The following is a 140224-nucleotide window of genomic DNA, read 5'->3' on the forward strand; positions in this document are numbered from 1 at the left end:
CCCCATTGGGCCTAGAGTAGCAAAAATGTAATATAGATTTTAATAATAATTCAGGAGTTGGGGGGCGTTAGCAACGTGGAAGTTTGGGAGTGGCCTAGCCATTGGCTGATTAAGGCATATTAAATATAAGGCTGTTTGTCTTTCATTCAAGAATCCACAACATTGGGGTTGGGGATTTGGCTCAGTGGTAGAGCGCTTGCCTAGCAAGCACAAGGCCCTGGGTTCGGTCCCCGGCTCCAAAAAAAAAAGAACCAAAAAAAAGAAAATCCGTAACATTGGGGCAGAAGCAATGTACGCCGTCGGGGACATTGAGCGGATTAATCAACTACCGCAACAAAACCCTGTCTTGAAACACCAACAAAACAAAACAACACAAAGAACTTCACTTTAGATAGTGCTAGGCGTCCTCACCTTTAATCCCACATCCACAAAGCAAAGGCAGAAAAGAAGCTCTGTGAGTTAGAAGCCATACTGGTCTACTGGTCTATATAACGTGGTCCAGGTCAGCAAGAGTTACAGTGAGAGCCAGGCGGTGGTGGTGCATGGCTTCAGAGCCAGCACTTAGAAGGCAGAAGCAGTCAGGCAGATCTCTGTGAGTTCAAGGCCAGCCTGGTCTACAGGGCTATACAGAGAAACCCTGACTTAAAACAAAAAGTTAATGTCTATTCACTATGTGTGTGTGTGTGTGTGTGTGTGTGTGTGTGTGTGTGTGTGTGTATGGCATACAATATATATTAGGTAATATATATTTCTCCATTGTAGATATTTTCTCTGAATGAGTGAATGAGTAGAAATTATCACTGTATGTAAGTTCATATGGTGCTTGAGGTACAAAGAAGTGCAAATAAAAGATGAAAGCTCTCCATCTAATAACTCAGTAATGGGAGTAGGCAGGGTACAGAAGGAACAGAAAGTGAGGACCACCACAAATGACCGGTGCTTGCCTATACAACCACCAAGACAGTCTGTCTTTTTGTTCTTAAAGATGTATTTATTTTATTCACGTAAGTACACTGTAGCTGTCCTCAGACCCACCAGAAGAGGGCATCAGATCCCATTACAGATGGTTGTGAGCCACCATGTGGTTGCTGGGAATTGAACTCAGGACTTCTGGAAGAGCAGTCAGTGCTCTTAACTGCTGAGCCATCTCTCCAGCCCAAGAAAGCACTTTTTTTTTTTTCCGGAGCTGGGGACCGAATCCAGGGCCTTGCACTTCCTAGGTAAGCGCTCTACCACTGAGCTAAATCCCCAGCCCCAAGAAAGCACTTCTTTATGTACCCCTGGCTAACCTAGAGAACAGCCTGGCCTCAGACTCAGAGATCTGCTTGCTGCTGTTTCTGCCTCCTGACTGTTGGGATTCAAGGCCTGGGCATCTTTTTCTGAGACATCCAAGTGGACGGAGCAAATATTTGCTACTGAGTCTTGAAAATGTTAAATGCTTTGTGCAGTATCACAGAGCTGGCAGGGAGGGGAGATGGTGGATGCCTGACAGGTACTAGGAAAGGGAAAAAGATGTTTCCTTGGTCCAGGAGGCTCTACTAAACTTCAGGCTTTTTACCACCAAACATACCATCTTGTAGAACCGCAGAGACAAATGTTGTTTAACTCACCCTCATTAGCACACCAAGATTGTTTAAATGCTACCGTCAGGGAGACAGGAATCTCTTTATAATATACCCACCCCTCACCAAGGTTATGCCAAAGTACAAAATCGCTCTCAGGCAGAGAAGGAGTTCATATAAAATGCATATTCAAATGCGTGAGCAACGCGCACAAAAGCACACATATGAGAATTCTGCTAAATGGATTTAGGCAACTACTGAAATCACGAGAGGCTGGAGAGACGGCTCACTGGTGAAGGGCTCGCACTGGTGAAGGGCTCCAGCATCCAAAGGAGCTGGCAGCTGACAGAGAGAGGGAGAGAGAGAGGAGACATACAGTGAAGTCTTGTAATCTCAGGTACTTGGCCAGATGCCGGATGCCAGAGGATCACAGAGTTGAGTCCTGCCTCAGCTACACATGTGTTTAAGGCTACTCTAGGAAACTCAGAGACAGCCTAGCTCAGAAGAGAAAAAGGAAGGAAAAGGAAAGTAGGAAATGGGGTTGAGGAGGATCTCTTATACACACCTTTCTGGCATACCCTATGCTCAGGGAGTAGTCCCCAGCACCATGAAATAACATACTGAAAAACTTCTGATTTAATACCTCCAAAAGGCCAGAGAGGTGGCGCAGCAGGTCAAGACACTTGTCACTACGCCTGATGACTCAGCTTCTATGGAGCCCATCTTGTGGAAGGAGAAAACCAATTCCTACAAGTTGTCATTCGGCACATGCGCAAACTGCCCCAACAAACAGATAAAAAGGTAAGCAAGCGAACAAAGCAAGACTGAAGAGAGATATAGAATAAACCTGTTTGAGGAGGTGGGTATCTTCGGTGGGCCTGAGTCAAGGTCTACGCCACGCAACAGATCTGGTGTAAAAGAGGCTTATTGGTGGGAGAGGAGAGGTGTGAGGAACTGGGGAAGAGATAGAGGCAGACAAGTGGACATGCAGACAGACGGACGGACAGATCGACAGATGACAGACAGACAAGGAGAGGAACATGAGGGCAGAAAGAGGGGGCAGAGAGATAGGGGGACCCACACAAAGAACAAAGAGAGAGCTGGAGTGGTTCTCTTTATTTGCAGCTCACGCCTGGTAACTGCAGCAGGTGATGACATAATCAGGAGCAATGTCCCTGAGAGCAGGCCCGTGGCACTGCTTATATATGGATATTCTTCCCCTTTTGACTAATTAGAAATGAGGAAGGAGGGCTGGAGAGATGGGTCAGTGGTTAAGAGCACTGACTGCTCTTTCAGGGGTCCTGAGTCCAAATCCTAGCAACCACATGGGTGGCTCATGACCATCTGTAATGGGATCCGATGCCTTCTTCTGGTGTGTCTGAGAACAGCTTCAGTGTACTCATAATAAGTAAATAAATAAATCTTAAAAAAAAAAGAAAGAAAGAAGGGATGATGTGGGACAAATGAGGGTGTTGTGTTCTTTAGACTGCTTCTTGCCATCTGGGGGTGTCAATATCTTTGGGGACCCTAAGGAGTTGGGATGCTAGCCAAGCCCTGGGTGTGCTGGTTGTTTCACTTGCTGCCCAGGTTCTGTGGGACCATCTGAGGCTAGACACTTTGGAGCTGTACTGGATGCAGATTTTGAGGAAACACCTAGACTTGGCAGGATGCTGAATGTATATGTATGTACAGACAGATAGACAGACATGGGGCAGAAGATAAAGTTAAGTCAATTAGAAAAAAAAGAATTTTTCCTGGGTGTACATTCCCAACTTTTAGGCCCGTGATCTTGACAGTTGGGAAAAAGGCGTCCCAAAACTAGGGAAAGGGGGAGAATCCCACCATCTGGAATAAGCAATAAGTGGGGGAACTTTAGGCTGTTGATTGATAACCTTATCTGGAGTCCATTTGACCTATTAGAGGTGGATTCGAGTAGATTCCCTGAAGCTTACAAGAATCTAAGTTTACAGAAAGAGGTAAGATTCAGATGTCACAATCACCATTGTTTGTAATCTGAGACGGGACAGACTTGCAGAGGCTTGCAAAATGATTTTGGGTTAAAATACCCTTTAGGGTGAATTCTGAGAAGACAGAAACCTGCCATAGAGCAGAAGGGGCAAATGCTCACTTGATCTTGACTTTCAGACCATAAAAGAGGAACTTCTCCCCTCTATCCAGAAGGCTGGATGTATATAAATTTAGCACATTAAAAAGCACTTTTAAGTCTACTTTCAGAAGACAACCAAAGGAAATTTAAAATCCTGAGCTTGTGACTATGATGACAGTGGGTCACTGTGGACAGCTTTACCAGAGTTAGACCAGTGGCTTGTCAGAACTCTGTTGACCAATGCTAACACTCTGAACATATGAAGTCTTAATACTACAGCAGTGTATCGAGGGGAAAAAATCCGAAGCATTTTTCGTTCCTTTTATAGACCTTAAGTCACTTTTTTGTTGTTGTTGTTCTCTCAAATACTTTTCCTCCAGAAAGAGGGTTGTTGTTCACAACCGTGCTTACAATCGGGCTGAAGAGTTCTCTCTCTCTTCACTGCCTTCATGTTTGTCTAGACTGGGTATCACAATTCTTCCCTTCCTTCCTTTCTTCCTTTCTTCCTTTCTCTCTTTCTTTCTTCCTTTCTCTCTCTCTCTTTCTTTCTTTCTTTCTTTCTTTCTTTCTTTCTTTCTTTCTTTCTTTCTTTCTTTCTTGTAAGCAAATTGTACATACCAGAAAAGGGTATCAGATCCCATTACAGATGGTTGTGAGCCATCATGTGGTTGTCGGGATTTGAACTCAGGACCTCTGGAAGAGCAGTCAGTGCTCTTAACCACTGAGCCGTCTCTCCAGCCCCCAAATATTTTATCTAAGCTACAAATCACTCCAACTCTTAGGTATTTAGAAAACAAGTTTGAATTATAGTAACCCTTTGAATTTACATTTTAAATCTCTTAAATGTGCTTTTAATACTAAACAATAAAAATATCCCTTTTAGGGTTGGGGATTTGGCTCAGTGGTAGAGCGCTTGCCTAGCAACCGCAAGGCCCTGGGTTTGGTCCCCAGCTCCGAAAAAAAGAAAAAAAAAATCCCTTTTATTTAAGAAAACTTAAAAGCTATTGTCCATGTAGCACTGGCAATCTACAGTCTAACATGAAAATAAGACATGTGGTTTAAGAAAACCCATTTCAGTGTAGGGGATTTAGCTCAATGGTAGAGCGCTTGCCTAGCAAGCACAAGGCCCTGGGTTTGGGCCTAAGCTCCAGAAAGAAAAAAAAAAAGACAAAATAACAAGAAAACCCATTTCATGCCAGTAAGGCAAGTATGCCTTTGGTAAATTATCATTCAAAAATATTATTTAAGCCCTGGGTTCGGTCTCCAGCCCCGAAAAAAAGAACCAAAAAAAAAATATTATTTAAGAGTGCCTTTGCCCGGGTTGGGGATTTAGCTCAGTGGTAGAGCCCTGGATTCGGTCCCCAGCTCTATAAAAAAAAAAAAAAAAAAAGAGTGCCTTTGGTTTCAACCCAAGTGATCTGTGACTGTTCTTTTTTTTTTTTTTTCTTTTCTTTTTTTCAGAGCTGGGGATCGAACCCAGGGCCTTGCGCTTGCTAGGCAAGCGCTCTACTGCTGAGCTAAATTCCCAACCCCCTGTGACTGTTCTTGATAATAGCTTTAAATGTTTTTGTTTTTCTTAGAAACATCTTTAGTCTTTTTTTTTTTAAAGATTTATTTTATGTATATGCGTACACTGTAGCTGTCTTCAGACACACCAGAAGAGGGCATCAGATCCCATTACAGATGGTTGTGAGCCACCATGTGGTGGCTGGGAATTGAACTCAGGACCTCTGGAAGAGCAGACAGTGCTCTTAACCACTGAGCCATCTCTCCAGCCCCATCTGTAGTCTTTATTTTATGTTTTGTTTCTGAGATTGGGCGAATGTTAATCTGAGTTTTCCATTGCTGTAACAAATCGGGTCCCCATGAATTCATGGCTATATTAGCCACACATGGCTTTAATTTTCCTATTTTTCCATCTAGTCCTATACACTTGGCTCATCTTGAACTTTGTACCTGTGATAAAGTTCCACTCCCTGGAGGCTGAACATTTCCCTCCTGAAGAGGCCAATCTGGATACCAAGGTTTTGGTGAAATTCTTGTAACACCTGCTCCTGTGTCTACCAAACTTTCAATTTCAATGATATTTATTTGTATTTTTTTTTTTGGTTCTTTTTTTCGGAGCTGGGGACCGAACCCAGGCCCTTGCGCTTCCTAGGCAAGCGCTCTACCACTGAGCTAAATCCCCAGCCCCGTCATTCTTAACACTAGGCATGAAATCTTTTCATTGCTCTCTGAATGAGTGTCTTACTTAAGGCTTTACTGATGTGAAGAGACACCATGACCAAGGCAACTCTTATAAAGGACAACATTTAATTGGGGTTGGCTTACAGTTCAGAGGTTCAGTCCATTATCATCAAGGTGGGAGCCTGGCAGCATCCAGGCAGGTGTGGTATGGGAGAGGCTGAGAGCTCCAAAGGTAAACAGAAGATGGCTTCCAGGCAGCTAAGATAAGGGTCTTAAACACACCCCCACAGTGACACACCTACTCCAAGAAAGTCACACCTTCTATAATAGTGCCACTCCCTGGGCCAAGCATATTCAAACCACCACAAAGAGCTTCTTAGGTGCTGACAGGGAACAACTGAATCAAATTTCATATTGGGGCCTGTGAGAGGCATTTCCCAAACACAAAAGAGTTACCTTGCCTATTCCTTGTTGATCTGCATTTATTGACCCAGTGCATACCTTCTGCATACTCCAGAACACTGGGGCCTTCTTTTTGGATTATCTCAAAAACACATTGTTTCTAGGAATGCCTTGAGTACAATCTCTTGCTCACCACTATTAAAGCATCTGTCATTTTGATTTTTCTTAAAATGTTTAGAAATTATTTCTCCTATCAGAGTAGCATCATATATGTGAGATCAAATATCAGCAGTATTTCTTTTTTTTTTTTTTTTTCAGAGCTGGGGACCGAACTCAGGGCCTTGTGCTTGCCAGGCAAGTGCTCTACCACTGAGCTAAATCCCCAACCCCATCAGCAGTATTTCTAATCCATTCATCTATTAGTGCTGATCTTGCCTTTAAAGACCTAATTGTTAGGGGATGGTTTTGTGCACTGTGTATTCAGATGCGGATTCCTATGCCCAGAGATCTGATTGTAGTTCAGAGGATGGTACAGTCGACCATCTCCAGTCTCAATGTTATATAAAAAATGTTTTCCATCACCTGGATTGATTAATAGAGAGCTGATCAGACAGTTACCTGGACCAAAGAGATAAAGGCGGTACTTCTGATCTCAGTCAAGGGGTCCCAAGAAAGACCAGAGAGATACGGAATAGTAGGAGATGACAAAAACAAAGTGATAGACCATAAAGAGGGACCAGGACAATTAGCCACGAGGTCATGAATGAGAGAGCAAAGATGAGGACACACACAGACCAGGGCGAGGCAGGGTGAGACCAGATGGTAAGTAACGGGGTATATTTCTGGGTAGTAGCAGCCTAGTCAGGTTAGAATAGCTCAGAACCTGCCCAGTGTAGTGCTTGCAGCTTGTTAATAAAAAATACCGGGTCTTTATGTCATTTATTTGGGAGCTAAAATGGGCTAGAGCAGGCATACAAATGCTCAGCAGTTATTTGGGAGCAAAGAAATCCCCCTCAAATTACTCTTACACCTAATCACCCTCTTGCATTTTGAATTAGTGTTTTCTTTTCTTTTCTTTTTTTTTTTTTTGGTTCTTTTTTTCGGAGCTGGGGACCGAACCCAGGGCCTTGAGCTTCCTAGACAAGCGCTCTACCACTGAGCTAAATCCCCAACCCCGAATTAGTGTTTTCAAATGCCGAAGATTCAATTAATATTTGTCTGACTTCTGAATCTGATACTATTCTATTTACAGCTGAAGTCAATACTTGCAAACAAACAAACAAACAAACAAACAAACAAAAAAATCAGTGAAGGCTTCTTTTGGGCCTTGTATAATTTTAGTCAATGACGCAGCTCTCTTTCCTGATATTTCTTAGCATATCTACCTAGCAACTGATCTTAGGAAATATCAATACCTCTAGCTCTATTTTTGTAATACTATAGCCCTAGCATCCTCTTTCCACCATGTTCTCTATTGTAACCAGCTTCCAATATTGCTGTTGCCAAATCTTTCCAGTCTTGGGGGATAATTCTGATCAGAGTTACCCACAAATTTATTATCTGCTTCACATAGGGTGAATGCACACCATACGAAATAATAGCTTCCTTAATTCTCCTCAAATCTGTATGTCTGTATTATTCCATTTAATTTCATCATAACTTTGGTGGAACCTAGCATCCATTGGTAGCTCTTGTATAGTAACTGGATAAATCCAGGTTGGTTTTCTAACAACCGAGAGTTGCCCCTCTTCAGTTTCATCATGCAGTGGCACGGTAGGTTGTTGTCTAAATTCCTCTGTGTCTGAGTATTTTTTATTATTTTCATCTATAAGTTCTTCTAAGGCTGTGTCTTATTGATCCACTTTTCATGTTTGGCAGGAAAAAAAGCCTACTGTGGCTACTAAAGGTAAAACATGAATTACCAGACTGATGGTAATCACGATCGATATAATGTTAATCTCAGTTATGCCATTTACTTTTTCATTTTCTGCATCTATTTTCAAACCATCCAAGGTAGTGTTTTAGGGTCCCAATGCCTTGTATTACGATATTTCCCATCCTTAACATGGGGACATTTTTTTCCTTTTTTTTTTTTCTTTTTCTTTTTTTTTCGGAGCTGGGGACCGAACTCAGGGCCTTGCACATGCTAGGCAAGCGCTCTACCACTGAGCTAAATCCCCAACCCCCATTTTTTTTCCTTTTAATATTACTTAACACTGTAAAAGCCAAGTGGTCCTCCAATCCCCAAGCTCCTGGAATAACGTCTCTGCTACTCAAAATATATTTACAAACTCCTTAGCCATAAGCTCTGGCTTATTCTCCAACTGGCTCATAAATTAATATCTCGTTTCTCTGATTTAAACATGGCAGGTTACCTCTGATCAGGTTCCATGCATCCTCCTTCAAATTTCCAAGGCCAAATCCTCCTGTGTCTGGTTCTGTCCTGCAGCCTATCCTTTCCTATAAGTCATAAGCTTTTTTATTGAGAAGCAATGGATCCGTACAACCCACAAGATATTCTCTCCACATAACTCTCTCCTTGAGGGCTTCTCAGGTGTCTTGCCAAACTTTATGGCTTCTCAGTTTGTCCACAGCTACCATGATTTCCCTGTCTCTTCAGCGGTGCCATGCGTTGAAGCACGAGGTAGTTTTTTTTCTTTTTCTTTTTTTTTTTTTTTTTCAGAGCTGGGGACCAAACCCAGGGCCTTGCGCTTGCTAGGCAAGTGCTCTACCACTGAGCTAAATCCCCAACCCTTGAGATATTTTTTAAAACAAAATCTCAATCATTCATTTTTACCAATGAAGACTTGGGAACCAGACGCTGGGGTGAAAGCCCACTATCTTAGAAAGCTAGAGGAAGCACCCACCTGATTTACCTCCTTAGCCGCATCTCAGAAGCAATCCCATCTCTCATACTGTCTCAAAAAAAAAAAAAAACCCTTCAAACTTATTTATAGGTGATTCACTACCAACATGCATTTCTCAATTATCCTCAACCGTTTACAATAGTAGCTTTCATAAGACTAGGACTTCAGGTTTAGCCTGTTGGGTTCGAGCCTCAAAAGTCACGATTTTTGAATTCAGGCTCTTCTAGTATCCATAACAATCTAAAATATTTGGGACTTGTTTCTCTCCTAGTCTAAAAGGAGATACAATAATAAAATAAGGGTTTAGAATAATTTTTACAATTGTTGATTTATAACATGTGATCATCTTAAGATGGTGTGATGGTTTGTATATGCTTGACCCAGAGAGTGGCACTATTAAGAGGTGTAGCCTTGTTGGAGTGGGTGTGGCCTTGTTGGAGTGGGTGTGGCCTTGTTGGAGGAAGTCTGTCACTGTGGGCGTGGGATTAAGAGCCTCATCCAAGCTGCTCGGAAGTCAGTCTCCTCATAGTAGTCTTTAGATAAACATGTAGAACTCTCAACTCTGCCTGCACCATGCCTGCCTGGATGCTGCCATGTTCCTGCCTTGATGGTAAAGGACTGAACCTCTGGACCTGTAAGCCAGCCCCAGTGAAATGTTGCCCTTATAAGAGTTGCCTTGGTCATGGTGTCTGTTCATAGCAGTAAAACCATAACTAAGATAGCGAAATCACATGGTTGGTTGCAAGCCATGAGGCCATTCACATCCTGGCGAGGTCACCAACAAAGGTGAAGAAGAGCCACTTGTTTGCTGTTTAAGTACATTTGTGTTTTTGGTAGATACATATATTTTCAAATGAGAATTGTATCCAAAGTTACCTGCACATATACACACAGAGCTAAATACAAGTTATATACACACGTATGGAGTTGAATTTGAGTTACATACACATGCACACACCTATACATTCCTTGAACAAGAATTGAATCATAAGCCAGGTGTTTGCAGAGCACGCCTTTAATCACAGCACTGGGGGAGCAGAGGCAGACAGATCTCTGAGCTTGAGGCCAGCTTTCGTCTATAGAATAAGTTCTAGGACAGCTAAGGATACACAGAAATACAGTCTTGGGGTTGGGGATTTAGCTCAGTGGTAGAGCGCTTGCCTAGCAAGCGCAAGGCCCTGGGTTCGGTACCCAGCTCCGAAAAAAAGAAAAGAAAAAAAAAAAAAAAAAGAGCGGGTAAGTGAGACTTTAAGTGTAGAGCGGAGCGAGTTTACATGTATGATATTTAGGAATCATTGGTCTGTGGCGGTGAGAATCTCGAGATTGGGTGTGCTAGCTTCATAAAATCTGAGTCTATGAAGGAAGAGAGAACTCGAGGGCTTAGCTTAAGGAAGGCGGTTGAAGAAACCCAGGAGAGGTGAAGAGGTCCATGTGGGCAGATTTCCAGAAGGCCAGAGCTACCTAGAGGACCCAGAGGGCTAAAGACTTGGACAACAGAATTTGGAAACTCACAGATAAATGATCGCACGTACCTCTGATATGGTTCTGAGAGCAGATACTGCAGTGGAACCGTGTGTGTGTGTGTGTGTGTGTGTGTGTGTGTGTGTGTTTGTGTGTGTGTGCACATGTGCATGTGCCTTTGTGTATATGCGTATGTGTGTGGGCATCTGCGTGCGTGTGTGCTGTGTATGGATGTATGTGTGTGTGTGTGTGTGTATGTGTGTGTATGTACGTGTGTTGAGTGAACTGTAGCTTCCATTCCTACCTGGCTCCAACTTGTTACAAACTTACAAGCAAAAACATTTACAGAGTGAGGGGATCGAGACCAGGCAGAAACAAACAGGACTTAGCACTAGGAAAACCGAAAAGGAGAATGCTTTCATGTTCCCGATTGCTTGTGTGGTGTATTGAGGCCAGGTTCGAAAAGTTTAGAAGCTAGGTGTACCAGGATGCATTTTCATGGATGAGGAGAGCAGTCCCAGGCCTGAATTTGAGGCATTCTGGAGACCCAGGGGAGGCTGAAAATGTACAAACTGTCCAGTGAGTCGTCATCCATGGACAGAGGCCAGTGCTAAAAGCGTGAGGAGGCAGTTTACCTGCTACCAGGATTTGAGAGAAGCCAAGAAGGTGAGAAACCATCCTGGGAAAACAAAGCCCTGACCTGGGAAATGGTCAGACTCAGAGAAGCATTTCAGCCTAGAGTTAGAGAAAGAACTTATCCATTGTCGGTGTTGGATGGAGTGCCCAGCCTTCGGTGGACTGGAAAGCAGTTCTGCCTGCCTCAGGTATATCAAGAAGATTCAGGACGCCAGTGCCGTTGAACCCTACGAGGTCTCAGCACAAAGGTCATGAAATAAGATGCGGCAAGGGGGTATCTTTGCCCAGCCCATGCCAAGGTGTACCCCTGAGAAATTATGTCGTGTAAAAGAGATTTACTGGAGGAGAGGAGTGGTGTGAGGACCTGGGACAGACAAGTGGACATGTAGACAGACAGACAGACAGACAGACAGACAGGGAGTAGGGAGAGAGACATGAGGGCAGAGAGAGGGAGCAGAGAGGAAAGGGGGCTCACACAGAAAACAGAGAGGAGAGGAGAGGAGAGGAGAGGAAAGGAGGGGAGAGAAGGGGAGAGGAGGGGAGGGAAGGGGAGAGAGGAGTTAGCTGGTGGTTCTTTTACCCGCAGTTCACACCTAGAGCTCTGGTTCAAGTGGCGGTCAGTGATGGCAGCTGATGATAATTCAGGCAGCTGCTAGGTCCCTAAGGGCAATTGCCTGAATACCAACAGACAGTGGTGAGGCTAGTGGTGGATCTCTGCGTTCTAGGCAAGCCTGGTCTACAGAGTGAGTTGCCAGGGTTACACAGGGAAGCCTGTCTCGCCAAACTAAAATAAAAATACAACAACAACAAAAATAACACAACAGAGCTACAGAGGTGGACTGTGTCCTCACAGAGGAATGAAGTTCAGTTCCCGACTCACAAACCCCTGTAACTCCAGCTCCAGGGGAATCTAACAAATGTTCAAGAAAAAGGAAGGGCAGTAAGTTAGGATAGAAAAGAACAGAAGCAGTTGACATTAACCCAGTGACCACCAGGTTAGGAGCTAGCAGTCCTTAGGCCTCAAGAAGCCTCTATGATAATTATCTTAACAGAAAAGTTGAACAACTTGTCCAACCAGGAAGAATGCAGGCCTGTGACCCTGTGACCTGGTGACCTGGTGACCCAGACCCCAGATCTTAATTTCCATAGAAGGAAGCAGGAGAACAAAAATTAAAAGGCCTTTGGATGGTGCATGCTTTAATCCCAGCACTTGGGAGGCAGAGGCAGGCAAATCTCAAGACTGGCCTAATCTACAGAGCATGTTCCAGGACAGTCAGTACAAACAAAAACAAAAACAAAACAAAAACAACTCTGCCTCAAAAAAACCAAAAGAAGTAAAAAAAAGAAAAAGAAACTAAAAGAAGACCAGAAATGTAACTCAGTTGGTAGTGTATTTGGGCTAGCCTGTGCTAAACTCTGGGTTTGACCATCTGAATAACCGAATAACCGGCAAATCATCTTTAATGCCTGAAGTTGGGAGACAGGAACATGCAGGTCTATGTGAGAACCAGGCCAGCCTGAGCTACATAGTGAGACCCTGTTTCAGAAGAAAATGAGTTTTGCGGCCAGCCTTGGCAGCTCAGGGTTCATGGGATCAGTACCGTAAGCGCCAGTCATCTTCCACCAGTCAATGTCGTTTACGAATCAAAAGAGGGAATTAACGTGAACTGGACACCAGGCACCAGGGTACATACCACTCAGAGAGCCAGCACTCAGAAAGCTGAGGCCTGATTAAGGAGTGCAAGGTTGTGGGCAGCCAGGGCAACATAGCAAGATCCTCTAAACCAGACCTTGGCACAAACACTTAAAAAGGAGGAGGCTGGGGCTAGAGAGACAGCTCAGTGGTTAAGAGCACTGACTGCTCTTCCTGAGGTCCTGAGTTCAAGTCCCAGCAACCACATGGTGGCTCACAACCATCTGTAATGGGATCTGATGCCCTCTTCTGGTGCGTCTGAGGACAGTGGCAGTAAACTCAAAAAAGAAAAAAAAAAAAAAAAAAGGAGGAGGCTGAGGGATGCTCTATCCGCCCTGTCTGCATGTACACCAGCATGCCAGAAGAGGGCGTCTTCCATGGCTCTTTTTTAAATTTATAGTATGTATTCTTTTGTTTCATGTATATGTTGAACATCACATGTGTACAGTGCCCCTGGAGGCCAGGGCAGCCCAGGGATTCCCCTGGAACTGTAGTTGTGAGCTGTGATGTTGGTTGTTTGGAATTGAACATGGGGCCTCTGGAAGAGCAGTCCGTGTCTTAACCGCTGAGCCATCTCTCCAGTCCTAGTTGTTGCTCTTATAGAGGACCCAGGTTCAGTTCCCAGTACCTACATGAGAGCTCACGACCATCTACAATTCCGTTCTCTGAGGAGCAAGTAGTCTCTTTTGACCTCCTTCAGCACCAGACATGGAGGTTAACTTTCTCTTTCCCTTCCTTCCTTTTTTCTTTCTTTCACAGATTTATTTATTTATTTATTTATTTATTTATTTATTTATTTATTTTATGTTTGTATGAGTGCACTGTCGCTGTCCTCAGACTCACCAGAAGAGGGCATCAGATCCCAGTACAGAGAGTTGGGAGCCAGAACTTTCATACACATAAAATAAATTTTCACACACACACACACACACACACACACACACACACACACACATTCAGAGGAATGAATGAGAATGGGGTTGTATAGTAAAAATTTTGTATTACTAGAGATTAGCTGGAACCTGAGAAAGACAGATCTAATTCTTCTGAGAACCTTGTTACCAATAATTGTCCAGTACGGTGGTGTGTACTTGTAATGTCAGCGCTGAGGAGGGATTCTGAGGTAGAGGATCTGGGTCTGAGGTCAATGTGAGCTATGTAGTTAGTCTGAATCCAATCTGGGATATGTAGAAAGGATCTGGCTCTCTAAGTTCATGCATTATACATATACACACATGCATACATACATACGTGCATACACACATATGATACATACACACATGCAAACATACATGCATACATACATACACACTGCATACACATGCATATATGCATATATACACAGATACACATACATGCATACACAACATACATACATGCATGCATACATGCATACATACACACATGCATACATACACACATGCATACACACATATATGATACATACACACATGCATACATATATACACACTGCATATACATGGATACATGCATATATACACAGATACACACATACATACATATACAACGTACATACATGCATGCATACATGCATACAAATGTGCATGCATGCATACATACATACAAAGAAAGGTAATTTAATGAAGGGATCAGAGCTAATAAGAATTACAGAGCCATTTATTGTAGTGACATTTTTGAAAATTCTGGAATTTTTGTTTCTTAAAAAAATCACAGTATAAGAATATATTTTTTAAAGATTTATTATATATATAATATATATACATATATATTATACTGTAGCTGTCTTCAGACACACCAGAAGAGGGCATCCAATCTCATTACAGATGGTTGGGAGCCACCATGTGGTTACTGGGACTTGAACTCAGCACCTCTGGAAGAGCAGTCAGTGCTCTTAACCGCTGAGCCATCTCTCTAGCCCTATAGCTTGGTTTTAATCCCATGTGTGAGCTCTCGGGCTGCTTCGGACTGTCTGCAACAGTGGACTATGATTTGCCTCGTGCTCTAGCAGAGGCCTGGTGTTGCCAGCTGCAGATGATTCCTGTGATTGTGTGATGGTTGGAATTCTGGGAACTTCTCAGAGGCTGTATAAATGCTCGGCCTCTGAGAAGCACGGTTGGTGATTTTTGATCATTTCGGAGGGTCGGTTGCGTTGTGTTAATTGTCATGCTCAACAAAGAAACAAGAAGAAAGAAATTAGATTCAGGGATCTCTCTCTCTTCCCCCTCTAGCCCTTTTCCTCTCTCTCTCTAGTGATAGGGTGTGAAAATGGGGGGATTAAGGGTGGGAAAAAGAAGAACCCATAAAGTAGAAAATTATATCACATCATACATGCACGCACACACACACACACATACACACACACACACACACCACACACAGCACATGCACAGCACACACACACACCACATGCACACACACACACACCTACACACACCACATGCACAGCACACACACACACACACACACACACATACCACACGCACAGCACACGCACACAAGTTAGGGGTTTTCTCTGTAACCCTGGCAGTTCTGGAACTTACTCTGTAGACCAGAGATTCCCCCCGGCTCTGCCTCCTGTCTCGAGTGCTGGGATTAAAGGTACAAATCGTTATACCTGGCCCATTTAGAGCTTTGACCTCCCCTCTCCACACCCCAACCTGGAAACACATATAAATAAATCCACATTGTGAATGTTAGCTGTGCGTGTTTGTCTCCCTGCTCTAACAAAGTCTGGTGGGGTCCTCAGTCTGCCTCTGCAAACACTGCAGGAATACGGAGAGCTGGAGTCCTCAGTCCCGTGGGAAGTCTGCAGGCAGATGGTGATGATGTTCCAAACACCCTCCAACTTCCTACCCAGGTCATCAAAAAAGACGGGAAACCTCCGGGCTGGAGAGATGGCTCAGTGTGGGTGCCCTCACACTCATGCTGAACACATATACACATGAACCCATGAAGAGACACAAAGCAAACAAGATGATAAACATTCAATGTGTCAGTTGGAGTGTGGGATATAGGGCACTAATGTGTATTTCATAATATCATGCATTCGCTGTTTTTCTTGTGTCTGTACCACAGGGGGTGAAAATTAGAGGCATGGGATAGGCAGCAGTATAGCACTGAGCTCTACTCCCATTCCCCATTCCCTGAATATTAATTTATTTATTGGGTAATGCATTTTTCCTTTCTGTTTCAAAAAGCTTCATTTTTACTTGGTCCAAGACTTGGGAGAGGCTCCAGGGCGGTTGCAAAGCTTTTTAGTGTCCTGAGAGGTTCCTTCTGGTGGAGGTCCCGAGTCAGCTGGTGCAGAGCTGAGGAGGGAGCCCTTTGGAAGGTGCAGAGGCCTCCTAGTCATGTTTGAGAGTGAACCACTCAAAGTGATACCTGCCCAGAGATGCCTGGGCCACGCCTGTCTGTGCTGGTCGTGGCCCTGCTCACATACGGAGGTTGGTTAGGTGGTTGCCCGTCTTGATGAGCTTCAACTCATGATCCAGGAAGTGGCTTCCCAAGAAGTCATAGGTGAGGGTCTGTGCGGGCAGAACCCGGGGCGCACAGATCCAAGAGGGCCTGGTTTAGGTTCTTCTCCAGGGCCAAGGCAGTTTTCATGGCCTCCTGGATTTTACCCCATTCATCTTTTATTTTTGATAGTGAGCCTAGCTTTTAACGACTGAATCGTCTCTCCAGCCCATATCCCATTCATCTTGAGATGACTTCTGCACATTCTGTCACGCCATACACACCCCCAAACCCTCCCGCAACCCCAGTCATTCGTTCTGCAACTTGAGGAGACACTTGGAAGTGACCTATGCCCTCCAAAGCCACATCAACCTGATCAAAAAAGAAGTCCAAAGAGAGGTAGGTGTAGGAGGCCCGCAGGTGCAAGTTGAGCAGATGGTTCATGACAGCTTCCAGTTTGGTGGAATAATTCTGAGGAATCTGAGAGATCATGGCTGATCTGGAGTTCAGGGCTAACCGCGAAGACGGTGTTGGCTGGTCCTAGGAGCCAAAGGCAACAAGGAGATGGCCCCAGAGGCTCCGACTGGAGAGATTTGTAAGGCGGCTGGAAGCTAATAAAGTGGGAGTCCCCAGGTCTGTTCCATCCAGTGTTGGACTGGAGAGATAACTCGGCGGTTAAGAGCACCAACTGGAGGTTGGGGATTTAGCTCAGTGGTAGAGCGCTTGCCTAGCAAGCGCAAGACCCTGGGTTCGGTCCTCAGCTCCGAAAAAAGAAAAAAGAAAAAAGAAAAAAAAAAAAAAAAAAAAGAAGAGCACCAACTGCTGTTCCAGAGGTCCTGAGTTCAATTCCCAGCGACCACATGGTGGCTCACAACCACCTGTAATGGGGTCTGGTTTGTCTGAGGACAGTTACAGTGTGCTCATATACATAAAAGTAAATCTTTTAAAAACAACAACAGAACAGTGTTGAAGCAAGACACAGATCCACAGGGCCTCCCAGGTGCTGCTCTGGGCAGTGCCTTTCTATTCCCAGATTACTTATGCATATATTGAACGAAAATAACTTGGAGTATGCTTCTGAAACTTGCATACAGGTCCACAAACAGATGTGTCCAGGCCTATAGGAACCAGAGGTCAACCTTGGGTGTCATTCCTCAGGTGTCATCTGCCTGTTTTTGTCTGTTGAGATAGGCTCTCTCACTGGACCTAGAACTCATCCTATGGCTATTCCTACTGGCCAGTGAGCCCCTGTCTGGGAAAAAAGGTGAGGGAATATCGAGCCTCGAGGGATGACTCAGAGATTGGGAACAGTGCTGCTCTTACAGAGGACTCAGGTTCACTTCTGTGCACCCGCATCAGAGAGTTCCCAAGTGTCTCTAATTCCAGTTCCAGGAGACCTGGTACCCTCTTCTTGTCTCTATGAGGATCAGGCAAGCATGTGGTGCACATACATATATATAGGTACTCAAGCAGACATAGAACATAAAAAGTAAATATTTTTTTGGGTTGGGGGGCAGTGGCCCATTCCTTTAATCCCAGGGGCTAGGAAGGCAGAAGCAGTTCAGTTTCTGTGAGTTCTAGGCAAGCCCAGTCTGCATAGTGAACTCCAGGCCAGCCAGGGCTACACAGAGAAACCCTGACTCAAAAACAAAACAACAAAGTAAAAATTCAATTAACTCTACACAGCTTGCTTATATTTAACTTTTAGGGCTTTTTAAAAAAGATTTATTTATTATATATGAATACACTGTCGCTGTCTTCAGACACACCAGAAGAGGGGATCAGATCTCATTACAGATGGTTCTGAGCCACCACGTAGTTGCTGGGATTTGAATTCAGGACCCCTGGAAGAGCAGTCAGTGCTCTTAACCACTGAGCCATCTCTCCAGCACCCCTTTTAGGGCTTTTTGAGACATAGTTTTGTTGGGCTCCAAGTCATGGCAATTCTCTGGCCTCAGCCTTTCAAATTCTTGAATTTCAAGGAGGTGTCAACATACTCTGCTGACAATTTTTATTTAATCCATCTGACTATTATTTTCTTAAAATAATTGTTGGGAGGTGGTGGTGCACACACCTTTAATCCTACTAGCACTCAGGAGGTTGAAGTAGTCAGCTCTCTGTGTGTCTCGAAAAACTAAAAACAGAATTTATTCATTGAATCCCATTACAGATGGTTGTGAGCCCATGTGGTTGCTGGCAATTGAACTCAGGACCTCTGGAAGAGCAGTCAGTGTTCCTAACCACTGAGCCATCTCTCTACCTCTTTACTTTTTTTTTTAATTAATTGTTTATTTAGCTCTGATCATATGTGGTAGATTTTGTTTAACTGTACAGTAAATTCAGTCTTTTAAAAATTATTGTATGTATACTGGCTGCATGCATATCTGCATGTCTGTGAACTACATGTGCGCCTCACATCCACAGAGGCCAGAAGAGGGCATCAGAATGCCTGGGATTTTTCCATGTGTATGTGAGTGCTTTGAATTGATCCAGTTACCCGGGAAGAACAGCATATGTGCTTAACCACTGAGCCATCAGTCCAGCTCCCCAAATCATTGATTTCAGTGATTAGGACTTGGATAAAAATTTGACAGAAAGATTTTTCTTTATTTCCTTAATGCCTGGTGGGAGTTTGTTTTCTGAGGCTGGGTTTCACTTAGCCTCACATCAAGTGAGCTCAACCTTGCTACATAGCTAAAGCTGGTTCTGAACTCCGAATTTCTGTCTCTACTTCCCAAGTGCTGCAACTGCCGGTTTAAGCCACCGTGCCCTTCTTTCAAGTCATGTATGCCCAACAATTTAAGGTAGAGGAGGTTTAGAATAATCCTAAGGAAAGAAAAGTGGCCAGTACATAAAAGGTTGAAGTCCTGTTGTTTTGGGGTGTCAATGCCCGCGACCAATTCCAAAGTAAGCGCGTTATACTTGTCGGAGTAAGAGAAAGGGACTGAGAATACTTAATAACAGACCCTGAGGGAGGGATCCCAACTACCGCTAAGAGCTAAAATAGGATTACTGAGGCGGAGTAGCTCTGCAATCCCAAGAGATGCGACAGCAAGGATCTGCGCACGCGCACACCCTCCCAGCCACCTCCTCTCCCGCCATCTCCCGGGGCCTTCCTCTTGCCTAGTGTGGGACTGTCCATGGCGCCGCCTGATCTAGTGGGAACATTCCGTGAGGACCGGTGGCCCCTGGCGACGTTTTCCTGAGGTGTTGTCTAGGTTAGAATAGTAGGAGACGTGTGTAAAGCTGCAGAGGCCTGTGTTTGGCTGAGGCGAAGGGATTTGTTGCGTTGAGATGTGCAGGCGCTTCGGAAGCCGCCCTGATGGGGTCCTCTTTGGCAGCTGGCTGTGAGCGGGAGGCCTGAGCTGAGAACAGCAGCAACGCGGAGGGGTCCCTGCTGCGGGCGCACCGCACTATGGAGGAGCTCGACTGCGAGCCCGCAGTAACTGTAAGGACGCCCGGAGAGGCTTGCTTGTCTCACTGTGAGGGTTACGTTTCTTTGGTCACTTCAGGCTTGCCTCCGTACATGTGGGACGCATGCTTTTTCTCTGGACACAGTTGCCACCATCCAGAATGTCAGATCAACTGGGAACTAGGTTAGGGCGGTGGTGGTCCCTAGGCTTCGGGTCCTGTGAATACTGGCCGGGCCGCGGAGGCCCCACTGCATCATCCCTTGTTTCTCTAACCTTTCTGCTTCTCTAGTTTCTCTCCTTGGGCGTTAGAATGAGCTTGGTGTAAGCTCCACATCGTCGCTCCAAGAGCTCAGTTGGCTTCTTCCTCTGGCTCAAAGCTTAATAAGTGCGTAATTTATTCTCACGAGAGACTATAGACCACTTGTTTCTGTCGCTTTGTATTCTATTCCGCTTACATAGAAATATTTTAAGGTGTGTGTATATGTCTGGATATGTGCACAGAACCGTTGGATACCATCTAGGCTGCCTGCCTGAACTATGGTGTCCGCAATCACACTTGGAAGTTGAATGAAAAGAAAGCCCTAACTAGGGCTAACAGTTCCTATGCCTTCTGTTTTACTAGTGGATTCCAGGTGTGAATTCCAAGAAGAAGCAAATGTGTTTTGACTGGGGCCCAGGGGAGATGCTCCTATGTGAAACTTCCTTCAACAAAACAGGTAGGTAGTTCTTGTTCACTTTTGTCTTGGTACATTTGTTGACTATCAGGGGCAGGAAACTGAAGTCATTTGGCAACATTTTTTTATGTTTGAAACTGTTTTTTGTTATTTTGAGACAAGTTACCCCTATATAGTCCTAGTGGGCTTGTCTTTGTGCAACATATGTGGGATTCGGAAACTACGTCTTCCAACCTCGATGTCCAGAGGGCTGGGATTTGAGGTGTGTCACACAACACAAAGTTTTTTTTGTTTTTTTTTTGTTTTTTTTTTTTTAATTCTGTCGTCTGTGCATGGGAGTTTTGTTTGCATGCCTATTGATGCACCACTTCGTGCTTGGTGCCTGCAGAGGCCAAAAGAGATCCCTGGACTCTAGGAACTAGAACTGTATATTTATGTGAGTTGCCATATGCGAGCTTGGAAGAGCTTGGCTGGAAGAGCTGCCTGTGTACGTCTTGTTTGGTCGTCTTTGGTTTCTTGAGATGGTCTGGCTGTCCTGGAACTGGCTCTAGACCACACTGGTTTTGAGCTCAGAAATTATTTGCCCTTTCTTCCTGAGTGTTAGGAATAAAAATATGAAATTTCAGCCAGTGGTCTTAGTCACCAAACCATCTCTTCAGCACCCTTCCTATAATGGACCTTTAGACACGAGCCATATAGCTCAGCTGTGGTGACGCACACTCGCACACCTTTCATCCCAGTACTCCGCAGACAGAAGCAGGTGGATCTGTGAGTTCAAGGCCTGCCTGATCGACAGAATGAATTCTAGATCAGCCAGGGTTACTCAGAGAAACCTTGTCTTGAAAAACCAAAACCAACCAACCAAACAAACAACAAAAAGAAATGAGTCGGACTGTGTTGCCTGCCCCAGCTGAAGGCAAACTCTTGGGTTCAGGCAATGCTTGCAGTCGTAGAATTTTTACTGTGCAGAATAGTTGACGGAGGATAGAGTGTTCCCGGCTGCCTGAGATACGATGCCGAACCCATTCTCAAAAAACCAAGGACGTAGGCTGTCGCTCAGTGATGGCATGGGCAGCATGGGCATGCCCAGGAGGCTTAGGGAGAAGGATTGCTTAGACTAGGACCCCATCTCAGCTCTCCACTTGAAAAACTCTCCTCTTCCTCTTCCTCCTCCTTCTTATTCCTCTTCTTCCTCCTCCCCTTCCTCCTCCTTCTTATTCCTCTTCCTCCTCTTCCTCTTCCTCTTCTTATTTATTTATTTATTTATTTATTTATTTATTTATTATATATAAGTACAGTGTAGCTGTCTTCAGACACACCAGAAGAGGGCATCAGATCCCATTACAGATGGTTGTGAGCCACCATGTGGTTGCTGGGAATTGAACTCAGGATCTCTGGAAGAGCTGTCAGTGCTCTTAACCACTGACTCATCTCTCCAGCACCCCTCTTCTTCTCTTTTATCATAGACCTGGCTTGCTTGGTCTATTGCATGCACTAGTCTTCTCTTTCATTTTAATCCTCCTGTCTCATTCTTCCTCTTGCTGAGTGTGTAGACATGTGCCCCCCATGCTCAGCCAGTTTTTGTGACTAAAAAATTAGAAATACTGCAGTGTTTTCTCTTTGGGGGAAAATGATAGATGTTAAATTAGTTTTTGTTTCCTTTTTCCTGTTTTGTTGCAGACAAATCAGAGAAGGTCCCGAGCTGCCCCTTTATTTATATCATAAGGAAAGATGTCGATGTTTACTCTCAAATTTTGAGAAAACTCTTCAACGAATCCCATGGAATCTTCGTTGGCCTGCAAAGACTTGAGGAAGAACTGTCCGGGAAATCCAGGAAAGCTCAGTGAGTGGTGGGTGCTGGAGCTCTAATGGAGTCGTGGTGAGAGGCACCCTTATCCTCCTGAGTGGCGGAGCGCCTTGGAGAGGATTCCTGGTCTCCAGGGTGCCTTCCCAGGATGTAGTTGTAGGTTGGGGAAATGCTGTTAGAAGACTCGGTGGCTTGGTATATCAACTCTTCGCTGTGGAGTCCTACTTCATTTGTGTGTGTTCCTTGAACACCACCACCCACCAAAGTAAAAAGAATATAAATAACACGACCAAAGAAGCCCTTGATTCGATCTCATTCTTGGAAGAGTTAAAAATGAGGCCGGCAGATGTTCGCTAACGGGCAGCCTGGTCTGCATAGTCAGTTCCAGACCACCCAGAGCTCCATGAGCCAGACTCTGTCTCAAGACAAAAGAAATGTTTATAGGGGTCAGCAGTTGAGGCAAATGGAAATAATTGCCTCTGAGGCTTATGTTTGTGACGAGGAATCAGAATTTGTTTTGCTTCCTTTGAGCGCCCAGCTGCTGAGCCACGTCACTGGGCCTGACCTCCAGGCTAGGATTTGTTTTCCTTTCCTATTTATTTATTCACTTATTTCTTCGGTGTGTCCTTTGCTTGAGCTCCGTAAGTAGATGAAGGTGAAGCTGGGTCTCCTCGAACACCCGGGGTGTGCTCTGCTGACTCAGCCTGTGTGTGTACAAATCTGTGTGTGCTCTGCTGATTCAGCCTGTGTGTGTACAAATCCGTTGTATTCTTGAGTTTCTGGTCCTCTTGCCTCCACTTCTCAAGCTTGGGATCATGGACACGGCTGCCAGGTGTGCTTTCATCAGTGCTTGGGAGCATTGCACTCCGGGCTCTGTGGGGCAGGCATTCGCAGTTGTGGAGGAGCAATGGAGAGCTGCATGCTGCCTTACTGCCTGTGGTTTGCTGGGTCTGCTCTCTTTTTTTGGGGGTGGGGGGGCTGGGGACCGAACCCAGGGCCTTGCGCTTGCTAGGCAAGTGCTCTATCACTGAGATAAATCCCCAACCCCTGGGTTTGCTTTCTTACAGCATCCAGGACCCCCAGCTAGGGGTGGCCCCCCCCATATCGATTACCAACTGAGAAAATATGCCACAGGCCTGACTACAACAGCAGTGCTTTCAGCCTGAGCCGTCCATGCAGACCAGGCGTGGTTTATGTTTAACTGTGTGTGTGTGTGTACACATTGTGCAGGTACCTGTAGAAGCCAGGAGATGGCATTGGATCTCTTGGAACCAAAGTAGTTGTGAGCCACCTGATATGGGTGCTGAGAACTGAACTCTGGCCCTTTCCAACAGTACTACGCTCTCTTAAAATCATTGTGACAGATCTCTAGCCGTTTGTGTGTGTGTGTGTGTGTGTGTGTGTGTGTGTGTGTGTGTGTGTGAGTTTATATATACTGGAGCACTTCACATCTCCTGAAACTGGAGTTGCAGGTTCATGTGAGTCACCTGATGTGGGGATTGGGAACCAAATCTGGTTGTTCCTGCAAGAACAGTCCAGCCGTCTCCTTTTGATTCTTCTCTTTCTAGCATCAAGATATGGTCGATGTCATCTCCTATGTCATTTCATTTTTTTGTAGATTGGTTCGAGTGAGTAAAAATTACCGGTCAGTTATACGTGCCTGTATGGAAGAAATGCACCAGGTTGCAAGTAAGGACCCTGTGTATAACTGAAGTACATTGTCTGGTGCTGTTTGCTCCAGTGGCCTTTCAGGAGGCTGCTCTGCAGTGTGTAACAGGGCCTCGTTTTGATATGTGATAGATGCATCAGTGATCACATGGAAATGGGGGTGGTGGTGGAAGAAACAGCAGGAGTCATGAGAGGTCTGAGGGCAGAGGAGGCGGGATACAGTCAGTTCAGTTGATTGACCTAAGGTGTTTTGTATTCTGCTAGTTGCTGCTAAAGACCCAGCCAGTGGCCGGCAGTTCAGCAGTCAGGTAAGAGGTAGCTGTTCTCATTGTATTGGCAACATTGTGGTTTTTGTGTCCCTAGTGCCTAGGGTGGCTTTGTGGTCACTGTTACAGGAGGCTCTCCTTTCGAGGTGGACCAGCAGCTCTTTGGGATGGCAAGTGTGGCTTTAAAAGTTGGTCTTCCCGTCAAGGTCTAGCCCGTGGGAACACAGGATCTACTTGATAAATACTGGGTTTTCATTTCCTGTGGAAAGATGAGTCCTAACACGTGGTGTTTGTGAGTTGTCATGTGAGATGGAGAACCGAGCTTTTAGGACTGCCGCTCAGTCTCATGAACTCGACATTTTGCTGAGCAGCAAGTGGTTATAATTGAGCAGGGCTAGAAGTTGACATATATGACACTCTTTCCTTAGTAGGATCCCAGTGCTTTTCTAACTAATGATCAGGGGACAATACACTGTCTCTGATAGGCACAGTGTGTTTTTCCCTTCGAGCAAGGGCTGGTGATGACTGAACTGAAGGAGGGTGACGTGGGGATGTCCATCTTCCTAAAGGCAGGGTCCAGGTCTCCTTTATCTTAGTGGGAGCATCTTATAGCAGCCAGCCTTTGCTCTTTCAGTTTTTGCAGTGCCTGGTCTTGGCTCTAGTATCGTAGGTGTGCTAAGTATGTCCACTGTTGCTGGGCTAGAACCTCAGTCGATGTCTCCTGTTAAAAACATATCTGTATTGCGTGTGTGTTTATTGAGTGTGTGTGTGCACAAGTGCACCTGTGCATGCAGAAGTGCACCTGTGGAGGCAGAAGACGGTGCTGAATGTCTGCTCTCACTCTGCTCATTCTCTTTGAACCTGGGGGTTGTGCTTCTTGCCTAGGCTGGACGCCAGCAAGCTTGGGGACCCTCCTTTCTCTGTTCCCTTTGTAACTCAGGCCTCAGTGTGCTCAGGTCTCCAGCTTGTTACACGTGTGCTGCCACCCAAACTCTGCTTCTCATGTCTGCACAGCAGATTCTCTTTTTTTTTTTTTTATGAACTTGAGTATTTCTTATATACATTTCAAGTGTTATTCCCTTTCCCGGTTACCGGGCAAACATCCCCCTCCCCTCCAGATTCTCTTAACTACAGAGCCATCTCCTGCTGTCTGTTGTTGTTGAGACAGGGTCTCAGTCTGTAGCCCAAGCTGGCTGTGGTCTTGTGTTATCTTTCTACTGTAGAAGCTTGAATGCTGGCTTTACAGTATAAGCTACCACACCTGGCCCTGGTCTCTGCTTTTGTTTTTCTTTTTCTTTCTTTCTTTTTTTTTTTTTTTTTTGGTTCTTTTTTTCGGAGCTGGGGACCGAACCCAGGGCCTTGCGCTTCCTAGGCAAGTGCTCTGCCACTGAGACAAATCCCCAACCCCTTGTTTTTCTTTTTTAAATTTAACTTTTCTTTTGTGTGTAGAGGTATTTTGCCTGCATGTCTGTGCATTGTGTTGTGCTGTTCTTGCAGAGGTCAGAAGCAGGTATCATGGAACTGGAGTAACAGATAGTTGTTGGAAATCAAACCAAGGCCTTTTGCCAGAGCAGCCAGGGCAGCCAGTGCTCTTCACTGCTGAGATCTTCTTTAGCATCTGGCGCAGCCTTTAATAGCCTCTTTCCTAAGTTTCAGTCCTTGGCATATGGACTAACTGACTGACTGACTGGCCTATCTACCTAAAGTCCTGATCCCCTCCATTCCGAGTGCTGGGATTACAGGCCAGACAGGCATGGAGCCCTTGGTGCTCCTGTCTAGGTCTCCTGGGTGCCAGGTTTAAGGTGTGTGGGCCACTGTCCTGGTTCTAACTTCCCAATTTTGTTTTACTTTTCTTATTGACAGACTTTCTCAAAATTACCTTTTCTTTTTACTCAAATGAGGCGCCTTCTTAACCCACAATCCATCAAGAGCATCCGTGTGATATGCTAGTTTACTTTTCTAATTCACCTTAAAATAAAATCACCAGTGTTAGCATTCTGCAGGTTTTTATCTCCCTATCTGACATCTTCTGCTGGGCTGCCTGGTGGGAACTCCTGCTGTAGGAGTGCTGGTGACTGGGGGGTGTTTCAGGTAAACTACATAGTGACTGAGGGATGTCTCAGGTAAGCTGGCCTCTTTTCTCCTTAGGTCTCCATTTTGTCAGCCATGGAGCTTATTTGGAACCTGTGCGAGATTCTTTTCATTGAAGTAGCTCCAGGTAACGCCAGTTTGTTTGTTTCATGTAGCCTGTTAGGCCAGGCTAGCTCTGTATAGCATCACAGGGTCCCTGCCATACTCTGTCCTTCTTAGTTGCAGGGAATAAACCCCTCTCCAGTCAGGGCTTCTGCTTTAAATTCGTATCAGCGTCTGTACTTTGGGTGAGGGGAACATGCTGCAGATGAAGCTGGGATCTTTTGTGTGACAAGAGTCTCTCCTCAGCTGGACCTCTCCTCCTCCATCTTCTTGACTGGGTCCGACTGCACGTGTGCGAGGTGGACAGTTTGTCAGCAGATGTCCTGGGCAGTGACCACCCAAGCAAGCATGAGAGCTTCTGGAACTTGGTGAGTGTGCGGGACTGCAGTCGGCTGACTGGGAGGACCTGCTCCAGCTGCGGCTCAGCTCTCTGGGTGTGTGATTGTAGAGTAGGTTTTCCATCTTCCCTTCTGCTCCAGAGCAGTTAAAAACTAGTTTAGCATGGAGAGGGAGCTTGGTAAACTCCTGACCAGGAGGCTTTGTTTGTAGATCTGAGGGAGAGAAGGTATGAAGATACTAAGTGGCTGAGGAGACTGAGGAGAGGTGGGGTGCAGAAGACACAAGTGGTCATTTTGAGGTGGGAGGATACTCTCGGGCAGCAGTTACCAACCTGTCAGATCCTTACATTACTACTCATGGACAGCAGCAAGGAAATGACTCCGTGGCTGGAAGTCACCCCAGCATGAGCTGTGTGAAGGCTCATGCATTAGGAAGGGTGAGGTGCGCTGACAAGGGGCTTGAGGGCATTGTAGTGAATGCCCGCATAGCATCTGGGAGAGCAAGATCTCCAGCACCTCAAGAGGAGAAAGTATCCTGTTTGGTTTCTTCGTTGGATTATTTTGTTGAATTTATACATTTTAATTCACGGCTTCTTTGTGTAGGCTTATCTGCCCTACCAGGCTGCCCTGGAACCCACAGAGGTCCACCTGCCTCTGCCTCCTAACTGCTGGGATTAAAGGCGTGGCCACCACTGCCCCATTTTTCTTCCTCCTTGAGACAGGGTATCTCTGTGTAGCCCTGGCTGTCCTGTTACTAGCTTTGGTTTGCTTTTTGAGACAAGGTCTCTCTATGTAGCCCTGCTGGCCTGGAGCTCATTTCTAATCCAGGCTGGCCTCACCTCCTGAATGCTGGGATTATTTATGTGCAGACTGCGTCTGCTTTCTCATTAGCCTTGACACGGGGTCTTCATTACCTCGTATTTCAGAGGCAGTATAGCGACTCTCAGAACATAGGATAGTCAGGTACTGGAGGTAGAGTTTAGTAGGAGAGTACTTGACCAGCATGCACTGGTCCCTATGCCCACCACCACAAAAGGAACACAGTTGGCCGGGAGGGTGTGAGAGAAAGGTGGGCAGGTGGGTGATCTGGTGAAAGAGAGGACTGGTATGTGCTGACTAGGTCATGGAGATAGGAGTCTGGAATTCAAGGAGGGAAGTCTACCAGAAGGGGAAATTTGGGGGATTTGAGTACATACAATCAGGTGATGTGTGTGACTATAAGTGTTTTGTATATTTTACATAAATCCACAGTATAATCAGTTCATTGTTTATGGGCATTAGAGCTGCCCTGAACCAAACTGCTGAACCCTGAAGCATTGCTCATAGTTCCACTAAGCCTCTGGTCACCTTGTGTTTGGGGTGCTTATGCATGGTGAGAAAGCTTTCCTCTGTTACCGAGCTTCATCCCCAGACCCTCAGCACAGTATTATCAACTGGGGAGATGGCACGCGTATTAATGGTTGCAGTTATTTGGTGGTTGAAGTTGGAGTAGCACTTGAACTCAGGGTCAGAGACAGCCTGGGCAATATTGTGAGATCATGTCTCAGCCAGCACTGTACGTACCAACCTTTGGTTTTTTTTTTTTTTTTTTTGGTTCTTTTTTTTTTCGGAGCTGGGGACCGAACCCAGGGCCTTGCGCTTCCTAGGTAAGCGCTCTACCACTGAGCTAAATCCCCAGCCCCTTTTTTTTTTAAGATTTATTTATTTTATGTATATGAGTGCACTGTAGCTGTCTTCAGACACACCAGAAGGGGGCATCAGATCCCATTACAGATGGTTGTGAGCCACCATGTGGTTGCTGGGATTTGAACTCAGAACCTCTGGAAGAGCAGACAGTGCTCTTAACCACTGAGCCATCTCTCCAGTGCGCCCCCCCCCCTTTTTATTGTAAAGATTAATCAGTTTCAGATTATGGTAGCACTCACCTTTAGTCCCAGCTCACCTTTAGAACTCAAGAGCGAGACCGATCTCTGAGTTCAAGTCCAGCTTGTTCTACAGAGAGTTCCAGGATAGTCAGGGATATACAGAGAAATCCTGTCTCAACAAAGCAGCCAATCAGTCAATAAAAGATTAATGTGCTTTCAGTCATGGGTGTATATGTTATGCATGTGAACCATGTGTGTGCTTGGTGACTGCGTGGGCCAAAGAGGCTATCTGAGCCTGGAAAATTGGGGCTGTAGGTAACTGAACTGCCGTGTAGGTGCTGAATCTCGGTCCTCTGCAAGGACAGAGAGAACACTTAACTACTGAGTCTATTTTTTGTTGTTCATTTGTTTTTTTGCTCTTTTGAGACGGGAACTCAGATGGCCTTGACTGCCATTGAGCCAGGCATGAGCTTGAATGTCTGATCTTTCTGCTTACAAGCATTTGCCACTCTTTGAGTTTAATGTGATGTTGGGGATGACCAGGACCTGGTGGACATATCTAAGCTCATAGCATTGTGTGGTGTATGTTTCTGCTTACAGGAGGCCCCTGTGTGGGCCTGTGTTCACTTGTTTGTTTGCTTGTGTGAGTTTCTGATGTTTTGAGAGAAAGTCTCTTTTTTTTTTTTCTTTTTTTTTTTTTTCTTTTTTTTTTTTCTTTTTTCTTTTTTCTGGAGCTGGGGACCGAACCCAGGGCCTTGCGCCTGCTAGGCAAGTGCTCTACCACTGAGCTAAATCCCCAATCCCCTGAGAGAAAGTCTCACACCATGTTGGCCACTCATGGCAATTGTTCTTCAGCTTCTCAAATAGTAGGATTACACATGTAAGCCACCATGTTTGGCTCTCAGTAGGGGTGTGTGTGTGTGTGTGTGTGTGTGTGTGTGTGTGTGTGTGTGTGTGTGTTAAGGTGGACTGTGCTGCCACTGCGCTGTATTTCTGAGTGGACCTGCATGGCTGTGCCCGACTACTGACTCCTGTTTGCCCCTTGCTGTGCTGACCGCTGTGTGCCCCACACTGACAGGTCTGTACAGGATAGAACTTGTATAGAACTCAGGTCCTTGCTTACAAAATATGAGCTTTTCTGACTGGGTCATCTCCCAGCCTGGTTTCTTCTTTTCCACTGAAAAGGTTTGTGGCAGTTTTATACATGTTTGTGATGAAGTTTGGGGTTGCACGTACTGCTCAGCGATCAAGAGCACGTACTGGCTGCTCTCGCAAAGGACCAAGTTCAGTTGGTCACTACCTGTGTTGTGTGTTTGTAAGTTCAGTTCCTCTGTCCTCTGCAGGTACCTGCACTTGTGCACATACCCCAAACCCCATCTACATACATACATACATACATACATACATACATACATACATACATACACTTTAAGGAAAAAAATAGTGGTTTTGAAACAGGGTTTCTCTGCATAGCCTTGGCTATTCTGGAGCTCACTCTGTAGACAAGGCTGGCTTAGAATTTATGGAGATCCAGTTGCGTCTGCCTCCCAAGTGCTCGGATTAAAGGCATGCACCACCATGCCCAGCTAAAAAATTTTTTTAAATAGTGAATTTTATTAATTTTCTTTTTCTTTATTTGCTTTTGCAATAGGGTTTTTCCATGTAGTGCTGGCTGCTTAGAACTCGTTCTGTAGAGCAGGCTGGCCTCTCTTCTGTAAGAGCTGTCTGCTTCTGTCTGTTGAGTTTGGAAGTTAAAGGCGAGCACCACCACCTGGCTTGAGTTGTAGTCATTTTCCTTGTCCTTTCCCTCTCACCCTCTTTCTCTCCCACTGAAGCCCTTCTTCCTGAGGTGTCTCCCTCCTGCTTTCCCATCTTTGTGTCTGCCCCTGATTTTCATTAGGGCTGCTTGCGTGAGTGGCAGGGTATTGACTGGAGTGTGGGGATTTCGCAGTGGCTGTACAACCGAGGGAAGTGACCTCCTATTTGGTGTCTGGTTTTCAGTGTGGACATGTGCTTTAAAGTCTTCTGTCTTCTCCATACATGATTTGCAAGTATTTTCTCATTTTCTTATAGGTAACACTTGACCGTAACGAGATAATCCAACTGACTTAGGGTTTCTTCTTCCTCTTTCGTCGTTGTTTTGTTTTGTGTCAGGTGTTATCTGGGTATCCTGCTCTGGAGACCAGACTGGCCTCAAACTTAGAGAGATCCACCTTCCTCTGTCTTCCTAGTGCTGGGATTTAAAGGCCCACCAGTGCTCAGCTTTAATCAGTGTTTCTATTGCTGTGATAAATACCATGACCAAAGCAAGGTCAGGAGGAAATGGCTTATTTGGCTTACATTTCAGCATAGCTGTTTATCATTGAAAGAAGTCAGAGCGAGAATCTGGAGACAGGAGCTGATGCAGAGGCCATGGACAGCGCTGCTTCTTGCTTGCTCCTCATGGTTTGCTCACCCTGCTTTCTGAGAGAACTCAGGACCACCAGCCTAGGGATGGCACCACTCACAATGTGCTGGGCCCTTTCCGTCAGTCACTGATTAAGAAAACGCTCTCTACGGACTTGCGTGCAGCCTGATCTTACTGAGACTTTTTTTTAGTTGAGGTTCCTGCCTCTCTGATTGACTATAGGCTATGCTGAGCTGACCTAAAACCAGCCAGCATAGGGTCTCATGGAGAGTTGGTGCCAGAAGGGAGGAGTTTTTGTTGACTTAGGGTCAGGCAGCCTGGAGAACTCAGCATTTTTAGTGTTGAGCCTTCTGCTAAACAGATGTCGCACATCTCTTTGCAGGTGACCGTCTTGGTGCTTCAGGGCCGGCTGGATGAGGCCCGACAAATGCTGTCCAAAGAAGCTGATGCCAGCCCCTCTTCTGCAGGCATGTGCCGCGTCCTTGGGGATCTGATGAGGACAATGCCCATTCTCAGTGTATGTGGGAGCTGCTTGGTCTTGAGAGGTAGGGATCGGCGCATGTAGGTCTGGATAGCTTAGAGTCTCACAGCCAGTCTCTCCCTCAGCCTGGCAACACTCAGACGCTGACAGAGTTGGAGCTGAAGTGGCAGCACTGGCGTGAGGAGTGTGAGCGACACTTGCAAGACAACACATTTGCAGCCAACCCCCATCTGGAGTCTCTCTGCAAGGTGTGGGACAGGTCAGGGCGGGCATGGGGACCTGCCTTGGGACCCAGGCATTGAAAAGCTGGCTTCTCCTTGGAGAGGGCTATTAAGTCACTTGGCTGTGGAAGAGGGAACTTTGTACTTCTCGAACTGAGACCCATGGCTTGATGACTCATAGGAAATCTTCCCTATGAGGACAGAGCTCAGAGAATGTCTTTCTCCAGATCATGCTGGGGGATGAGGCCACCTTGTTGGAGCAGAAGGAGCTTATGAGCAACTGGTACCATTTCTTAGTGACTCGGCTGCTGTATTCCAACCCCACAGTGAAGCCCACTGACCTGCACTTGTACGCCCAGGTGAGTGACAGTGACAGTGACTTCCTGGCTTGCTAGTTCTCAGTGTGGTCTCCATGTAACGGGGAGGCCTGTCTACTCCAGTCCTTTGGGAAAGAGCTCCTCTCTAGACTCCCCACAGCAGTCTGGCCCTTCCCTCCCCCTCAAGTCTCTGCTTCCACTTGGAGACTGACTAGGTGTTCCCTTTCCACAGTCCAGCCTGGACATGTTTCTTGGAGGTGAGAGCAGTCCAGAACCACTGGACAACATCTTGATGGCTGCCTTTGAATTCGACATTCACCAAGTGATCAAGGAGTGCAGGTAGGACACGCCTAATTATAACTTCTTTTTGACGTGGTCTCTCTATGTACCTCTGACTGTCCTGGAACTCTCTGTGTAGTTCAGGCTGACCTCCAATTCTGCTTGCTTCTTTCTGCCTCCTGTGTTGGGAGTAAAGGCATGCACACCACACTGGCTCCTTTGCACTGTTTTCAGGGGTCTGGTTGAGCCATTGAACACAGCAGCCTTCCACTCCCTTCCTTCTGCATGGGGCGTGCTATGCTCTTCTTACACCTTCTTCCTGGTTTCTATTAATTGTTGTGTGCAGGGCTGGTTTACACTGGTGTGTGTGTGTGTGTGTGTGTGTGCGTGCGTGCGTGTGTGCGTGCGCGCGTGTGTGCGTGCGTGTGGTGGTGGGGGCTGTGTGTACGCCCTGCCCTGTGTCTGTGCGGGTTACCGTGCCTTGTGAAAGCCTCAGCTTTAGCTCCTTCACATTGACTTCTCGAGCCAGAAGCTTGATGTCTCTCCCAGGCTCACGTATTGGCTAGCGAGCTCTAGGATCCCTTTGTCCATTCCTCAGGGCCCTGTGGGAGGGAGGCAGCCGCAGCTCCCCCTGGCCTATTTCCTGGTGTGGTCCCGCTTACAGAGCAAGTGTCCTTAGGCACCAACCATCTCCCTGGCCTGTTTTGTTCTTTGGGGCTAGCTTAGTGTTGACTATGTAGGCCAGGTTGGCCTTGAAATTTCAAAAAAGTCTCCAAGGATTACAGGTAGGGAGTACCTACCTACCTTTTCACCTGTATTTCTGTAGGTCTGCTGGTTTGTACTTTTTGTCAAATAGAAACTTACTTTCTTCACAGTTTTAGAGGCTAGAAGTCTAAGGGGAAGCTGGGAGGTTGTTGTGTGATGGCTGTGCCCTGCTTTAGTGACAACTCATTGTTGGTTTTATGAGACAATCTCTCGCCTTTGCTTAGCTGTAAAGCCAGGCAGGCCAGCAATGCTGCCTCAGCCCTCCAAGTGCTAGCGCTATGATTACAGGTCTGAGCCAGAGGGGAGGAAGGCCCTGCCTCAGATGGCGGAAAGGGAAAGACAGCAGGACAGAGCCTATTAAGCTCCTTTGTAAAATGGCTGCATTTTATTTGTGAGGGAAGAATTATTCTTACCCCCCAAAGCCCTGTCTGTCTATAACTGTCCTCAGAGCCAGTTAGGACTGCCCAGGCCTCCTGCTTGACCATGTGCAAACAGATAGTGGCTTCTTCTGAGGAGTTGGATTTCACTGGAGTGTGAAAGCTGCCTTATTTATTCTTGTTTCCGTTTCAAACTAGCATTGCAGGAAGTGACATTGATAGGAAATAGCAAGGCTTGATAGCTCATGTTTACAATAATCCTAGCACCTGGAAGGCTGAGGAGTGAAGGATCAGGAGCTCAAAGGCCAGCCTCTACTACATCAAAAGTTCAAGGATAGCCTGGGCTGTACGAGACCCTATCTTAAAAAAAAAAAAAGGAAAGGAAAAAGAAAATGTATACAGGATATGAGAGTTCATTTAGCAGGAAAACGGTGTTTGACACCAAGCCTGAAAAGTTTGGTTACCAGAGAGTACATGGAGGAAAGAGAGCTGACTTGGCCATGTGTGCTGTGCTCTTGGTGTGTACTTGCATGCACGTGCACTCAGACACACAGATCATGTCTAAAACTGTGTGAACTTAGTGGTAGGCAGCTGCCGAGCTCACATCCACTTCAGAGGAGAGCGCCTCCTTCAGCATCTCAGTCTCAGCGAGTCCGGCTGTCAAACTGTCATCTCCACAAGCTGTGGATTGGCAGCCCTCTCCCCGAGCATGGTCATCGCAGTGACCCTTAACTGAAGTAGGGAGTGTCCAACAGAACAAAGCAAAAGGAAGCCTTCCTGGCTGGTGGAGTAGTTCATCCAATTGGGGAAGTGGAGATAGGAGGATCAGAAGTTCAAGTCCAACCTTGGCTACATAGGGAGTTTGATCCCTGAGTTATCTGGAAACCCTGCCTTGGAAAACCAAGACTGTGCTAGGTGAGGTGTCACGTGCCTTCAGTCCTAGCACTTGGGAAGCAGAGGCAGGGGATCTCTGGGAATTCTCAGTTAAGGCAGGAACAAATGAGAAATTTCCCAAGAGTCTCCCTATGTGGGATTAAAGCTTCTGGCTATTTGTGTTGTATTGCGAACTGTATTGCAGCCTGCTGAGACCAGAGGAAACTGGAGTGGCAGCAGATAGCCCAGCTTAGTGCTAAGTTCCCTGACTGGATTACCCTTCTGCTACCATGTGGGTTTTCTGAGGGCTTTCATTGTGGTTGAGGCAGAAGTTGTGCTTGACACATAATTAAGGTTAGCCTTGAACTCTTGATCTTCTTGCCTCTACTTTCAAGGAATCAGGATTACCTATGTGCCACACTTGGCTTTATTGTTGTGTGTGTGTGTGTGTGTGTGTGTGTGTGTGTGTGTGTGTGTGTGTGTGTGTGTGTGTTTCTATTATCTGGGTGCTGGGGATCAGACTCAGGTCATCGTGTTTGCCCTCAGCCCTTTCTCTGTTCAACTCTTCTGCAAACATAGGCTCCGTGGGTTTCCTCGTCTGTCATGTGTTGCTGACTTCTGTCCCTTCCCCTGACCATTTTGCCTTGGTGTCTGGATTTGCAGCATTGCCCTGAGCAACTGGTGGTTCGTAGCTCACCTCACAGACCTTTTGGATCACTGCAGACTCCTCCAGTCACACAATCTCTAGTAAGTTGGCCAGATGCACTGACTCTTTCTCACATCACCAGGCTTGAGGGGCACCAGAAGAGCAGGTTACTGAGAAACAAAATGGGCAGGCTTGCAGTTGGTCTTTTTTTTTTGTTTTTTTTTTTTTTTGTTTTGTTTTTCCAGTTTTGGTTCTAACATGAGAGAATTCCTCCTTCTGGAATATGCCTCAGGACTGTTTGCTCATCACAGGTAGGAAGGCCCCACAAACAGTACTGACCTTGTGGATGCCAGGAAGCTTCTGTTCTGCCTTGGTTCTGAGGGAGGGCTCAGACGGGTCAGGAAGACAGCCCGTGTGGCCTCTCAACATGTACGTTCCTCCCACCTTAGCCTGTGGCAGCTGGGGGTGGATTACTTTGACTACTGCCCGGAGCTGGGCCGAGTTTCCTTGGAGCTGCACATTGAGCGGATTCCTCTCAACACAGAGCAGAAAGCTTTGAAGGTGCTGAGGATTTGTGAGCAGCGGCAGATGACTGAACAAGGTGATGAGACACTTCCCCAGCCTGTCTCCTGGGCTGTCAGGGCATCCCTGCGCATGTGACAGCATGTGACTTCTGCACACTGGAGAGATGGTATCAGGAGGAAGCAGCAGGAATAGGTGTCAGCAGCTTTCTACCCATCCCATCCTCCCACTGCTTACTGAGAATCACTCGCACACTTAAACCATTCTTGGAAGCCCATGGTACTCAAGATGTAAAAGGAAGATAAGAATCTGTGGTCTCAGGACAGATAACTGTGGGACTATTAATGTGGAGGAAAACCAAGACTTTTTTTGCCACCCAAACACACACTCAGAAAGCCAGTCTAGTGAGTGGGTCATTTGTGGTGTGAGCAAAGGAAAGACTAAACTGAAGTTTCTGGTTTCCTCCCTTAGCTGTCTAGTCAGTACTTTAGATTATAGGAAGGCTACTGTAGGAAGGCCAAGCCTGTCTCCACAGGAGGGATTCTAAATTGCAAGCTTTTTACCTTTTGTCTTTTCTCCTGCAAAGTTGGAAGCATCTGTAAGATCTTGGCCATGAAGGCTGTTCGTAATAATCGCTTGGGCTCAGCCCTCTCCTGGAGCATCCGCGCCAAAGATGCTGCCTTCGCCACACTCGTGTCCGACAGGTAGGAAGCTTTGTGGTTGGTAGAGTTGAGCAGGGCCTACCATGGCTGTTGTAACCTTTGGGTTGGGCCCTGCAGATTCCTCCGGGATTACTGTGAAAGAGGCTGCTTTTCTGACTTGGATCTCATTGACAATCTGGGGCCAGCCATGATGCTCAGTGACCGACTGACATTTCTGGGTGAGTCTCTGTATTCTTTCCCCTAGGTACACCAGAGCAGGTGCTTGGGGACATGGAAGACAGCCAGCCTCTGCATGTGTTAGCTTTTGCAGAATTTGATAACATTTTATTTTCCAGTAATTCCAAAGTTAGGGAAATGAAGATGTAGCATGATAAAATGATACATTTTATATACACTTTTCATACTTATTTTTGTTTTAAAGTTAGGGTCACACTGTGTACATCTGGCTGCCCTGGAAATCCTATGTGGACCGACCAGCCTAGCCTTTAACACAGAGAAGTCTGTGTGCCTTTCTCCCCAAGGCTGGGACTATGGGCCTGGGAGTTTGGCATGGTGTCCATGTCCTGTGTCCCACCACACTCCCACCAGAGTTTCTCACTGCTTGTGTGAGCTGGAAGTGAGCTGCAGGAAGAGGTTAATGTCTCCCTCAATCTCCTATACTTCACTAGGATTCACGGAGTATTTTAATCTTTTATTTATTTATTTATTTATTTATTTATTTATTTATTTATTTTTGGAGCTGAGGACCGAACCCAGGGCCTTGTGCTTGCTAGGCAAGCACTCTACCACTGAGCTAAATCCCCAACCCCTAATCTTTTTAAATTTGTTTTGTGTATGTGTGTTCACCATATATAGGCCTGGTGTTTGCAGAAGCCAGAAGAGGGTCCCATGGGACTGGAGTTAGTTGTGAGCTGGCATGTGGGTGTCGGGCATTGAATTCAGGGCTTTTGTTCAAGAACAGTTAGTATGATTAACAGAACCATCTTTCCAGCACTTTTGTCTCTTACAGTCTACTGCCCTACGGATTTGGTGCTCATAAAGATCTGTCCTTGAATCCTACATTTATCTGTAAACTTGAGACTGTTCCAGAAACATTTACCATGTGGATAGAGTTCGAGTTTAAAGCCACGAGAGCTTTGCTAAGTATCAGGTAAGTGGAGTGAATTCTCAGGCGAGCTCATTCCGCTCAACAGGAAAGTACCGGGAGTTCCACAGACTGTACGGGGAGAAGCGCTTTGGTGATGCTGCTTCTCTTCTGCTGTCCCTCATGACCTCTCAGATTGCACCCCGTTCTTTCTGGATGACTCTGCTCACAGATGCCCTTCCTCTTTTGGAACAGAAGCAGGTAAGACTTCATTGCCTTTGGTCTTCCTCAGCTTGGCTCTGTAGCCGTACAGCAGCTCATCTATGCCTCCTAAGTAGTACTGTGTGTTCTGTCCATGTCCAGTATCAGTAAGATGCCATCTACCAAGTGTTCAGCCTCACTGGAGGGATGGTTGTCAGACTAGGAGCCGCAGCCCAGGGCTCTGTATCCAGATATTTCTTCCCAAAGACTTTGGACCCAGGCCTAGACGTTAACAGCCTCTTTCCCCTCCCTAGGTGATTTTTTCAGCAGAGCAGACCTACGAGCTGATGCGATGCCTGGAAGACTTGGCCTCCAGAAGGCCAGAGTGTGGTGAGCCCGACGCCCAGCGACTGCAGGTCATTTCGAACTCCTGGGGAGATGATTCCGTGTTAAAGTGGGAAGACTTTCTGTCTCAAGACTTCTTCCACTATCCTGTGATCCTGAAACATTACCCTCTCACAGATTCAGGTCCCTTTTAGTTATTAACCTGTTTTGAAACACCGACTTTTAGGAACCAGTCATCTCACTTCAGAGCCAAACTTAGTATACTAGACTGGTCTTAGTCTGGACCTGTGATTGCTCTGTGCTCTCTGGAACGATGCCTGTTGCCCCTCACACTGCTTTTCTTCCCTTTAGGATGACGACATAGAGACCACCAAGGTGGAGATGCTGAGACTAGCTCTTGCCCGGAATCTTGCTCGGGCAATTATAAGGGAAGGCTCACTGGAGGGTTCCTGAGAGAAGCTGAGGACAGCTGCAGTGTAGTAACTTTGTATGGCAATGTAAATAGATTTTAAAATAAATTGTTTTGCAAATATATGATCAGTCATCAATCCGACCAAGGTGGTTTTTAATTGTCTACCCTGAACCTGACGTGACAAAATAAACATTTGTTTTTGAGATGAGATTTCCACACCACCTCACAGGCTAGCCATGTTCAAGCAGCATGTTCCCACTCTTGGCTTATGAGTGGATTGATAGAGAATGGCCCTACTCCATCTCATCAGAGAAGCCAGAGACCCACAGGACTGGTACAAGGGGAATAATCCTGCCCAAATGGTGTTAGCAGCTGTTTCTGGAGGCCTTAGCCCACTCAGCCAATGCCCTTGGAACACCCTCTATCTAGTTTGTCTTCTTTCAACAAAAGGGTTCAGAAACCTGTTTGGAATTCGTACATGGTGCCCTGCCACTGTGTTCTGTATTGAAAGATGCCAAGCCGGGTGAAATGGTTTTATTTCACATGCAGCAAAACAAGGGCAGGAGGTGGTCCATCCAGTACAGCTGTTGACTGAAGCAGTGACCTCAGCAATCGCGAGAACACTCATAATTTAAGTATGTAACGACTGTAATGACACAGTAATCCCACAGATGTTCCAGAACCGAAGTAACCAGTCTCTGGAAAGCTCTTGATTTATTCCATCATCAGTGAAAATGATTTTTTTTTTTTTTTTGACTTGTCCTAAGGAAACTATAAAACCTGCTGGCTAAGGACAGTAGCTAGGAGGGAGGCCAGACGAACTCTGTAGAGAACAAGGATGCTCCAAAAATGCAGTGAGAACGGGAGACAGTTGTGACGCCTTTCTTTTCCTAAAGGTAACGGACAGCGGAGCCCAATGGACTGCTGTCCACCCTTTCCCTGCTCAGTTCCCTATGAGTGTAAGAGTCTCTGGCCTGGAGCAGCGGGGTGGTGCTGAGGCCCAGCACTGTGGAAGCAATAGGGTCTGGTAATCAGTTCAAGCACAGGCCTCATCTCATCACCTCCAGACCCAACATGTCGCCGACAGTGCCCCTCTTTAGCTGAGGAAAAGGGGTGTTTGGGTGCAGCACAGAAGAACACAAAAGTCTAGTGCAACATGTGTGACCCTGAGACTTACTGGGTCCAGCCATAGCTGCCACACCACATTCCGTGTGGCGGGGAGAGGGAGTGAAAGCAGATGCAGAGTGGCAAGAGGTGTCTTCCCCTAAAAGGCTTACGGGGAGCACAGCAGTTTATTTCATGCCAAGCAAGAGGTAGTGAGTAGGATGGCCTATTCCCACTGCAGGAGGTATGCCTTTCCCAGAAAGCCACAGTACCTGCTTCTGGAGGGAAACACTGGCACTTGTGTTTTGCTTCCTGTCCCTATCGGGCCAAGTTCCCTGTCCTGCTACGATGTCCATAGGACACAACCAGCCACTGTAAGCACAAGCACGTCACTCACTCAGTAGCTACTGCAGGATGCTGCTGCTTGCAGAACGTGAAGACTACAGCACTCCACATTTCCCACTCTGTCCGGGCCACTGCTGCCCACTTCAGTCCAGGGAGCAGCAGCGCCCACTACAAAGAACCATGGACCACCACGGGAGGTATAGTCTCCCGGCCATGCCTCTTCAGGGTGTAAAGATGGAGTTCTTGAAGGGGTTGGAGAGGCACTGTTCAGAGCCCTCTTCCTGGTATCAAGGAATGCCAGTAATAAAGGGAAATCCTACTCCGCGACCAGAGTCCACCATCCCAGAGTGGCCAGTGAAGCCACAGGGGACTCCCCACCCACACAGCACGGCTACTTCAAGTCACACAGGTAGATAACACAGGTGCTTTTAGGGGCCCAGGAAGAGATGACCAAAGCAGCAGCTTGGTTCCTGACAGAAGTGTCCAGGGCCCCGATCCACACCAAGCTATAAACACTGTCCAGGGTGTACAGCGGCTGGACTAGCCAGAGCCTGTCTCGGGCTGCCTGCCTTCCAAGTAGAGATGGCAACATTTGCTGGGGTCATAGGTTCCCCCACTGCTCCACAGGAGGAAACTGGTCCACTTCACCCAGCTCTGTGCTCAGCTGCTCCCCCAGAGCAAAGGTCAATTTATACCGAAGCCGTACCTTTTCCTGTAATAAGAGGGCTGTAATGAGAATCAGTCCAGGAGTTCTCTCTGCAAGACACTGTCACACTCATGATGGCTGGAGGGATGCATCTTGCATCACCATGTCCACCCATGCTCAGTCCCTTAACCACCACAAGAAAGGGGTTACTGCTACAGGCCGTAAGACTTCCTGAGAGTCTCAGAGGGTACTCCCTGTGCTCTAACCTGGGGCAGTGGCACCCCAGGTAGGTATCGTGCATTCTCCATGCTTACCTTCATTGGATTGGCCAGCAGCATGACCTGGGTGATGGCTGCAGGTGGCTGGATGGGACTAAATGGAGAAAGTTCTGTCCCAGAGGGTGGCTGCAACTTCACTTTCATTGACTGAAGATAAAAAAGAAGCTCCTTTGAAGAGAATGTTCCGGGTGTCTGCGACACCAACTGTCACCTGCTGGCTACTGAAAGGTGGTCAACACAGTGGGTTCAAGAGAAGGGAGACAAAGATACCTTGGGCACTGCGGCCTGTAGCACTATACTCTTGACTGGCAAGGGAGCTGTATTCAGCATGGAAACCACCACCACCAGCACATCAGGCCGTCCTGGCGGACACTCCTTAGCAAAGTGGAAAAGGATGCGGAAGCCATTTTTATCATAGGCTGTCACAGGAAGGGCACTGCCTGCAGGAAGGTGTTACACGTGTGAGTGTGGTAGGAGAGCACGGCCCTGCAGAGCCCCAGGGGTGCTACCAAAGCCAACGGGATGGAAGACGCCAGGATGGCTGAATAGTGTTGGCCTGTGCAGTACTGGAGAGGACCAAGGTCACACAGTGCTGCAGGAAGCCAAGGGGTCGCAGAGATGAATGGCAGTGGTTAAGAGCACTGGTCTTTCAGCAGAGGATTAGGTTCCCAGAACCCATACTGGTTGGCTCACAACTGCCTGTAACTCCAGTGTCAGGAGGCCTGACAGCCTCTGACCCCTTGGGTACTTGTACTCATGCCAAGCACTTCTGCGTCGACAGACTCCACTGGTGACACTGAGCACTGGGGCCTGCAGCGCTGTGCTCGTCACCGACAAGGGAGCTGTATTCTCCCCCACACACACAGCTGTGAGGCTGACTGCCCGTCCCAACACTTACTAGGCTTGATCGATTCCAGGGGCACATGGACACTAGCCAGGGAGAGCTCTGGGCCCTTCTGAGGGCTGCCTTGGGACTGGAAGGCTGGCGACTGGAAGAGAGGACTTCCGGGCCCAGTTGAGAAGGGCAGGAGAGGCCTGGCTGGGGTAGAGGCAGGAAGCAGTGGGGAGGCGGTGGGCCCAGGAGAGAAGCAAGAAACAGGTTTCACCAGGCCTGAAGTCCTAGGGGCAAGGAAGGCATGTCAGAGAGGTTAGAACTAAGTAACCCCTCAACCAAGGCCAGTCCCTAGCTACCCCAGGCTACTAGCTTCTAGCCGCCATCTTCTCCTATCCCTTACACTTTGGCCTCTTCCAGAAGCTGATCAAGGGCATCCAGGCGGTGTGAGATGCTGGAGCTGGGGTACTCTGGGCCTTCGGGCTCAGCCTTTGGAACCAAGGCTGGGGCAGGTCCAGAAGAGAACGTAAAGGAACCAGTGCTGTGGGTCACTGCGCTCGCTGGGACCACAGGAGCTGGGAAGGCAGCAGGCAGTGGAGCTTGGGACAGACTTGAGGTAGAAACTGGGGGAGGGAGCAGGGATCCCTCTGAGGGGCAGGAGGCTGCAGACACTAGCCTGGGACTGAAGAAGTCCAGATCTGATGATGGTTCATTCTGCACAACAGAAACATCAGGTGAGCAAAGACCCAGAAGGGGGCTGCAGAAAGGGAAGAGGTCATCACCCTCCTGGCCCTTCTGACCCACAGAACTAAATGTTGGGGGGCAGCCCTGGAGGCAGCATGTCCCAGCTCCAGCAGACCATATTCTAGAGAACACAACAAGCTCCTCTTGGTCCTAGCACAAGGGTAGACAGGCAGAGCCTAAGAAGGGATGGGGAGTTTTGCTTCTACCTGGAACAGGTGCCATGGACTATTTCCAGCTGACTCTTTGGGAGCAGTGGGGGCTGGGTCACTGAGGCCTAAGAACACAAAGAAAACTCAATTGAGTTTCTGGGCTGATGTAGCAGCCTTCCATCCCTCAGTAACGGTCATCTGACAAGATGAGACATTACTTGTAAGGAAAAAGTGTTCCCCTGCAGCTAGACTGCACCCTTCATGCATGACTGAAGGCCTCCCACAAAGAGGAGAGAAGTTGTGCCAGAGCCTGCCACATTTACCCTGCAATCCACAGGAGGGTGGCTCTGGTGGCCTCCAGAGTTAACTGCACTGATAAAGCACAGCAGAGACCACTCAGGCCTGGTGCACAAACCTGCGTTCCCCCAATGCTACGCTCGCACGCACCTAGACAGAGGAGCTCCTCATCCAGCAAGGAGAGGGCATTGTTCGTGCTGTCAGGCCCTGAGGGAGCCTCAGCCTGGCTGGATGAACGGCTTCGTGGAGGCCCGGAGGTTTGGGGAGGTGGGGGAAGGATAGGGATGCCTGAGGTGGGTGGGGCAGGTGCTGGGGCCAACACTGGGGATGAGCTGCTGGGGGTGTCCAACTCGGCAAGGTCGATGAGGGCGCCTTGGTTACCGCAGTGACTATTTCCTGGATGGGTCGACATGAGAGAACAAGAACACTCACGGTGAGTCTAATGTTCATGCAGCAAGAGGCAGGACTCCGGGCATAGCTAAAGCTCTACCTTCTGGCCCAACTCAGGGGCATTTCTTCAGGGAGACTGAAACCAGGCTTGAGAAGGCAAGAAGCCTCCATGCACACCTCCTGGCTCTGGGAAGTGCTACCTGAAATGGCTTGTGTCCACGCAGGAATTCGAGCATTACCATTTGTGGCTCAGTGGTCAGGACATGCGTGTGGCTGGTCTGGAGGGCCCCAGCATGGAAGTCAAGAGTATTTACCTTCAGAGTCAGGCACGGTTGAGGTGGTCACCTCACCATTGATGATCTGCCCTTCAATAATTGTTTTGTAAGAGTTGATGACCCTGGACAGGTTGTCACTGGCCTGCAGGATGTCCCCTACAGTAAGAGAGAGTCCTCACTGTGTGGGCTGTGACGACTTCTACACACGTCTAAACTTTTTACTTATCCTTACCGTTACTCCCTCATACTCACCCAAACTATTGTCATTGTCTTCTGTCTCACTGGCTAGTTTAAATAATGTCCGTCTCTTATTCTCACAACGATCAAAGAGCTCCTGAGAGACAGACCCAGATATAAAAGTCACAACCAAAGAGGGTCTCAAAAGTCATCCGGTTCAATGGTTATGCCCAGAAAATGGTGGGATGTCCCACAGGTCACAGAGTTACGGATGGGGCCGGGAACAGAGCATGCATCTTTGTGTCTTCAATATTTACCAAACAACAATGCCCAAGTCATCCACACCAACCGCTAGGTAAAATGCCTCAGTCGGTTGATTCTGTGGGCCATGTTCTTGTGGTGGCGAGCCTGTATGTGCCTGACCTACACCCTCTTCCTGTATGCTATGACTGTGTCGTTTGTGTTCTTGTAGGAGTCCTAACAGTGGGAGCACAGCCTGTCCCTGACTCTTGCCTGCACTGGAATGCTTTTCCTCCTGTTGGGTTGCCTTCTCCAGCCTTGATGTGAGAACATGTGCCGGGTCTTACTTAGCCTGTTACAGCATACTTGGCTGATGTCCCTGGGAGGCCTGCTCTTTTCTAAGGGGAGTAAGTGGGGGAGTAGGTCTGAAAGAAGGGAGGAAGAGTAGAGGGAGAGACTGGGGGAGGAGAAATTGCAATAGGGATATAATGTATGACAGAAAAATAAGTAAAAAAAAGGGGGGTGTGTCTCAGAAGTCACAGCCTAAGCTACAATGTCAACATCAGGTGCTCAGGGAAGTCTCCCATCAAGGTGTCCCCAAAGCTTAAAGGCAGAGAGTAGCCTGTCTTTAAGGAATGAGCACCTAGGACATTACCAGCATACTGTATCTGGAGTTAGAGGCAGCACTCTCACCAGGAGTGTCAGCTGTATAAAATAAAGCTTCTAGAAGGAAAAAAAAACTACTGTCTTTTCATTTGTGGCATTTGTACGTGGAATGCTAATTGTGTAAACAGACACGGCCTTCACTCTCCTGCTACAAGCACCCAAAGCAAGCAGGTCCTCACTCAGACAGGACCCGACCCAACCCCCAGGGGCAGAGCAGTCTGAGCAGTGAGTGAGCTCCCAGCAGCTCACCTTCATGAGCTCTTTGTCGGCCTCTGATGAGAACTCTTGGCTGTAGTGAAGAAGCATCTCATGGAGCAGCTTGACATTGTTGTTAACTTCCTCCAACGTGTGTAGGCGCTTGGTCACTTTCTGGATGCGCGCCTCATCCTGCCTCAGCCAAGAGGGTGCAGTAAAAAGCAAGTTCACCTAGCTTGTCTTTCACCAACCAGGCAGGGTTCATTCCTTCCCCGACAGCACAAGGCAGAGGCCAAGCCCCAGAGTACAGCTTAGCGTGTTTCCTAGGTCTCCAGGCCTCAGACTGAGCACAAGCTGTTTTAGAGTGACACCCCCAACTCCCACGGCCATCCAGCACTCTCTGCTTTCTCCCATAGGGAACACAGGCTTGTCCTAGACTCGCTCCAGCTCGGGGCTGGTGCAGGGTGAACGAGATGGGCCTAAGATGTCCGGGGAAGGACTTCTGTGCCCCCAGCCCACTCACTTCCTTCACCATGGACTTGATGAGTTGGTTGGCTTCTTGTAAGTCATCTGGGTTCTTGCTTCTCAGCAGCTTGGCTAAGAGCTGGAAGAGCGAGTGTCTCCAGTGAGGGAAGGCAGCACACACCCAGCCCCACTGCACCAGAAGGACTGCAATGCCAAGCAAGCCCCACTTCACACGCGGTAGAGCGGCTCATGCCCACAAGACACCGCTCTGGTGACTGAGGTAGGAAGCTGTCTAGTGCAAGGCCAGCTTAGGCTGGAGTGAGAGACTGCCTCAGAAGCTGAAGACAGAAGGTATCCACCCTCTGCTGTCCTCCCCACACATTCCTCCTGCGACTGCTCATCTAAAGACTCCAGGTCCAAGATGCACTTTACCTTGGATTTTTCCTCATCATCAAAAACAGGGTTTTTGGGACGAGGTGGAGGAGAGGGGATCAGTGTTCTGTCCATGGGGATAGGGGGGTCCGACTGCACTATGCCTGAGGAGACACAAATGACAGAGCATGTGCTCAGGCAATGGTCACCTTGTCCTTCACACAAGGGCAAAATCCCAATGGTGAGCAGGAAAAAAGAGCAGGCTGCTCTCACCCTAACCCACCAGAACCCCAGCTGAGCCCTCACAACAAATCCATTCTACAGGAGAAGACCTTGACAAGACCCAAAGACTCCCATTCTTCCCTCACCTTTCCACCTTCATTGCCACCCCGAGGTTAATGGAGAGGTAAACACATACCTTGTCTCTTCAACATATGGTAGGCGTCTTTGATCTTTGCTTCTTCCGGCAAGGCCAGTGTCCAGCTAAAAAGCAACTCGATGACCTTAGCCTTCACCTTTTCAGACACCCTGTCTCCCAAGTACTAGGAGGTAAAATGAAGGAAGAGTCTAATATCTGAGACAGTGAGGAAGATCGCTTTCTTCACAGCGTGCTCCCCCCATTCCAGTTCACCAGCTACACAAAAAACCCCGCACACCCCACAGTGTGATAGAGCAGGGGAGGGAGTGACAGAGTCTGCAGTCAAAACGGCCATATCCCTGTGCTTCCATGCAGAAGCTGCCCTGCCCAAGACATTAAAAAAAGGGAATGTAAGATTTATTTTTATTTATGTAAGTGTCCGCCATATATTGTGGGTGCCTACAGAGGCTCAAAGTTGGTACCGGATCCCATCAGAGCTGTAGCAAGTACTTTAGCCTCCCCAGCCATGTCTCTAGCCCCATAAGCACATTTTCTTTTCTTTTCTTTTCTTTTTTTTCTTTTTTTCGGAGCTGGGGACCGAACCCAGGGCCTTGTGCTTGCTAGGCAAGTGCTCTACCACTGAGCTAAATCCCCAACCCCAAGCACATTTTCTTTAAGAACCTTCTGAGAATGCCACTGTAAGAACTGCTTCCCTCTGTCTAAAGCTATTCATCTGACTCTGGCCAGCAGAGCAAATAAACAAAAGCCTGTAGCTGACACAGGCTAGGAACACGGAGTACAGCTGCCCACACTCTCCCTGGGCACACTCAGTCGGGCTGGGCGATAACCCAAGCAGCTCAGACCTCAGCCTGATCAGCCCTTCCCACCTCTAGGAACCAGCTTTACAAGTGCAGGGCCACACAGGGTCAGCTCTATGGAGATGTTAATGGAGCAGAAAAGACAGAATGAGAGATGGAAAGGGAACATCAGAAACTGCTACCAACTGACCTTTGGAGAGACGACTTTGATTAATTCATTCAAAAATCGGAACTTTCCCACTTCATTATGAAGTCTCCTGCCGCAATTCTTCATACACGCCTCCAGCACCTGCACAGCCAGAGAGAGACAGTTCCTGACGGGGGGGCCATGAAACAAGACCGTGGTCCCTACCAAGTATTACGAATCCAGTCCCAGGTGAAGGGATTCGTCATGAGAAATGGTGCACTCCCCTGGAGAAAGGAGGTTAAACCACAGAACCATTCAACCACAGCCACTCCTTTTAATGGCAGTTCCATAGAGACGGCTATACCAAGGTTAGAGTAGAAACTGCTGAGTCCCAGACACCAGGAATTTTGCTGCCAGGCCTGGAAGGGGTCTTCTACAAAGATACTGTCTTGGAACCTTAGGAGGCAAACCAAAGTCTAAAGAGAAAGTTCCTCCGACTCCCAGAATGGTCCTGAGTCCTTTCTACAAATTGACACTTCTACAGGTGTAGGAGACATCTAAATCCATTGTTTTTGTTTAGATGACGGGACATTTCTCTTGCTTCCTTTTGTTCTTATGCTGCTTAGGGCCCCATCGTGCATTCAGTTTGCACACAGCAGTGTTTAGATATGAATTGAGTGTGTGTGTGTGTGTGTGTGTGTGTGTGTGTGTGTGTGTCGCATTCCGGTGCCAGGTTAACCTCAGACACCCTTCCTGGGATGAAGTCCACCTTTTTTTTTTCTTTTTTTTCTTTTTTTTCCGGAGCTGGGGACCGAACCCAGGGCCTTGCGCTTCCTAGGCAAGTGCTCTACCACTGAGGTAAATCCCCAATCCCCAGCCTGTCTCTGTGTACTGTGTACATGGGATTAAGTGAGAGATTCCATGTGCCGAGACAAAAAGCATGTGTTAGCAAGCCCAGCGGCTCCTTCCTTTTTTTCAAAATAAACACACCTATATAGGAAAGATTTTTCTATATGTGCATAGGTGTGTTTGTTTGTCTGCATATCTGTAGACCACATGCATGCAGTGCTGGAAGAACCCAGAAGAGAACATGGGATACCCTATATTTGAGTTAATGACGGTTGTGATGCCAGGCATGGCGGCACACATCTCTAATCCCAGCACTTAGGAGGCAGAGTTCTAGCCCGATCTATAAAGTGGGTTCTAGGACAGCCAGGGCTGTTAAGACACATAGTCTTAACATTGTCAAGAAACTATAAACAAACAAACAAACAAACAAACAAACAAACAAACAAGAGTGGATAAAGCAATGAATGATGGTTCACACCTCCATGTGTTTCTGGGAATCCCTCCATGTGGGTACTGGGAATTGAACCCAGGTCCTCTGGAAGGGTGGCTAGTGCTCTAACCATGAAACATCTTCCCCAACTTCCAACACTTGGTTCCTTTAAAGCAAGGTTCAACTGGTGGAGATTTCAGCCCGGCCCCTCTTTGCTGGGAGGCTCTCCTGTATGGTCAAGGATATTTAGCTGCATCACTGGCTCCTACTCTCTGGTCGCCACTGTCACACCATCCCCAACAATAAAAGCATCTCTAGACACGATTGTCTTCTGGAGACCAAAACTGGCCCCTGCAAGCCAGCTATGGTAGCACATGCATGTAGTATTAATACTTTAAAGATGGAGACAGAAGGATGGAAAGCCCCAAAAAGGGGGGGGGGAGACCCAAATTTAAAAAAACAAAACCAGGGGCTGGGGATTTAGCTCAGTGGTAGAGCGCTTACCTAGGAAGCGCAAGGCCCTGGGTTCGGTCCCCAGCTCCGAAAAAAAGAACCAAAAAAAAAAAAAAAACAAAAAACAAAAAAACAAAACCAAAAACAACCAACGGGCCTTGATGCCTCTGGGGGAAAAAACATCACCGTTTTAGAGGTCCTGGCTCCACAGTGGAGGAGCAGTGCACCTGGCCTCTGAGCCCCCTGCTCTTCTGTGTCTCCAGGACCCACATGAAATCAGGCTCAGAAAAGATGCTGGAGTCCTCTGCACTTGGCTGTTGTCTGAGGAGCAAGGAAGCACTTGAATGTTCCTTTCACCGTCTGAACAAATCCTTACCTCTGCCCTTGTGGCTGTGACTGTCAGCATAGCCTCTTCACAGAACAAGCAGTGCTCCCAGCTCTACAACACACTGGATTCACCACAACTGAAGCGTCAAGACCACCTAGGTCCTCTCTGAGCACCGCACTGGCGCCCTCAGGGACCTGTACAGGCTCCATGCTAGCTCTCCAGCGTGAGTACTGGTGGACTGGCTGACTGCAATGCTCAAGATGCACCCAACTTATACAGGGACTTCCTACTGAACTCTGCACATGGGTCTGGTTACTACCAATGGCCTAATATGTGTGTGAGACAAAGACCTACCGTGAGGGCCTGCACTGCCTCCCATTCCTGTGGAGACTGGATCTTGTGAGCCAGGAGTCGCACAGCAATCTGGGGCCTAGTAGACAAGCACACTACAGTCAGTCTGTGGACAGAGAGTCAAGTGGCCAGAGTTTCTTAGCCAGTTCTCTGTCTCCCTCTCCCCATCTCCTCTCTGGGACTCACCCTTCAAGCTCTTTGTTGATCTGATCACAGAAGCCAATGATGTATTCCCAGTCTTCCTGGCGGTTGGAAGGATTGGTAGCTTTATCTTAGAACAAAACACAAAGGACAACTGACTTACATTAAAAGAGCAACTCATAACACAAGGATATCTATCTCCACAATCTTTAAACAAAATTTTGCTTACAAATCTGTTTCATAAGAATATTTCCAGAATTCAGTCAGACAGTGAATACAAATCTTGTTGTCTGCCCAATATTTTTTGGAAGTTTCAATAAAAAAGAAAAACACCTCATGGAGGTTAGAGTAGATCGGGATCCAAAGGACAAACACAAACTTGAATGATCAGAATTCTCAATGACTGGTTGGTGATGGCTCAGTGGTTAAGAGCACTAACTGCTCTTCCAGAGGTCCTGAGTTCAATTCCCATGGACTCACAACCATTTGTAATGGGATCGGATGCCCTCTTCTGGTGTGTCTGAGGACAGCTACAGTGTACTCATATATGTAAATTTAAGCAAATATGCTGCTTTAAAGTTTTACTTAAAAAAAAAAAAAGGCCTCAGGTGGCTACAACACTTCAAGAAACATGCACATTTTACTACATAGCCACTGCTAACAAATGGAGCTGGGTGGTCAGCAAGAGCAACTACTATCTAGTGTCTCCTGAGAGCTAAGAGGCTAAATTAGGGCAAAAATGAATTAAAAATGAGTATTTTCTACAGGCCTTCACAAAGATTCTCAGGGTCAAATCTTTCTTAATTCTTTAAAGATTTTTTTTTTTAAAGATGTATTCATTTATTATATATAAGTCCACTGTAGCTTTCTTCAGATACACCAGAAGAGGGCATCGGATCTCTTTACAGATGGTTGTGAGCCACCATGTGGTTGCTGGGAATTGAACTCAGGGCCTCTGGAAGAGCAGTCGGTGCTCTTAACCGCTGAGCGGTCTCTCCAGCCCTCTTTAAAGTTGCACAGGACCCTCTACACATGCCCCAGTGAACCTCTCCCGACCTTGCGCAGACGCCCCCTGCGCAGCTACAGCTCTGAGCAGTGATTTCGGCAGCCTCAGTACACGGCCTTCAGTGCAGACAACTGCTGAGCGCGTCCTGAGGAGCGCAAGTCCTGGGAGGAAGGCAAAGCCCCGCTACATTTGTTCTGGCTGTCTCTGGCTGTCTCTGTTACTCTGGCACCTGTGCTGGAGGGCGGCCCAGCTGAGAGGCAAAATGGCTTCTGGTCTGCTACAAATCCAATCCTGCTGCTTGCTGTTCAAGGCTTCAGGCTCTGACAAAAAGGAAAGCCTGAGGCACAAGCCTTCTCCAGACAGCCTCAATCCTCTGTGGTGACAGACCTGCGACCACTATATGGGCTAACCCCCTAAGTTTCTGGATTTTGGTTCTAAATGTGGCTGTTTTCTTCTTTACATTGATTTATTTGGGGGATGGCGGTGGGGCTCCAGTGATGTGAAAATGGAAGTCCAAGGACAACCTACAGGAACCGATTCTCTTTATCATATGAGTGTGAAAATCAATCTAGACTTGGTGGCAAGCATCTTTCCTGCCTGAGCCACCTCATCTCCACCCTCATACTACAGCCCAGACAGGTTTGGAACTATGATCCTTCTACCTTGGAGTCTCAAGCACTAAGATGTAGGTATGCATCACCATACCAACCTGTGTTTTCTTTTTTTTTTTTTTTTTTTGGTTCTTTTTTTCGGAGCTGGGGACCGAACCCAGGGCCTTGCACTTCCTAGGCAAGCGCTCTACCACTGAGCTAAATCCCCAACCCCCCAACCTGTGTTTTCTTAACTTTAAAAGTCACCATTTGAGGGTTAGAGAGACCACTTAGCGATTAAGAGCACTGACTGCTCTTCCAGAGGTCCTGAGTTCAATTCCCAGCAACCACATGATGGCTCATAACTGTCTGTAATGGGAGCTGATGCCCTCTTCTGGTGTGTCTTAAGACAACTACAGTATACGGTGTACTTACATAAAATAAATAAATAAATCTTAAAAAAATATTAAAAAAATCACCACTTGGGCAGGCAGTGGTTATGCATGCTTTTAACCCCAGCATGGGAGGCAGAGACAAGTAGATCTCTGTGAGTTAGAGGCCAGCCTAGTCTACAGAGTGAGTTCCAGGACAGCCAGGGCTACACAGAGAAATATGTCTGGGAAAACAAAACAAAATGAAACAAAACAAACAAACAAAAAAAACCCCACTACTTAGTTTGGGCCTGGTAGCATAGGCCAAACTGGTGGAGAAGTGGAAGCAGGAGGCCTAAAAGTTCAAGGCTAGCCTAGGCTACAGAGAAAATTTTAAGGTTAACCTAGGCAACAAAACCTTGTTTCACAATTTTTTTTTTTTTTGGTTCTTTTTTTTGGAGCTGGGGACCGAACCCAGGGCCTTGTGCTTCTTAGGTAAGCGCTCTACCACTGAGCTAAATCCCCAGCCCCTTGTTTCACAATTTTTAAAAAAGATTTATTCAGTTTAGTATGTGAGTGCACTGCAGCTGTCCTCAGACACACCAGAAGAGGCATCAAATCCCATTGCAGATGGGTGAGTTTACTTGGTCTACAAAGTAAGTTCCAGGACAGCCACATCTACAAAGAAACTCTCTTCAAAAAAACAAAAAAGCAACCAAAAAAGAAGACGGATTATTTTATTCAGCAGTGTCCATTTGTCAAGAAATAGTTGAGCAGCTGCTGGGTGAGGTGGCACACACCTTTCATTCCAGCGCTTAGGACAGGGCGGAGGGATCGCTGCAGTTCAAAGCAGCTTGATCTACAAATCAAGTTCCTGGACAACTGGGGCTACAGATGTTGTTCCAAAAATCAAACAACAACAACAGAGAGAAAGAAAGAGGAAAGAAGGAAGGAAGGGGAGAAGGAGGAGGAGGAAGAAGAGGAGGAAGAGGAAGCAGCAGCAGCAGCTGCTAATCCCTATCATTTGGGATGCTTCAAGTTTCCATGTAACACCAAGAGGACTCAAAAGTAGGACCAGGAGAAACCTGCCCCACACCCAGTGCTTTTCTCCTTCACTGACACAAAACTTACACTGTGCACAATGGGAAACAATCGTCCCAACAGTAACAAAAAAGTACTCTTTCCACAAAACACGCTGCAATGGAAACTCTTCCCAAGCTTGCTCAGCTTCTTACAGCACTTCCCCTACCTTTCCCTGTGTGCGGGAACGCTGCCTGCACGGGGCACCAAATGCATCGGGGCAGACACAGTGCCACTTCTCAGTGTCTGCAGCTCACATGGCACAACTAACCCCCACAGCAACTACAACTCCTGAGGGTGGTACAGGTGACTCTAGCTGTCCCAGTGCCCAGCACTTCCACCCACTCCACGTCTCCAGGTCCTCCCTCATCTCACAGAGGACAGCAACAATGGAGTTGTCTCTTGCAAACCTAGCCCTGAACCACCCGTCTGGGTCCTGCTCTGACTCAGTTTGTCTATTTTGAGTCTCTGGTGGAGCCTCATTCTCTGCTGTTTCCATCCCTCCAGACTGCTTGCCCTCCTCTACTGCTTAACCACTGGTAGCCTCCATTTCTACAGTACGTCAGAAGACGAGGACAAAAATAATCAGCCTTGACTACTAGCTCCTCATGGCTTGGGCCTCCGAGGTTTCAGGCTACACACAGCGATGACTGAGAGTAAGCAGACCCAAGGGCACAGCAAGGGAAAGTTAAGGACAACCTTCCTTGCTCCTGCTTTGCTTTTTGTCAGGGTGTTTTGGACAGCCATGACTGTCCTGGAACTAGCTCTGTGTCTGTAGACCAGCTGGCCTCAAACCCACAGACTTCCAGTTGCCTCTGCCTCCAAAGTGCGGGAAGAGACCCGTGGGGAATGAATGCTGTAACTACTGCAGTGTCTGAGGAGCTTTAAGCTCCACCTATCTCAAAAATAAGACACTGAAGCCAGAGTACGAAACAGTCTCAGGCCTCTGAGAAGTTGTGTTTCTGTGTGAGCGTGAGGAAGAAATCGGCTCCTCGGTAAGACTGTCACTATGTCACTTTGATACAAAGGCCTGAGAACCCTCACTTCTCCTTACTCACTTCCCCTTTCCGTACACCTTTGTGTCCGCTCCCAGCCCCAGGTCTAAGCCTTACTGCTGCCCTTCGCTTTCCTTACGCATCCAGAGCTCACCCACACCTTCGATCTTCAGTACATACTCACTTACTGTTCTATGTGGGAAGGGGTGGAAGGGGCGATGTCACAAATGGGAAGGTTAAACGACAACTTGAGGAAACTGGTTCTCTTTCCACCTTGTGGTTCCCCAGGATCAACTCAGGTCCTAGGGCTCAGCAGCACGTGACCTGCTGAGCCTCTGGAGTCCTTTCCAAACCCGAGTCTCCTCATGGATCTTTCTCAGTCACGCCCTCCCCGAACTTCTCCTCTAACCCACTTCCCACCTCTTCTCTCGTATCGTATCACATGACATCTGACTGGAAAGCACATGGATGCCACAGCACACCCAGGGCGCCTCTCTCCTACACATTTACATGGTTCTAGTGGATGAACTCAAGTGTAGCCAGGCTGGCAGAGGAAGCACACTTACTCAGCCATCTTGCCTATGCTGTTTGGTTTGTCTGCTTTTGGAAATGGTCTCACCCTGAAACCCTTAATGGCACTAACTCTCTATGTATCCCAGCTGGCCTCGATCTGGAGAGATGCGCCTGTCTCACCCTCCAAGTGCTGGGAGAACAGATGTGAGCCACCAACCACACTTGGCTGACTCTCTTCATTCTAGGTCAAGTCCTGCTTCCAGTCCTTCTAACAGGATGGTTTCACTGGGTGTAAGAGGAATGGGAGCCTGCTAACTGCTAACACTTAAAAGGCCCAATGTCTCAGAGGCCCTAACGTGCCACTAGCTTGATGCTGTCTTCCCCTTCCCTGGTTACCTAAGGAACCCTGCACTTCAGTACTTAGGCAGCCACCTAGAATCTCCCCACCTCAGTTTCTGTCCGTTCTCACAGCACATCCATCCAACTAAGGCAAAGACTGCTTGAATTTCCTGGGCCTTTTCACTTCATTTCTGTTTGTAATGCTGGCATGGAACCAGTGCCTTGCACATGTTAAGAAGTCCACCGCAGAACAAGTATTTAAACTTTGTTGTTCTGTGTGCATTCCAGCAGCCCACACACTAAAACTGGAATGATACAGAAAAGACCAGCATGGCCCCTTTGCAAAAATGACACTCAAATTCATGAAATGCTGCCCAGCCCCCTTTTTCAGACAGCGTTTCACTGTGTAGCCCTGGCTGTCTTGCAACTCACTCTGTAGACCAGGCTAGAGCTCTGCCTGCCTCTGCCTTCCGAGTGCTGGGTTAAAGGTGTGCACCACTATGCCTGGCTAAGATAACTTCTCAATACTTAATACACACTGGCTGAATATGCCAAGAGTCCCAAAGAGAGGGCGGAAGTCATCAAGAGATGATCTGTAAGGAAGAATATTCTGAAGGTTTGAAGCCTATAACTAAGCAAGGGGAGAAGGGCTTCAGGGTTAATGAGAACACCAGAAGGCCAGCAAAGAAACAGCAGGGAATGGCCAGGCTGGAAGAGGCCGCAGGCTTGGCAGCCCTGGAATGGTGATAACTTGCAACTGCTCTCCTGGGAGACCAAGGACAGGCTGCTGCAGTTATTCAGGCAAACCGTAGGTGACAAGGACCTTCACTGAGATGGCACTGACTGGTCCTCTGGATTGGTACCAGTCACACTGTCCAGTCAGAAGAACTGAACATCTGAAATCCCAGCAGTTCCAGATAGAGCAGAAAGAGCAGGGGTTTGAGGCCAGCCTCGGCTTCCTGAGACTGTCTCACAAAAAACAAAACAACTAAGTCAACCCTACTTAGCGCAGCTTAGGTCATGTAAATTACTCCAGTTTCCCTGTTACCATCTGTGCAGTGAATCAGTTCTGCACTGGCTCTATCCCAGCTGCACAGTTCTAGGGAAACGGTGAGCGGAGTCAGAATGTCCCCCTTGATTTGTGGCAACAGAACCTGTTCCCTTAGGTGAGATACTTGGTCTACAATTTTAATTATTTTCATCTTTCAAGAAGGGGATCGGAAGCCAGGCCCAGTGGTGTAAACTTTTAATCCTAGCACTGGGGAGGCAGAGGCAGGAGGATGTCTGAGTTCGAGGCCAGCCTGGTCTATACAGAGCGTTCCAGGACAGTCTGGCACTCTCTAGCCACTTTCAGAGAGAGGGTCTTCACTTTCAGAGAGAGGGTCTCAGGTTTGAATCATTATTGTTGAGTTCCTTTGTAGGCTCACCACCCACAACAGTTGGGACTACACGGCTGACTGGATATGGCTCCCTGGGTAAATGATGCCTGTCATGCAGCACTGGGTACTCCTCAGAGAACTGCTCCATACAGGGATATGGCCCTGTGGCCTGCCTGCAAACATCAGACACTGCAGATGTAAATCTTCCTTTTCTTTTGGGATGTATCGCCCCTTAAAGCTTAATTTTAATCACCTGAAGGATATTTCTTAAGGAAGGCCATGTGGCTAGGAACTAAATTCAAACATCAAAGAGGAACTGCGTTCAGCCAAGGACCTCAGCTCATGGTTCTCTCTATAAAGGCATCTTACCTAATTTCTGTCTCCATTTAAGAGGCTCCCGGGGGACTAGCACTTAGTAGAGTTAACTTGTTAACCTTTACTAAACATAAACAATATGAACTGCCTGCTAATGTTAAACCTTATCAGCAGCATATCTGTACAGATTCACTGCTCTTTGATTTACTCAAGAGCGAGTTGTCACGTTCAAATGATTTTGTGTGTGTGTGTGTGTGTGTGTGTGTGTGTGTGTGTGTGTGTGTGTCCCTTCAAGACATATTTAGCAAGCCATGTGGAACTGTTCCCTGTAGTCGCGCTTTGGAAAATAATTCTCACTTCAAGCATCCTGACTGAGGAAATCGGGTCTATCTAGTTCATGGTCACAGTCTTGAAGCTGCCGGCTGTGTGTGTGCGAGCGTGGCACCACTCAACACTCCCAGAGGGACCAGCCCAAATCTAGAGCTTTCCCATTCTTGGGGCTTTGCGGGTACAAAGTTCCAGAGCATAGGTTGGGAGCAGTCCCACCTCAACCCCCCAACGCGCCCGCCTGTCAGCCCGAAGAACCCGGGCGGGTGTCGCTTTCCCGGGCCTGCTGGATCGCGAGCTGCAGGTGTCACTCGCGGGAGCTTGAGGACACGCATCAGGGAAGGGCCCCTGCTCGCTAAGGGGTGTGAACGCAGGATGCTCGCGGCGAAGCGACGCCCGACGCGGACTGCGACAGCGACAGGCCGCCGCGCCGCCGCCCCGGAGGGCGGAGGGAGGGAGGGAGGGAGGGCGGCCCGTGGTTGGAGGTCAGGCAGAGGCGGCCCCGGATACTCACTCAGCCAGGATTCCAGGCTCTCCCCTTCCGCCTCCGCCATATTGCAGCCGCCCGGTCCGGCACTGCGCCCTCAAACCTCGCGAGATTCTGCGCGAGCAGGTCCGGGGCGGGGTTCGCATGGGGGCCTGAGAGGGCTGAGTGCTGCGGTCGACAGGCGCGCCAGACTGTGTCGGATACCGCGAGGACGAGAATGTTTTCTTCCTTCTTCCTTGGAGGAAACCCCTGACGTAAAACCCACGCTTGGGCAAACTGTGCAGGTTTTCATCCGTATCCTGTCACTCACTCACTCAGGCGCGCTGTGGACAGCCCTCCGAGGTCCTGATAGCGGCCAAGATGGCTGCCCCCGCACTGCGCGCCGCGCGTCGGTGGTCGGGGCTGGCTCTGGGAGTGAGGTGTGCTGTCTGGAACCTTCCAGGGTGAGAAGGCAACGCGTAGCCGGGACTGCCGCTCGGGCCTTTACGGGAGGACCTGGGGAAAGGGAAGGAGCCACACACAAGCCGCGCTGAGCCCTGGCGTGGCAGAGCACTAACTTGAGGCACCGAGATGGCTGACTCAAGCCATTAAACGGGCCGACTGAGGGCTTAGTAGCTTGCCCCTTGCCTGACAGGCTGGGTTGACCTAGACCGGGTCTACCCAGAGCTGAAAGTGCGGCCACGCTAGAGATCTCAGGACTGGGATTGCCTAGGCGGTTGGGGGAGAACCGACTCTTGAAGTAGAGCTTGCAAAGGAATAAGTTTAAATGGCCAGTTTCGGAGAGGGCTTCCTACCTCTTGGGACAAGAGTCAAAACTACCGTCAGGTTTAGCTTGCGGTCCCAGCACTACTGTCCCTCGTCAGCGTGATGGCAAACAAGCTTACTGTTAAGTCAAGCTTGTTCACTTTTGTGGAGTCACAGATTCATCCGTGGAGTTCTCTTGTCTGCTTCCTCCTCTTCCCTACTCCCAGGATCACACAGGTGAGGTGGAGCCGCTATGCCCCCGAATTCAGGGACCCCTTGATTGACAAGGAACATTACCGCAAGCAGGTGTCGGAACTCACCGAAGAGGAGAAGTATGACCTGGAGCTCAAGAAAACCCAGCTCATCAAAGCTGCGGCTGCGACTGAAACGAGCTCAGTGTTCGCAGACCCTGTCATCAGGTGAGGTGCAGATGCTCCTCTTTGGGCTGGAAATAGCCCGGGGAAGGTTTCTGCTGAGAGATCCGTAGTACAGCCTTGGTAAGCTACGTGTTTTTCTCCTTGAAGCAAATTCACCAACATGATGATGAAGGGGGGGAACAAAGTTCTGGCCCGATCACTCATGGCCCAGGTAAGCCCGCTGCCTCCTCTTTGCCTTTTCTTTCTTTTCCCTCTGGCCTTGTTCTGCTCCCTCTGGCCTTGTTCTGTGTCTGCATTTTACGCGGTGGCTTCAAAACTAGAGAACCAGTTTCTATTTCCTGTCATTGAAATTTCCAAGATCTGGGATTGGCGGTGTCCGCCGTTTTGATTCCAGCACTCAAGATGCAGAGACAAGTCAGATCTCTTGAGTTCAGGGCCAGCCTGATCTACAGAGTGAGTTCTGGAACAGAGCTGCATAGTGAGATCCTATCTTGAAAACAAACACAAAGAGCTGGAGGTAGGCAGATCTTTGGGTTCCAGAATAGCCAGAGCTATATAGTGAAACCCAGTCTTGCGGGGACACACACACACACACACACACACACACACACACACACAAACGTAACAAAAGGAGGCAGAGTCAGGCAAAGTTTGAGATCAAGATAGTCAAAAGCTAGTATCATCCTGACCAGAGCTACACCAAGTTCCCCAGAAGTTTGCCATTCTGGTATTAGCACATGGGAAGCAGAGGCAGGTGGATCTCTGTGAGTTTGAGACCAACCTGTTCTGCACAGTGAGTTCTAGGATAGCCAGGACTACACAGGGAAACTTGTCTCAAAACAACAAGCAAAGCTATTCTTTTCTATTCTTTTTTTTTTTTTTTTTTTTTTTTTTTTGAGCTGGGGACCGAACCCAGGGCCTTGTGCTTGCTAGGCAAGCGCTCTACCACTGAGCCAAATCCCCAACCCCAAGCAAAGCTATTCTTAACCTGTTCTTGGTGTCATAGTCTAGCAAAGTAGGAGGCACTTAAACCCTGTTTTTTCTGAAAGAGGGTCTCATGGAGCACAGCCTGGTCCTTGCCATGCACGTGAAGATAACCTTCAATTCTTGATTCTCCTGCCTCCAGCTTTCAAGTGCAGCCACAGGTGTATGACACCACTCTCAGGCGAGCTGGGTGAGGGCCCGAGCAGCCTCTTTCGTGTCTTTGCAGACTCTGGAAGCCGTGAAAAGGAAGCAGTTTGAAAAGTACCGTGCGGCCTCAGCAGAGGAACAGGCAACCATTGAACGGAACCCCTACAAGATCTTCCACGAGGCACTGAGAAACTGTGAGCCTGTGATTGGGTTGGTGCCTATCCTCAAAGGGGGTCATTTCTACCAGGTGAGTGGACAGTAAAGCAGGGCAGCCTGCATGTGGGACAGGTCGGTGGGTGAGCGAGTGTCCAGAGTTGGGCCACGTGCGATAGCCCTAGAGACTGGGGACTGTCAGAAGCTGCTCATCTGAGGCCCAAAGTGTAAATGCCACAAGCAAAGGGCAGATTGTCCAGTGTCCTGGGTGGCTGAACAGAAGTAGTGGTCCCTATCTCAGCGGTTAGCTACTTTATATTATTATATTGGGTTATTTCCCCTTTAGTATCAGCTCCTAAGCCCAGGGTGTTTTTTCACTGTGTCTTTGGTGTGTGGCATGAAGTGGAGACCAGGCAAGCACTTCTGGTACAGAAAGCAGTCTTTAGGCACCCTTGGCCTGGAGTAGCTGGCATGGCTCTGGTAGCAGGGTTTTCCAAGTGGTGCTTATGTCAACTTGACAAAGCTTCCTCTGGTGAAGGAAAGTTCTTAGTGTTTACTATGTCAGTGTTCTTAGTCACAGAGGTCCCTGGATAAAGTGTGCCTCCTGGTCTAGGTCCCTGTGCCTCTGGCTGACCGACGCCGGCGCTTCCTGGCCATGAAGTGGATGATCACAGAGTGCCGAGAGAACAAGCCTCGACGGATGCTGATGCCAGAGAAGCTGTCGCATGAGCTGCTGGAGGCTTTTCACAACAGGGGTCCCGTGATCAAGAGGAAGCACAATATGCATAAGATGGCTGAGGCCAACCGTGCCCTGGCCCACTACCGCTGGTGGTAGCAGGAAAGGAGAGGTGGGGAAAGGACACACTGCCACAAGAGACCACTCGAGGGGCTGGAGAGATGGCTCAGTGGTGAAAAGCACTGCTCTTTCCAAAGGACCTGGTTTGATTCCCAGCAGCCCGTGGAGACTCACTAACCACCTGTAACTCCCGTTCCAAAGACAACTTCTGACCGTTGTGGTATACACATGGTATACAGACACATGTGCAGACAAAACATATATACACATATTACCACTAATAAAAGTGAAACACTTGAGCTACTGTCCCGTTGGAAAGTTCTGGAAGGAAGCTAAGGATGGAGAACACTGTAATGTGATCTTTCATCCTATGAAGCTCTTTGATTCTCCCACACCGGCTAGAAGCTGGGTGGCTACAACCTGAGTGAAGCTGCCTCTCAGTGGATGCACTCAGAAGCGGCATGTGTGCCCGGTAATCCAGATGGTTCCCCTGCTCCATACCCCCAACCCACCCCCATAGGGACAGACTATGTCTCTAGAGATTTCCTCCAAGAACTCAGGTCCAATCTGGATTAAAGACCTCTTCTTTCTTCTTGGGGTACACTTTGAATGTTATGCGAAGATGCAGTTTGGTTTCAGAAAATATTTATTAGAAAACCCCCACCCCAACCTGGTGAGGCAGTCACTCATGAAAATGGACTGGAGAAAACAGGCTTATTGCCACAAAAGTCTATAAAACATATAAAACAGTTCTCTGTAACTTGCCCTTAATATCCCAAAGCATTCCACCGATGGCTATAATTGCCAATTTTACAGATGGGAAAACTGAGGCACCAAGGTTGTGTTGCACCAGTGGTTACACAGTTCAGTGGTTGTTAGTTGATCCACCCCACCCCCAGGTGGAAGGTGGTGGGAAACTAAAAGGACTTGAAGGCACAGGAAGACAGGACAGTCTCCAGCCAAGTCTCTATGGTTTCTTCAGCTCTAGAGTGAGGGAAGAGGGCAGAACCACAGCAGTCAGAAAAGTCTGGAAGGGACTAAGGCAAGGATTGTGGTGCCTGCTTTTAAGGAGGGTCGCAAAAAGGCGTGTGCAGCCATAGGCGCACGTGGAGCCTAGCTTAGTCAGACACCTCACTGTAGTAATACTTATGAGCGGCAGGCGTGGTCTTCCAGCCAGCTGCCCGGAACTCAATGATCTCCAGCAGCAGCAACCGGGCCAGGGAGCTGAGGTCTATGGGGAGCAGGAAGCCATCCCGGATTAGGATAAAGAGCTCATCCATGCGCTGCCCATTCATCTTCTCCAGCTGCTCCCCAACCCGGTGCAGCTGCAGCACCAGGCAGTCCACCTGCAGGGGCAGTGGGAAGACCTGGTCAGCCAGAGGGAGAGCCAGCATGGCACGCGGCTGTGACAGCAGTGCTGAGTACTGTGCTTTGCCCTTGCTTCATTTGACACCAGCGGGCATGGCCCAGATCTTACTAAATGTCCAGAACATTCTGACCAGGCCTGTCTCCACAAACTGTCACTTAACCCTCCTCTCTTCTGCAAACCCCTGACTCACAGTTGGTTTCTGGGCCATCTGTAACCACAGCTGGCCACAGTTTTTGCCATTCCTAGCAAAAGGAGCATTGGCCTCTGTTCTGGATAAACTCCAGCCATTGTAGTTTGTCTACAGGCCTTAGATGCCCCTGCTGGGCACTTGGCTGAGGAGCACTGCCCTCCAAGATCTTGTCAGTGGCCACTCACCTCCTCTTCCCTGCTCAGACTCTCAGGCTGGGCCAGCTGGAAGAGACAGTCATAGACAGGGTTAACCAGGGCCATCATGGGCATGTTGTTCACCTGTAGGGAGAGCAAAAGCAGCAGGGAAGCTGCATTGGTGACAGTGGGGAGCCATCCAGCCTTGGCCTTGGGACACAGGCCTTCACTGCTGCGCAGGTGACTTCCCTTGCCTCACCCTCAGGTAGTCAAAGATGTTGCAGATAAAGGTGACATAGCAGACCCAGCCCTGCAGGGAGCATGCTCGAAGCTGCTCCCGGGCATCGTACTCCTTCTGCAGCCGGTTGAGGAGCCCACGGCGGAAGACGCTCTGGCCTGCTTGCTTACTCTCTGCCTGTGAGTCAGAAGAGAGGGTAGTAAGCAGGGCACTGGTCACTACCTGCCCTAGCCTGTCTGTCTGTCTTCTGGCCAGCCTGTGCCTGGCCCTGACCCTCTCTGCCAGGCCCCCAACCTGAATAATGGCGTAGCACATCCGTCCTGCTTCCTTGCTGAATACGCAGTCCTGCAGAGAATGGTCCACAATCACGTTGGCTACTCTCTCCAGGTCCACAGCACCTGGATCTGAGAGAGACAGGAGGGTCTACAGCTGCCTGCCTCGTCACACTTGCCCATCTGCCAGGCACTGAAGTGGGTTTTGTTGCCTTAGAGAGGGTCTCACTATGTACCCTTGGCGGGCCTGGCACACTATGTAGACCAGGCCTCAAACCCACAGAAATCCACCTGCCTCTGTAGCCTGGATACTGGGATTAAAGTCAACCACACCCAAGGACTGGAGATACTTGGAATAAATAGAGTGCTCCATCACATGCTTAAAAGATGAAGGGAAAGCCATCCAGAAGGCACTCAAGAGAAATACCAAGACATTAGGGTTACCCTTGGCTAAAGACAAAGTTCCAGGATAGCCTGGGCTACTCAAAAGTGACTGTCTCAAAAGAAAGGAGCTGAATTGGGTGGTACACATCTATAATCCTATGACCTGAGAGGCAGAGACAGGCCAGCCTGGTCTACACAGCAAGTTCCAGGTCAGCCAGAGCTAGTGAGATCCTGTTTAAAAAAAGAAAATATTTAAAGTTGAAGGTGTAAAGGGTGTGATTTAGGGATCAAGCACAATGCCCACTCTGCATAGATCAAAGATTGGAGACAAAGCAGCCAAACCAATAAAAAAGTATATTCTCCAGTGAAAGTGGTTGCAAGCGAGCCTAGGGCAGCTCTCACTGTCAGGACCCTGGTTGCCCAATCAGAGTTGAAGCAATGTCTCAGTGGGTAGGAGCGCTTGCTTTTGCGGGGAACCCAGGCCCGAGTCCCAGCTTCCATGCCGGCCGCTCACAGGTGCCTACAACTTCAGTTCCAGAGGGTCTGACACCCTCCTTTGCCCCCACAGGCACAGCATATTCGGGGTTCACATGCACACAGTAGGCATGCGCATAAACAAAATTTATTTGCATCTTTCAGGAATGGTGCAAACCTTTTACCCCAATATTTAAGCGGACAAGGCAGGCCAATCTCTGAGCTGTAGGCCAGTCAGGGAGAAACCCTGTGCCAATAAGTAAAGGAATGTAGGTCTGGAGGCTGCAGGAGGGCAAAGCACAGGCGGGAGTTCTTTTTCCTAGGCTATATATCTTTTATTTTCTGGCACTACCCTGATGAATGTACACTGATGCCAAGACTTCATTTTTGTTTTTTTATTTATTTTTGAGATGGTCATCTTCAGAGCAGCTCCCTCCTTGTGATCTATTTATTATTGAAAGTCAGCCCTCAACACAAGGGTTTGTAGAAAAAATTTAAAAAAGAGGTATAGTCTTGCCTTGCTGTTTAGCTCTGGCTGGCCTGGAGCTCACCATGTAATTTTTTTAAGGTTCACTCATGTTATATGTATGAATATTTTGCTTGCCATGTATGTATGCACGCCATGTGTTTGCCTGGTACCGGAGATCAGAAGGCAGCACGGGATCCTGGGAACTAAGTTACCCAAAGCCTCTGGAGGTCCTCTGCAAATGTTCTTTATGGTTCTGTTTTGTTTTGGTGACAGCATCTCACTATGTAGGCCTGGCTATCCTGGAACTCACAGAGATCCACCCCCCTCTGCCTCTCTGCCTCTCTCTCTGCCTTCTGAGTACTGGGGTTAAAGTTGTAAAGCACATAAATGCTCTAAATGGGGGGGGGGGTCGTTTCTCCTCCCCCAGGTACTCTATGTCGAGCAGTTTGGCCTTGAATTTGTGCTGCTCCTCCTGCCTCTGTACTCTGCTGGGGTTACAGGCATGCACCAGGACCATGGCTTGTGTGTTCTCCAAACACAGAGGCTCCAGACATGAGTAGTTGTACAGAGGCTTCTCTGAAATGTTTGCTTAGCACATGATGGCAACTGCTAATTGTCCTGTCAAATTTCTGTCCTGGGTGTTACAGTGCAATTACATATCCCCTCCAACCTCTGTCCAAATCAGGCATCTCTGTGCATTCAAGGGTGCTGATTCGCCAAATGCAAAGACTCTAAAGAGAAAGCAGTTTGTTCCCTTTAATGTGCACGTAAAGGCTTTATGATCCTAGACATAACTCTGTGATCCATTCTCCAAAGCAATGGCTTAAACGTAGGTGTCTTCCAGATCAAGAATTAGGTTGTGACTTACTCTGAGAGCCAAGGAAGGGCTTGGGCATTGCCTAGCTCTGAGCCTCAGCCCCACTGCAGCTCCTACCCAAACAGAATTTGCGTCTGGGAACCTCCCTGGCTCACCAAGTTGGACTTGGGTAGTTTTATGTCAACCTGACACAAATTAAGTGGTAGGTGGTAGGCTCACCTTTGAGTGCAGTCTTCAGCAGCTGCTGAGTCTCTGCATCGAAAGACTGGATTTTATACTCATCTCTGCTGGCCTCGCCCATGACGGTCTAGCCTCAGCAGTTTTTCACTGGCCTGAAACTAATGTGACAGCACCTGAGAAGCAAAGATGGTTGAGGCTTCAAGTGTGAATCACAAAGGTCCGGGTTCTAGTCCTGTAGGCACTGGGCGGGGCAGACCAGGCCTTGGGACAGGTGGAACTGGACTTTCTGTCGCGTTCAGTGGTTGGCTGAGTGCCCACCAAACTTGGCTTCGGGTGGAGAACTCGGGCACCAAGTAGTCACCAGAAGGAAACCCAGGCTTCTGGGATTTCATGAGAAATGAAGCGGGAATTCATCTACGGTCGCAGCAGGATCTGGGTTATTAGCAGTCAGTATTAGGGTAAAATTAGGGGAGCAAATACTGAACTGGGTGTGGAGAGAGGTAACCGTCAGCCTCGACCATATCATCCGGCATGGAGAATGCTGGCCCAGTACGGGCCGCGGATCCTGATACCAGCAGGGCTCCGAGCCCCTCTCTCCCGGCGTTTGCCAGTCCTCTCAGCCTACAAAGCCTACCCCTGCAGCCGTTGGACTAGGGCTGGCCTGCTTGGGAGGGGGCTTGCGTCTGGGGCGCTGCGCGGCGCGCGCCTGGCGTGGTACCGCGCAGCGGCTGAGCTCTTCTCGCGTTGCGGCGCCCGGGCGACTCGCTAGCGCCGCCTGCCGGTCACGGCCCCCCCTAGCCTCCGCACCCCGCCGCCGCCCCGGGCCGCTCCCTCGCTTGGCGCAGAGACAGATCAGCACCCGACAACTGCGACACCGCCACTGCCGCGCGCCGCGAGCTCACCGGCCCCTGTCCCCTTCTCACCCGGCGCACCTCCGCCTTGTTTCTGACCGCAAAAGCCTCCGAGCGCTGGGCCGGACCTGCCTTGCGTTTCGCTTGAAGTTCTTGGTCTTGCCGGGTCGCACCCCACGCCGGGGTCACCATGTCCCTTGCCCGGCTCAGGTGAACTGGGTCAGAGACTCCCCGGCCGTGCCGAGTGGGAGGAGCCTCAGGAGGGAGTGGCCTGCCCAGGAGGAGGGGCGTAGCCGTCAGGGGTTTGGCCCGTTAAAGTGGAGGGTAAGGGCTAGGGCACACCCTGGCAACTCCCTCTCCTGCCAGTCAGGGCAAAGTAAGTTTTAAATCAAAGGGACAGCCAAGATAAAGGGCCCTGGGTCTTTCCTGGGAGGAATCGGGAGCATCACTGCTGCGCACAGGAGACCAGGCGCCAAAGCTCGAGGCGGTTTTAAGAGTTGCCACATGGGGCTGGGGATTTAGCTCAGTGGTAGAGCGCTTACCTAGGAAGCGCAAGGCCCTGGGTTCGGTCCCCAGCTCCGAAAAAAAGAACCAAAAAAAAAAAAAAAAAAAAAAAAGAGTTGCCACAGCACTCAGGGTACAAAAGAACTCTGCTCTGTGGCAGCACAAGAAGTTCCTGAGAGCAGGGGAATGAGCATGGAATTTACTTCAATGAGACTTCATTAAAAAGAAAAAAAATTCAGACAGCCGACTCTGAATCTTCCAGGTTAAGATAAAGGAGAAACAACATCCCACCACACTGGGAGCACATTAAGATACAGGATGTTCTAAGTAGGGGAAGTGAACAACTCTAAGGCTCCTGGAAACCCCTCCCTACTAATGGTGTAAAAGCCCCTCAAAAGGATGGAGCCAGCACACCGGTACAGCATGAGCCAGGAGCTGCCCAGCACCCTCTTGAGACTGCTCACGTTGACCTAAGAGGCTCAGATGGGCCAAGCTGCCTGGAGGACTCTAATCTGTTGGGCTGCCCACAGACTGCACAGTGTGCTCCAGGATCCCACTTTCATGAGCTCTGCAATGCTAGGCTGAGCTTTGGGTGATGCAGCTGTCTTTTGAGTCATTTCTGTTCCTGTAAGTAGCCTCCAAGGTAACCCACTGGCTCTCCAAGTTGGACTTTGGTAGTGTGCTGGATAGCTTTTAGTTTTTGACACAAACTAAAGTCATTTGAGAGGAGGGAACCTCAACTAAGAAAATGCCTCCACATGATTGAGCTGCAGGCAAGACTGCAGAGCAGTTTCTTTTTTTTTTTTTTTCTTTTTTTCTTTTCCCGGAGCTGGGGACGGAACCCAGGGCCTTGCGCTCGCTAGGCAAGCACTCTACCGCTGAGCTAAATCCCCAACCCCTGCAGAGCAGTTTCTTAATTAGTGATTGATGGGGGAGGGCCCAGCCTGATGTGGGTGGGGCCATCCCGGGGCTGGTGGTCCTGGGTCTATAAGAAAGCAAGCTGAGCAAGCCAGTAAGCAGCTCCCCTCCATGTGATGCCAAATAAACCCTTTCTTCTCCAACTTGCGTTTTGGTTATGGTGTTTATCACAGCAATAGAGGCCCCAAGACAGATATCCTGACAATGGTCTGTAATCAGCTCCTTCTCTGGTATATACATTTATTCACACCTCTCCAGGAGTAGGGTCACAAAACACTCCTGCTGCTCCAAGCCTAGTTAGCCAACAGCTTGCCGGCCTCAGAAGCCCTCCCAAGTGACCCTGGGCCTTCAGAAAAGAAGATCACAAAAGGTTCAACCAGTAGGGGAGGGCTACAGTGGACCACAGAGGCTGAGAATGCGACTGACAGGCAGGGCAGAGTCCCAGTTTCCATGATCAGGCCATTCACAGCAGACATTACAATCCAAGTCATGGCAGGGTCCGGGATCCCTCAAAGTCAAGAACTCTCTCCTCCCCTCCCTCTCTAGACCACCCCACTGCTAGGCTTGAGTATGGAAGAGTCGGCAGTCACATGTTTCTTGTGCCCCTGTGAGCAAAATGTTCCCTCTTAATTCGGGTTACTGGCGCTGCTGGCAGGTGCCAACCTATCTCACCAGGACACCCATCACTGGACCACCACAGGCTGTCGGACATCCCATCACTGGACCGCTGTGGGGCCGAGGCCACCTGGGATTAGAGGACACAGTGTGCAGCATGCAGAGCTGATGGCCCCTGCCCTGAGCACTCTGCACTCGGCAGAGCTAACCAAGCCCAGTAACAAAACTGAGGGTCAGGCCAACACTTTCCGACTCCAGTCCCGCTCAGCACATCCCCTTCACTTCCTGCCTTTTCTGCCTAGAAGCTGGTTCTGTCTGTTTCCTTCCTCACCTGTCCCTGAGCCTCACAGGCACAAAGGTCTGGGTCTGGGAGTTCAGAAGCTACCCATATGGTAGGGTTCTCCCCTAAGCTGATGAGTATGGCTACCTCAGGGCTGCAGGCCAGAAAGGGCCCTCCCATCATCCTCCCTCAGTGGGGATGTAGTTCCTAAGCTACAGGAGTGACACAAGGAACACGCCTTTTACTTTAATGTCTATTAAATAAGTTGGCAGGAGAAACAGACCAAGTTGTGGAGGTCAGAATTCTGCAAAAAGCCCGATCCCACCTGTCTGCACTCCAGTGTGGTCCTACCAGGACTAGGGAGTGTTCTCCCCAAAACCAGGACTACAAAAAAGATGGTCAGTTCCTTCCAGGTTAGGCTGGTCAGAGGAGAGACACACCAGGCACCAGGCTCCTTCCCCACGGCCTTCTTTCTACAGTGCAAGCACTCCCTTCTCTCTTCATTCTGTTCAGCAAAGGCCCTTCCTTGCCTTCTTTTGCCTTCAGCTCTGGATGACTCTTCATGCGCACAGCAGCTGGCCTAGAAGGCCAACCAGGCAGCAGCCATTGTTCAGTATGAGCTTGGAGCCAAGTCTTGTTGGGGGAGGGGCCTTCAGTGCAGACCGTAGGCCCCTCCTGCCTCACAGCTATCTGTCTTCCCTCCTTATGCAATGGAAGAGGTTACAGAAGAGCTCATACCAGAAGAACATGAAGCCAGTGGAGAGTGCAGCCTTCATCAGACTGGGGGACAGGCCCTTGAAGAAGCCCCGGGTGCCTTCATGTTGTAGCACCTGCTGGGCGAGGTCCAAGAGGCCCCTGTAGCTCCGAACCTGGGGAGAGGAAGGCGGAGGTTGAGGAGGAAGCAGTGACTAAAACCATGACTGCCCGTCGCAAGGTAGCTCCCGGTAACTGCTTGCTGGATGAAGGAGGCCCTGCGTGAGGGAGTTCTTCATTCTTTCTAGTTCGTGCTGTAACTAATGGAAGGCCTGGGGGCCGGTGGCTGGAGAGCACTCCTTCACAGTAGGAAGCATCTAACTGATTTCTGTGGTGCAGGGACAGCTCTAGCCCATCTTGGAGTCTTCACCTTATTTTCCTGCTCCCCTCGGGCAGCAGGTCTGAGTAGAGCCATCAGTAGATCTTCCCTGACCAGTGCCCACCTCTAGCCTGGCCCATGTCCCCAAGAAACAGCCCCCCCATGTTGTGCTCCAAGAACACCTGATGACTAGGACAGCATCCAGTATCAAGTCCAAGTTCCACGTCTGGCTGGTGTTCAAGGCATTTCAACATTTGGCTCCCACTGGTTCTCCATGAGTGCCCTTCCCTCCAGTCAGCCAGCTCACACTAGTTTCCCTCAGGAAAAGGGCCTCTGTCCTGGGCTCTTGCCATTTCTACCAATCTAAATCCAAATGCTCTCTTTGGGACATGCTGGTAGATAGAAAAAGAAGGTTACAAAACCTTGCATTGTGTAACCTTATTTTCATTTTTTTGAGACAGGGTTTCTCTGTGTAGCACTGGTTGTCCTAGAACTTGCTCTGCAGACCAGGCTGTCCTCAAACTCAGTGATCTGCCTGTCTGTCTTCCAGGTTAACCTTGTTTTTATAAAAATGTGCAGGTGTGTTTATGCAAAGAAATAAAGCTACAGAAGACCAGAAGACCAGAGCAGGGACAGGGTCGCCACTGCCAGTTCTCCCCAACCCAGCTGCACAGGACGGCTTACCTGGCCAAAGGCAGATCGGGCATGTTCAAAGCCCCGCACCTGCAGGCGCTTCTTGAAGAGGTCCAGGGGATACGTAAGGGTCTTGCTGATGACTCCAGATCCACAGCCACAAAGCAGGTTTTTAAGGTTCCCTAAACCAGAGACACCATGTTGAGAAGAAGGGTGATGGAGCAGGGGGTAGGACAGGGGGAGGGAGTGAACTGGGGGAGGGGTGGGAAGAGAGGGAGGGAAGAGAGGAGTAGAGAAGGGCAGGGCAGAAGGACTATTGCAGGGTTTTAGAGCACCTGCTGCTCTTCCAGAAAAATCAAGTTTTGTTCCCAGCACTGACATTAGGCAGTTCACAACTGCCTCTAAGAGCAACTCCTGGGGATCTTTTGACCTCCTTGGATACCCCCCATCACACACACACACACACACACACACACACACACACACACACACACACACACACAGCTTCAGCAGTTAAGAGTGCTGGCTGTTTTTCCAGAGGGCCTGGGTTCTACTCCCAGCACCACATGGTGGCTCACAACTGCCCGTAACTCCAGTTCCAGGGGATCCAAGGACCTCTTCTTGTCACCAAGGGCATCAAGCATTTGAGTGCACGCGCGCGCGCACACACACACACACACACACACACACACACACACACACACACACACAGTGCAGAGACACACATGCAGATGGACAGTACCCACACACATCCTCCATCACAGAACAAAACCCCACAAGCATTCTTGCTTCTCAGAAGGGAAGCTGCAGCAAGAATGACGACAGGCACATTAGCCACCCTGGTAGCAGGGTCCGTTGTACAGTCATTCCCTCCAGGAGGCACAGAGCCTGTGAGTCCTAAAATGAGAGTGGGACACTGTGCCCCTCTCCCTACCAAACAAGAACCACCGAAATAAAAAGACAAAAACAACAACAACAACAACAACAACAACAAAAAATACAATTTGTAAGTTGGGCTTCTGACAAAACAAAGCAAAAACAAAACAAAACAAAAAACTGGACAGCAGGGCCATTCACTGGAAATACACTGGCTTCTGGAAGACTAGGGGAGTTGTGGAAAGCCGGAAGGAAGCTCCCTCTATGTGGCAGGCTTGCAGAGCCAGGGGCTGACAGTCGGCCTCAGCTTCTGAGGGGGAAGCTGCCCTCAAGGCTCCCAGAGGCTGTGGCCCAGCAGGCTAGGCTGTGGGGGCATCTCACCTGTTTGCTTTCCGTCTGGCGGCATGATCCAGTCATAAGCGCGTTTCAAGGAACGGTAGCAGGAGAACTGCAAGCCCGCGTATGGGAAGATGGCGATCACAGTGGGAGTCAAGCCTTTGTAGAAGACGAAAGGGCCCTCCGTCCTATACATGGTGCGTATGGCCTCTCTCAGATTGCTGTAGATCTGCCCATGCACATGCACAGTGTGAGTGAGGGAACCTGGTGAGATACTGTCCACCCAAACGCATCTTTTTCTGATCTAAAACCCAGCTTCCGGGAGTGTAACTTTTCCTCTTTGGTCTAGGAAAACTAAAGATATCCGTGGAGAGATGGCTCAGTGATGAAGTGAACTTTTCTGCTCTTCCAGAGGATCCAGGTCCGGTTCCCAGCACCACCACAGCAGCTAACAACTGTCTATTTACTCCAGTTCCAGTAACCTCTTCTGGCCTCTGTGAACACTGCATGTACACAGTACATGGACATACATGTGGGCAAAACACCCATACACATAAAAACAGAGTCTTAAGGAAAAAAGTTTAAGGCCAACTGGGCATAGCTGGTAGCACGCATTTTTAATCCTGGCACTCGAAAGGCAGAGGCAGGAGGATCTCTATGAGTTGAAGTCCAGCTTCGTCTATATAGCAAGTTCTAGGCCAGCAAGGCCTATATAGCAAGACCTTGTCTCAAAAAAAGAAAAAAAAAGGGGGCCTCAAACTCTCAGCTTGAGCAATTTAGGGAGACTCTGCCTCTATATAACAGGGGCATATAAACAGATGTGTCCCACATCTGAGAAAGCAGACGAGCTCTTTCTGCTCTTGGAGAGGACCAAGGTTCAGTTCCCAGAACCCACATGGCAGCTACCTGTTCCAGAGCCCAGTGTGTGGGCACAACACACACAATGCACAGGCATAAAATACCCACACACAGAAAGAAAAATAAATCTTTACAAGTACATGGCTCAGAGCACGTTAGTCTATAGAGGCCCTGCGGCTTGTTAGCAGAGGTATAGCCTGATCTCCTTCGGATACTGTGGCCATCTTTTCCTTTCTATCATCTTTCCCCCAAAGTCGGGAAGTAACAGGAAGTACAGGACAAGATGGGCTGTCACCACCCACCTTCCCTCTAGCCCAGGAGCCACCACAGTGCCCCCATGCTTGTCTTCCAGACTCTTCCTACAGGACTTTGCTTCTGCACCCAAAATATCATCAGAATGCTTTCCAACCAGAGCCTCCATCGTGAGTGACACGAAAGCCAGGCAAAACCAGAACCATTTCTTTTTTTTTTTTTTTTTTTGGTTCTTTTTTTCCGGAGCTGGGGACCGAACCCAGGGCCTTGCGCTTCCTAGGTAAGCGCTCTACCACTGAGCTAAATCCCCAGCCCCTCAGAACCATTTCTAAACAAAATGTTCTCTTACCACCAATGCAACCATAGGATGGGTGGACAAGAGACACCCATACTTGTGTTTCTAAAAGAACGTTTACAGTTTTGACTTTATGTGTACGGGTGTTGTGCTGGCTGGTCTCATGTTTACTTGACACACAAACTGGAGTTATCTGAAAGGAGGGAACCTCCATGGAGGAAATGCTCCCCTAAGATCCCGATGTAGGCATTTTATTACTGATTGATGGGGAAGGCCCAGCCCACTGTGGGTGGGGCATCCCTGATGGTCCTGGGTTCTATTATAAAGCAAGCTGAGCAAGTCAGGGGTAGCAAGCCAGTAAGTAACATCCCTCCATGGCCTCTGCATCAGCTCCTGCTTCCTGACCTGCCTGAGTTCCAGTCCTGACTTCCTTTGGTGATGAACAGCAGTGTGGAAGTGTGAGCTGAATAAACCCTTTCCTCCCAACTTGCTTTTGGTCATGGGACTTCACTGTAGCAATAGAAGGTCTGAGACAGGTTTTTGCCTCTAGGTATGTCTGTCTCACAGGCAGGACCTGCGGAGGCCAGAAAGCGGCTTTGGATCCCCAGACAGGAGTTCCAAGTGTTTGTAAGATGCCTCCGGGTGCTGGGAATTGAACCCGGGTCCTCTAGAACAGCAGCCAGTGGTCTAAACCATTAAGTCACCTCTGCAGCCCCTATGCTTACTTCTGTGTGTGGGCCTAGGCACACTGTACACCTTTGGTGGTCAAAGGTGAAAGCACCAGGATTCTCCACGTGGACGGACAGCACCTCCAGCTGTGAGCCATGTTAGGCTCCTCCTCCCCTAAGTTGCTTATATCAGAGCTTTTGGTCACAGCAAGAGGAAATGTCCCTAGACATAAGGCTTGGCCCGGTGCTGTCAGCAAGTTCTTCCTAGACACTGACTCACCCACGCCATCACCTTCAACCCAGTGAGGAAACGCTGAGGCTATTTCGGCCTTTTCCTGAGTCCCAAGTCCCCAGACGCCTGCCTTCACTCGGACCACTGCTGGACACGTCCCGTTTCGGTCCCTTCCTGCTGGACACTTGTCCCGTTTCGGTCCCTTCCTGCTGGACACTTGTCCCGTTTCGGTCCCTTCCTGCTGGACACTTGTCCCGTTTCGGTCCCTTCCTGCTGGACACTTGTCCCGTTTCGGTCCCTTCCTGCTGGACACTTGTCCCGTTTCGGTCCCTTCCTCCTGGACACTTGTCCCGTTTCAGTCCCTTCCTGCTGGACACTTGTCCCGTTTCGGTCCCTTCCTGCTGGACACTTGTCCCGTTTCGGTTCCTTCCTCCTGGACACTTGTCCCGTTTCGGTCCCTTTCTGCTGGACACTTGTCCCGTTTCGGTCCCTTTCTGCTGGACACTTGTCCCGTTTCGGTCCCTTCCTGCTGGACACTTGTCCCGTTTCGGTCCCTTTCTGCTGGACACTTGTCCCGTTTCAGTCCCTTTCTGCTGGACACTTGTTCCGTTTCGGTCCCTTCCTGCTGTCTGTATCTGCCCAGGAAGGCTCTGAGCTACTGGACACAGAGCACCTCACAGAGTGCAGATTATTTCCAAGCCGTGCAAACCAGCTGCTGTGCTGAGAAGGCAAGGCACCCCAGCTTTGCTTCCTAAAGGGACAGGAGCCCCACCTCCTGAGCTCTCTCCTCATCTAGGCTCCCCTCATCTGGTCCTGATTGCTCACCTTGGGCTCCCCCTGAGCTGCAAGGCGGGTGCGCAGGACATCCACGGGGTGCACGGTGAGGGTGGCTGTACCGGCAGACAGGCCACCACATACAAAGTGCGCTGAGAACTGGTGGGTTTGATACAAGTTGGCTTGGTAAAGCAGTTCAGTCAGTTCTTCAAAGGCCAAAAACTGCAAAAGTAAGTGGAAAGCCACTGAGGACATGCTGAGGAAACTGCCCCCTGGAAGGAGAAACGGGCCATTCCGTGTGACTGATGCCTTACCTTTACCTTGTGGGCAGAGTAGAGAGACATATTTCCTATCCACTTGAGTCAACCCAAGTACCCAGAGTTAAGAAAGGGGCTGGCTCAGCACTTAAGAGCAGAACTCAGTTCCTAGCACCCACATGCGGAAGCTCACCACTGCCTGAACTCCAGCTCCAGGGGATCTGATGCCAGCACTCATATGCACACACCCGACCCACGCACACGTTTAAAATGAAAGGGAGAGACGGTTTGGATTAGCCTAGGGGTGGTTCAGTGGGAGCTCACAGGCCCCGGGCACCATCTCCTCTATCAGACAAACGAGAGCTGGACGTGGTGGAACAGGACACTAACCCCAGCGCCTGGGAGGCAGAGGCAGGCAGATCTCTGAGTTTTAGGCCAGTCTGGCCGACCAGTTGAGTCCAGGACAGCCAGGGCTCTGTTACACGGAGAAACCTTGTCATTATTTTTGCTTTGCGGGGATCGAGGCCAGGGCTTCTCATGTGCCCCTACGGCGGTGCTCCACATCCCCTATTACACCAGCTGCCGCTCTGTCATCTTCCTGAGAATGATGCTGGCTGACTAACCACATACACACTCTCAGTCACAGCCTTCTCTTGTGTAGAAACAGAGGAATAAGACCTACCTCACAGGATGGCTGTGAGGGTCGGGCCACAGGGTGAGTGATGAAATGCTGTCCTTCCTGCCAAACCTTCCCATGGACACCCTGACATACAAGGGTCCTCAGCCAAAGCACAGCCGAGTCACAAGTGACAAGCTCAGTGCTGCTCTTCACCCCACCATGAGCATCCTACAACCCTTGTGGCACCTGCTGTATGTTCCTGTCGTGTCCCAGTGAGGCAAGTGGAGCATCCAGAGAAGGGCTATTTCCAAAGCCAGAAGAATCAGCGGGTAAAGGTGCTTGCAGCCAAGCCTGACGGCCTGAATTTGAACCCTGGGACCCTAACCAGGCACAGTGCTGAACGCCTTTAATTCCAGAACTTGGAAGGCAGAGGCAAGTGGATCTCTGGGAGTTGGAGGCTAGCCGGTTCTACATAGAAAGTTCCAGAATACAGAGGGCTACTCAGAGAAAACCTGTCTCCAATAAAGCAAAAAACAAAAACAACAAACCCCTAGTGGACCCCAGGACCTGCTCTGCCATAGCTTTCTTTTCTGGAGAATCAGAAAGACAATAGGATATACCTCACAGGTTGAAGGAGACAGAAGGATTGTAGGTTGATGTCATTACGCAGGTGAAGGCAGGTACAGTTTAGAATGGGGCCTATCATTGGACAAGATGGACAGGAGAAAAGTTTCAGAGAGGCAGAGGAGGCTGGAGCGAGGAGGAGGCAGCCGAGAGAACATGGCGGCGGATGTTAAGATTCCTCTCTCACATTTACAGGTTGTTATGACTATTCTTAGGGGGTGGATGTGTGTCTAGATGGGTAAATTATATCCTAGGTAGGCAGTTTATATCCTTATCAGTTGGCTGTGAGTTTATCATGTGGATGTACTGTGGACTGAGAATATAACATGTAAATACGATTGTTGGGTTGCAGTTTGTTGAGTCTTGATTTTACCGGGTGGCTGGAACCAGAGAATTCGAGGCCAGCAGAGAGCCACTGGGAGAGACACTAATCTGAGATGAATTAGCCATAGTTCCAATGGCCCGCTGGAGCCAGAACTAGCAAGGGGAAGAGACCGCCAGGGTACGCTTGGGAACCGTTCTGCCGTTTACCACAACAAAGGACAGAAGGAGAAACTGACCCCTGTAAATTGTCCTCTGACCTCGACACCCTGGCAGGAATTGTTTAGCAGGCATCCCTCCCAATTCTCCCCAGAAGAAATAAATGGAAAGTAATCTGAAATTTAAAGAAGAAAAATGGAGGGCTGGAGAGATGGCTCAGCAGTTAAGAGCACCCGACTGCTCTTCCAGAGGTCATGAGTTCAATTCCCAGCAACCACATGGTGGCTCACAACCATCTGTAAAGAGATCTGATGCCCTCTTCTGGTGTATCTGAAGACAGCTACAGTGTACTTATATATAATAAATAAATAAATCTTTAAAAAAAAAAAAAAAAAAAAGAAGAAGAAAAATGGAGTACCACTTGGTACCACTTGGGACAGGATCAGGAGAGGGGAAATCGCAGAGGCTGTGGGTAAGGAAGGCCTAAGGTGTAGCTAACTGATAACATCCTCAGGTGGTCACAGCGGATTTCCCATGGGCAGAGTGGGGATTGCCTCAGAAAGCAATATCCTTACTTGCCTCGCCTTTCTCTGCTCCATGGAGCAGTGTGACCCAAGGACCAGACCCAGTTGGGTTCCCTGGTACCTACTTGGACGGCTCCATAGCCTATGGACAGGATCTGGGCTGGAACATGTCCTTTCCAGAATGCTCTTGGGCCCTCTTCTTGCAGAATCTGCTTGGCCGCCTGGAGGATTCCGTGGTATTTGGCATTGGGGTCACTTGGACACACGCGTTCAAGCTGGAGCTAGGGATTAAAGTGTAAAAGGTCAGGGGGTGGGAGGGGGCATAACTGACAAGGGCAAAGTGAAGGAAAAGAAATACTTCACCTTGACAGAACTGCCTTGCTGGGACAACCCTGCCCCCGAGCCCATTACAAGGAATAGTAGGGAAAGGTACCTGGAATCGGATCTTGATGACATCCAAAGGGCTGATCAGGGCACGAGTGACAAATCCTGACACTGATCCCGCCACCGCCACCTCCAACTTGGAGTTACTCCTGGCATCTGCTTTGGCATCATAGCCAACCATCCCTGCCTCTGGTCTGTCCAACGTCCATGAGTATCAGGCTAAGTATAAAAGCCACAGAGAGTAAAGACACCTTCTTAGGGTCTCTTCATGGGTACCACCTCCTCGCAGCAGCCCTCCCTGTCCAGCCTTATTCCTGGGTCCTCCTTCAATTAGAATGCAAGCCTGAACAGCAGGGCAGTGGTGACCCTTAGTTCTAGCACTTGGCGGGCAGAGACAGTTGGATCTCTGTATTTGAGGCTAGCCTGGGTTGGATCTCTGTGTTTGAGGCTAGCCTGGTCTACAGAGCAAATTCCAGAATAATGAGGACTACACAGCGCAACCCTGTCCCAAAAACAAAGATCCAACTCCCTCCCTCCCCTCCTATCCTCATGCCCGGTGCAAGCCCATGGAAGCATGGCCTTATTTATACCTTCCACAACCAGTAACAGAAAAGATCAATCATAAACCAGGGGTGGTGGCTCAGTTAAAAACCCTTGCTGCTTAATCATGGACACTGGAATTCAGACCCCAGTGTCCACATGGTTCAAACACCTGTAACTCTAGCACCAAGAGATCCAGCGCCCTCTTCTGGCCTCTGAGCATTTCTGAACATATGTGCATGCAAGGGGGACACAAGGGCCCGCTCGCCACACACACACACACACACACACACACACACACACACACACACACACACACGCGCGCTCATAATTAAAAATAAAATTAGTGCTGGAAAGATGGTCTAGAGATTAAGAGCACTTGTTACTCTTGCAGAGGACCTGGTTTGATTCCCAGCGCCCACCCTGCAGCTCACATCTATCCCTAACTCCAATCCCAGGACATCCCACACCCTCTCCTGACCTCCACAGGCACCAGGCATGCAGATGGTGCACATATATACAGGCATGTGAGCAAAACATTCATATGCATGAAATAAATACATCTAACTTTTTTATTAAATTAAAAATATAATCCTAGTCTCCAACAAGCTACCACTTATCTAAAGTCACTAGCAAGTGCCTTCCTCATGTTTCCTTCAACTGTAATCCCACCCAGCACTTGAGACAGAGGCAGGAGAATTACTGCAAATTCAAGGTCACCCTGGTTTACATAGCAAATTCCAGGCCAGCAACAGCTAATGTAGCAGACACAGCCTCCTGTGATATTTTGAATGAAAATGGGACCCAAAGGCCCATTACTACTGGGAGGTGTGTGACCCTGCTGGATAGGTGCTGCCTTGTTGGAGAAAGTGCGTCACTTGGGGTGGGCTTTGAGGTTTCAGAAGCTCAAGTCAAGACCAGTCAGTCAGTCAGTCAGTCAGTCAGTCAGTCAGTCAGTCAGTCAGTTGTCACAGTCTCTCTCTCTCCTGCCAGCTGATTCAAATGTAGAACTCTTGGCTCCTTCTCCAGCTCATGTCTGTCTGCAGACCACCACTCTCCCTGCCATGATTAACAATGGACTAAACCTCTTAACTGTAAGCCAGCCCCAATTAAATGTATGTTTTCCTTTCTAAGAGTTGCTGTGAGGCCCAGCACACACCTTTAATCACCTCCCCTACAGGTGGATCTGAGTTCCGGGACCACCAGGGCTATATGTAGAAATCCTAACTTGAAAAACAAAAGTTGTGGGTTGGGGATTTAGCTCAGTGGCAGAGCGCTTGCCTAGGAAGCGCAAGGCCCTGGGTTCGATCCCCAGCTCCGAAAAAAAAAAAGAACCAAAAAAAAAAAAAAAAAAAGAAAAACAAAAGTTGCAAAGGTCATGGTGTCGCTTCACAGTGATAGAACTTTTTTTTAACTAAGACGCCCCTGAAATGGAAGAAACAAACAAAACACCTAAAAAGAGAGGTCTTTAGGAAGACGAGCAGATTGACCCAGGGCTCAAATAAGCACAGTGAGCAAGAGGTTGGGTCACTCGGTTCTACTCCATTCTCTCATCTACCCTGGAACCTTCCCAGAAGATTCTGGGAGAGTCGGGTTAAACCAGGGCAGAGGCTGTCCCTGAACCTCCTAGGGGTGACTGGGCTGCTCAGTCCTTCACAGTTTCATGTTTCCTGCTGTCTAGGAGGGAAGAAGAGAGAGCAGAGCGGCAGTGTCCTGGCTCCTTTGCCACAGAAGCGGAGAAACTATCAACTCTGCCTGCAAGCCCAGCCAGGAGCTGCACCACTGAGACCAAGCGCAAGGTGGGAGAGCCTGTCGTGTCCGGATTTCTAGAAATGAGCTGTTCTGCATTGCCAGATACAGCTCCAGAAGACTGGGTTTTGACTCCTAGGGAGACTGAGACAGTGTGAGAGCCAGCCTGGACTATACCGGGCGACCCCGTCTTAACATGAAGGGTAAAAGGAAAGCCACGCGCTTATAACCTAGCACACAGGAGACAAGGGCAAGAGGACCTGGAGCTAGCCTGGGCTATAAAAGGTCTCATGCCAGGAAATTCAGACAAAAAAGCAAAGTGCTAGCCAAGCATGTACAAGACCCTGGGCTCTACTCCCCAGCGCCACAAGGGGAAGCATGCGTGTTTGATCATAGTGTCCATGGCTTTTATGCACAAAGCCCTGAGTTTATAAACCCACTGTCACCAATAAATAAATAAATAAAGCCTGTGACTACAGAGATGGCTTAGTGGGTGAGGGCACCCTGTACACGTGCGCCTGTGCACGTACACACACATACACCATAGCACGAAAATAAATGTAAATAAAATAAAACTGGTGTTCAAGCCCTGGCTCTCTCATAAACCACAGGCAGCTTTTAAAACGTCAGCTCCAGGGCCGGAGTGATGGCTCAGTGGTTAAGGGCATTGCCTACTGCTCTTTTGTTTTTGTTGTTCACTGTTTTTTCGAGGCAGGGTTTCTCTCTATAGCCCTGGATGCCCTGTAACTTGCAGAGCAGGCTGGCCTTGAACCCAGAGACCCACCTGTCCATGGGTTATTACCTGAGTTCTGGGATTAAAGGCAATGTGCCACCACCACCAGACTCTGACTGTTGCTCTTTCTGACGACCTAGGTCTTATTCACAGTACCCACAAGAAGGCTCACAGCAGTCTTCATTCCAATCTCTGGGGATCTGAAACTCTTTCTGGCCGTCTCCTGCCCCAGGCTGCGTGTGGTGAAATACATGCTGGCAAAATGCTCATTCACAGCAAAATAAAAGTAAATAGTCTTTTAAACGAAATAAAATACCAACTCGACTTTCCCTTGCGGGAAGGGGGAGATGACATCTGACTGCCTTGGTTCAAACCACTCATCAAATTAAGTGACAAAAACCAGTTAAGTCATACACACCTAAAAAGCTTTAAAAATGTTTGTCTTCCAGAAAACTACAAAGACACAAACATTTTTTACAACCCGGGCAAAGTATTGTAAAAGAAAGTATTACATTTGGGTTTGGTCTCCATGAGAAGCACAAACCAGCAAGGCAGTGTAGTCAGTAGTCCCAGTCCTTGGGAGGTTGGAAGCAGGAGGACCAAGAGTTCAAGGTCATCCTTAATAATACAAGTTTGAGTCTAGCCTGGGTTACACAGACGCAAACCAATAACAAAAATAAGTAGAGGGAAAAATTAATCTCCTGTTTATTCAGAAATCTTCGCGCACTAATAATCTTGATATCTAAACAGATAAAAATGATGTATAATATAAATAAATAGAAATGCAGGATTGAGAGAGGACGGCTGCTGACCTGAGTGACAGTGATGGGGTGCAAGCGAGTTTCTTCACCCTGCCTGTCCCTTTTTTATATCGGACTCCACTGTCGGGTGGACAGGTGTCCTTCGGTGAGTAACCGAGAGCCCATGTGCTCTGTTGAGGAGCTCTGCAATCGGCCCCGCGTGAGTACACTGTCCAGGCGTACCGGGGGTTGGGGTCTCCGTGACTCCGGGGCAGTGGACACCCCATGTACAAATGCCAACGATGGTGGCTGCGCTGGGAGGGATTCGCCTTCAGTGCCTCTGAAGATGCTCCTGGGGTCAGGTGTGCCACGTGAGCATCCGTCCCCGCCCCAGTGGATACCTGCCCTTCTGTGTTCGGACACACGGAGTGGGGGTACCGGCCCTCGAGGGTACCAGGAAGAGAGCAAAGCCAGAGGTCCACTCACCTGATACTTTAGGCTCGGCCGGACTCCTCCAGCTCAGCTCTCCGTACCTCTCAGTATAGCCCAACAGCAAAACTTAACTGCACTTGCCAGTAACTGACAGGCTGCTGGGCCAATCACTGCGCAGCTTCTGGCCGCCGCTGGGCGAATCGTTTGTAGGTCGGAGGGCCCATCCAATGTCACCTCCGAGGTACTTCTGGGTAATGTAGTCTTCCGCTTCGAAGCCCTTCCCCCTGGGAAGGAGCGTAGAGACTCCTGGGAGGAGTAGTCCCACAGAGTGCGCGTGCGCATTCCCGACGTCGTAAATACGGATGGTGAAGCTGGCTTTTACGACCTAGGAGGCCTCTACCACTGGCCCTATCCTCTGAGGTCGGCGGAGGGGGTGGGATGTTAGGTTCCCGACAAACTTGACCCATTTTTTTTTTTTTTTCAAATCAATGTAGTCTCAGAATCCATATAATTTAAACTTGGAAAAGATGGCGGGAAACCTGGTATTACTAGCCTGGAGGACTGGAGTTGGGTCGAGGTTAGACCTCGGGGATAAGAACCTTTAAAGGGGGGGTTGGGGATTTAGCTCAGTGGTAGAGCGCAAGGCCCTGGGTTCGGTCCACAGCTCCGGAAAAAAAAAAAAAAGAAAAAAAAAGAACCTTTAAGGGGGTTGTACCCCTGAGGAAACTTAGGCACCAGAAGGATGATCAGTAGTCCAACGTCATCCCCTGATACAGGGACAGCCTAAGCTACGTGAGACTCTCTGTCCCCTAAAACAAACAAAAAGTTTAACTGATCTGAGATCTAAGCCATTTGCTGCAATTTCTTTTTTTAAAGTTCTTTATTTCATCTTTTTATTTTAAGATTTATTTATTTATTATATGTAAGTACACTGTAGCTGTCTTCAGACACACCAGAAGAGGGCATCAGATCCCATTACAGATGGTTGTGAGCCACCGTGTGGCTGCTGGGAATTGAACTCAGGACCTCTGGAAGAGCAGTCGGTGCTCTTAACTGCTGAGCCATCTCTTCAGCCCTTGATGCAATGTTTTAAAAAGATTTATTTATTTTTATTTATATGAGTACACTGCAGACACACACCAGAAGAGTGGGAATTGAACTCAGGACCTCTGGAAGAACCATCAGTGCGGTTAACCACTGAGCCATCACTGTAACCCGTTTTTGGTTTTTTTTTAAATACACCTCAAGAAACAGCTGGCTGAGCAGTAATGAATCTCTAGATAGCTTTTCTCAGTTTGTCCTCCAGGTAGCAGAAGTGGCAAGAATTTTTAAAGATCAATTTGTGTGTGGAGTGTGTGTGTGTGTGTGTGTGTGTGTGTGTGTGTGTGTGTGTGGTCATGGTACAGAAGGAGGGAAGGAGAGGTCGGAGGACAGCTTGCAAGAATCAGTTCTCTCCTTCCACAGTGTCTTACAGACTGAATTTAGTTGTCAATCTAGGTAGCAAGCTTCTTTACCGACTGAGTCATCTCCAGAGCCAGCCTTCAAGTATCAGGAACTAATTCTTTTTTTAAAATAGGTTCTCATGTGTCCTCAAACTTTTTACGTGGCTGTGAATGACCCATAACCCCTGGTCTTCCTTCCTTCACTTCCGATCTGAGTCGTCATGCCTGGCCTAGAAGTTTTTTTTGTTTTGTTTTGTTTTGTTTTGTTTTTTAATTTCTTTATTATGTATATGAATACACCGTAGCTATATCTTCAGACACCAGAAGAGGGCACCAGATCCCATTACAGATGGTTGTGAGCCACCATGTGGTTGCTGGGAATTGAACTCAGGACCTCCGGAAGAGCAGTCAGTGCTCTTAACCGCTGAGCCATCTCTCCAGGCCAGAAGTTTTTAATTTAAATGAACTCTAGTCATATTGCCAGGGCGGGAGGAGTGGACCACGCCTAGGCAAAGGTTCATAAAGATTTCTCCAGGCAGACACGATCAGAGGAAGATCCCAGCACTCAGAAACGGGAAAACCTCAAGTCAGGGCCAATTCCAGTTTCTTTCCACTGTGTGTTCTGATGCATGGACGTGCCCTTCAGCTTACGCCTATGTCTTTGATCCGGTTTACACTGGTCGTATGTTGTGTGTATTGCATACAGGTGCCTGTGTGCATATGAGGGCTCAAAGCAGGGTGTGTTACTCCTCCTTATTGCCTTGAAACAGGGTCTCTCAGGGTTAGCTTGCTATTGTTTGGGTATGCTAACTGACCAGCGAGCTCCCGGAATCCACTTGTTTCTGTCCTATCCTCCCGGTCCTCCACCACTACCACCACCAGTGCTGGGGTCATTTTTTACCTGGGTGGCGGGGATTCGAACTCATGTCCTCATACTTGTAAGTATTCTTATCCACTGAGCCATCTTCTTTTTTTTTTTTTTTTTTTTTTTCTTTTTTTCGGAGCTGGGGACCGAACCCAGGGCCTTGTGCTTGCTAGGCAAGTGCTCTACCACTGAGCTAAATCCCCAGCCCCCTGAGCCATCTTCTTAGCCCCAGTGTGAGCTGTTTCATGTTCATGAGACATGGGTTGAAGTTCTACCCCAACCCTTGGTTTAGACGTTGTTTCAGCACATGGACTATTGTTCTACTGTTGGAAAATGTAATTTTCTCAGGTGTGTTTGTCTCCTTTTCCACCTCTGTTGAGACAGTTGTTTGCATGTATGTACAGTTTGACTCTGATGTCTTCATGTGTTGATAAGCACTGTACACACACACACACACACACACACACACACACACACACCACCTGAACAGGTACCAGGATTCTTGGGTGTGTTCCCCGGTTCTGACTTTTGCATATTTGCAACCTGGTCATTTAGGTTCAATATATTTAGTAAAGCCAGTCATGTGAAAAGATAAACCAAAAAAAAAATAACAGTTCCCGTCAGCTTGGGGAAGTGAAGCCTTCTCTGACCTCATCACACCCAAAACAGACCGATGAAGAGTTCTTGTGGACTTCCCCCGCCTCCTTGGAGGGAATAATGTACCCCATGGTCTTGAACAAATAGCCTTGCTCGCTCACAGCTGAGCTGCTCTGGGGGAGGGGAACTGGCCCCCTGCAATCTGTTCTCAGTAAGAGCTTGGTGGAGAGGAGCTTGCTTCACTCTCTCCATCTATTGAGATGAAGAAGGTAGATTTCAGGGTGCTCACGCCATACTGCCTCTGTAGATCCACGCATCGAAAAACAAAACAAAACCCGGTCAGTCTAGGCTGATACAGAAACACTTCAAAGCCACCCCCGCCCCCGCCCCCGCCCCCGCATCCCTCCCTTGAGACATGGTTTCTCTGTGTAGCCCTGGCTGTCCTGGAACTCACTCTGTAGGCCAGGGTGTCCTGAAACTCAGAGATCTGCCTGCCTCTGTCTCCCTTCTTGTGGGATCAAAGGTGTGCGGCACCATCACTCAGCTAAGAATTGTTTTATTTGTAATTCGATGTATTTGTTAGTCGGGGAGGATAGTGTGCACATGGGTGCAGTTCCCATCGTGTCCAGAAGAGGGCACTAGATGTCTTGGAGCTGGAATTACAGGTCCTTGAAAGCTGCCCTTATAGGTGCCACAAACTGAATGTGAGTCCCCTGGAAAAGCAATATACACTTTTTTTTAAAAATTTTACTATTTTTATTTTATGCACATTGGTATGTTGTCTGCATGTATGTCTGTGTGAGGATGTCAGATCCCCTGGAACTGTGAGATGCCATATGGATGATAAGAATTAACCCGGGGCCTCCAGAAGAGCCAGTGCTGGTCACTGCTGAGCCATCTCTCCAGCCTATAGTACAAGCTTGTGACTGCATGGCCAGCTCTCCAGCCTCTGACTTTGTATTTGTGTTTGTTTGGGGACAGGCTCTCACTGGAGCCTTGACTAGTCTGGGTGACCATGTAGAGCAAGTTAGACTCGAGCTACGGTAATTCTTCGGCTCCTGCATTCTGAGGGCAGGGACTTCAGGTTCAGGCTGCCGGCCCGTCCGTCTCCTGTGTTTTCATCTGAGTCAGAGTGAGCTGAAGAGCCTTGTATCCTATGCCCCCGTTGTTCTCTGATTCTCAAAGTCACCAAGCACCTGCTGAGCTCTGCTTTGACCCCTGTTTCAAACCCCGGGACATAGCAGCTCCCTGTTGGAGCTTTCTTTCACTCAACAAGGTGCTGCTAAAATCCTTCCATAGCTTCTTGGGAATGGTTAGCATCTACCTGTGTGGCTGGGGCGTGACTCAGGAGCTGGTCGCGCACATGTGCACATCCTGCGTTGACGCTCTAGCACCGAGGCAAACAAGAAAAACTATGCCTGACTCCTCACCCAGGTGATCTAGCCATTCACCTGTTAGCATTTCCTGGTCGTTTCCAGGTTTCAGCATTTACCAGTAAAGTTTCTGGACTGAACAGATAGCTCAGTGGGCAAAGGCGCTTGCGATGTTCAATTCCTGGGACCCACAGGTGTAAAGAGAGAACAGCTTCTGCAAGTTGCCCTTTGACTCCACAATGTGTACCATAGCACATACACAAACATAAAAAAATGTAGCTGTTGGGGTTGGGGATTTAGCTCAGTGGCAGAGCGCTTGCCTAGCAAGGGCAAGGCCCTGGGTTCGGTCCCCAGCTCCGAAAAAAAAAAAATGTAGCTGTTAAATCACTACCCAAAGACTACACATGGACAGACCCAATGCTCCAGCTGCATATGAGGCACAGGATGGCCTTGTTGGGCACTAATGGGAGGAGAAGCCCTTGGTCCTGCCAAGGCTGGACCCTCCCCCCCCCCAGTGTAAGGGAATGTCAGGACTGGGAGGCGGGAGGGGGAGTGGATGGGGGCTTATAGACAGGAAACTGGGAAAGGGAATAACATTTGAAATGTAAATAAAAAATATCCAATAAAAAAACTGTTAATAAACCTTCATGCATAGGCGTTTACATGGTTGTGTATACTTCTTTTGTTTGTTTGTTTGGTTTCAGACGTTGGTGTTTTTACTGAGAAACCCATGAAAAAAACCAACACTTTCGAAACATTCTAGGGGAAGTTCTCCTGGGCATCAGGGCCAACACTGGTGCTTCTTACAGTTCCTTTTCTCGGGTTCACTCAGCACATAGCTGCAAACCAGACAATATATAAAGAAAAAAAAACGGGATTCACTGTCCAGTAACACTCAAGACCTCCTCAGCAAAGCAGTGGGGGTAAAGGGGATGGTGAGGGCAGCCAGCGGGGAAGGGTTCCCAACTTGCTGGAGGGTGTCATGGCTCCCAGGGTTCTGTTTTTTGGCATCTGGTTCTCCACTGGATCTGCCTTTGGGTAACAGCCCCTCACCCCTCACCATTTCTGAGTCCCTAAGCTGTTTTCTGCTCCCTGTAGGAACAGTCTCCACTCCGCTGTTACAGTAGAAGAGCAGAGGTAGTGTCCCATCTCTTAGACAGTGGAGGGAACAGGGTTGGGGATTGGAGGGGGTTGGAGGGTGGTGTCCTGCCCCAGTTCAGCTGCAGACCATGTCTTTTTTCCCCTACAGCTTCTCCCCATATATCAAGACCTGCTTTGAGGTGTCCCCAACCTAAGAGGCACAGTTTATAGCTACTGTCCATATTTCCAGGTAACCCAGGGGGATGGGGAGTGTTGGCAGAACCTTGGGATGTATTCCTCAGGGGCGAAGAGGGACAGAGAGCACAGCTTTGGAAAAGAGAGACTGGGATATAGTTCACTTGGTAGAGGGCTTGCCTACCATGCATAAGAACCTGGGTTTGAGACCAAGATCTCATAAACGGGGGATGGTGGCACAGACATTAAATCCTAGCATTTGGGAGGTGGTAGAGACCTGACTCTCTGGCCTTCACACATGGTCTGTGGTATATACAGACATAAAACATCACACTCAGAGGTGGGGAAGGGCACAGCCTGGAAGTTCCTGAAATCTTGGTAGATCAAGGAATCCTGTTCTTCCGAAAACAAAGAGATTTTCTCCTCTAGACAACCAGCCTCCTCCATCAGTCTCCCCCAGCCTCCTCCACAGTCTCTCAATGTCAGCCTCTTCCCCATTTCCCTTTGGCTGGATTTGCTGACCTTTTCTTGGCTTCCCAGCTGTGCACACACATCTGGAGAGCACTGTTGGTCACCATTTCCCACAACATTGCTGAGCTTTCTTGCAGCACCTAGCAAGGAAGCTCCAGAAGGGTTGGTTGACTGGGAGTCCAACTTTCTTCACTCAGATCTCCTGGGGAGGGGTCAGGTTGAGTCTACTTGAATTTGGAAAAAACTTTGTCTACTTATTGTTTGAGACACAGCCCTATCTGGCTCTGAACATCTGGTAATCCCCTTGCCTCTGCCACTCAAGGGCCACACATCACCACACCCAGCTTGAAATTATTGATTTGATTAACTGACTTATTTTTAGTATAGAAGACAAAGAACAGTCTGCCAAATCCTTTCTCTGTTTCTTTTTTTTTTAAGATTTTATTTTTTTCCTTTTTCTTTTTCTTTCTTTCTTTCTTTTTTTTTTTTTTCCCCGGAGCTGGGGACCGAACCCAGGGCCTTGCGCTTGCTAGGCAAGCGCTCTACCACTGAGCTAAATCCCCAACCCCTTTATTTTATTTTTTATGTATGTGAGTACACTGTAGCTGTCTTCAGACACACCAGAAGAGGGCATCAGATCCCATTATACATGGTTGTGAGCCACCACGTGGTTGCTGGGATTTGAACTCAGGACCTCTGGAAGAGCAGTCAGTGCTCTTAACCACTGAGCCATCTCTCCAGCCCCCTTTCTCTCTTTCTATTATGTGGGTTCCAGGGGTTGAATTTATGGCTTTGGAAGGTGACAAGAAGGCAGTGCCTGTCCTTCATAACTGGCTTCTTTAGCGTGGTCTGTTGTCCTCAAGGTCCATTCATTCCCTATAAGGTCCTCAGCCAGGCCTGGGTGGTCAGCGAGATGACTCGGCAGTTAAGAGCACTGGCTGCTCTTATAGAGGACTGGGCTTCCATTCCCAACACCCACAGTGGCCAATGGACCCGATACCCTTTTCTGGTTTCTGTGGACACTGCATACATACAGCATACAGTCACAGATGCAGTCAAAATACCCATACATATAAAATAACTTTAAAATTTTTTTCTTTTTAAAATTTATTTATTTTTGTCTTATGTGCACTGGTGTTTTACCTTCTCGTACATCTGTGTGGGGATGTTGGATCCTGGATTTACAGACACTTGTGAGCGGCCATGTAAGTGCAGGCAATCAAACTCAGGACCCCGAAAGAGTAGTCAGTGCTTTTAACTGCTGAGCCATCTCTCTGGCCCCCAAACTAACTTTTTTGAAAGAACCTCATTTTGGAATAGTAAGGCTCAGAGGAGGCTTGCCATCAAGCCCAACGGCCTGAGTTCAATCCCTAGGACCAACAAGGTGGGAAGGGAACTAACTCCTGAGAGTGGTCATGACCTCACTTGTGGACTGTGGCGTATACCCGTGGCGTGATCTCCACCCACATCATGAAATATCTGTTCTAGGGAAAAATGTGTTTTGTCACATTTGGGGTAGGGGGAAGTTGGTGACAGACAAGGTTTCTCTGTGTAGGCCTGGCTGTCTTGGAACTCTCTCTGTAGACCAGGCTGACCTCTAACTCAAAGGTCTGTCTGCCTCTGCACTGTACTGTACTGGGATTGAAGGCGTGTTTCGTCGCCACTGTCTGGCCTGTCAGAGATTTTTGATGAAATTTAAACGGTTTCCTTATAGGGCTGTGAGGATCACTTGGTAGAATTCTGTCAGCATTGTCATTAAAAGGGGGGCTAAGGTGGTGATGGAGAAGCTTCTGGGGGCTCAGCTGATACCTCATTCAGATTGCATTCCTATTTGAGAGCAGCAGACCGCTCCAAGCACTTGGGAGGTAAAGGCAGGAGGGTCAGGAGTTCAAGGCTAGCCTGGACTACATGAGTCTCTGTCCCAAACGATAGAGAGCGGGGCAGGGGGGGAAGCCTAACAAAGCAAATTAGACATCTGGGAGCATCGGGGACACATGAGCCCTCCAGTACAGCGACTGAGTCCCGAAGGCCATGACCCTGGTGCTGTGCCAAGCTTCCAAGGGCAGGAGACCCGGCTTTGGGAAGTTCCCCACACTCCTGAAAGTAATTTATAAATTTCACAAGATCCAAACAAAAGCACTTAGAGGGCTTTTTTTTTTTTTCTTCCTGGAACAAGACAAACGTTTATATTGAAAACATGAACTCACTGAGCCAGGGAAATTCTGAGAAGGGAGAGGACGCCTGCTCTGCCACTGAAACCGGCAGGGAAGTCGTGAGAGTTCAAGCCCCCTGCAGACCCCACCACCCTGTGAATGGCAGATGGCCCCGGCCCCAAGCACACACTCCACACGGGTTTACTTTGCTTTGCGTCTATTTAAAGGCCATGTCCGGCAGTGTAGCCCAAGCTGACCATGGGTCCTCTTTGCTGCCTTCCGAGTGCTAAGCTGGAAGCCCTGGAGTTCTTTCTGTAAAGCAGGCTGGCCTCAGGACCACAGAGATCCACCCACTTCTGCCTCCTGAGGACTGGGTTTAAAACTGTGTCTCGGAGTTGGGGATTTAGCTCAGCGGTAGAGCGCTTGTCTAGCGAGCGCAAGGCCCTGGGTTCGGTCCCCAGCTCCGAAAAAAAAAAACAAAAAACAAAACTGTGTCTCCCTTAGTCTGGCCTACAGGTTGGCTTTTGGTCTTGATTTTGAGACAGAGTCTGAGCTCTGTCTAGCCTGGGTCTTGCCAAGTAAAACAGGCTAACCTAGACTCTCCTGCTGAGCCTTCTGAGTGCTAGAATTGCCACACCCAGCCAGAGCAAAGATCTAAGCAGACAAAAAACAAAAACAAAAACAAAAACAAAAAAAACTAGTGCCAGTGTGATGCTACACAAATTCAGGGGGCGGAGACAGGAGGATCATCTCTGGTCAACGTAACCAGGACTACCTACATATATCGAGACCCTGTTTCAAAAACAAAAAAACCAAAATGGTGTGGGCTGTAGGTCAGAGGTAGGGAGAGCATGTGCTTACCGTATTCGAAGCAGTCTTTGATCCCCAGCGTCACCAGATCAACATTTAAAAAAAAAAAAGAACTTTGGGTGATCGTGTCCGGCTTAAGCGTAGACTTAGGGTAAGGTACCAAATTCAGGCACCAGCAGAAATGAGCCCATCTCCGGCCGGTCACATCACAGGACTTCTGCCGTGTGACCTTGTCAACCACCCTCAGAGTCACCTAGTCAAGGCTAAGGGTCCGGCACTAAACCAGGAAGCAACCCGCGGTGGGCATGGCTGAACCTGGGGTGTGATTCCTTTGCTACTGCTCCTAGCTGCAGCGCCTAGGGCAAAAGGCTCTGGAAGGAAGAGCACAGAGGACACAGGTCAACCGGGCCGCAGCCCTGAAGACACACAGCTGTGAGGGGTGGGGCACACGTCCTGAGGTTTGGAGGCTGCAGGGGAGCAACGGTGGTAGGGTTCTCCGGTGATCTTTGCAGAGTTAGGTCTCCTAACAGGTTAGGGGGCTGTAGGTGAGCAGATGGGAGGAGCATGAGGGTCAGTGAGGAAGGACAGAGGCAGAAGAGGCAGGATCTGAGAGACGAGACAGGTGAGTGAGACTGCTGAAGCCTAGGCCTCAGAAGGACTTGGCAGTGGGAGGTGGAGGAGAATTGGTTCAAGTGCTGACTGAATGCCAACATGGCCTCATTTTATGGCCTGTAAGGTACAGCTACAGCTACACGGCTGTCTACAGAACTAAAGGTCCTCATCTCCTTGAGACAAAACCTCACACTGCAAGCTGGCCTCCATCTTTTTTTTTTTTTTTTTTTTTTTTTTTTTTTTTTTTTTTGGTTCTTTTTTTCGGAGCTGGGGACCGAACCCAGGGCCTTGCGCTTCCTAGGCAAGTGCTCTACCACTGAGCTAAATCCCCAACTCTGGCCTCCATCTTACTATGTAATTTGACGTGGCTTCAAATTAGCAATCTTCCTGCCTCAGCTTCCTGAATTATAGGCATAAACCACCATGCTCACAGAGTTTGGTTTTGATTATTTTATTTTTAAACCTATGGCCTTAAACACTAAACATGCTGGTTAATTTGCTACCAATAAGTTACCTCAGCCCCCGATTCCCTAACCTTTTTCTTGCTTGAGATAGAGTCTCAGGTAGCCTAGGCTGGCCTCGAACTCCTTATGAAGATGAAGCTGGTCTTGAACTCCTGATGCCTGCGTGTACATCTATGCACTACTTGTGTGCCTAGTGCCTGCAGAAATCAGAGAGGGCGTTGGATCCTCTGGAATCAGACTTACACGGGTGGTTGTGAGCCACCACGTGCTGGGATTCGAACCTGGGTCTTTGCAAGAGCAGTCGATGCTCTTCACTGCTGAGCCATCTGTAGCCCTGATACCTGGCTTAGCAGCTACTGTTTGTAAAGAGACCTCCCCGGTTTCTGTCACCTCTTCCTCACTGTGGCCCCTGGACAGTTAGGACAAGGTAGCTGCTGTCACAACAAAGGCACTGTCTGACAAGGACAATGGAATGGCCCAGAGGTGGTCTATCTTGTGCTGGCACTCCTGAGTTCAGTCACAAGCAAAAGAGAAAGAGTAGAGTGTCACATGGCTAGGGCTCCCCTCAACACATAGGGGGCAAATCAGCACCCCAGGATAATGCCACTCAGAACCCATGAGGCCAAGTGCACACAGTCCAGTCTGACTATCCAAGAGAGGCGACTGGGCCAGGAGGCAAGCAGGCCTCCCTCCCTCCCTAAGTCCTAAGCTAATGCCACCTTTGACCTCGTGTAGGCTTCCCTAACTTTCTTCTGTGAACTGTTGCAAGCGGGGTGTTCTAGAACTCAGCTTCTGTCTTGACGCTGTCACTTCTCAGGACAGAGGACGCCTCTGGTGTGATACACACACACACACACACACACACACACACACACACACACACAGGAGAGCTGGGGTCACAGCTCCACTGTCCCAGCCAGGCTGTCTGCACTCAACCATTTCACCTGCACCCTCACCAGCCCTGCTCTACCCGCCCTATGGGTCGGTTATCTGTTTGCTGCTGGGTACGGGACTCAGGACTTTGCCTACACTTAAGATCCACTGAGTTCCACCTCCAGCTCCACCTATTAATAACTACACCAACAGATCGATCTGCTGGTGTCTCCCCTAACCGCCCGTCCTTACCCCATTTGCCTCCCCCACTTCCTGTCTGAATTCACCCAGCTCATGGCTCAAAGTTTAAGAATCTAAGCAGAAGAACACCTCTCTGGCGGTGCAGTCAAAGACCCAAATGTGGTAATTTCCAGTCTTAGGAAGACTCAGTGACGTCTGCAGGGCAGGAGTGGAGGAGGCTGCTCAGCCTGTTCTTCGTGACAGAGGGGGTAATTGTCCCCTAGTTCCAGAGGAGGAGAAGCCTTTTCCGCATGGAGGACACCATCACCAGAAGTACTGAAGATGCCTGAGGAGATGGGAGAGGCGGATGCATGTCAGGTCCTGAAGCCTTGGGCAGCAGCAGCACAGAGAAGGGAAGTGGAGGCAGACAAGGTCGAGGTCTGACTCAGACTGAGAGCGCTGTGCTTTCTAAGCCCCATGCCCAGCATACTGAAAGGACTTTCAGAAACTCCGAACCATGCTTACAGCGAGGCGGGAATCTAGTCTCTCTAAGTATGCCTTATAAACTGGCTTGTTAAATTGTGCTTTTGAAACCTCATGCAGTCCAGGCTGGCCCAGGAACCCTGGTCTTAATCATGTAGTTCAGGCTGGCCATCCTCCTCAGTACTGGGATTGTCAGCAAGTCCCATCTCTCCTAGCTCCTCCAGCCTTTACTTCTAAGTCTCATTGTGTAAATCTGACTGGCCTGGAGACCCATCTAGAGAGCAGACTGGACTCAAACTCAAGAGACCCCACCTGCCTTTGTCACCAGAGTACTTCAAGGTGTGTCGTCATCATGCCTGGCAATCTTGTATTTTCCTTTTTTCTTAAGAGCGTGTTTTTGTGTTGAGTGTCATAGTGTATAAAAGTTGGAGGCTAACATGTGACAATCAGTCACCACCTTCCATCGTGTGGCTCTGAGGGCTTGGTAGCAAGTACCTTCACCTGCCCAGCCAACTCAGCTGGGTTTGACTAAGTGGGCTAGCCAACACCAGTATTCAGAGCCATTGGCACACGGGAATGCCACCTCAACCATCAAAAACCTCCTCCCGGGAAACATTTGCTAGAGACAAGGGAGTGTCTCAGTTTTGTAGTGACCTGGAATGTAACCCGATCCTCCTGCCTCAGCCTTCAGGGTGCCAGGTTACAGGCTTGAACAGCCATTCCCTATTTTCCTTAGGTTTGTGATTAGCCAAAGAGAGAGGCTGAAGGGACCCCAGGACTCCACACTGGGCCTCATAGTATAGGCCTGTGGTCCTGGCTCTTAGGAGGAGGTGGAGACAGAAGGTTCAGGAGTCCAGGTCAGCCTCGGCTGCTTAGTGAGTCTGAAACTAAGCCTGCCCTGGGACACACAAGCCAACAGCTTACATGGAGACAGAGAGAACAAAACTGTTTGGGGCGGGGGTGTGGCTCTTAAATGAGGTGCTGTAGTGGTCCACAGATACAACCCCAGCATTTGGGAAAGGAAGAGGATAGGGACAGGAGTCCACGGCAAGCCTCAGCTACACAGCAGCGACACAGCCTGCCAATGCTACATCACACCTTGTCAAAACACAAGTCGGGATGCAGAGAGATGGCCCAGTGGTTAAGAGCTCTGGCCCTCTCTTCCAGAGGACCCAGTTTCAGTTCCCGGGACCCACATGGCAGCTTACAACCTTCTGTAACTCCAGTTTTAGGGGTCTGGTCTTCTAGGGCACCATACTCACATTGTACACAGACATATATTCAAACACTCAGACACATAGAATAAAAGCCAGGGGCTGGAGAGATGGCTCAGAGGTTAGGAGCACCAGCTGCTCTTCCAGAGGTCCTGAGTTCAATTCCCAGCAGTCACCTGGTGGCTCACAACCATCTGCAATGGGATCCGATGCCCTCTTCTGGGGTGTCTGAGGACAGCGACAGTGCACTCATATAGCTGGCTGGGGCCGTAAGGTGACCTAGAAGCACTTAGCTGTTCATCTTAGCATTCTCCACTGGCTCCTGGTGCTCCATTATGTCTTGGGACCAGGAGGGACCAGCAGGGCCACTATGATGGGCCAGGTTGACTAGTGGTATCCTCAAGGTCTTACATAGTCTAGCCTTTATCAAGATACACGTTTGAGCTGGCCCTGGGCACACACACACACACACACAGCCTGGACACCTCACCAGGAATCTGATTCACGAAAGGACAGGGATACACACATCAGGAAATCTATGACACAATGATTACCTGAAGGACAGAAAGGGGGTTTGGGGAGATCGTGCTTGCTTAGCAAGTGGAAAGCCCTGGGTTCTTAGCACTGGGGAAAAAAAATGAATCCCCCACATCAGGAAGGGGTTAAACTGAGCAAAGACTCGGAGTTCAAAGTCAGTTGGGGGTGGTGGTGGTTGGGGATTTAGCTCAGTGGTAGAGCGCTTGCCTAGCAAGCACAAGGCCCTGGGTTCGGTCCCCAGCTCGGAACATCTGCACAGTGGGCTGAGACAGCCATAGCTCCCTCTTGCATTCATCACCGGGAGAGGGAGGGGTAGCTCCTGGAAGCTTCCTAGTTGTGACAGTTGAGGTGGTTTGCTCAGTGTAAATCTTCCGTTCGAGCTTTAACCCTTACCACATCATAGCCGGGACTGTGTGGTTACCAGCTTTGCCTCACCCTAAACGGTGTTGTCATGGCTGTGTCATGCAGCTACTTCCGCAGAGATTAGCCTTTCCACTCCTCAGCTCGGAGGAGGGAGAGCCTTAGAACAGTCCAGCTCCGGGCTCTCCAGGCTAAACCACTTTCCAGACAATGACCTACATCACTCACCCTAGGATCAGACTGGATGCGCCAGCCAGTGTTAACGCACTCCAAGCCTTTAACCCCAGTATTTGGGAGGCAGAGGCAGCCAGAGCGACATAGTGAGACCCTGTCCATAAGTTAAAACGGAAACACCGTGAGGGAGAAATGAAGATACACAGTTACGAAGTCATTGGAGTTTATTCACAGTTAATCACTACCTACCAAATTGCTATTCGCAGAAGTTAGAGGCGTAAGTACATAGGTTTGTTTTTTTATTTAAACACTGATCTTTAAATATATACACACAAAACTTAGTTCAGCAAGGCTTCATGATATACACCAATTCCAAAATAAAACAATCAAATGGCCCAGGTGTAACTCCAGAGATAAATTTTTATCATCAGCAGGGAAAGAGGCAGCAGAACCAGGAGGGGTGGGAACAGGCTCCGCCCAGGACGCCTCCGGGGCCTCAGGGGTGCTCCGAGCTGAGTCCATCTCACAAAACAGAGTCCAGGGGGGACCCCACCCTCAAGAGTCCAGCAGCCCACGGACGCCGCCAACTCCAAGGGAGAGCCTGGGAGTAGCCATGACTCTGCTGTGGGGAGGAGGCTGCGTGGAGAGAAACGGTGGACAGGCACATGACTACGGAGGACTGAGAGCTCACAGGAGACAAGATTTAAAAAGCTTTGCGTTGCTCTTGGTCTTTTCTACCTCAAAAGGCTTCATGGGATGGGGCAGCAGAGCAGCTGCAAACACCACTGTTGTGCACAGAGATGCAACCATGCAACCAGCCCCGCAATCCTGCCATTCGTACTCGTGGACAGGTGGGGGGAAATGTGCAACTGAGAACGAGGACTTAATTGTAAGAGCAAGAAAAATTAAAGGCCAGAATTTTCAACTTCCACCTGCTTGTAGGCCTATGAGAGGGAAGGATGCCACCCGCTCCCCCCTGCCTGCCTTGTGTTTTGACCCTTAGTGGCTCTAGGCATAGAAAGGGCAACTGGGACCTGGAGGGCAGGGACTCTGAGGGCCGGTGAGTCTGAGCTGAAGCAGGTGTCAAAGCTCACAATGTAAAAGCTGATCCTTCAAGACCTCTGGCCCATTTAAGATGGGAAATACACCCTCTCTGCTTCTGCCAGCTCCTTTCTCTGTCCTCTTTCTCCTGCCCTGAGAGGAAAATATGTACATAGGATAGGAGACTAATCAACTGAAAAGCTCTGGACTATCTTTAACTTATTTAAAAAAATAAAAAAGGTAAAGACACCACTCATGAACACCCTTGAAATAAGACAAAGGCACTATGAAAACAAGTGAGACACTGAAGGGAGGCAGTGGGGAGGGCAGCTCTGCAGTCTGGCTCTCAGGAGACCATGGGTGGGCAGCAGGCTCCTGCCCTAATTCCAACTCTGATGGAATGCTCCAGGCTTCAGGCCGGAGGCAGATGCCCTTAGGCATCTCCAGTGAATCCCAACCAAGGGCCCCGATACAATGGCTGCCCCTGTGTGTGAAGAATCCGGCTCCTCTAGTCCATCCATCTCCACAGACATTTGCATAGAGAAAATACCAGCCCACTTGGTTTCTTTTCTTTTATTATTGGCATCAGCTGGACTATATGTGGCCTTAAACATCATGCACTGGACAGGAAAGAAAGAACGCGAAAAAAGGACACAGGAAGGGAACACGAGTAGCGGCGAGATTCCGTAATAAAAACTGTAATTCATTCAATAGGTTAAGTTTTGGCATTATGAAATCAAACACCCCTTCCCACCCCCAAAAGTTGCAACTTAAGTGAGAGGGTCGCCCGTGGGACCCAGCCAGGTGTTCTGCGTTCCCTCACAGGCTGTGACAGGCAGCGTGTGGGTGTAATTCTTGTGAACGGTCTCAACTTTTCACTTTCTTTAAATAATCTCTTTTGCTTCTTAGACGTTCCGGTTCACTGGGGTGACATAATTGCGGGGAAACATGCCGGTCTGCCCATGGCAGGCCCCTTTCCACCAATTGGGATCTGAGTTATCCATGACATGAATGAAGTCTCCTCGGCGAAAGCCCAGCTCACCATCCTCCTGGGGGTCAAAGTCAAAGAGTGCCTGGACGTACGTTGGCTGCTGCAAGAGAGAGAGCAGGGAAGCGGCATTTCTCATGCCAGCTGCCTTGTAAGCTGGACTACCGGCAAGAGATGAGCATGTGCGAACCCGCCCACCTGCCCACTTTCCAAAGCAGCCTCCCACCCCGCTCCCTCCACTCTGACAAGTCCTAAGTCCTCCTAGGTGGGCTTAGAGGAATCCTTTGGGCTGTGTCAGCCAGAGTTCTCTTAACAAGTCTGAAAATAATATGTGTTCCCGTCACTTAGGCTACAAGTGAGGCAGCCCTAAACCGGAACTCCTGTTTGTACATAAGGAGGAATGAGTACAGACAACATCCCTCACATCCCCCTGCCTGGGGACACAACCATCCAAGCGCCATGAGGTCGGCCTGAACACGCATAGAGTTGCTGTGGTGACCATGCCTGGGCCGGAAGTGAGCAAAGCCCTTTGCTTGCTTACCTGTGGCACCTGTTCTATGTCCCGGAGGAATATCTGCTGGTTCCTGGACACGGATGTTGATCTGTGGTAATCTACCAGCTCATTCAAAGAATTAAACTTCACCACCCACAGGAAGTACTTCCCGGCTCCGTCACGAAGCACCTTGAAGTGCTGTACATCATTTCCAAACCTGAGGATGGCAAGAACAGGTGTGAAGCAGCCACAGGGCTTTGCAGGGATGACCCAACCCTGAAGGTGTCCAGGGAACTGCTGTCTGACGTAGCTTTTCAGAGCTTAGGGACACATTAGCCACACAGCACCCTGAGAATGGGGATCATCCCAGACGTCTCCCCTAAACCCCGCTTGACTGCTGGTCACTAGTTACAGGAATAACACTCAGAGTGGAAGTCCACCCACTAGTCTAACTGAGATGTCTGGATCTACTAACAGCTCACTTAGGAAGCTACAGCTCTATCTGCCTTAAAGGTTCAGAGTGGTGTGATGCTCAAACACTAGCTCTGGGTGGCTTTGAGCTCACCAAACTGCCTAACTTGTCTAGAACTCATGGTGATTTGCTGAATCAGCCTTCCCATTGCTGGGTTACAGTAGGCCAAAGGCTTGCTTTCCACTGAGGAGTTTTCATATTTTTTTTTTCTTTCTCACAGTAACAAGACCTAAGTATCTGGAAACAAATACTCCATGTAGTGCCTGTTTTGTGTGTCAACTTGACACACGCTGGAGTTATCACAGAGAAAGGAGCCTCCCGTCAGGAAATGCCTCCCTGAGACCCAGCTGTAAAGCATTTTCTCAATTAGTGATCAAGGTGGGAGGACCCAGCCCTTGGCTGGTGGTCCTGGGTACTATAAGAGAGCAAGCTGAGCAAGCCAGGGGAAGCAAGCCAGTAAGTAACATCCCTCCATGGCCTCTGCATCAGCTCCTGCTTCCTGACCTGCTTGAGTTCCAGTCCTGACTTCCTTTGGTGATGAACAGCAATGTGGAAGTGTAAGCTGAATAAACCCTTTCCTCCCCAACTTGCTTCTTGGTCATGATGTGTTGTGCAGGAGTAGAAGTCCTGACTAAGGCAAATTGGTACCAGCATAGTGGGCTATTCCTGTGACAACCTGACCATGTTTTGGGGAGGACTGCGGAAGGACTTTGGAACTTTGAGCTAGACGATTCATTGGAATGTTAAGAGCTCTGTGGGATTTCTGTAGGAGCTTGGAAGATAATGTTGAGAACAGTGCAGAAGATGGAGGCCTGGCTTGTGAAATTTCAGAGGGAAGGTTAAGATTCTTATCAGGGCTGTTGCTGTTTTGAGTGTGAAGATTCTGTGGTTTTGGTTAGCTGGGGCTGAAGAATCAGCTGTGATTAACAAGATACCAGAACTACTAAAGTGAACCTTTGCAGTACTGGGACCACTGATGCTGGTCAGCTGAGCTAAGAAACTAGCGGTGATTAAGAGGAGACCGGCATCACTGAGGTGAAGGTGCAGCCTGAAGTGCAGTTGATGGCCCAGGACTGAAGGGGTCATGCAAAGGAGTTGAGGCTTGGCACCACGAAGAGAGCCTGTGAGAGGCTATTGGTGAAGCCTTGTTGCAGCAGAAGACCCCAGCGTATTGGAGATGCCAGTCCCATGAGATGAGCACCAAGCACAGCAGCAGCAGTGGAGCACAGGCATCTGGAGCCCAGAGACAAGGTGTGTGCTCCAAAGGGCAGAGCTGGAGCCGTGACCCGAGCCCTTGGAGGAGCCCAGAAGAGCGTGGGTCCCAGACGCTGGGTGGTTGGGGTCTGGTTTCCCTTCTGATTGTGACTGCGCCTGGTGCTTCCCTCTCGAAGGAAGAGGATTTTAGTAAGGCCACAGTTTAGAGAATTTTGAATTGTAAGAAGACTGAATTTTAAAGAGATTGGATATTTTAAAGGGATGGAAATTTTAATATGTAAGGAATTTGTAAAGACTGTGGGATTCAAAGTTATTTAGATCTTGGGGATGAATAAGAAAGTAAGGGTTGAGGCTTAACAATGATGTGTTTGGGTGTCAGGTGGACAAGGGGTCGATTGTCCTGGCTGGTTGTGTGTGTCAACTTGACACAAGCTGCAGTTATCACAGAGAAAGGAGCCTCCCTTGAGGAAATGCCTCCATGAGACCCAACTGTAAGGCATTTTCTCAATTAGTGATCAAGGGTGGGCGAGCCCAGCCCATTATGAGTGGTACCATCCCTGGGCTGGTGGTCCTGGGTTCTATAAGAGAGCAAGCTGAGCAAGCCAGGGGAAGCAAGCCAGTAAGTAACATCCCTCCATGGCCTCTGCATCAGCTCCTGCTTCCTGACCTGCTTGAGTTCCAGTCCTGACTTCCTTTGGTGATGAACAGCAATGTGGAAGTGTGAGCTGAATAAGCCCCTTCCTCCCCAACTTGCTTCTTGTCATGTTTGTGCAGAAATACAAACCCTAACTAAGACTCCATCCTAGGAAAAGCATGCATGCTCTTCTGCACCAGTCAACAGGACTGTCCAATGCGACAGACTGGTGCTGGATGGCTCTGCCCTGGCGACATCTGGACAGAACCCTGCGTCCTGCTCAGTGCCAAGCCTCTGAGTGTCGCAGCAGTTCCTTCCTCAGTCTTAAGGCTTAACGAAGGTACAGGAGTTCTAGTGACAAACCAGCAGATGGTAGCACTGAGCTTTCAGCTGGGGAGTGTAGGGCCCCAGTGCTTCCAAACACCCAGGGCTAGTTTGAAACCAGATACCAAACTCCAGATGCACTGTTTTCCCCTATAGACACACATAATCTGATAAAGTTTATTTTCACTGAAACAATCACAACAATATGCCATCATAAAAGTTATCTACAGTCCAGGAGTTATTGCTGGAATTTCCAGCTGGCCTGTGGTAACTGATGGAGGAAAGCAAGCCTGAAGTGGCTGTCCACTTCCTCATGTCTCCACTGAGAAGCAATGGAGGTGGTTTCAAAAGGACTGTGGCTCAGAATCCAAAGGTCCTTCCTGTCTGGCTCCAAAGGCCCAAGGGCCTTTTGTGATGCACCTGCTTCCGGAGTGCAGGGTCACTCCTACCACGACCTTCCCGCCAGGCTCTGCAGACCTGGAAACCAGTGTACTAGCTTAGTTAAGTCTGGTGCTGATCGAAGGACCTGTGTAGGTGCTTCACTAAAGGCAGTAGGTAGTTCATGCTATCCTTGTGTGCGTGTGTGGGTATGGGTATGAATGCATGTGCATGTATGTGGAAACCTAACGTCAATGCTGGATGTCTGCAGTATGTCTCTCACTGGACCTGGAGCTCACTGATTACACTAGGCTGGCCGGCCGCAGCTCCAGGGATCTCCTCTCTCTATAACTTCTGCACTGTGGATCCTCACTCAGGTCCTCTTGTCTGCGTGGTAGTTACCAACTGAGTCATCCACCCCGGACATTTTATTCCTAAAGTGATGGCTTACTAACATCTTTAAATGTTTTCTGTTTAACTTTAAAAACCACATTTTCTAGATATGCATGTGTGGTAGGCACAGGCACGGTCAGAGGGACTCCTGAGACTCAAAACACAGGTCACCTGGCTAGATAACAAGTGCCTTTACCCACTGAGCCATGTCATCAGCCAGGGTCTCAGTTAGCTCAGGCTGATTTTGAGCTCACTATGTAGCCAAGGATGACCCAGAATGTATAATCCTCCTGCTTCAAGCTCCTAAGTGCTGAGACTACACTCAGTTGTTGGCAGTGCTTGTGCTAGAGATGGAACCTAGGACTCACTGTGCTAATCAGGCATTTCTATCTCTGCCCTGGGTCTCCATCCCTGCAAGGCTGTCTTTCATGGACGGCATAGCTGGCCTTCCTGCAGGTGCTCGGGTAGAGGTGGTGGTGCTGAACACAGGCCGGTCTCCAGCCCAGCACTGCCCAGGGGCCTGGCCACTCCCGACTGTCTAATCATTGTCTCCCCTTCCTGAGCTGTTTTACTGCTACTTGGAGCAGTTCAGGCAAAGGAAAGACATACAAGCTACTGAGAAGTCTAAAAATGCTAATTCTACAAACCAAGACTCTGTATGACCCTTACTTACATGTGTTTAATCAAAAATGTAAAAAAAAAAAAACCCCAAACCTAGTTATAAGAAGAAACTGTTATCATACTCAGTTGAAAAAAAAAAGTTTGAGGCAAGCCTGGTCTATAGATAAAAGTTCCAGGACAGCCAGGACTACACAGAGAAAAATCCTGTCTTACAAAGCAAAACAGAAAAGTATGCAAACCTTCTGAGGTATCAAAGCTCACCCAAAGCTCTCACCTCTGCATTCAGACACAGAACACAGCTTGGTTCTGGTGCCCAGAGCTTAAGGCCTGTCATTCCTTTCCATGACAGGGAAGTGAAGGCACAGGACTCGGAGTTCAAGGCTGGTCTGAAGGAGTGCACTCCTTCACTCATTAATCGTGGTGCTAGTGATAGAAGCCAGGGCCTTCAATGTACTACAGTGAGCTCTACATTGAGACCCTGGTTGGTGTATTTAAAAGACAAAAAAAGCCAGGACTAGTGGGGTGACTCAGTGAGGCCTTCTGCTCAGACCCGACAAGGTGGGGTTTAAACCTCAGACCCCACAAGACAGCAGAGAAAGCAAGCAGACTCCTGACAGTCTGTCCTCCTCTTCCCTGGCTCGGAGTCAAAGACACTGGGCTCCCTCACCTCGTTACAGATTAATAATGAGGAGGAGGGAACAGCTGGCCATGCCTGTAAGCCCAGTACTCAGGAGACTGAGACAGGCGAACTGCCATCCATTTGACGAGTTTCTGCTACCCAGCAAGTTCCTGGACAGCCTGGGGTGCAGAGAAGAGTCTGTGACTGAAGAGTTTTGGGGTAGGCTTCTGCAGTGACACAGTAACTAGAAGGGGAGGATCGGTCAGATGTCTAACTCTGGCTGGCTTGGAAGTCACAGAGATCCAGCTGTCTTTGCTTCTCACGTGCTAGCTTAGAGGCCAACTCCTGTTTGGATTTTTGAGAGGACACCCACTAGGCTCATGGAAACCAAGTGTCGGGTCCAGGTGAGCAGTGAAGGCAGGCGGGATGAGAAGTGGTGCAGATTAAACTGGCCCTGGGTGCTGTCAGTTCCCATAGGTTCATGACACTGCAAACCTAAAGCTCGGATCTGCTACAACTAGGTTAGAGCAAACACTAGGATGTCCACAGGAAAAGACAGGTTAACATCTTCCCAGCAGCCTTACAATCCAGTCAATGGCTGCAGCTTCTCTGGCAGCTCCAGCAGGAAATACTTACTTGACTGACAGGGAGAAATCCCCAGGAGCGCTCTCGCTCTCTCGGATCAGGAAGGCCCCGTCATGCCGCTGTTTGCTAAGCATTTCTTCTGCCTTTGCTCTGGGGATTTTGCCAAAAAACCACCTAAGGAAGGAAGGCAAGCCAGTCAACATCTGCCTCCCCACAGAGAACTGGGTGGGATGCACAACCTGGCATGTACATGGGGACACTTCTGTCGGAGAGAAGGAGGGAGGGCAGAGCAGGGCAGAGCATTACCTGCTGGCCTCTTGCCTAAGGCTCTGGGGCTACTGTTTGGCTCAGGGCCTTCCTGAGTGACAGAGCTTTCAAACAGCTTCACCCACTCCACTCTACAGATCATGATTCAAGGCAGCAACAAGGGCCACTCTTCAGGCTACAAGGAGACCACTCCTAACATGCAGTCTGAAAGCCAGTGCCCAAGGCCAAAGCTGCCCTGCCTCTCCCTCACTCATCAGGTGGTACCTAGGGAAGCCCAGATACCCAGGATAAGGGCAGAGGGGAAGACAGGCCCTTGGAAGCCATTTCATCATAACAGGAGTGCAGGGCTGGCTGGCTGACATCTGACTTGGAGGTGTGGAGTCTGCGACAGCACAGAGGGAAGCTGGACTGTGAGGAAGTAGACTCTAGGTTGTGGTTGTGGTGTCCCTTTATTCCCAGCACCCAGGAGGCAGACAAAGGCTCTGTGGTTCGAAGTCAGCCTCGTCTACATAGTTTCAGGACAGCCAGAGCTACACAGTGAGACTGTCCTACCTTACCTCATGGATCTGAAATCCTTTCATATGCACATGATAACCCCAACAGTACCAGACCGTCTGCCTATCAGTGACAAATCATTATTTCATTATGGCTATCATGCACAGCTGTGTCCCACCATGCCTGGTTTTATGTGGTGCTGGGTGCTAAACTGCAGGTCACTTACTATGAAACCTGTGTGTCATCTGCCGGGCACGCACGACGCGCACTACAGCACAGCCACTGTGGCTGGTTTCATTGGACCCAAGTGCATCGCTAGGTGGCTGACGGTCAGTGTATAACTGTCCTCTTCCTCTCCAAACAAAGGAGGTGGGGGAGGGCTGGCCTCGTTGCCTGGAGGCACCACACTAAGCACCGTGTGCATTATTAGACCGTGTGGCAGATCCAGAGTGGGAAGTGCAGAAACAATCAGAAGAGGTGGCCTTCACAGCAGTGTGACCTGGAGAAAGGCTCCTGAGTGTTCAACTTCCTTCTGTAGAGCTCAAAGTGGGAATGGAGCCCACCGACTGCCCTTCAGCCAGCCTCAAATAACCCAGCTGACCATGCCGAGCTTCCTGCCTGCTTACTTGCTGAGAGCCAGGAAGGGTCCGACCCTGGGGCCTCACTCAAGCTGCTTCCGTGCTCTAGCACTAAGCTAACACCCCCAGGCCTTTCCAATTGCCCAGGCTAGCCCCAAACAACAGTACTTCTGCCTCAACCTCAAGTGATGGGATCACAGGTACATAAATCCTCACCCCAAAACTCTCTATGTAAAAGGGAAACGGCAGAGCCTGAGCAGCAGTCAGGAAACTGTGGCTCTCTGACTAAATGTACCCCATTTTTTAATGTCCCACAGCCCAACTGTTCAATTTGAGGCTGCCCCTTAATTTTTAAAAACTCATTATTGTATGCACATGCACACACAGGGACTCACATGACATGAAGCACTTGTGGATGTCAGAGGACAGCTCTTGAGATCCAGCTCTCTCTCTACCCTGGGTTCTAGAATTGTACTTCAGCTGTCAGGCCTGTCAGCCCCAGGCTGGCCCAGCATTTGTGGAATGCCAAGAGATAGAAGCACTCACCACTACACCTGTCTTTCTTTTCTAATCAAGTGCTGGGAAATCTAGGGCCTCATGAATCTGAGACAAGCATTCTACCATGAAACCACACCCATTTACAGTTTTAATTTATTTTTAAAAACTATGTTTTCTTTTTTTTTTCTTTTTTTTTTTTTTCAGAGCTGGGGACTGAACCCAGGGCCTTGCACGCGCCCTACCACTGAGCTAAATCTACAACCCCAAAACTATGTTTTCTTATGGTGCTCAGGTAGAACCCAGGGCTTTGTGTGAGCTCAGCCTAATGGACCATTCAATATTCGGGGATTGTGGTACAGTCCAGTGATGAACGCTCACTCACTATTCAATTCCCAGGATGAAGGGGGGTGGGGTGTAAGGAAAGAAGCGGGGTAAAGAGGTGGCAAAGTGTGTAAGAACACTCAATGCTCTTTTACAGGACCTAGGTTCAGTTCCCATTGCCCACAATGGTGGCTCACAATCACCTATAACTCCATTTCCAGAGGAACACTTTTTTTTTTTTTTGGTTCTTCCCCCCCCACCCCCCAGCTGGGGACCGAACCCAGGGCCTTGCACTTCCTAGGCAAGCGCTCTATCACTGAGCTAAATCCCCAACCCCCAGAGGAACGCTTTTTAATGTCTGTGGACTCATGCACACAGAACACACACAGATATACACACACACATACAACTGTGGGCTCATGTACACGAACACACACAGGTACATACAACTGTGGGCTCATGTACACAGAATACACACAGGCACACAGACACACACAGACAGACAACACACACACGTTACTGTTTGTTTTGTTTTGTTGTTGTTGTTTTTTTTTTTGGTTCTTTTTTTCGGAGCTGGGGACCGAACCCAGGGCCTTGCGCTTCCTAGGTAAGCGCTCTACCACTGAGCTAAATCCCCAGCCCCCCCCTTTTTTTTTTCTTCTTTTTTTCGGAGCTGGGGACCGAACCCAGGGCCTTGCGCTCGCTCGCTAGGCAAGCGCTCTACCGCTGAGCTAAATCCCCAACCCCTGTTTTGTTGTTTTTAAGATAGGGTTTGTTTGTGTATCCTCGGCTGTCTGTGCCTCACCCCCACCCCCAGCACTGGGATTAAAGGTGTGTCACCACTGCTTGGCCACAATTTACTTTTTTTTTTTTTTTTTCTTTTTTTGGGAGCTGGGGACTGAACCCAGGGCCCAAGCGCTCTACCACTGAGCTAAATCCCCAACCCCCACAATTTACTTTTTAAAAGAAGGCAGGACATGTGTGTTGGCATGGACCTTTAATAATACACACACTTGGAAGGCAGAGGCAGAGGCAGAGGCAGGCAGATCTTTGAGTTTAAGGCCAGAGTGGTCAACAAAAGTTCTAGTCAGAGCCATATAGTAAGGCCTTGACCAAGTAAGAAATAAACAAAGGGAGAGAAAGAAAGAAAACTTCCTCCTTTACAAACTGTCTCCTGACCTTCTGCTTTTCTTTCTTATTTAAAAAATAAAAAGTATATACATGAGTGTTATGCCTGCATGTATGTCTGTGACTTTGGTGGCCAGAAGAGGACTTGGGTCCTCTAGAACTTAAATTACAGATGGCTGTGAGCCATGATGTTGGTGCTAGGACTCAAACCCAAATTCTATGGAAGAGCAGACAATGCTCCTAACCACTAAGCCACCTCTCCAGCCTGTGTTTTCCCACGTACACTTTTATATTCTCCCTCCTTGCTTCCCTCCATCCTTTCTTTCTTTTCTTTAAGACAGGGTCTCACCATGCAGTCCTGGCTAATCTCAATACTACAGACCAGGCTGGTCCCGACTCCCAGGGATCCCCTGCCTCTGCCTCCTAGGAGCTGGGACCCACACGGTCTGTGATACCATGCGGCACAGAAGCTTTTTGAGCATGGATGAAGGAGACAGACGCGTAGGGACTCTTGGTGAGATGCACAGGCTGAGTCTAGGTCTGATCTAGGGGTCATCCTCACTGCTTCGTGCTTCTCCACCAGCGTATTACTGTTTTGTCTGTGAAAAGCCCACAAAACTCCCTAAAGCAAAAAATACCTAAAAGACAAAAAACCCAAGGCTAAATGGCTGTAGGAGTGCCAAGTGGGCTTATCCCACCACAGGAAGCTGTGAGGACTTCATGCTTGGAGTCTCAAAGCTTCTTCGGACTTATCCCCATTCGAGTCTGCCTCTGAGTAACCTGGACTGGCTGTACGCTGGCTCCCAATCTTAGGCTGCAGAGATCGCAGGCAAGGGGCATTCTGAACCAAGGACAGAGGTCCAGTAATCTAACATATATTTGCCATTTAAATTGATTTTGATTTCTTCAATATTATTATTTTGATTTTGATGTCTTTATTAAGACTTTTAAGCCTATCTCACAAAACCAAACCAATCTGGGCATGCTGGAACAGTAGGGAGGCAGAGGCAGGTGGGTCTCTGTGAGGCCAGCCTGGTCTACAGGCTGGCCTACAGCTTAGGGGAACAAGGCCTATATAGTGAAGAGCCTTCTACATCATCCCCCCAAAACCAAATCAAAACAGTGCTGGAGACAAGCAGGCAAACCCCTTGCTTAGGGGAACCATAGAGTCTGACTTACGGATGTGGTTTCATTTCTATGTAATTCTTGGGGATGAAGCCATCTTTCCCATTGAGTTCTGCCTTATACCAGTTCTGATCACACTCTTCATTCAAAACCTGGAAAATAATAAGACAAGAAAGAAAATCACTAATTTCCCCTTTTATAAGTACTGTCAGAGACAACTCAGTCATCCCGGTTTGTGGAAGGCTCATTGAGTGTCAGAACTCTTTTACCTTCAGCAGCCTGGGCGCATTCTATGTTAAACTATGAAAGTTACAGAGAAAGAAACTCTAGAAATGAAAGGTCAGGCTTTTTTCTCAACACCTAGAATTAAACCCTCAATGGGAAGGCAGAAGGATCAGTTTCTTTCTTTTTTTTTTTTTTTTTCTTTTTTTCTTTTTTTCGGAGCTGGGGACTGAACCCAGGGCCTTGCGCTTGCTAGGCAAGTGCTCTACCACTGAGCTAAATCCCCAACCCCTAGGATCAGTTTCTTAAGAAGGCTTCTCTTGCAGACAGAGAAGCTAGTGTCAAGAGAGCAGAGGGGGCCTAAGCCAAGGGCAAGATTCCTCTCCCACCAAGCAGTTCCAATTGCTGCTGCCCAGAGACGCACCAGGGCCGGTGTACAGGATACTGTGCTAACGAGCAGGCAAGCAAACACTACAGCCCTGCATTCAGGTCAGGCACTCCTAGGGGCAGACCAGCTAGAACTCAAGTGAAAGCTCAAAGCAGACTCAAGACCTCCATCCCATCGGATCTTGAGGTCCGATTTGTAGACCAGGATGGTTAGAATGGCCACTCCTTACCCCCCAAATTCTAGGATTACAGGTGTGTACTACCATGCTTGGTTTAAAGTTGGTATTGAGAAAGAAAATGGAGGTGGGTGGTGGTGGCGCTCACCTTTAACCCCAGCACGGCAGAGGCAGAGGCAGAGGCAGAGGCAGGAGGCAGGAGGCAGGAGGCAGGAAGCAGGAGGCAGGAGGCAGGAGGCAGAGGCAGAGGCAGAGGCAGGAGGCAGAGGCAGAAGCAGAGGCAGGAGGATTTCTGTGAGTCTGAGGCCATCCAGGGCTACACAGAGAAACTCTGGAGAGAGAGAGAGAGAGAGAGAGAGAGAGAGAGAGAGAGAGAGAGAGAGAGAGAGGGGAGAGGGGAGAGAGGGAGGCAGGTGTAGGTAGATAGGTGTGATGGCCTCCACTTCTAATTCTAGAAATTAAGAGCAGAAGCAATCAGTTTGCTGAAAGTTTTGTAGTTGCCAAAAGAAAGAACTGAGGAAGAGAAAACACAGGTAAGAGTTCAACTCCAAATGGAAGCGGAGACTCTGACTAAGACAGTGGCGGTTAGTACAAACCATCAAGTTCTAAAAGGAAGTTGGTAAGGTTTTGGTTTTTTGTTTTATTTTGTTTTGTTTTGTTTTTTAAAAAAAAAAACAAAGTGACTTTGAGATGCTAAACATCAGTTAAGTTAGAAATCAGAAACTTTAACCCGGCTGCTGTGACATTTTAAAGTGACATAAACATCAAAAGGGGCAACAACCTGTCAGCTGCTGCAACACCACCCCCAGGCTTATCAATAAAGGTGGGAAGAGGAGGAGCTTCGCTGCCCGAGTGCCATGCTGTGTGCCATGCTGCCCAGCCTCTAGTCACAGGGCCCTCAGTGTCTTTGGCTCTCAGTGTGTGTATAAATGTCAACAAGGACCAGGTGTGCACAGGCACTTAATCCCAGCACTCAGAAAGAAGGCAGGGGTATGCTGATTTCTATGAGTTTGAAGCCAGTCAGAGCTACATAGCTTTGTCTTAAAAAACAAAGCAAACATGGCAATTTTGCAAATAATAAAAAATTTAACAGTAAACATTCAACTCAGTGAGAGACCCTCAAATTCCAAAGTCTATGCTAAATTCTTTACCTGAAGATGCTAAATTCTGTACCTGAAGGTTTAGGCCTATGAGTGAATTCTTACATTTACAAGCTTTTTTTGTGCAAACCCTGTTCCTTAAAACTATTGGGTAAATAAAATTGGCTACAACCAATTATTGTATGGATTAGAGATAAGTAGGTTTTGAGTTACCTGGTTTGGGGAGAGAGAGGAGAGACAGCAGGAGGAGGAGGAAGAAGGAGAGGAGGATGAAGCCACCATAAAATATAGCAGGCCAGCAGTTATAAGTCTATCAGGGGTTATCCCCTGTAGTTGTCAAAGCCAGGTAAACATGGTCCGAGTCTCACTAATCAGGGATGAGCTTCCAGTGGATGCACTACCGTCTCCCCCTCCCCCCAGTCCCCGCAGTGCAGTAGGGACACATTACTACCTGATCTGTAGTCCACAGGGGTTTATAATGACCCAGGCTGGCCATGCACAGGGCAATCCTCCTCCTCCTCCCCTTCCCCCCTCTTTAAAGATTTACTTATTATATAGAAGTACACTGTAGCTGTCCTTAGACACACCAGAAGAGGGCATCAGATCCCATCACAGATGGCTGTGAGCCACCATGTGGTTGCTGGGATTTGAACCCAGGACCTCTGGAAGAGCAGTCAGTGCTCTTAACTGATGAGCCATCTCTCTAGCTCGAAGGGACAATCTTATGTCAGCCTCCTGTATACTGGAATTAGAGGCATAAACTACTACACCAAATTTAAAACCTGTTTTTATTTCTCCCTTAAACAGAGAGACAAACAGATAGACAGACAGACATTTATGGGCCAGTGAGATGGTTCAAGGGGTGAAAGCAGCTGCCATGCAAGCCTGACTAATTGAAGCTCCAGAGCCCAAGATAAAGAGAATAGAATGGCTTCAATCCCAGCACTCTGGAGTCAGAGACAGGCAGATCTCTTTAAGTTAGAGGTCAGCCTGGTCGACTGAGTTTCAGGACAACAGAGAGAGACCCAGTCTCATCATCGACAACAACCAAAAACAAAAAACCCAAACAAACAAAAGAGAACCAAATAAATACCTACAGCTGCTCTCCACACACAAGCACATCCACACACACACACACACACACACACAGCTGCTCTCCACACACAAGCACATCCACACACACACACACACACACACACACACACACAGCTGCTCTCCACACACAAGCACATCCACACACACACACACACAGCTGCTCTCTACACACAAACACACACACACAGCTGCTCTCCACACATAAGCACATCCACACACAGAGCTGCTCTCCACACACAAGCACACACACACACACACACACACACACACAGCTGCTCTCCACACACAAGCACATCCACACACACACACACAGCTGCTCTCCACACACAAGCACATACACACACACACACACACAGCTGCTCTCCACACACAAGCACATCCCCCCCACACACACACACAGCTGCTCTCCACACACAAGCACACACACACACACACACACACACATAGAGCTGCTCTCCATACATAAGCACATCCACACACACAGAGCTGCTCTCCACGCACAAGCACATCCACACACACACACAGCTGCTCTCCACACACAAGCACACACACACACACACACAGCTGCTCTCTACACACAAACACACACACACACACAGCTGCTCTCCACACATAAGCACATCCACACACACAGAGCTGCTCTCCACACACAAGCACATACACACACACACACACACAGCTGCTCTCCACACACAAGCACACACACATACACACACACACACACACACACACACACAGCTGCTCTCCACATACAAGCACATCCACACACACACAGTAATACAAGTTAGGAGCAGGGCTCGGGCCATGCATGGTGTAGTGATGCACATCTTTAATCCCAGCATTTAGGAGGCAGAAGCAAGTGGACCTCTAAATTTGAGGCCGGCCTGGTCTACACTCAGTTCCAGGACAGCCAGGGCTACACAGAGAAACTCTATGAAAAAAGAGGGGAGAGGGAAATAGGGGCTGGACAGATGGTTCAGCAGTTACTGCGAACACCTGCTTCTCTTCAGAGGACCCGGGTTTGATTCCCAATATCCACAGCCAGCAGCTCCTGTACTCCATCCTGGGGCTGTAAAGGCTTCTGGCCTCCAGGGGCATTTGCATGTGTGTGGAACATGCACACACACCCAGATGCACACGTAACATAAAACCTTTACAAAAATCATTCACATTTTATTTAAGATTGGGATGAAGCACTGTATTTAGCACATAGTAGTTTAAAAGCCTCACTAGCAAACACTGACCTATGTATGCAGTGGCCAGCAGAGGCGTGTTTTGCTGCTTAAACAGGTACACTGAATACAGGATTAGAAATAAGAGGCTCCTGACACAACACCCATCCTTTTCTGAAGCCCACTAAGAGAGGCATCACTTTCTTTCCTTCCTTCCTTTACTTCTTTTTAAAAGTTGCTCAAGTCCAGTACTATTATCAACCAAAAGTCAGGGCCTGTCCGGGGATGAGGAAGCAGCCTTCGGGCAAACCACACGCCCTGGAGTGGAGGAGGCCGATGAGCCAGGCTGACAGGGCACTGACTGAGACCTATTTGTACATTAGAAAAACGTAAGGGATTCGCTTAGGAAAGGCCAGTTTGACTGCACCCAGAAGCCTTGCAAAAACAAAAAACAAAAACCAAACAACAGCATCAAGACATCCACGCATGTCCCCAAAGCCACATGTTCTTACTGCCATCGTCACTAAGAGAGAGAGGCTGGACAGTCCCCTAAAAGGTACCCTGCTAAAGCATGAGCTACCAAGGCAACTCCCAGATCTGGAGACAAACCACAGCCATAGTCCTTCCTCTACAACACTACACTGTCACAGTGTTATTACACTTTGTCGCCCAAATGGCAAGGACACATGACGCTTGGCACACGAATGATTACAATTCCAGCTCTCAGAAAACACCAACCAAGCAGGCTATTACTGTGTCTGCACTTTAGAATTTAAGAAGAGCTGGCTGTGCAGGGGGTGGGGGTGGGAGTGGGGGTAGGGGACAGGAGAAGTCACTGTGAGGTGGAGGTTAGGACTTCCTGCTTTACGCATGTGACAACTTTCACAGGGAAGCTGGGCATCAGTATAACATTAACTCAAAAAGTTACTTTTTAGGCACGGGCAGATGACTCAGTATTTATGACCAGTGGCTGCTCTTGGCCTTTGGAAAGGACCGGTGTTCAATTCCCAACACCCACAAGGATGTTCACAACAGTCTATAACTCCAGTTCTAAAGGATCCAATGCCACCTCTAGAGTCTGCTCTCAGCAGGTGTGAATGTGGGGCAGACATACATGCAGGCAAAACATGCATGAAAAAAGGGATGGATGAGGGAACGAGCAATGGAGAGCTCTCCTCCTTTAGATGAGTGGGTGTGTGCTCACGTGCAGGCGGCAGCAGAGACCAGAAGACGCTGGGTCCGGACGGATCCTCTACGGACAGATCCTCTACAGCCGGAGCTGTAGAGCAGCCAATGTGAGTGCGGGGATCAAACTGCACTCTGAAAGAGCAATGCTCTTAGCCACTGAGCCATTTCTCTAGCCCCCCATTAATTGTTTGATTAATTAATTGTTTGTTTTTTGAGAAAGGGACTCTCCAAATAGCCCTAGTTGCCTGGAGTGCATCTGCACGCCCCCAGCTCCAATTAACTTTATCCAAAATTTGAATAAATACACCAGCAAAGGCTACAAAGTAAACATGAGTTTCAGGTAGAGTGGAGGGCAGCATGGGTGTGTGCATGTGTGTGTGTGTGTGTGTGTGTGTGTGTGTGTGTGTGTGTGTGTGTGTGTGAATGCTCACAGACCTTACAGATAGAGTCTGCAGCTTGTTCTGAGCTCCCACCCTTTCTCTGCAGAAGGCACTTAAGGACGGCCCTTCTACAGGTGATCTCAGCCCCACTGGGATCATTCCAGGGAGTCTCTCAAGCTGTACTTGTCTGTCCTATGCACTGCTTTGACTTAGGACCCAACCTACACACACAGACAGACAGACACACACACACACACACACACAAAGACACACAGACAGACACACACAAAGACACAGACACACACACACACTCAGACACACAGACAGACACACTCACACAGACACTCACACACACACAGACACAGACACACACACACACACACACACACACACACACTCACTCACTCTGGCTCAACAGAAGCCATCTATCTGATTGAGAGATGAGACTGTAAAGGAAGAGCTAGTTTCAGCGAGGGGCTCTTCCCACTCCCCAGCCCCTGTCCCTTCCAGAGACCCTTTGGATGTATTAACCCAAATCAGGAAGCCACTTAAGAAAAGAATGAGACTATCGGGAAGGCACACGGTGGAGACACCCAGGTAGGACTGGTGTGCTTCCTCTACTGGTGCTGAACTGGGTGTGTTGTTTGTGGAAATTCAGTTATGGCAGATAAATTCTGCTCTATGTATTACATCCCAATCAAAAGTAACAACTGTGCCAGCCAAATGGCACTGTGGGCTGTAGTCAAGCCTTAGGACCTGAGTTCTATCCTCAGAACCCACATGGCGGAAAGAAAACACTATCAAGGGTTGTCCTCTGACTTTCACATACACATTGTGTGGTACGTATATAAGAACAGTAAAAATGTCACAACCTATGTTGGTGACATATAACAATCACCGTAAGAGTGCGTGTGTATCAAGTAACACTTTTGAGGCTCTTTTTGTTTTTTGTTTCTAGACAAGGTTTCTCTGTGTAGCCCTGGCTGTCCTAGAACTCTGTAGACTAGGCTGCCCTGGAACTCACAGATCTGCCTGCCTCTGCCTCCGATGTGCTGGGATTAAAGAATGCAGATTTATAGGTGTAAGGCCAGCCTGATCTACAGAGTGAGTTCCAGGACAGCCAGGGCTACACGGAAAAAAACCTGCCTCAAAAAACAAACAAACAAACAAACAAACCCCAAAAACCAAAAGCCAAATAAACAAACCCCAAAAAACCCAAACAAAAATGAAAAACAACAAAACAAACATCATGTAAGCTCTTAATCTATAAAAACTAAAAATAACAGATAGAGCTAGTCCTTGAATTGCAGATAGTTAACATCAGAAGTTCAATCTAGGTATTGACAAGCCAACCAATTAAGCAACCTCAACAGAAGGATACTGACTATCCTGCCACCTAGCGACACTCATTGTATGATCACACACACATATGCTTTTGTGCACACACATGCTCATACTCACAGACACGTAGAGGCGAGGAGAGCATTAGCGTCTTCCTCTATCACCGTCATCTTATTCCTTTTAGAAAGTGGTCTCGGGGTTGGGGATTTAGCTCAGTGGTAGAGCACTTGCCTAGCAAGTGCAAGGCCCTGGGTTTGGTCCCCAGCTCCGAAGAAAAGAAAAAAAAAAAAAAAAAGAAAGGGGTCTCACTGTGGTGGAACTATACCACCATCTTGGCTCGGGTGGCTGCTGGGGCTGGCAAGCCCCCTGATCTTAGCTGCTGTTGACCGGTCCTGGGTTCTAGGCACACACAGTCATGCCTAGCCTTTTATATGGATGCTGGGATTTGAACTCAGGTCCTTGGGCCTGCAAACAAACATTCTTACCCACTGAGTCTTCTCCCCAGCCTTACCTAACATATACTTTCAACAGAAGACAAATAGCTTTTTAAAGATTTTTACCCTTGCAAGCTCTATTGGCCCCTCTCAAAAGTAAAAGTCCCGAGAACTATTAAAAATTAGTTCCGGGGGCTGGGGATTTAGCTCAGTGGTAGAGCACTTACCTAGGAAGCGCAAGGCCCTGGGTTCGGTCCCCAGCTCCGAAAAAAAGAACCAAAAAAAAAAAAAAAAAAAAATTAGTTCTGAGGTTGGGGATTTAGCTCAGCGGTAGAGCGCTTGCCTAGCAAGCAAGGCCCTGGGTTCGGTCCCCAGCTCCGAAAAAAAGAAAAGAAAAAAAAAAAGTTAGTTCCTTTCAGTTGCTGCCACATATTATACATAGAAACGAAGGGAACTCTCATCAAGCTCCTGACAGCACGGGCACTGACTCAGTCCTGAGCCACACTGATTCACTACCAACACTGAGTAAGTACCTTGCAATCACCACATCCATCTGCTTCAGGTTTTGCTCAACAGGAGAAATATCTTGGCCACACTGCCTGTGATCCTGTGTGCCAAACCATGAAAAACACCCACATTGCAGATAAGTCATTACGAACCTTTTCTATTTTTTTCTCTTTCCTCCCCCTGCCCCACACCCCAAGACAGAGTCTTGCTATGCACCATAGATACGCTTTGAACTCAAGATCCTGTTGCCTCTGTGCCCTAGTGCCAGGATTAAACGTGCAAGTGCAGTTCACAACACTCTGGCTCACTTTGGAGCATCAGGTGATGATGAACTTAGAGAAACTAGATGAGAGAGGTTCCTGGTTCCACAGAAGCCTCTGTCTGCTTACTAAACACACAAAGGTGGACACTCTGATCTGCCCTACAAGTCCATAGCTCTGTGAGAGGATGCAGAGCGCAGCTTCCCAGTTAGGCCAGGCCTTTCATGACAAAATTCCCCACCCCCAAACTCCTACTGCTCAAATAATTTTTGGTGTTCCCCCACAACCGTCAACTTCCTAAGCAGTCCACTTAGCTGGGTTCAGTCCAGCAAGGCCACCAATGTTTAGGCATGGATGTGCAAGACTGAACCGGCCCCCACAAGCTCATAAATTTGAATGGTTAGTCATGAGGGAATGGCACTACTTGAGAAGGATTAGGAGGTGTGGCCTTGTGGGAGGAAATGTGTTACTGGGGGTAGGCTTTGAGGTTTCAAAAGCTCAAGCCAGGCCCAGTGTTGCTCTGCTTTCTGCTGCTTCTGGATCATGTCCAATGTTGACCTCTCAGTTCCCCCAGCACCATGTTTCCCTGTTGCCATGGTTTCCACTATGATGATAATGAACTAAAACTCTGAAACTGTAAGCCAGACCCAATTAAAGGCTCTCTTTTATAAGAGCTGCTGTGGTCACAGTGTGTCTTCATAGCAGTAGAACATTGACCACACCTCCCATTTTACCCACTAACTCCCCAAATGAATCCTTAGTTCAGACAAACCATCTGTAAGCACACAGCACCTCTATTTAGTCCTGTAGTGTAGCTTCCCTGCTCTTTTTTTTTTTTCTTTTTTCTTTTTTTTTCAGAGCTGGGGACCGAACCCAGGGCCTTGCGCTTGCTAGGCAAGCGCTCTACCACTGAGCTAAATCCCCAACCCCAGCTTCCGTGCTCTTAACCAGTTAGCTCTTCCCAGACTCATTTCGGAGCTTATAACACATTAGCTAGCCTTCTCTCTCAACTTTAGTTTTACAGTATTTAGTTAAGGATTAGTCAGTAAAACACAATCGTGTGGAATGGTTCATGTACCACTACTCTGTAATGTGTACTGGCAGGCCATGGCCTCCCTCAAACTGCCCGTCAGTGTCTTGAAGCTAGCTCAACACTCAGTGCTCACCTGCGCTCCTCTCACAATGGCCTATGGTGTATTTGAGGTAGTGACTTGTATATACGGGCTTTGTTCTCAGTGGTGCACATAGCACATAGCAGAGGATTACCAGAAGAGCAGCACATACTCTTCTCTCATGGACAAGAAACAAGAATCTCTTTTCTGGGAACAGGGGTGGGTGGGTGGAAGATTTTGAGACAGAGTCTTGCTATGTGGCCCAGGTTGGCCCTAAACCCACAGTACTTTTCTTGCCTTATTCTCCCAGGTGCAGAGAGAGACACAGGGCCACAGGAACCACCATGGCCAGCAGAACCTCTTACATCCTAGAAAGAAGACAGATGCCCTATATTTGTTCAAAAGAGGGTGAGGCAAAATAAAGGAAGAGACAGTCAGGTCTGTTTATCACTCTCAAAAGGTCACTATGCACCTCCAAGTGGGAGGACACAGACTTCTGTTATAAGCCTGCTCCTGTGCACTGTCTCTAAGATAGGAAGGTTTCAAGATGGATATATGAGCACAGTAGGGACAAGTGACCACGACATGGGTAAAGAAGGCAGTGTTTTGATTAGTTAGGGCAAAGGAAGTGTGTTGGTTTCTACCAGAATTCTAATCCCACTTCCTTCTTGGGGCAGATGCTTCCTGGACACTTGAAGATGCCATCTTCTATGGGCATGTGTAACCTGTGACTAGCTTTTGCAGTTTTTCAGTGTTAGGGGATCTTACACCGGCTGGCTGTCATGCCGCTACATCCCATCCCCCACCCACGCACTTGTATTTTATAGCTAGTCTTCTCCTAGAAACCTTGTCCATCAATAGTCCGAAAGACTCTGGAGCTTTCGAGATGGCTGCAGAGATAAGCATGCTTCAGATAAACATGCTTCAGATACCCAAACATCCATCACGAACCAGAACTACAGAACTACAGAGGCATCTCTGAAATATAAGGAAACCTTAAGTGGCTCAAAGACAGCCAGTGGTAATCCAGCATTCAGGAGGCAAAGGTGGATCTCTGATTTCAAGGCCAGCCTGGTCAAACAGAATGAGTTTCAGGACAGGGGCTACACAGAGAACCTGTCTCTAAGACAAACAGACAAAACAATAGTAACAACAAAGAAGTTCAGAGGTGTCAGGGTTGAACAATTAAGAGTCACTACCACTACTAGAAGAACCATGAGGAAAGTGGACAGCAGGCCCTACCCAGAGTCCACTGTCACCCACAGTGATGATGACTGACATCAGAACAGGCAGATTGGAGAAGTTGGTGTTTAACAGGTGGTCTCCATCTCACTAGGTCCCAGCTACAGATTGGAGAGAGAGATTTTGTGTGTGCAAGCTGGGTTAGGGTACTAATGTAACACATTCTTACTGTCTCTGAGCTGTCTAAAATAGTGTGTGTCCTGCACTCTGGTGACGCTGACTTGACATTAGGAAATATAAGAAGTCCTGAGGCCTCTCCCTCAGCGCCTTGCTGTATTGCACCAGGCCAGCCTGGGCCTCTAAGAGCTGCTGAGCCCAGGGGCCCTGCGGACTTCTCGTCTGAGTTTTTTAGGGTATTGATAAAATAAATCTAACAGAAAAAAAAGTCACCAAACCACAGTGAATTACAGAGTATTTCTTTATCTGGGAAACAGCTTAGTTCTCAAAATATAAACTGCCATCCCCTTCTACTCCTCCTGGTTCAGTTGTCCCTTAGGAAAGCTGCTCCTGATACTTGACAAAACAGGAAAACGTTCCCATTTACACGATTTTAGTCTACACAGACAACTCTGCAGACAGTGAAACCCCAAATGCTCAAACAACACAGAACAGACTATTTACAGAGAGTTTCCACTTAAAGTGATGTGCTTCTTTTTTTGTTTTTTGCTTTTTAAACACCTGAAGGCCTGTTATTTGAGTAGATTGCTCTCAAAATGTTAGAACTTTAACTGCAGCAGGGGACAAAGGGGAGCAACACACAAAGGAGACAGCAGCACACAGAAACACCTGGGAGTTTCAAAAGGACAAAAAGTACACTGGGAAGCCCCGGGGTCGAGGGCTACAGAGCTCAGTCACAGATTGGCTTTCTAGAATGCTCCAGACCCTTTCTTCAATCTCCAGCACTCAAAATTTGAAAGTCGATCTTGCCACAGCCTGTACTAGACAAGCTCTGCACAACCCCAATGTCACACCAGACTGAGGTGGCCCAACTCCCCGGGCTCTAGAATCACACACTGCCAGGGGTACCAGGTAGGGTGGCACAGTAATGGTTGCCATGGCCACACCAAGAAAGTCCATCTCAAACCTCAGCTGTTCTCTGCTCAGTCTGTGCAAAGCTACCGAGCGGAAGCAATGTGCAGACCCCTCAGCTTGCTGTCAAGAAGGTGGAAGGATAGACCTCTTCACCAAAGTTAGCAGCAAAGTTTCCTTAATGAATGGTTTCAGACTTTCCCAACCACCGGAAAAAAACAAAATAAGCACAGTTAGCTCTCTAACAGCTTTTGTTTGTTTGTTTTATTTATTTATTTATTTATTTATTTATTTTTTGAAATAAGGACTCTCTGTGTATCCTTGACTGTCACAGTGATGACTATACAGATCAGGCTGGCCTCGAGCTCAGAGATCTGCCTGCCTCTGCCTACTGAGTGCTGGGTCTAGCTTTTACATATCCTACTTTTAGCTACTACTCTTTCTTATCTTGCTCCCAAACACAACCTCATCTGTCAATCATTCCCTTCACCCTGCAGAACCCTCCTACCCAGTTAAGGACAACAGAGACAGTCCATTCAATTCAACTTGAGATCTTCTTGATCCAAGGGGCAGGCTGTAAAATCCATTGAGTTAGAAACTCAACCAAGAGGGTTTTAAAGTCTAAACAGTAGACAGTGCCGGCTGACTGTGATCACTGTACCAAGCAAAAAGATCTGCTGGGGGTACCTGGCTCTTCTCCCAGGGTGGAGGTGAATGCAGATGGTTGGGGCGGGGAGACAACACTCAAGTGCAAATGTGGGTCATGGTTAAAACTGAGAACCTTCTTTCTCCAGTGAGTGGAGAGAGTTCAAGCGTGGGTAAGTCCCAGGGTCGTCATGAGCTTTGCATCCTCAACACTGCTTCTGCTGTGAGGCTAACACCTAGGTACTATAGTCACAGCCCAAGGGAGAGGACAGTAGACAAGGGGTTTTTTTTGGGGGGGGGGGGCAGTTTGAGAAAAGGAGTCTCAAAGGGGCATAGGAAGTGGTTTCCCTTTCAAGAAAATGCATTACAGAAATGCTATCTAGCCAGACATGGCTGTACTTTTCTTTTGTAACAATCCCAGTACTTGAGAGGCAGGAGTGGTGGATCTCTGGGAGTTCTAGGCTAACTGGGAAGGAGTACATAGTAAGATGCTGTGCAGTGGTGGTGCACGCCTTTAATCCTGGCAGTTAGGAGGCAGGGGCAGGCAGATCTCTAAGACTAGCCTGGTCTACAAAGTAAGTTCCAGGACAGCCAGGGTTAGACAGTATAACAGTGTTTCCCAAAAAATAAAAAAATAAAAAAAAAACTAAAATTATGTATAGATTTAAAACCCCTCCATTTCTACAAACAAGCAGGCGGCAATCCTCTTTTGTGCCCTGGTCCATATGAACCACAACAGGTTCCCATGTTCTCATTCAGTGCAGAGGGTGGGTCAGTGTCTCCATCCCCTGGCTCCTTCCCTAAGGTATCTGTACAGTGCCAGCTCCTGAAGGCTGTAGCCCCTTCCACCTTTGGGCTGGAAATTCTACCCCATTTCCCTGCCCACAGCCTCCATTCCCTGTGGTTCCTAGAGTAACCCTGCCTACACCTGGCAGTCTTCCAGCATTTCCTACCAGACCATGGTATCTTCTAGAAGGTAGTAAGGAGCAACTGTAAACAGTGATGTTTAATATGGGGTAAGGGAAGCATTCAACTTCTAGAGGAACTATAAAACCATAAAACAGATCTAAGAGGTCCTCAACCCTTGAGACAGGAGTCTCTCACTGTTCCCTAGGCTGGCCTTGAACTCTAAACCCAAGCTGTCCACAGGCCTCATCCTCCTGAGTAGAGCTGAGACTCTCAAGCAGCTCCCATGACTGACTGCTAACAGTAAGCAGAGCGGTGTTGTCCAGGTAACACCCGTAGCTAAGTATGGGGCCTCTTGGGTGCCGACATGGGAAAGCTGACAAAGCCCAGGAGTTCAAGGCAAGTCTGGGCAGCCTGGTCTGAGGGAGTCTTCACCTTCCTCTCCAGCCCCCTTTCTGCTACATGCTGGGACCTGAGCCCAGGGCCTGGCACAAGGCAGGAAGCACTGTATCCTTAGGGTAGTTTTCCAGCTCTAACACCCTGTTTTGTCTTAAAAGAAGAAAAAACAAACAAAATCAAAAATCAAGTTGGTAAGCGGGAGCCTTGGAAAGCTGGCTATTGATCGCCTGCTACGTTTGTTCTGTCAGTTACGTTAGCCATCTCCTCTGCACTATACCTGCCGTCTAACACACTGAAAGGTTTGTTCAGGGAGCTGCAATGGCAACGATGAGGAAGAAAAGCCAATCTGCGACCTCAGGGAACATGAAAATAAAAGAATATAAACAATGAGATAAAGTAGTTACTGAATCCGAGCTGAACATGAATTCAGATTAATGACACCAAATCAGCCACATGCAGGAACAACTTGAAGTAATCCAAAAGAGAGCAAGACGGGCAGAATGGCTCAATGAGTGAGTCCCCTCTAGCACAGTCATCCTCGACCTTCCTAACACTGGGACCCTGTAACACAGATCTTCATGTTGTGGTGGGCACCATAAACTCATTTTTTGTTGCTAGTATAGAACTATGTTTTTTGCTACCTATATGAATAATAATGTAAATATCTGTATTTTCTGATGATCTTAGGTTACGCCTGTGAAAGGGGTGCTCGACAACTTCCCCCCCATCCCCAAAGGGTCACCACCCGCCCACAGGGGGTGCTCTGCTGCTCTGGTGCAGAAACAACAGTTGTCCGACCACATTCTGTTCGCTGCTCTCTGCCAGGCTACACACAGCCCTCCTGTGATAGAGCCACTCCGGGTTTAAATGACAAATACCAAGTACATGCCTTTGGACAGCTGGCCCTGACTGGATCAAGCAGCCAGCATCTCTTACAGATAAATGATCAGCTGGTAATGTCACTCTACTGCAGAGGCTCCAGTCTCACAGACAGACAGGGACAGGCTGTGTGCCTTGCACCCAACACAAGGCCTGTTTGGATAAAGGAGTTCACTTCAGATTTGTCTCCACCATTCAGACATCTGAGACACTTGTCCCCAGGTGATGATACAGGAAAACTGGAAAATAAATCAATAGCCAGCAGCAAGGCAAGTGCTATGAGGGCCAGGGAGCGGGCTCAGTGGACATGTTTCTTGTCAGGCCTCAAGACTTGATTGACCCACAGACCCTAAGGTGGAAGGAAAGGAACTTATCTCCAAGCTGCCCTCTGACCCTACATGTGTGTCACAGCATGCGCACGCACGCATGCACACACACACACACACACACACACACACACACACACACACACAGATCAAATGTGTTTTTATTTATAGGTGTGTTTCCCTATGTCCATGTGGGTATCCCTGGAGTCCAGAGAGGGACTTAGATCCCCTAGAACTGAACTGAGGTGTGCGCTGCCTGCCATGGGTCCTGGGCACTGACCTCAATCCTCTGCAAGGCCAAGTGCTCTTAACTGCTGGGCCACCTCTCCAGTTCGTGCAAATTAAAAAATGTGAGTGTTTGGTATTTTATTTTATGGAAAGTTACAGGGCTCATTAGAAATTGGTAGTGCACAGAAAAAATAATTGAAATTTGGGTCTGGAGAGATGGTTTTGTGGTTAAAAGCACTGGCTACTGTTCTGAAAGACCCAGGTTCAATTTCACAGTACCCACATGGTGGCTTCTAACTGTCTGTAACTATGTGTCCCAGGGGATCTGAAGTTCTTTTATGGTTCTGAGGGCAAGCATCAGCCATGCATGTGGTACACAGACATACATGCAGGTACACAGACATACACGCAGGCAAAACATCTATACACAGAAAATTAAATAAATTAAAAAGAAGATAATTACGACTTCCTAGGCCAGAGAGAGGAATAAATAAGTCCCCGAGTGCTATCACCTGAGATGCATACAAAGTAGACGACTGATTACCAGCTCATACCTACACACCACCTCCCAATTAATAATCAGTGAAAGAATATATAGAAACCTTCAGGCATAGTGAACTCTGTGATACAAAAGTCAGAGTGCGGGAGAGCTTCAGACGTAATCACACACAAAAATGGAGTCAAAAGACACCTCTCCAGGCAGATGCTGTGAGGAGGATGATCTAGTGTAGTCTGGCAACGAGGATAGGGAATTTAAGGGAGAGCAAAGAGGAAGATGTAACAGAGCAAGAGACCAAGTGAAAGCCCCTGGGCACTGAAGGTCCAGTCAGCACCCTGGGCACGGGCACGAAGCCGCATCACTGGCCCTGCACAGCCTAGAGATGGAAAGAATGAGTCTAAGTGAGTCTGAGTGAGCTGGCAGGAAGTAGAGCCCCCAGGAGACAGACAGGGAACTGAACCATAGCGCGCAGGCTTTAAAGGGCAGAGTAGAGACTCAGCCTTTATGATGCCCCTGGCTGGCACAGACCTGAGGGGCCACGAGGGCATCAGGAAGCCCAGGTTATTAAGTAAGCATCCACAGTAGCAAACTAGGCAAGACAGGAATCTCAGAGTTGATAGAGCTCAGAGGTGAAGAGCACTGGCTGCCTGCTCTTCAGAGGACCCAGGTCCAGTTCCCAGTACCCACATGGTGGTTTACAACCCTGTGTAATGGCAGTCCTAGGGCATCTGACACCTTCTTCTGAACTCTGAGTGTAGTGGGCACATACATGGTACCTATGCATACAACACACAAGTACATCCTGAAGAAGATGAGAAGTTGACCAGGCAGAGGCAACTCTACCTGTTCTGAAGTCTCCACAGCGAACATTAAAAATCATATGCAGTGTTTAAAGAATCTAAATTTGCTTCTCTGTCCCTAACAACCCCACCTCACCCTCCTATGATGGGGACGGTGCCTGGGGCCCTGAACACTTCAGGCCGCTGCTCTGCTGTTGAGCTGCCCAGCACTCTGCTCTATGCTTTAAAAACACCACTTTAGAAACAAGCCAGTATATATTAACTATGCACAGTAATACGTTCTGCATGCATCCTCCCATGTATGCACAATATATTTTGGTCATATTCAGTCATCCCCCCCCTTACCCCCTTGTCTCTTTCCTGAGCCCCCTCTTCCTCTCGCCTGACCTAGTTTGCCTCCTTTTGCCACGAGAAAACACTGACTAAAAGCAATTTGGGGAGGAGAGGGTCCATGGTAAAGAGAAGTGAAGGCAGACAGGTACCCGGAGGCAAGAACTGAAGCCGAGATGTAAAGGACATGGCTTACACCTGCCTGGCTGCCTTCCTTATACAGGCCAGGCCCACAGAACTACCTCAGAGCTCTCCTCTTCTCAGAGATGTCAAGCTGACAAATGACACTGCCCACAACACCAATTAACCCCAATTCTACTTTCATTTTTGTCTGGGGGGGTGTGAGTGTGGCCAGCGTGTTTCAGTGGATTTGGTTCACAGGAGCTTGGGCACCTGTCAGGGCCCACAGCAATGAAAAGAAGGTCTCTCCCCTCTTAGCAACCATTTACATGAAGTCTCAAGGAAGGGTGGCTGTATAAACCCTTCCCACTACCCCCACACTCCTCCTCCTCTTCTATTTATTTACTTTATGTGTATGAGTGCTTTGCCTGCCTGTACATACGTACATATGTATGTGTATTCACGGTGCCTAAGGAAGTCAGATAAGAGCCCCTGGAACTAGAGTTACAAACAGTTATGAGCCTTCATTTGGGAGCTTGGAACCAAGCCCAGGACCCCTGCAAAAACAAGGATTATTAACCACTGAGCCACCTCACCAGCCTGCTGACATTGCCTTAAAAAAGGTAATTTAAAATCGATCTCTGGAGTGCTCCACTTTAGCACACCCTAATTCACGTTGTGTCTTATAAAATATTCTTTCTTTTTCCAAAAAATGGACACCCCAGACTTGCAAGAGGACCATGAGTACAAACCTTTTCATTCGGAAAACAGGCGTGAGAATTCAGGCTGTGACAACCCTTCCTGAGTGTCTCCAGTGGGGCCGTAGACAAACCTAAGGACAGCCAGGCAGGGTAAATTACACCTCCTTTTACGGCTGCAGTGGAGGCGGTCCTGCTGATTGCCACATTTAGGGCCTCCTGCAGGCAGCTGCGGGGCCAGAAGGAATAAAGTTCCTGACAGGGCTGGGGGCAGGGACGGGAGAAGACCACCACACTGCACTTGGCACGTCCCAGATACAACAAGCCTCTCTGCTTGCCCTATAGTTCTCTAAGCACCTACACACTGGAAGTGGGGAAAATCAGCACTTTGGGTGCACAGAAATGTCACAACCCACAGAGAAGACAAGGATTAGAAACACTAATAACAGGAGGTGTTAATGCAAACAGTGGGGTGTCAGAACCTCAATTCTAGGCCACAAGAACAACGCCCTGCTCTCATGTCTATCTGAAAGGGAACTGTGTGTGCTATGGTGCTCAACAGACCAGCCACAAGGCCTGCAAAGCAAAGGGTGACCAACACCAGAGTAATTCACTCCCTTCACCCAAATGACAAGTAGTTTCTCAAATTATAAGGATCAGACACTGTGTGATCAACTACGGTGTGACTACTGTGTCCAGCTGCTCAACAGAGAATCACTCAGCTTCTGTAATCCTTCGTCCACACAGAGAAAGAAGGGCTTTGTGTCGTGCGTGTCTATTTTTAGGAGACTTAGTGCAATTTTCATTATTAAACTTACAGCCTACAGCACTGGGAGGGGAACGGGTTAATCTGGTTTTTAAATCGTGCTTTCATGGCTTTCTGTACTCTTAAGATTTCAAATGGCCACTTCTAGCCTTCTAGTTCAGGTATGGACTACAATGTCTTGGGATGTTAAATTTCACTTTCACTCACCTGAAGCAATTGTCTGCTACCCTAGGCCTCGTCTATTTTCAGCTCCTGAGACACTGCTAAATAAGCTCACCCTTTCTTGTTTTATCTGAACTCTGGCTGGCTGGTTCTACTCAGCTGTTCTCGCTCAAACTCCTCTCCAAGCTGACTGGTTCAATCCGGTGTCTATCTGTCCCTCTCTCTCTGTCTGTCTGCCTGCCTGTCTGCCTCTCCTGAACTGCCCTGCTTGGCCTCATACTAACTCTGGCAATCTGTTCTAATCTTCTGGCTTTTTCTTAATCTCTGCCTCCTACTGTCTTCACCTGTGTTTAGCTTGTTCTCTCTGCAACCTGTCTCTGTAAAACTCTCCCAGTAAAAAACCTCTTCCTTCTTCTCTCTGCAATGCTCTCTCATAAGTAGCCCCTCTTCCTCTCTCTTCTCCTGAGAGTTGGGCATATTGTATTCTGTCAAATCTTTTTCTTCTTCTTCTTCTTCTTTTTTTTTTTTCGGAGCTGAGGACCGAACCCAGGGCCTTGTGCTTGCTAGGCAAGTGCTCTACCACTGAGCTAAATCCCCAACCCCCAAATCTTTTTCTTTTCGTCACTTTGTCTGCCACTCAAGACATCACTTTCAAACATGGGTGCTTCCTTCTACAAACTAACTTAACCTTCATTGTTTGGGATTAAAAGCATGTGCTAAGGGCACTGACTGCTCTTCCAGAGGTCCTGAGTTCAAATCCCAGCAACAACATGGTGGCTCACAACCATCTGTAATGGGATCTGATGCCCTCTTCTGGTGTGTCTGAAGATAGCTACAGTGTGTTCACATACACGAAATAAATAAATCTTTAAAAAAGAAAAGAAAAAGTGTGTGCTACGAGAAGAGCCACATTACAACTAGAAACAGTTTCTTTCAGTCTTGGGTCCCACGTGATCAAATATCCCGCAACATATGAGGCTGAAGCAGGAGGCTCACCACCACAAGTTCAAGGCCAATGGGACCCTCCCCCGCCATACACAAACGGGGTGGGGAGGTACTCCCACATGAACTGCTACTTCAGGGTAGGGGCGAATGTAAATGCCAAAATGCCAACGTGGTTTTTGTTTTATTTACAATTGAGAAAATGGCTCCAGAGCTTAACTACATTATCAACAGATAATCAATACTTACTTCCAAACCATGGGAACTGGAGTAGTTTTTGTTGCTGTTTGGTTTTTGTTTCTGTGTGTTTTGTTTTTGTTTTTTTGTTTGTTTGTTTGTTTGGCTTTTAAATTTTGTTTTGCTTTGTTTCAGAAAGACACGTTTCTCTGTGTATCCCTGGCTGTCCTCAAACTCAGAGATTTATCTGCCCCTGTCTCTGGGTGCTGGGATTAAAGATGTGTGGCAGCACTGCCCGGTGGGAATCAGCCTTTATGTATGTCTGGAATAGTCTTAGTAATTTTAAGCTCATCACCACACATGGTTCTCTCCACCTACACAGTAGCTCGAAACCAGCTACAACTCTAGTTCCAGATCACAAGTCTGCTCCCTGGCTTACTGGGCACTTCCTGTGGTGCACAGACAGACAGACACACGGGTGAAACACCCATATACATAATAAATAAAGACATGGTTCAGAGGGAAAGAACATCTTTTGTCCTTTCTGAGAAACCAAGTCCAAACCCCAGCATGCACAGGGTAGTTCACAACTATACAAGTTCCTAGGGGTTTCAACACTGTCGTGTGTGTGTGTGTGTGTGTGTGTGTGTGTGTGTGTGTGTGTAAAATAAATCTAGAAAAAAATTAAAGATTCTTCACAAAAATCTAAACAACAACAAAACCACAAATAAACAGTAAGTAGACACTGGAGGCTGTTCTTTGGCCTCCTGCATGAACGCATGCACATGAAAGGACTGCTTTGGCCTGGCACAGTACATCTGCCAGGATGAGCGGCAGGAAAGCTCTGGGCCTGAGGCAGGAACTTACATAAGCAGACCATGCCTCAAACTAAGTTTTGCTAACTGGCTTCATTTAAAAGGAGGAAGGGGCTGGAGACACAGTTCTGGTTCCTAGCACCAACACATAGCTCACCACTGCCTGTAACTCCAGTCTTGGGATCCACGCCCTCTTCTGATTCCCTCAGGCACCAAGTATGTCGTGTACCTAATGCACATACGTACAGACAAATGCCTACAGACATAAAAGTAAACATTTTTTTAAAGGAGAAAACAGACTAAGCTGTTAAGGGGCCAAGACAAAAGAATGGCTGTGTCATGGGAAGAGGAAGTGGTAAGATGAATGGCCAGAGAACTTGACTTTGTTGGATTTCTTTTCTTTTTTTAAAGATTTATTTATTTATTATATATAAGTACACTGTAGCTGTCTTCAGACACACCAGAAAAGGGCATCGGATCCCATTATAGATGGTTGCGAGCCACCGTGTGGTTGCTGGGATTTGAACTCAGGAAGAGCAGTCAGTGCTCTTAACCACTGAGCCATCTCTCCAGCCCTGGATTTCTTTTCTTTTCTTTTCTTTCTCTTTTTCGAGACAGTCACTCTGTAGCTCAGGTTGGCTTTGAACTCAAAACAATCCTCCTGCTGCAGTCTCCAGAATGAAGGACTACAGTTGTAAGACGCTCACAGAGCTGAGACACTCACCTACAATGTCACCTTGAATCCTGTCAGTTTACTCCCAGCTGCCTGGTCATCAGGAAGTACTGCTACTGCTTCCCTGCAGCTCTAGGCTCACATCACATGGACTATGCAGATTGTGTACAGTGAGGGACCTGTGCTGAGCATCTTGGATGCCGTTCCACAGGAAGTCCACCTAGGGCTCAGCACCAAGAGCAAACCATTCCAAGTCTGCCATAAACCAAGCAATCCAGCTACAAAGATGATCAGAGTTAGGGGCTGGTGAGATGGCTCACTGAGTAAAGGCGCTGGCTGCCAAGCCTGAGGACCTGAGCTGGAACCTAGAACCTGAAGGAAGGTGAGAAAGCCCTAAAGTTTTCTGACTCCCATACACATTCACAAACACCCCAAAGCAAGCAAATAAAAACGAACAATTACAATGCACTGAGCAATGCTGACTTCCAGCTTATGGGGTTTTCAGAGAAAAAGGAGAGTACCTGTAAGTTTGTTTTTTGTATTTACTTCTGTGTGTGAGTGTTTGTCTACATGGATAAATGTATGCCCACCACAAGGGTGCCTGGTACCCACAGAAATTACAAGAAGTCTATCGGCTCCCTGGTAATTCGAATTGCAGGTGATTGTGAGCTGCCATGTGGGTGGTGCTGGGATCCAACCCAGGTACTTCTGAGCTATTTTTCCTGTCCATCCATTCATCATCTGGTTTCCCAGTGTAGCCCTGGCTGTCCTAGAACTCACTCAGTACACCAGCCTGACCTTGGGCTCCTAGAGAGCCCCATGCTCTCTGCCTTCTGAGTGTTGGGATTAAACACACGTGTCACCACCACCGGGCCTTGTTGTTGTTGTTTTGTTTTTAATTTATTTATTATGTTTACAGTGTTCTGCCTGCATGTGTGCCTGCAGGCCAGAAGAGGCCATCAGATCCCATTACAGATGGTTGTGAGCCACCATGTGGTTGCTGGGACTTGAACTCAGGACCTCTGGAGGAGCAGTCAGCACTCCTAATCACTGAGCCATCTCTCCAGTCCCCTTGTTTTATTTTTTTAAGGTCTGACTATATAACCTTGGCTGTCCTTGAGCTCAGATCTGCATGCTTCTACCTACTGACTACTGGGCTTAAATGTGTTATACCATCTCTTATAAAAATCAGCTATCAAAGATATACTACTCTACTATTTATATATTGCTGGATATGTTATTTATGACTCGTTCCCACCTCTAGACTCTAAGAAGCAGATTTCACCCCTCAGTGGAGAAATCAACCCTAGCCAAGAAGGCAAGCTCCAGCTTACTCCCTGCCAATTACCCAGGACACACGGGAGTCAGGAGGCATCCCTGTAGATACTTTTAACCCTGTTGATTTGACCAAGATGCTATAGATACAAATATCGAACACTTTTCATTTTATAAGCTGAGTAAATAAATTGCTGGGTGTGAAGACCAACAGAACAGGAACAAAAGCTCTGTCTGCCTTTGTTTTTCCGGCCTATCAGGCTCCCAGGCTTTGTCCTGAATTTAAATATTCTAAACCATGTGTGCCCCCGCGTACTTCGTCAACTGTCTGAGTTCAGGATGCATCCAGTTGACTGTGCTCCAGCGTGGGTACCTAAGTACAGTGGTGAGGGGGCCGATCTTCAAAAGGGCAGAACAGCCCCCCACCTCCAGTTGGGCTCACCCAGTTACTAATGCTGACGGCTGAAGTGCCACAGTTAAATGCTAGCTGCTCCCACATGGAGGGGAGAGGAGAGGAAGGAAAAAAATAGTAAGTCTAAGGGACAGAGGAGAGAAAACCAGAGCTGTGTGAGATAGACAATAAAAGACAGCAGGGAAACGTGATGAAGTGATTGCTCTGTGAGCCCAACAGGGAGTACACCGCTGCTCCCCTTTAAAAGCCTGGTGGGCACATCCAGGACAGCACAGGCCATACCCTACCCCGACACAGAGCAGGTTCTTAGGGGACAGGGAAAGCACTTTCCAGGCACAGAGGTGGGTTTCTAGTTTGAGAGTCAAGAAACCCTTGCAAAGATTTTAACCATAATGCCTCAACTAAATTTTCTCATCTGGTCACAGTGCACCCTAATGCTCAGCCATAAACATGTGATTTCAGGTAAACTCTAAGTCAGTGACAAAGAGGAAGTCACTGGTCTCCTGTGTGGCAGTACTTCTGCTTTTTTCTTTTTATGTGTGCGAGAGTTTTGCTTGCGTGAATGTACACACATGCATGCTCAGTGCCTTGGTATTCAAAAGAGTGTATGGTCCCTGGAACTAGTCAGACAGTGGTGAGCTGCCATGTGGGTGCTGGTAATTGAACTCTTGTACTCTAGGAGAGCAGCCAGTGCTCGTTAACCAAGCCACCAGCTGCAGTACTGCCTCCACCTAGGCACTGCATGCACTGTAGTGAGCGCAGTGGAAAGAACACAGGACAACCACTTGGCCATTGTTCTAGGAATCCCAAAGTACAATCAACACAGGAACAACTTTTGCAAAACGCTTTACAACATCTTGCTCTTATGAAATCACAGGTATAAATTTCTGTTGAGTTTGTCCTGAGGGGTGTTGTGATGCGTATACCAGGAAACTATCTAACACACCAATGAGTCACATGATCTATTTCTATATGATGAACTTTTGATGTGACGGCAAGGAGGAGCATTCCATGACACCACTCGCCTCTTCTGGACATGCCCGGAATTCCTCAAGGGTCCCTTTATCTTGTAAGTCCAGGCCTCCCACTTGCTACAAAGGCTCTTCTGCTGAGCCATATGACCAGCCCAGACTCTCTCTTGGGTAGCTCTTGCTCTGTGATTTCTCTTTAGCCAGTGATGGGAGCACATGCTTGGTAAGGTAAACACACACACACGCACGCACGCACGTATTGCTCCTGTCTGACAAGCAGCTCAAGCTCAACCATACCCAATCAGAAAGCATGACGTTCCAAAGACTCTCTCTCCAGATACCTTTCCCAATCCATAGTCTTTGCCAGTCTCCCTCGACCGCTTCTAAGACCGATCCCTTCTATCCTGCAAGTAGATGACCTGTTACATCATGTCCACAGGAAGAACACAACATTCTTAGAGATTTCCTGCCTCTATAATTCTGTGACAATTTCTTACTTAAAATGTAAGTGTGTTTTTTTAAAATGTGTGTTATTATTTCCAAACCCTTCCATTCACACTCTTCAAAGAACCAGGTCCCAGGCAGGTGCAGTGATGCACGCTCATGACTTCTAAGGCAGAGGCATCCAAGCTACAGTGGGACCTTTTCTTAAAGTGGGGGGCAGTGGGTACCACGAAGCAAATCTAAAAGCCTAACACTTGGGAAGCAGGAGAACCAAACTGAAGGCCCACCTGCCAACAGAGCACAACAAACAAACAAAATAGCTCTTCCTGGGACCCAGAACGCCTTGATGGCAAACTTCCTGCTTCTCCAACTTCTGCCACTGCTTTCCCAAGGAAGCGTCCTTGCGCTGCCCATGGTCTTTGGCTGTACCTTGGCATCTCCACCTAGAATGCTGCTGTCTGTTCAGTGTTTATTTAGGCCATGACCTGTGATCACCCACTGTCCCTTCTCGCCCCCAGGACCCACATATACCACATTCAGTCAAGTCAAACCATCTGTAGCACCAGTGTGAGCCCCAGTCATTCTCCACAGTGCTCTTCACCTCATCATACAGTTTAGAAGAATGAGTTGATTTCTCTTGTCATAAAGAAAATAATTTATACTGTGCATGGTGGTGCACAGTGTAATCCCAGCTCTTAAAAGACTATGACATGAAGATTTAAGTTTGGGGATAACCTTGGCTACAATATTAGATACTGTCTCGAACCAAACAGAAACACAATTTATTTTTATCATGAGCAGAACTCATGACATTTTAGGCAGTTGCCCCCTCAAGGCTCTGTAATGTGAGCAGTAGCATCCTGCTTCTACAGAGGAAGAATCTAAAATTCTGTGGGGCTGGCACGATGGCTCAACGGGTGAGGATAACTCGATAATTAAACATCTTGATCACCCTGATAACTTGAATTCAATCTTGTGATGTCCACTTATGGGCTGTGCCATGTGTGCACCTGTGCATGTGCACACATAAGGAAAAAGAAAAAGAAAAACAAAGAAGGAATAGAAGGCTTCTCCAGGGAGGCCCAGTAACTTGTAAATGGGAGATGTAGATGGGAACCAAGATCTGACATCCAGAGCCCACGGCTCGCTGCTGCTAGGATACAGTCCCTCCACCTACCCCGCCCCTGAAGACTGTTGTCCACAGGTCACACGGACTTTTGGTCATCTGGCTGGTTTCCTGGTAGTTTTACATTTGAGGGTCAGAGGTGTGCATGTGTGTGACAACGCATTTATCATCTATTCAGGCCTGACCTGAAAAGGGAGTGCTCTTTTCACTTTCTGGAAAGCAAATCAGTCTAAATGTATCATAATTAGTGTTTTGTATTTTCTTTTCCCCATGAACCACTGTGTAGAGAAAATTTAATCCAGCAACATGGCTGCTCTGGCCAGGGATGTGATCCGGCTGGAATGCAGACACATCACAAACCTTTAATCCTCTGGCTGGAATCCCAACCAATGAGGATTAGTTGAGGGGCACATAAAGTGACAAATCAGAGAGATTTAACAGAATGAGTCAGAGACAGGATACACCCAACTCTCAGGAGAACAGACAGGAAAGAGGCTACTTAAAGAGCAGCGAGGGAGAGGGAGGGAATGGGATGGAATTCCGTCTTTCCAAGCAGCCGAGCTTGGAAAGTCAGAAGCCAAGAGAGGACAATCTGGGTCGATCAGCTTGGAGAGGAGTTTGAATAGTTGGAGAATAGTTGAGTTGAACCAGCCACCCAGAGTTCACAAAGAGCTAGAAAGAGTGAGTTTGCAGCAAGTTTCAGAGGCTGAAACATTCTAGGCCTAGGTTAACTAAAAGGCTGGAAATTAAAACCTTCAAGGTCAGGACCTGGAGATTAGATTGTACAAGGCTACAAGCTTCTAGGCCTAGGCCTAGGGATAGAGAGAAACACTCTGGGCTCACCCCAAGCCATGTATTCGTAAAGCTTGGGTACAGCTCTCATCTCCTCACTCATCTGAGAAAATAAAAGCGACATTTCCACTTACACCATTGTGACGGCTTATGCAGTGCATGCTGGGTAAGCACTACCACGAGAGAGCTACAACCCCAGCTTCTTTGTTGGTCTTGGCAGATTTGTGCCTGTTATCTAAAACTTCTCAGGGCAGATCACGAAAAAGGATCAAACTAATGTGGTTGGCTTTTCCTCTCTATTGGCCATCTTTATTTTGTACATCCTCTGGCAATTCTAGTAACAGGGATTGCTATAATGAGATGATGAGAGCTTCACAAGCTGCCAGGTGTCTGACACCAATCCCACTGCAGCTCCATCTGTTGCCCGTCCAGATGCTCATGCTGAAACTGGAGAAAGTCCAAGGAGAAGGCAGAAACGAGGTCTCATGTGACACTAAATCTGTTTGTAAGTCTCAAAAAAAAAAAAAAAAAAGGGCAAACCTCCAAAGTTACTATGTCACAACCACCTAATAACCCTTTGTGGATAGAGCCCTTATATCTGCCATATTCCAAACCCCAGAACTGTCTTTGTAAGGAGGTGTGACAATAAAGCCAACGTTTTCTAAGAAAATATCAAGTTATACAATGTTTAGTATAAGTTACACACTGAAGTAGGAACAGGTAGGGATGGCTATTTGAGTAAGATCTGCCTTTAAAGTTTTTGTCACACAGCCATAGTGGTCCTTCAAATTCCTAGCAGACGAACCTGGTCTCCACAGCAGACTCTAAGCTTGCTACTGACCCATGAAAAGCATCTTGGAAGTGCGAATGCAATGACTGAGATCACAATGCCATATCAACTTATCGTTTGTCAGAGTTCAGATACCCACAGGGGCTGCACTCAGAGTAGAGCGCTCATGTGAGGCCCCAGATCAATCTCCAGGTAGGAGAGCATATACCAAGGCTAATCCATTTAAACAAATTTAGCTAGAACAAGGAGTGGAAAGTTAAAATTAAAACTCCGAGGTTTCTTTATATCACAAGGCCAAGAGCAAAAATAAAAAAACGGAAGAGAGTGTCAGCTTCTCAAGAGGCTGAAACAGTAAGGGGCTGGAGGCCAGTTCAAGGTCACTGTAGACAGCATGGACCAACTGTTTGAACAAAGCCCTGATCTTTAAAGCCATGCACCCCATGGCTACTTACACTGACTCCTGGAGTCAGAATTTAAGACCTTCTACAGCTGCTGGTCACCATGTAGAATGCACTAACACTCACTAACAAAGCACTCAGGCTCTAAGATTATCAGCAAAACCTTTTCACTCCAAAACTAGCTCCTAGTAGAGACAAAAAGTATCCTGTAGCCTAAAATCTGTCTAGTGGAATCAAAACACAAGTTTACCCACACATAAGTTTTGAGAAGCACATCAGACCTTCCTCTGTGACGATCACTGATGATGTCCTGAGTCTGACCAAGACAGATGTACAGCACCTGTCCTTTCTCGATTCCACCATCTTGTTTCATATAGACACACGGCAATACTGTAACTCAGAGTTGAAATAGCTGTCAACTAACCTCAGCACTCTGGCAAGGCCTGAGAAACATGGAAAAAAGTTTCCCCTCCAACCCATCTCACTTAAAGCAGTGAAGTAAACAGAGATTACTACATGAGAACAGACTCCTCTTCCCTCAACCCAGTCTCCAATAAAGCTGTTCTTTCTCAAAGCCATGGGCTACAAGTCAGCAGGGCAGGAAAAGCAGCTAAGAAGCTAACCATGGTACTAACAACAACAACAACGATGAAGTGGTAACGACTTCCAGTGGCTATAATGTCTGTAACCCCAGTACCAAGGAGGCAAAGTCTAGACTGCTGTGAGCTCAGAGCCAGCCTATGCTTCAGAATGAGACCCACTTTCAAAAGCAACCGGCTGTCCCAAATCTTCCTCTGAGAATTCAAGAGTTCTTATTTTATCTTGGGGAGCCTGGGGGAGGCAGGGTAAGACAAGATCTCTCTACAGAGCCCTGGCTCTGTCCTAGAATTCACTGTGTAGACCTGGTTAGCCTTGAACTCACAGAAATCCACTTCCCTTCTCAGTGCTGGAACTAGAGAGGTCAGCCAGCACACCCGAAGAGCTCTCACTTCCTGTCTGATGCCATTCAAACCAACCCCAACTCTGCCAGCAGCACTGCAGGACAGAAAGATGGAGTCAACTCCACACCTACTCATGCGGGACGGCTGAGCAGGACGGACTGCACACTTCTTCCTTCCCTCCAAGAGGTTAAACTACTGCGTCAAAAGGCATCCAGCAAGGCTTCCAGATACAGGACCTTGCTCATCCTGGGAGAAAGAACCAATGTAACGCAAGAGGCAGGCCTGCACTGGGGGCAATGGAGAGGCAGCTGAGGGAAAGAAATCCTGTAGGCCACCGGGAGTGTGGCCGAGTCCCAGCTGTGATGAGATGCAGTCAGTCACAGTCAGCTGTGTGGGAAGCCTAAGCTCAAACATACAGGACACCTAAGCACTTTGAAAAGTTGTACAGATGAAGACCAGAACTGCCTGAGGAACCGGGAACTAGGTGCTAACTGTAAGCTCGTGCTGTGCATCCCTGGCCACACCACTTCTGAATTACTGACGAAGGTGTTAAGTGGTGAAAAACTAGAGTTAGTCTAGTTGAGAACATGAAACTGCAAATTTTGGGTACATATTGAAACCCACTCTAAACAAGTCTACAGTAGGGGGAGTCTACACAGTAAAGCTGTGCCTTGCTTTTGTGAGGCAGTTCTGGAATGAAAACATAGTAATTATGGTTTTGATAAATTCGAAGAAATGCTGCCTCTGCACACTCAGCCCAAGACCACACTACCCAGGCTGTGCACAGCCACCCGAGAAGAGAGCACTCAGGCCACTCCAGGAGGGCTGCACAGGAAGCAACCGAAGAGGGCCACAGGGAGACTCTCTGGTCTTGACTGTGTCTGGTGGTAAAGACTCAGGGCTGGGTGGTGGTTAAATTTCATACCAGCCTCTAAAAAGGCTACAGGCAAGAGGGGGCAGTGCTGAGAGGAGGGCGTGGGAAATCCCATGCAACAAACCTGTAAGAAGGAAAGCACACATCCCCATTTTCCACCCAGTCCCCAGCAACACCTCCAAGTCTAGAACCCACCCACAGGGCTCTGCAGTTACCACAGCCGCCCAGCCATCAGGACAATTCAGCCAGCATGACTAAAGAACTAATTTTTATTTTGTGTGTATAAATATTTTGCCTGAATGTATGTCTGTGCACCACATGCATGCCTGGTGCTGGAAAGCCAGAGGAGGAGATGTGAGCCCCAAGAACTGGAGGTGAGGTTCTTACAGGCCTCTATGTGGGTGCTGAGAACAGAACTCAGGTCCTCTGCAAAATACAGCAAGCATGGCTGTGTGGTAGGCAGTGGTGGCACACGCCTTAAATCCTAGCCCTGGCAAGACAGAGACAAGCAGATCTCTGTGAAGTTGGGGCCAGCCTGGTCTATAGGGCAAGTTCCAGGATAGCCAAGGCTACACAGAGAAATCCTGTCTCAAAAAAAACACAAAACAAAAAACAAAAAACAAAAAAACAAAAAAAAAAACCCTCCAAAAAAAAACACCAGCAAATTTTTTTTTTGGAACCAAGCCTTCTCCCACCTCCCATTTACAGTTTGACACACTCATTGTTGCCCAAGCCAGCCATCAACAAACTCAATGCAGGCCAGGGAGCCCTGACCTCTTCTCAATAATCCTGCCTCAGTTTCCCAGTTACGGGCCTGTGTCTCTGCAGGCTCAGCTAGCAATTAAAGCACAGTGTTTTGAAGCCTAAACACTGTCACAGCTTAGCCTAGAGAGACATAACTCAAGAATGTGACACTTTGAAATGGAAAAAGTCCGAGCAGCGGTGGCTGCACCCCTTTAATGCCAACACTTAAGAGGCAGAGGCAGGTGGATCTCTGAGTTTGAGGCCAGCCTGGTCTACAGAGTGAGTTCCGGACAGCCAGAGTTACACAATAGATTCCTTGTCGAAAAAGAAAAAGAAAATATAAACAAAAAACCAAGCAAGCAACAAGCTAAAGGAAAGCTGGGTTGTCCGGCAGTGAAGTGTGCACTATGCCAGCACAAGGACCTGAGTTTAGAACCCCATACCATACTATACCATGTAAGAGCTAGGTGTGGCTGTACCTCCTGCTAGGGCAAGGGGGCAAAGACAGGCATATTTCAGGGGCTCGCTGGCCATTCAGTTTAAGCAACATAGTAAGCTTCAGGGCCTGTGAGAGACTCTGTATCAATGAAGAAGGGGGAAAGCAATATTGGGGAAGATACACCTGATGTTGGTTTCTAACCCCTCCACCACACACACCAAACTCCCCACACCCTCCCCTCACCCACACCGTAACAACGACGACGACAACAACACACCTACCACACAACATACCAGTACACACACACACACACACACACACACACACACACACACACACACACACACACACAGAGAGGAAGCTTGAGAAGGGTATGCATCTACACTGGCTTATTCCTTATATCAAACGGGCTACATTAACCTAAGAGGTTACTGACAGGGAAGCTTGGTGTGAGGTAAACAAAACTGCAATCGACTTTATATAAAAACTAAATGTCCTAAGATAAAATTTCTCCTTAAAAACCTATGTTGAGGGCTAGGCATAATGAGGAAGAAACAGACAGATCTCTGTGGATTTGAGGCCAGACAGGGCTACATAGTGAGATTCTGCCTCAACAAATAAACACATTTAAGTCCACCTATGCTCAGGGCCTGGCAAGATGGCTCCACAGGTACAGAGCTCTTCCTAAGTTAACAAACTGAGCCTGAGCCTGGAGCAGAACAGAAGGAATGAGCTGTGGTAACAACCATCCTCCAATCCCCCACACATGCTGTGACACGGGCTCTCCTGTGTACACACACACACACACACACACACACACACACACACACACAAATTAGATCTAATTAAAATTTAAAACTCTATGTTCAGCCAGGTGTGGTGGGATTCACTTTTAATCCCAGAACTCAGGAGGCAGAGGATCTCCGTTTTGAGTTCTCGGACAGGGTCTACACAGAGAGACCCTATCTCAAAGCAAAGAAACTGTGAGAAGTGACCAGTGGTAAAACATGGACTTACCATGCGGCAAGACTCTGGCTATTATCCTTCCCAACAGGACTCTGATGTCATGACATGCTACATGTCTACTGAGGGGGCCTGGGCGAGACTGCTAAGGAACTCAGTCCTTCTAGATCGGCCACAGCCTTGGAAGAGTCGGTGCTTGTGTGAGACAAACAGCATTAACTTAGCAAGTATATTTCGTTTTCATGGGTGAAATCTGGAGCTTTTTAATTTAGTGAACTCTGAGCAATCTCCCCCTTGCAATGCTGAGGCAGAAACCAGGGTCTCCCATGTATGAGGCGGGCATGCTCCACCCGACCACACCCACAGGCCCACCTCCACTGCCAGTGATGTCGATTTTGAAAATAACAACTTGCCAGGAGTAGGAGAGGCTCAGATACCCAGGAAGCTGAAACAGAAGGATGTTGTGATTTCAGGAGCGCAACTCCTTATTTAAAGAGAGAGAAGGGGAGGGGGAGGGAGAGAGAGGAGAAGGAAGAGGGGCTATCACCTAGCAGCAGGTAGCAGGCTCTGGTCTATGCACACGTCTAAAACAGGAGGGCAGTCTGGTGAGGAAGGAAGCACAGGCTTACTTACCCCTTCGCATTTCTGAAGTTACTGAACCATCGGTGGTGAAGCTTGTAGGTTGATGTCATTGTGCAGGTGTCTATTTAATACTTTTTTTAGCAGAAAAAAAGAGATTAAAAACAAAAAACAAAAAACAAAACAAAACACGGGGTTGGGGATTTAGCTCAGTGGTAGAGCGCTTGCCTAGCAAATGCAAGGCCCTGGGTTCGGTCCCCAGCTCCGAAAAAAAGAAAAAGAAAAAAAACAAAAAACAAAACAACCCCCCCCCCCCAACACACACAAAAACTATCAAGAGTGAGAGAGGTTCCAAGGAAGTTCAGGCTATTTTTGTTTTGTTTGTTTGCTTATTGGTTTTTGTTTGTTTATTTGTTTGTTTGTTTGAAATACAGTCTCACTACACAGCCCTTGCTGACCTGGAACTCACTATGTAGACCAGATTGGCCTCCAACTCAAACTGCCTCCCGAGTGCTAAGACTAGGCATATGCCACCACGCCTGGTCCAGGATATTTTGAACACAAAAAGAACTCTAGTTTTTAAAAGCAGCTCCAGGGCTGGGAATGTAGCCCTTTGGTAAATCAAGCATATAGCATTTGCCAGCATGTGCAGGGCTCCACTCTAATCCCCAGTGACACACTACTGGATGGATGGATGGATGGATGGATGGATGGATGGATGGATGGGATAACAGTCCCACCAAAGCAACTATCCAGTATTTTCTTCTCTTAAAAGAACGTATGCATTTATAGAAGTATGTGGGACTGGGAGAGTGGAATGTGCATGTGCCATAAGGTTCATGCAGAGGTCACAGGGCCTTTTGGAATTAGCTCTCTACAAGTGGGATCTAGAGATCAAACCTAGGTTATCTGGCTTGCACAGCAAGTGTTTTTACCCAGAGTCCAGTCCTAGTCTATATTTTCTCTATAGAAAGTTGTTTATAAAGCATTTCCTCAAAGAGAGAGTATACACAAGGAATTTAAAGGCACTGAACTGAAGTACTTCTCAAACTACTAAACCAGCATCACAGTCCACGGCTCCTGGGTGAGCCAATGCTGTGGATGGCTCATACCTACTTTCATGACCACCAGATACACTTCTGCAAGACAGTTCCAAGTTGAAGTGTTCTAGGACAGTTCCAGTAACACTTCAGAGCTTTGCTGAATTTAGAAGCAAGTGCTTAGTAAGTCACAGACAGCGAGGTAGTCAAATGCAGTCGTGAGCACTTCTAAATCAACTCAAAAATCTGCCCAGTATCTCACAAAGTTTGTTCCATTGAAAATATCCAACTATCTTCACTAAGTTCTTACAACAGGGCATTGCGTATTATTTAGACCTTGAAACCTGGTCTTTGTATCAATCTTAGCACTAGACACAGGACACTTTAAGAAGTGCTCGTGATTTCTTTAAAGCCTTTTTAGAAAAACATTATTCACTGTGTATGCATGCCACAGCCCATGTGTTATGTTAGCACGGAGGTCAGAGGATTCCTTGTAGGAATCAGTTTTCTCCTGCCACATGAGTTCCAGGTATCAAACTCAGGTTGACAGGTTAAGCAACCGTGCCTTTACGTATCTCACCAGCTCTATAATCTATTGGTATTTGTAAATATAAGATCAAGTTAGGTAATTTTAAGAATTCACCAAAATGCTAGAGTAGAACCAGCATGTGCAGTATATAAGAAGGGAAAAGTAATTAACCAGCTAAGTCTGAAGCTAAGTCATCTACGGAAGACCTCACTCAACACCAGAGTAAACTTTACTCCTCTCAGCCACAAAGCAGGTCAGATTATGTAA

General features: G+C 48.1%; 6 protein-coding genes, 1 non-coding gene and 1 pseudogene across 14 annotated transcripts in view; 3 read left to right on the top strand and 5 right to left on the bottom strand.

Annotated features, from left to right (window-relative positions):
• Positions 1 to 16241: 16241 nt before the first annotated feature.
• Positions 16242 to 16842, bottom strand: Ftl1-ps10 (ferritin light chain 1, pseudogene 10; annotated as a pseudogene).
• A 2706-nt stretch (positions 16843 to 19548) lies between these two features.
• Positions 19549 to 38288, top strand: Nup85 (nucleoporin 85). 2 transcript variants are annotated; one of them, NM_001025401.1, is made up of 19 exons: positions 19743 to 19798; positions 20386 to 20479; positions 22118 to 22280; positions 23863 to 23933; positions 24177 to 24220; positions 26327 to 26396; positions 26618 to 26739; positions 31364 to 31498; positions 31588 to 31710; positions 31911 to 32042; positions 32233 to 32339; positions 34958 to 35041; positions 35186 to 35251; positions 35390 to 35541; positions 36049 to 36166; positions 36242 to 36342; positions 37318 to 37469; positions 37724 to 37825; positions 38106 to 38288. In NM_001025401.1, exons 1-19 carry the CDS (start codon positions 19766 to 19768, stop codon positions 38205 to 38207), a joined length of 1971 nt encoding a protein of 656 aa, NP_001020572.1. In that variant the 5' UTR covers positions 19743 to 19765; the 3' UTR covers positions 38208 to 38288. The 2 variants fall into 2 exon arrangements, with proteins under 2 accessions (XP_063124852.1, NP_001020572.1); XM_063268782.1 differs by having other exon boundaries at positions 19549 to 19798; positions 37724 to 38286.
• A 397-nt stretch (positions 38289 to 38685) lies between these two features.
• Gga3 (golgi associated, gamma adaptin ear containing, ARF binding protein 3) lies at positions 38686 to 56681 on the bottom strand. Of its 2 annotated transcripts, NM_001415686.1 has the most exons (17): positions 56626 to 56681; positions 49242 to 49326; positions 49059 to 49134; positions 46708 to 46806; positions 45760 to 45883; positions 45402 to 45505; positions 45028 to 45108; positions 44559 to 44696; positions 43479 to 43560; positions 43266 to 43382; positions 42712 to 42957; positions 42322 to 42389; positions 41775 to 42085; positions 41438 to 41658; positions 40810 to 40979; positions 40576 to 40686; positions 38686 to 40327 (listed from the first exon to the last, which is right to left on the bottom strand). In NM_001415686.1, exons 1-17 carry the CDS (start codon positions 56663 to 56665, stop codon positions 40217 to 40219), a joined length of 2184 nt encoding a protein of 727 aa, NP_001402615.1. In that variant the 5' UTR covers positions 56666 to 56681; the 3' UTR covers positions 38686 to 40216. The 2 variants fall into 2 exon arrangements, with proteins under 2 accessions (NP_001402615.1, XP_006247783.1); XM_006247721.2 differs by lacking the exons at positions 49059 to 49134; positions 49242 to 49326; positions 56626 to 56681 and having other exon boundaries at positions 45760 to 45824.
• LOC120095367 (U6 spliceosomal RNA) lies at positions 54368 to 54478 on the top strand. The gene has a single exon (XR_005490846.1). It is a non-coding gene; the product is annotated as a U6 spliceosomal RNA (small nuclear RNA).
• Positions 56682 to 56949: 268 nt separating the features above from the next.
• Positions 56950 to 60098, top strand: Mrps7 (mitochondrial ribosomal protein S7). Its single transcript, NM_001100471.1, has 5 exons — positions 56950 to 57041; positions 57570 to 57761; positions 57867 to 57930; positions 58930 to 59097; positions 59617 to 60098. Exons 1-5 carry the CDS (start codon positions 56959 to 56961, stop codon positions 59836 to 59838), a joined length of 729 nt encoding a protein of 242 aa, NP_001093941.1. The 5' UTR covers positions 56950 to 56958; the 3' UTR covers positions 59839 to 60098.
• A 329-nt stretch (positions 60099 to 60427) lies between these two features.
• Mif4gd (MIF4G domain containing) lies at positions 60428 to 64892 on the bottom strand. 2 transcript variants are annotated; one of them, NM_001014122.1, is made up of 6 exons: positions 64812 to 64892; positions 64366 to 64499; positions 62025 to 62134; positions 61752 to 61907; positions 61544 to 61636; positions 60428 to 61145 (listed from the first exon to the last, which is right to left on the bottom strand). In NM_001014122.1, exons 2-6 carry the CDS (start codon positions 64445 to 64447, stop codon positions 60918 to 60920), a joined length of 669 nt encoding a protein of 222 aa, NP_001014144.1. In that variant the 5' UTR covers positions 64448 to 64499; positions 64812 to 64892; the 3' UTR covers positions 60428 to 60917. The 2 variants fall into 2 exon arrangements, with proteins under 2 accessions (NP_001014144.1, XP_006247785.1); XM_006247723.4 differs by lacking the exon at positions 64812 to 64892 and having other exon boundaries at positions 61544 to 61579.
• Positions 64893 to 67733: 2841 nt separating this feature from the next.
• Slc25a19 (solute carrier family 25 member 19) lies at positions 67734 to 80859 on the bottom strand. 5 transcript variants are annotated; one of them, XM_063269234.1, is made up of 8 exons: positions 80627 to 80859; positions 79470 to 79633; positions 76428 to 76597; positions 76120 to 76275; positions 73542 to 73712; positions 70457 to 70640; positions 69251 to 69381; positions 67734 to 68363 (listed from the first exon to the last, which is right to left on the bottom strand). In XM_063269234.1, the coding sequence occupies exons 3-8, from the start codon at positions 76557 to 76559 to the stop codon at positions 68181 to 68183; spliced, it is 957 nt and encodes a 318-aa protein (XP_063125304.1). In that variant the 5' UTR covers positions 76560 to 76597; positions 79470 to 79633; positions 80627 to 80859; the 3' UTR covers positions 67734 to 68180. The 5 variants fall into 5 exon arrangements, with proteins under 5 accessions (XP_063125304.1, XP_063125305.1, NP_001007675.1 ...); XM_063269235.1 differs by lacking the exon at positions 80627 to 80859 and adding an exon at positions 80213 to 80594; NM_001007674.1 differs by lacking the exon at positions 79470 to 79633 and having other exon boundaries at positions 80627 to 80659.
• Positions 80860 to 94661: 13802 nt separating this feature from the next.
• Grb2 (growth factor receptor bound protein 2) overlaps positions 94662 to 140224 on the bottom strand; it is a 67785-nt gene continuing 22222 nt past the window's right edge. Inside the window, exons 3-6 of the mRNA NM_030846.2 lie at positions 106685 to 106782; positions 102270 to 102392; positions 97026 to 97194; positions 94662 to 96587 (exon numbers count right to left, since the gene is read on the bottom strand). Of these exons, the coding sequence (NP_110473.2) occupies positions 96402 to 96587; positions 97026 to 97194; positions 102270 to 102392; positions 106685 to 106782 (576 nt within the window). The 3' untranslated portion in view covers positions 94662 to 96401. The remainder of the gene's footprint in view (positions 96588 to 97025; positions 97195 to 102269; positions 102393 to 106684; positions 106783 to 140224) is intronic.

Source organism: Rattus norvegicus, chromosome 10 (assembly GCF_036323735.1).
Source record: "Rattus norvegicus strain BN/NHsdMcwi chromosome 10, GRCr8, whole genome shotgun sequence".
NCBI lineage: Eukaryota > Metazoa > Chordata > Mammalia > Rodentia > Muridae > Rattus > Rattus norvegicus.

Coding starts and splice junctions, on each gene's coding strand:
- Mif4gd (NM_001014122.1), bottom strand. CDS start 64,447: ATGGGCGAGGCCAGCAGAGATGAGTATAAAATCCAGTCTTTCGATGCA. Junction 61,637..61,751: donor ACATCTTTGACTACCTGAGG/GTGAGGCAAGGG, acceptor CTCTCCCTACAG/GTGAACAACATGCCCATGAT. Junction 61,146..61,543: donor GTCTGAGCAGGGAAGAGGAG/GTGAGTGGCCAC, acceptor CTGCCCCTGCAG/GTGGACTGCCTGGTGCTGCA.
- Mrps7 (NM_001100471.1), top strand. CDS start 56,959: ATGGCTGCCCCCGCACTGCGCGCCGCGCGTCGGTGGTCGGGGCTGGCT. Junction 57,762..57,866: donor TTCGCAGACCCTGTCATCAG/GTGAGGTGCAGA, acceptor TTCTCCTTGAAG/CAAATTCACCAACATGATGA. Junction 57,931..58,929: donor CCCGATCACTCATGGCCCAG/GTAAGCCCGCTG, acceptor GTGTCTTTGCAG/ACTCTGGAAGCCGTGAAAAG.
- Slc25a19 (XM_063269234.1), bottom strand. CDS start 76,559: ATGGTTGGCTATGATGCCAAAGCAGATGCCAGGAGTAACTCCAAGTTG. Junction 70,641..73,541: donor CAGCTCAGGGGGAGCCCAAG/GTGAGCAATCAG, acceptor GTGCATGGGCAG/ATCTACAGCAATCTGAGAGA. Junction 68,364..69,250: donor CCCGATCTGCCTTTGGCCAG/GTAAGCCGTCCT, acceptor TCCTCTCCCCAG/GTTCGGAGCTACAGGGGCCT.
- Gga3 (NM_001415686.1), bottom strand. CDS start 56,665: ATGGCGGAGGCGGAAGGGGAGAGCCTGGAATCCTGGCTGA. Junction 45,506..45,759: donor CCATATGTTGAAGAGACAAG/GTATGTGTTTAC, acceptor GTGTCTCCTCAG/GCATAGTGCAGTCGGACCCC. Junction 40,328..40,575: donor TGCTGGCCAATCCAATGAAG/GTAAGCATGGAG, acceptor CTCTTATTACAG/GAAAAGGTACGGCTTCGGTA.
- Nup85 (XM_063268782.1), top strand. CDS start 19,766: ATGGAGGAGCTCGACTGCGAGCCCGCAGTAACT. Junction 32,043..32,232: donor ACCTGCACTTGTACGCCCAG/GTGAGTGACAGT, acceptor CCCTTTCCACAG/TCCAGCCTGGACATGTTTCT. Junction 37,470..37,723: donor CTCTTTTGGAACAGAAGCAG/GTAAGACTTCAT, acceptor TCCCCTCCCTAG/GTGATTTTTTCAGCAGAGCA.